Here is a 131591-nt window from a genome sequence, read left to right on the forward strand (position 1 = left end):
TTATTTTTAAGCATATTGACGATTCTTTATGTGTAAATTTATGTTTGTGTGCCCTGCATGAGCCAATATTGCACAACACAACATACTGAACCATAAACATTTTTGGTAACGATCTGAGTTCACATTGATGATCACGAAACACCATACGAATGAAAATACACACCTGGGCTGTGTTACTCATGCCTGTGAATTCTTCCAACTGCAGTGAGAAACACTCACAATCTCCGATGTCCTTCCATACATCAGCCATGGCTTCACAGCACCGTGTAACTGTACTCCTTTACAGATGCAGAGATTTTATTGAAGATAATATTTCCGCCTTATTTTTAAAATATCAGAACAACGAGTCAGCTATGTCTCTTTTACCATCTCTCCATCTTGGAAGGACTTGTTATTAAAGATGATGTGACGAACCCGGAACGATGCTTCGGTGGTGGCTATCGCTGTTGAACTATATTGTGTGAAAAGTGACTGCTGTGCGGCCAATTGGGATTTTAGTTCCTTCACTTTTATCAATCTCATCTTGATTTTCGGCGGAATGTCGGTGTCATATTTTCCATGAAAATGAATCTAAAAATGAAATGAATGAATGAATGAATGAATGAATGAATGAAATGAATAAAATTAATCTGAATCTACACTGGCAGATGAGGCAAACACACTTCTAAAATGACATGTGGAAAAAAACGTCCACCTCACATTCCATATGAAAGTGATACGTTTTTGCCCTCTTTACTCCAGCATCCATACTCATGTTTGATAAGATTTCTTAAGCGAGTGCTTAAAATAGTCTCACAATAGAACTCACTGACTAGCGTGTTTTCCTGTAGTGTCATTGTTTGCACATGCGCTGTGAGAAAAATGTTAGAAAAATATGGCTGATGTCTTTTTTTTTTTTTTTCGCGCGGCAAAACTGCCTGGTCGATCATGATCGACGCATTGAGCACCACTGGCTTAGAGAGTGTTTCTCAAATTTAAACTAACTAAAAAATATCTTGAGATTTTTGTGTACTCCCTTTATTTAAAAAAAAAAAATCATGTTCAAATGGAGAAATGTTTGCTGTATTCAAAAGTACAGTATATCCATTGGTTTTGTAGCAAGTCTTCTTTAAAAAACTAGGGTGAGAGATCACAAAGCCAGATGAAACCTTTGACTGCAGGCTTCAACATGAGGATGCAAGGCAGGAGTGTGAGAGTAAAGCAGATGCTGCTCACTATTGATCCAAAACATGAGCACACAATTTCACTGTCTATTATATATAATATGTATGTTTGTGGCTGGCACGGTGGCTTAGCTGTCGTAAATACTTTGTTTCAGGGAGTGATAATATCTCTTTCCAAGGCTCAATTACCATGCAGGTAATGTTTTCAGGTCCTTTTTTTCTTCTCCATGTTCTCATTGAACACTAAACACAAATTTTGTTACTTCTTTGTCTTGAACAACAGATTTTCATATGAACTAAATATTTAATTTGAACTGAAACATTTAAGCAAATAACATTTATTTTTTATTTTCAGATTTATTGTTATATTCAACATTTAAATATAAATTTAAAATGTATTTTTAATATTTACATTCAAATTTAAAACTATATGGTGACATAGATTTAACATTTGGTTTTAAGGTTTATATTAAAAAATACATTATATTATTACATTTAGCTATCAACTATATGTAACATTTAAATGTATATTTCACATTACCATTACATTTAAGATTTGTGTGTAGTACATTTAGATTTAGCTATAAAGTTGGCAAATTCTGTTCTAAATGTGCAGAAAAAAAGTTTGGAATTAAATAGTAATGTGGTGAAGTAGATAAAAGTATTACGTGTTAGCAACTATACTTGTGCTAAAGTAACCCTTTTCCAAGTTGAATTTGGAGCTTTCTTACCTCCTCTTGTCTTTTAGGAAAAAGTTTGCAAACACTTGTAGCATATTAGACTGACTGACTTCACTTGGTGTTTGTATACCGTATTCCTTATTGACACGGACACACACACCAGAACCTTTCTGTACATTTTATTTACAAAATGTAATAAAATTCTCTGTACAGCGCCTCACTAATGAGGTTCAGCAAATTATGCATGCATCTCTTGCTCTTTTGTATCCTCTCCAATGTGTGGTGAGAGGTGAGTAGTCTCACAAAAAAGAAAAAGGTGTATGTATATATATATATATATATATATATATATATATATATACACACACACAAACGGCTAAATGTCTAATCTCAGGTCAGTTTGTGAGTTTCAGGGCTCATCAAGCATCACATGCATTTTTTCTGTTTAAAAAAGCGGGGGAAACAATTTAGTCATGTAATATAAATATTTTGTGTTCATCTAAATGTACATACTTCAACTGTTTTCTTCACATTGTTTCTTTTTTTTTTTTTTTACATATAAAACTATTTTCCCACAGTTTCAGGTGACTCAAGTACCTTCTAAAAATCCTATTGAATCACAGCGTTTTTGGGAAAGTAATTGTTACAGCAATATGGACATGTGCTAAGCTTGCAGACCCACCCTGGTGCAACCTTGATATATCTCTTTATTTTAATGTTTTTTTTTTTCCATTATTTTACAATGTGAAGTCACCAAACAATGGAATGCTTTTGAAAGGAAACCAAAATAAAAAACACAGTTCATTTTATAATGTTCTTATGTGCAAATAAAATGGCAAGATAGTCCACATAGTACAATTAGAAAGCCATTACTGGTATCATTGAGTTTCAGGAGTTCATCTACACTTGATTTAGCCTTTATTGTTTGTGTTCTACTTTCATTACAGACAATGTGGAGGACTTTCGGGAGACGAGCAACCTTGCGGGGATACTTTATGCATGCACGCACGCACACACAAATTTTAGGTATGACAGCCTTTCTTTGAATAACATACACTCACACTTGGCAGTATTGGAAGTGTGAGTTATGATCTCGTTCTGTGGTGTGTTTCAGTAGCACTAAAAGTGTACAAACAACACACATTTAACCGTTTTGATGGCATTTCACAAAGAAGAATCAATTCAAGAGGAAGGGGCAAGGTTAGTATAAAAGCTAATTGTAATAATCAGTGTCTGGCGGTGCACTGACAAGATACGAAGAACACATTTGAATATGTATAACTAATAAAAACCTGGCAGCAAGAGAATGAGGAGTAATCTGCTTTTACAAGAAACCAATTTGACAGTCGTCATCTAAGATTCACCTTCTGGCACTTCAAAATGTGCTTCGCGTTGCAAAATGATGGCTTTATTTCTTTCACATCACATGTATTCTATATGTATTGTATAGATACAGTAAATCTATTTCGCTGACTTCTCAATTCTTCTGTTTTCTGTGAGTTAAAAGCAAAAATCAATATTGTTGAGAATGCGTTGCATTGATTGGACTTTCCGTAAGGCACTGAGAGGAGGGAGATCGGCTCATGCCATGACTGGTCCAGTCGTGTCGTCATTGCAGATGATCATACCAGTGTCCAGCCCAAAAGGATTTTGCTCCCTTCTCGTGATCCTTGTCCTTTCAGAGATATTTAATCACATTTGTACGGGATGATGGAAACATTTGATTAACCTGTGTCAGGATACAAAGCAAACATGGAAGGGAATGACTTTGTATGATTGTTCGATGATGTTGCATATGAGTCACAATGAGTAAACACAGAAAAGAAGAGATCATACACTGCTAAGATAGCCACTTGTGCAAACATGATGGATCAAAAGTCTTGTGAGCGCTAATATATTATCTAAAGCGATAAAGATCCTAAATGAACAAGATAAAATTAATATGCAAAATTTTGGGGGCCTTCGGCACTGTTTGCAGTTCTAATATAGAAAAAAAAAATCAGCCTGTTATGCAATTATCAGCACACATTTACTTCTTATCACAATTGCTTCATTATGCTTAATCTCCCAAATCTTAATGGAGGTTACTTTCGGCTTGTCCCTTTCGGGGTCGCCACAGCGTGTCATCTCAGATGAACGCACATATATGTTTGGCACAATTTTTACGCCGGATGCCCTTCCTGACGCAACCCTTCTCAGGGAGTGGAGGCCCCAGTGGGATATGAGCCCACAACCCATGGTTTACCAAACCAGTGCTCTAACCACTGAGCTACGGGGCCTCTCTCCCAAATCTTAATATTTGATAATATAAAACATGACAATAACACCAAGACTGAAAAGTAGCAATCACAGTAAAAATTCAAGTTTCCTCTTTGACAGTTCACTGTCAGCTATCTGTGTGTGGGGGTGGTTTAGAAAATATTTGCGCAGTTCTAGTACACAGTGGTGTTTGACTGGACAAAATACGTGTAATCAGTCCAATTAAAAGTGAAACTAACAATCAAACTGTGCATTTAACCGTGTTTACCCCCGTTTATACATTGTGATAATTGCTCTATTTCTACTGGTTTCATGGGAGGACAGGACAGCGCTATCAAAAGAGTTTTCTGGGAGCTGTTTATTGTGAATGCTACTGCTATGTCTAATTAATAATTAACATGTCTTTCGACTGACAAGCTCACACGTGAGGCTCACAAGCTACACATGGAAACTGTAGAAATCATGTTGTTTGACCCATCTGTACCCAAAATTGCTTTCCATGTACGTCTTAATATGCGACGAGTGGGTCCAATTTATGTCGCCATGTGTGTGAATGGTGTAGCGCTGATGCTGAAGTGAAAGTGGAAGTAAATGAATTGTTGAAATATTGAATTAGAACTTGGAATCGTTTGAACCAGTTCAAGAAATGTGGAACAATATCTCAATATATATATATATATATATATATTATATATATATATATATATATATATATATATATATATATTTTTTTTTTTTTTTGGTAGGGGGGGCTGTCTCCAAAATGTCATGAATCAGGTGTATGGTTTTGAAGTCTGTACAGGAAAGATGGCTAACTTTTTTTGTCAAATGTTTTTCATTTTTTGTGAGTAAAACATGTAATTGTGGGAAAAGCAGGAATCTGGGCTCGACTTTCCACTCTGTTTCTTTCTGGACAAATGCACCATGTTCTTCGTGATTGTGCATTGCAGTGAGTTGTGTGGTCAAGTGTGAGTCACCAATGGAAATTTGTACACAATTGCCCACTTCAGTCGTGTTTGGCAGTGTCACTTGATGTGCGGCAGGCGTAGCACTATAATTACATAAGAGCTGTCGTGCAAAAACTGGGAATTTGACTTATGATGTCCTGCTAAAGCTGATGTCCTGCCTGATCATTTTATGATGGTGGGAGTTTAAACTTCAAAAGAATTATTTCTTTTTCCCATTTTCCAAAATCCGCGGTACTACTGTAAACTAAAATGACTTTGCCGCCAATGCAGCCACAAGTCTGCATGGTAAACGATGGGTCTGATTTTTATATATCTGGATAGGCTTTTGTGTTTGAATTCTTCCAACATGACGTCTGGAAACAACTGAATAAACAGCAGCAACTGAGAGCTGCATGCAAATGAATAATTTAGTCAAAAAGATTCATCAGGAAGTTAAATGATGCAACATTCAGTGCATCAGAGATGGTAAAGAGAACGGCATACCTCTAAATCTTAACACTCTCTGTTCCATATACATTGTAGCCTTCTCTGTATGTGGCAAAGTTCTGGGTGTTGGTTGCGGGAGTCGGCTTAAAATTGTGAGCACTCTTGGACAATTTCAGCCGTTTGGTTTCTTGCCGTGACTTATAACAAAACTCTATGAGGGCAACCATCATGGCCAGCCCCAGCCCTCCAACCAGAATATAGAAGACTCCAGCCACATTGCTTAGGCTGAGAGCACTTGTCTTGTCCTGCGGGGAAGTCAGGAAACATGGTTAAGCATTTCAGAGTGGAGCAAGGGCAGCACAACAAAATTCAGCCTAGCCAAATCAACTGAACTGGTAAAACTGGTCCAAATGTTACTGGATTATTTAGAGAGCTACAAGCATCAACCCTAGAAAGTTTGTTAACTTTTACAGTTCAATTTCATATATTTTCCTCAAAGTTAGTTAGTTTAGACTTCCCGTTAAACTGAAAGATGCTAACTATTGCAGTTTTATCTGATGGTGCTATCTACAGTCTAGCTCTACTCTTGACCATGTTAGGAAGCTGGTCAGCGTCGCTTAGGTCGACAGCTCTAAACATTCCTGTCTCTATAGCGACATGTACGTATAACTCTTATGTCAACATTGTCATACAGTACAGTCATGAGAAAATAATCAAATCAAACCATTTTGCTGCTGCTTACCTTCCAAACTTATTCTTTAAAAATTTGTTCATTAGAGTTTTACTATTTGCCGTTTAACCCCTTGAGAATGGATGGATCAGGCAGCTCACTGATAATCTCTAAATTGGATCTCAAAGGGTTAAATATTGAGTGTATTACATTTCCTGACTTCTTGCGGCATGGCGACGGAGCCTCAGTACAACTGGAAGCAACCGGAAGTGTAGGTTGCGTTTGACAAAGTAGTCGCATTTCAAGAAGCTTTGCCCATTCATCACACCACAGGAGGTCAATAAATCTAATAGACGCAGCTCTTTTGCAAAGTAGTAATAACGCAAATAAATCAAATTTTCATTAACAGTTTGGTAAATACAAACAGCAGCATAATGGTCAAAAAGTCATGAAGTGAGAATGAGCATAATTAGCATTTGTCATCAACTGTTGTGATTCATTTGAAATCCTAAGGCACTCTAAGATCATTTCCCCACTGGACTATCATTACAGATTCTTGAATCAAGTTCACATTTGACATGGTGTACAAAATGTTGTAAGGCAAAACAAGCAACATTTGGGGAATAGGTGCCTTGTAAAGCCACAAACCAAATTACAGTTTGTGGCCGGTCCAAAAGTTGAAGTAAATTATGTGCAGCAGATTAACACAATGTGAAGTACTTATGTTGAGAGAGGTTTGTCTTGCGTATGAACAGTACGTCAAAATGCAATTTGGAATCAGTACAAAAGACCTGCAGCGACTGACCTTACTTCCAGAGTCCTTGGTTCCACATTCACCCTTATCGTACCACCATTTGTTTTTCAGCTTGTCTAAGATGCCTTGTTCACTGAGTTTCAATACTGCAAGGTTTACAGGAGTTCTTCACGTGGGAAATAACATAAATAACATTATATTATGTTATTTTATGTTATTCAACTTGTTTACTACTTACATATTTTACAAAGCGATAAAGCAGGTTTCCTGGCCACGGCAACATGACAGAGAGCAGGCATTCTACCTATCACCTTTGTAAACCCTTACCTACAGAGCCAGGACCTACCCATATCGCTTTGAGTAATCGGCAAATGCTGTTACCATGGCGACAAGCAGGTCCTTAAAGTACTTTCTGCAAGTCTGTACTTGAATGATTTAGGGGGCAGGTGATGCATTTAAAGTTGTCTCTGAACAGCAGTCAACAAGATCAGTTCAAAAGGAGCTTTGTCTGAACAAACATTACAATAATTGCATACTGTATTTTACAGTGGTTACCTCCCATACACATTGTGATGATTGTGCTACGTCGAGTGGTTTCATGGGAGGACGGGTCAGCGCTATCACTTTTGGCTCTAAATTCAAAAGTTTTGCGCCCTTATACGGTCATACACCCACTGGCCAAAACAGTATCTCCCCTTGGACAATCTATGTATGTCAACAATTCCGACTTTCAGGCAAACTGTGAAATGCCTACTATGAAATGACATGTATTTATTTAATTACTAATGATAACCGAAATCTTTGACAACTTGAAATTCTCCCAACAATTTGTGGAAAATGCGATGGTCAGTTTTCATGGTACGTAAATTCTCTCACAGGACTTCTGAAATTCTTGCAGGACTTCACCTTAGTGAGCATTCAAAAGCTTAACCCCAGATGTGTGCCTTGCTTTTTCTTGTCCTTTAAATCTGTTTAATACCTGAACAGAGTTTGAAATTGGAAAACTACTCTATTCTGCAGACCATAAAAGCGGAAATGGGCATCCTTTGTTGTACACATCTATAGTATGTCCTGCCGGCTCAGTACAACATTGCTAATAAATAAGAATAGAGTAGATGTACACCTCCAATGATGAGTTTAACCCTTAAGACAAGCCAACATCTGCCTCACTAGTGTGTGTTTTCTCTAATCTACTTACTGCATCCCTAAGATGCAATATGGCTATTAAAAATATATCCATCCATCCATTTTCTTTGCTACTTATCCTAACAAGGGTCGCAGAGAGTGCTGGAGCCTATCCCAGCTGTCAACAGACAGGAGGCAAGGTACACCCTGAACTAGTTGCCAGCCAATCGTAGGGCACATGGAGACCAACAGCCGCACTCACAATCACACCTCGGGGAAATTTAGAGTGTCCAATTAATGTTACATGTTTTTGGGATGTGGGAGGAAACCGGAGTGCCCAGAGAAAACCCACGCAGGCACGGGAAGAACATGCAAACACCACAGAGGCGGGTCTGGGATTGAACCCGGGACCTCAGAACTATGAGGCCAATGCTTTTACCAGCTGCTCCACCGTCCCACCTAAAAATATATGTATATGTTAATAATAATAATAACAAGTGTATGAGTGCATTAATCACCGCAAAACCATAATCTTAAGAGGGATAACTTAGATTATCGCTTGTATTCCAGATAACATTAGTAAAATATTATACATATCAGTATAAAAGAGTTGTAGAACCAAATTAATGTCTGCAATGTATTGTGTTGTCAAGATGACATTTGTATCCGTAACCTATATATAAGTATGCATCATACCCAGTGAAACATGATAAGCAAATCGAAAGGAAGAAAAATATCGTTCATTGATAAATGAATGACATAACAACCCCCTGCGGGAATAATGTCCCCTGAGGGGATCTAGGAAATGCATAATGCAAGGATCACACCACTGTATGCCTCAGAGCCGGATCCCAAGAAACAGTTTCTGAGGACCTGAGCATCGTTTTGGCTTGTGGAGACATTGATTAACAATGCAATTACCCAAAACATGCTCTGAGTCTGAAACTCAGTCTAGGCTGCAAGATATTGTGCTGAATGGGAAGAAAGAAGTGTGTGTATAAACCGTTAGCTCGAAGCATGATGTAAGCAATTCACTGTGTGGAAGTGAGTGCCACACTTAATCGGGTTCCTCTGATCACTTGAGATGAAGAAGAAAACGAGCGTACATACCCGAGTATTCTAAAAAAAAAGAAATCAATGATGGCATGATGGTTCCCAAGTATGCACTCAGTAACAACACACACAAAAAAACGACTTAATGAGCTTAGTGACATTGCAGCATTAGCAATGCAAATAGTGCAAAAATGTGACTCAAGAGGGAATAATATTTAATCTGTGCTTTGTGCAGACTTGTGGTACTGCTTAGGGATCCATTATGCACATTTCTGGCCTTATTCAAGCTGCTTTGCTTGATTCTCTATGCAGTAATTCCTCCATTTATCTTATAGTGACCTTTTCCACATCTTTTGTTTCAGTAGCATCGTCTAAAAAAACAACAACCTCTTAACATTTTTATTTAGTGGCGTCATAACCGGGTATAAAAACAGGAAAGTTGAGGATAATTTTATGCCAAGACAAAACAATTCTTTGCAGTAATATAAAACATTAATTTTGGTTGAACGATCAACTGCCATGTAAGTGCGTGTTATTGTTTCGCAATTACAGTCTGACCTTGGTTCACAAATGACTGTTCACATCATCATTTATAGAGCTCGTGCATGTGACGTCATCATTTTCTCAGTGCCATATTGCCGGTTAAAATCTGCTCGACAGTGTGGGGGACATTGAACTGGAGCAGAATATTCACTATGCCCGAGACTTGTTGTGCTGTTGGTTGTTACAACAGACGAGACAGATATTCAAAGAGATCCTTCTATGGAATGCCAGCTGAAAAGACTGGAAAAGATTGATGGATTTTGGAAATTAAACGTGAGAGTTCTCAAGAGTTTTCAAATGAGAACAATGCATATTTAAAAAAAAACATCTGTCACGGAGAAGTTTACCGAAGTTTAACGTCTGGCCGCAACACGCTTCGTGTACGGTGGAGCCGACTCGCTGTCTTTTTTTTCTCCCAATCATAGTTAATAAATACGAGTTTGTGCAAAACCAGGGGTCATTTATATAAATATTGGTATTTGTATTGAAAAAATCTGAGTGGCTCCATTACTATGTAGGATTTATTCTTGATTGAGAACAGATCCAGCAACGAAGTATTTGTATGCGTCCAGACTTTCTACGTTTTCAAAGTCTTTCGTGTAAATCTCGACGATTTACTCACCAGATACATGTGTAGATCCAGTTGTCCAAGACAAGCGGAAGCTGGTTAACAGTCCAGGAAAAACATCGACTTCGGCATTAAATATGGGTCCTCTATGCCAAGTGTCTCTCATTTTTCCACGTACCTTCATTTACTATCACCTTCTAAATGTTTAACGGTATCGGACAAAACTCTAGGTGTCGTGCCGTATTTTCGCGTCGTCTCCACCCGATTTAGCATTGAAGAATGGCTTGTTTGACCGGGACTTCCGGATAGTGATGTGATTTGATGACGTAGGTGCGCGAGCTCTATAGGTTTAGGAACTATGATTCAGTCTGTGAACATGGATAGCATAAACACAGAACTCTCACTTGTTTTCTTTCGCAGAGTTGACATTGTTTGCTTTGTGCATGGCCAATTTCACATAAAGGGATTATTATTATTATTATTATTTTTCAAGTAGCCCCCAGTATTGTACCTATGACTTGAAAGTTAAAGTGAAATTAGAGTGCTATTACAAAGCCTAGTCATTTTGCCATTTATAAAATATAAAAGGAAATAATAGTTAAACATCTGAATGATGTTGCTTCCTTTCAAGGTATTTTAGTTTGCTGTGGCAAAATCGCTTATCTGGATTACTGTTAAGACCAAAAAGGCATTAAATGAAGATAAGTCTTAAAAGTTGAAGAAACTAGGTAGAAAAATTACTGTAATAATAAATAAACAAATTAATAAATATAAGAACTTGCCTGTGAGGCTATGTGTGTTTCTTAATCTTATTCATTTCTTTTTAACTAAACCAACAAAGGAAATAATAGCTGGAACAAGTTCACTCAATTTCCAAACATCTAAATTGGAAAAAAACGTGTTTGAAATTTTGTGTGACATCAATAAATCAGGTATATTTGTGTTCTCCAAAACAACATATCGCAATTGACTTTCTCCATTGACATGATTGCTCTGGTCCAGGAAGAGACTCAGTAAAAGCATAACCACTGTCTTCAAGACAGATTCACTCCTGCTTAACTGCTCATTGCGGGCAAGGCCCTTTCATGACAAATAATGTTAAGAGTGTAATAACACAGCTGTGCTCCAAAGAGGTTTCCATGTTGCATATTAGCTAACCAGTTACCTATGATCCCATTTCAGATGACAGGATCATTTGTTTTTAGATTGACCCACAATGCAGACTCTAACGCAACCATCTTAAATGTGATGCAGTGGAAAAAAAAGCACTATACAATTGTACATCATCTGAGTAACGTCATACTTAGTTATCGTGGTTGAGGGGGGCTTAACACTTGTACCATTAGCTCCCATAATGGGAAAATCATTTATCATTGAGCCACAGAAAAGAGGGGAGGGTGTGATCAAAAGGGTCAACCCCGAGTTATTAATGAGCTCAATAGTGGAATCGGACAAACGGTATTATATCTGATGATCCATTAAAAACACATCACAAGCCTTTAAATGTTAATTAGAATTCTCACGTTGCAATGTGCAATGCTTAGTCCCCTCAAGACGCCGCTGTTCCCCTTGCTTTCCAGATGGCCTCCATGCAACTATTTTGCCACTGGGAATGTATGATCCCATGGGTTTCAGAACACATCAGGATTCTGGGCCCGTGTCCTTACAGAGCAGCTGCAGCTTCAATTAAAGGTAAACCATCCTTCCCAGGACTTGAAAACATATGCTGGAAACGTTGACCACTTCTAGGAAAAATATTTGAGGATTGAGTAAGGTTGATCCTAAATGCCTATGAGATTACTGAGTGTATTTGCAGAAAGCTAGATGGACCTACAATCCCAGATGAGATGAGCTGCCATGCAGGTCTGTAAGGATGAATAAAGACCGCCAAACTTTCATGACTGCACGGCAGCATACTTCACCTCATTAATGCGATTTGTGCGTACTTGCTGTCAGTAATCTCCAGTTTGCTAAACACGGCTTCTTTGTTTGAGCTGATGCGTTAACCCGTCTGCTCAGAGAAATGGTCACTTTGGAGATGTGCCATAGGGCAGCAGCAGGTTGCTGGGGGCAGACATTTGGTTCAGTTCTGGTTGGGTTGCTAGAACAGCCTTGCCGATTACTCTGCACTGAAGTACCCGATTGTGGTGACATCGAGGCTGACCTTGGAGTCACCTCCCCCGCTGCCGCACTCTCCCTTGTCGTACCACCATTTGTTTTTCAATTTGTCCAACAGGCCTTGCTCATTCAGTTTTAAAACTGCCAGGTTAACAGCATTTCTTGAAACGATAAAACATAACTTGTAAGAAAATGCACAGGTCCGTGAGAAATCTAATGCAAAGTAATGGTTGTACCAAGCATTTTTATGATAGGTCAGGGTAGAGAGGCTACCACTGTAGCAGGGGGCTTATGCACAGAATCATTGAATCAGAATGTTCTGGGAAAGGACAAATTGCGGTTTAAGAATTTCAGGAATACGGAGAGATAAGAAAGGCTCACTTAAGGTAAAGACTGTTAAATCTTGGAAAAAGGTGGCAAGAGGGGTTACGTAGTTTAAAACTGAAGTGTGCGGGATGGGGACACTTGTCATTGAGAAGAGAAGTAACAACAACAAACATCATGCAATTAACATTTGTCACAAGTGACAGCACAGCTTTTAAAAGGCTAAATTGAAAAACCATTGAACCATTAAATTAAAAGTGACAATACAACAGTCAGGTAGGACAGAAGGAGAGATGGAGGGGGAGAAGAGTAGAGCAACAGGAAGACATAAAGAGAGATTTGAAATAGGGCTGTTCAAGAATGGGTGATGACTCAAATTGTGACTCAAGTGGCTATCACTAAATCAGAATTTTTGGACTAGGATCAGAACGAATCTTAGGATATCACACGATTATATTCTGGCAGGAGTCATAACTGCTGCCACTCTGCATATGCATGAAAAAATACACAATATTTCAGATTTTTTTTCTTGTTTATGGCCGACGACAATGATTATGTCCGCAGTAGTACACGTTGTTCATTTTTGGAGTTGATCATGGGTGCAAATAGCTGTAACCCTCTAGTTCTTCAAGTTCTTGAAGGAGGCATCCGATGGTAGACGGCGACCATGGTAGAATGAATCCGAGAAAGTTGTGTAAGATCCAAAACGGCGTGGCAGATGGTGAAACATTCTTAGTTGGTTATCTATCTAATCTACCTGGTTATAAAGGAAGCAGCAGCCACAACGTGGCAGTGTACTCTCTTTCTGGTTCTACCTATTTTTTTTTTTAAATTTCATTAGTTGAACTATCATGTTGCAAGAAGTAATGATTCAATTCTGATTCAGAAGTCATCCGCCACTGTCAATAAAAATCAAAAATCGTATTTTAGGGCGAGTCTGAGCCCTGATAGGAGATTATTCTCAGCTTCAACTGTATCGTATGGATTTGATTAGAGCAGGGGTCGGGAATCTTTTCGACTGAGAGAACCTTAAATGCCCAATATTTTAAAATGGGATTTAAAAAAAGCCATACAATATTTAAAAACTAAATACGGGTGTATTTGCGCATTTATGTAAGACCAACAATTTTAGAGTACAATAAGTCTCAGAATTCTTTTCAATAACATAGTTATGCTGTTGCTAACCAATGATATTAAAAGTACTTCTTACCATTAATGCAACTTCTGGTGCTTCAAACATCGTTTGACCCGTTTGTACCTGTGCGCATTAACTTCCACGGCAAACTACGGCAAGCCCACTAGGACAAACTGTCTTTGCCTCATTTGCATTGCATGCATGACAAAAATCACATGCACAGAATGTTGTTATGTGGGTTCTGTGAGCCATATGGAAGCATCAAAAGAGCCAGGTATGGCTCGCGAGCCATAGGTTCCCGACCCCTGTATTAGGGTAACATCCCTAACACATGAATAAAAGTCCTTTAAAAGATTATTGTAGCATAAAACCTTTGTATCCAAGTGCTTTGAAAAGCATACTACCATTACCTCTGTCTCCACAAAAAAAAAAAAAAAAACAAGGAGAGGGTGAGAAGAGAATGACAACAGGGGACATCAGGGTAGGTGGAATACTATAACAACACAGAGGATATTGTTATATTATTCCACCCACCTTAATGCTGAGCCTTTGGGCGTCGCCACTCCGTATCCTTTGGAGTCGAGGTTCCCACCCACTTTCATGGTGTCGCAGGGCTTCCGCTGCTCGATGTACTCGTTCATGGTGGATTCGAGGAGAAAAGCGAACTTGCCCTTTGACTTTCGTACCCGGGCCACGCCGTCGGGTGTGGTCTTAACAAACACTGAGGGTTCGGCTGATTTCATGTACGACCACATCTTCTCATATACGGCTATTTTTGATCGCTGTGTGGAACAGAACACAAGAGAAGAATGAGGTTCAGAAACAAACAAATCACTATCGTGGATTACAATGGAATTTGTAGAATTTTGAGCTTCATGATCACTCTGTTTAAAAACTCCATGAAGTATTCAAAGACATCCTTTAAAACCACTGCACGATATCTTGAAATACTTCAGAAAAAATGATGCTCTATTTTCGCAAGATCACAAAGCACAAGAAGCTTACAAAATCCATTCCAATTGAAGCACGACCTGCATGGCATGTTGCCCCCCAACCCAAATGTATATCAAATTATATGTCCAACTTTACTGGTCATGCATTTTACAAATAATTTCTGAATGTATGACTTTAATTTGTAGATTTCTGTTTTCACTGGATTTCCACTCAACCTCTAGTATAACATCGTAACAGTGAAAGAAGTAATGGGAGTGCAGAAGGATGGTTACTCATACACCAGACAACCCACCACCGACTTACTCAGATGAGCATATTTCAAGCGCCTGGGGTCAGGATTAGCCAGTTGCCAAAATCTGGGTGAGTCGAGCACTATCTATAATAAGCATCAATTAAATTATTCAATGGTGCTGGATTTATTTTGACATAAGATGTTTCACACTTTGAACAGATACTGGATTAACAGTCATGAGCAAGTTTCTTGAATGGGAATGCTTTACATTCTGAATGCCTGAGCAGTATTTTTAAGACAGAAATAAACTAAAAGATTTGGATTTTTTTTTTTTTTTTTACAACTGGCAGAAAAAAATTGTGTAATTTGGACAGTCTGTTGAGGAAATGACATTCGTCTGTGACATGATTAGTACACAAATAAATATTCACAAAATACTCCATATGTTCTAATCACAAAGCCGAAAAAACGCCCATGCACGTTACAGCTAATCTAATCAATTCTATTTTTTCCAAAGTGCCACTGTAATAATCAATCAAATAAATTTTACGAACTTTAACATGTTTAATCTGCAGAGAACAAGTAAAGCAGGTTTAGTCCCTCTGTTATCCAAGAAAAGCAATATAGAAAATTGGACGGATGGACGGATCGTATATGAGATGCAATCCCAAAGGAATGTCACGTGCAAGTGAATGTATTTAGTTAAAAGAAAGTGAGAGACAATGTATGCAGAATTGTTTTTAGATATCATTTGTCAGAACCTATACAAAAGAACATGGAAAAACAGATGTTTGGAAAGTCCTGTTCATGGTTGACCAATCATCCAGGTTTCTCCTATATAATGACTTTGTCATTTACTTTAATTGGCTCATTTGGTGTTTCTATGTGGTTGACTGATGAAGATATACCAAATATCTATCTTTTTGTATTGTAGGGTTAATCTGAAAAATACTAAAAAAAAAAAACAATTAAAAAAAAATCTAATTTGATGATTCTGATTTAAGTTAAAAAGTCATTTTTGTGTAAACCTCAGGTAATAAATTTGAATATAATAAAAACTATCATGATTTTGCATGCTTATTGAGCTTTGTCACCATGTGCCATCCAGACCAGACTCATCAGTGTCCCAAGAAACCCTCTTAAAAGCACCATATTCATCTCTAATACGTCTCTATTAATATCCAAATGCATTAACTTTGACCTGAGAAGAGTGTGTTACTGTCTCAATATAATATACCATTTTTTTCCCAGCAATTGTCATCAGGCGTCTGGCCAAGGATGACGATCAAATGAGACAGCAGCATAACACAAATGAAAAAAGCCTGCATGATAAATGTTCCCCCGCAAAAATGAAAATGCTTCAAAGTCGGGACATTGGCTAGTGCCATTTAATGCAAATATGATGGATGGGAGGAGGACTTGGACTTGGATGTGATGTTTTTGCTGTCAATCGGGTTACATGCATATGTCCAATTTATTTGTGTCAAACAGCATGGAAAGAACCCTAGTTTAGAGGACAATTTCCCCAAAGACCGCAGTCTCATCTGCTGAGCTACAGAAAGGCTCCAACTCCCTCCTCAAATGAAGTGAAAAGAATGGATCTGGGCATTGATTACTGACGACAGAGTGTGCTGTCTGAGTGCTTTATGAAGTCGATTCATCAATATCAGAGCGGGGAAGCGGCACGACCAAAATCTAAATTGCATGGCAACTAAGTCTCAACAGGCCTGTTTAAAGGGAATCAAACGGGGTGAAAAGTACAAGGAGGATACCCAGAGATGTTGGATTATGGACTTCAACAGTAGGCCGGATCGCATACTTATCATTGCTGTCAGGGGGAAAGTTTGCATCTCTAAAATTGCCACTTTTCAGGAAATCAATAAGGACCAATGTGCTATAGTTACCAAACAATGCATCGTTGAAGTTGATATTGTACTTTGTGTTGCTATCATATCGATGACACACCAACGTCAATACAACTACACCATGAAATCAAGTTCAATGATGAATTTAAAGGTCAAGTGTCATGAAATGGATGATTTTTAGTATTTTATTAATGAAAAAATGGCAGCCGGTATGGACCCATCTGTTTTTTCACCACAAAACATGATTTTGACGTATATGGCTTTTTGTAAGTCGAGAAGAAGCAGGAAGTGATGTACGGGGCAGGGGTGGCCTCCAGCAGACTCGTTTGTTTCCATTAGTTTTACCTGTGGGAAGCTAGCTCGTTCTTCCTTTGTGTTAGCCAAAATGCCAGCTTGTTGCATTGCTGGATTTTGCTCGAACACTTGGGAGGATGGATTTACCCTTCATAAGTTTTGTCGACGTCGGACGGCTTCCATGTCGGGCTCGCCGGCGAAGGCTGCTGCGTCGTCTCGTCAGCAAAAGCTGCCGCGTTGGGCTCGCAGACGGCGGCAGCTATGAACAACGCTGCCCACAACGGCGCACTGTGCTGCGTGTGACACCAACGCCGTAAAACGGCCGGGGTCTAATCTAACTAGCGCCATGATAGGCCACCTCGGCGGCGAAAAGGAGCTACCTCAGCTGACAAGGCCGGCTCGGCCTTGTCGACAAGGCTTTGTGGGCCGGGGTGGTTCGTCATGGCGCCGGGCCGCGATGGCTCATCTCCGCCACAGAAGTGGTTCGGACGGGGAGGCGGTTTGGCCGTGATCGCATATCATCTGAATATGAAACAATGGGGTAATCGTGCCCCGGTAACTTCATTCGGTTGTGTAATGTTCTCTTCTTCGAAAAGAGCTTCCATCTCAGAAGAGGTGTGTTCGGGGATGACGCTTGACTTTTAAAGTACACAAAAAAAGCTAATTTATTAAGATGTTATTGATGAAAAGGGAAAGATACATCAACAGTGTCAGCTGTCTACATCTACTTTAAAAAAAAGCCTTCAATACTTCACAAACACAAACTACTGTGGTTAAATTATCTTGCCAGTCTTTTTTTTAAAGGTCCCAGGAATAATGCAATAAATAAAATGACCTCAATAAGCAGTGTAAAAGGAAGAAATTAATCTGTTAATACCTGGCATGCGCACCTCCTTCTACAATGAAGTACGACAGCTATCCATTTGAACAAAACAACCTTATTGGAGAGGGCCTAACCCATTTTCATTCATTACTGTCTAAAAATCATCCAGAAGATAATCTTTACGTTACATTACGCTACATGGCTCCTCCAGAGTGGGGAAGAGGCAGAATTTGACAGTGCTTCTCCGACAGTTCAAGGGTCCAAGAGCGTGAATTGATTTCCTCTCAAGCTTATTTCCAATGCTTTGAATGGGTAATTAGGTGTAAAAATTACATGACTTGGTGAAAGACCAATAGTATAGATTTATGAAAAAAATTACTTTCTATGGACATATGAGGTTTCCACTTGATAGTAATGATATAGAATAGCATTAACTACCATACCTTACTACAGTAAAATGACTGTATAATTCAACATTAGCTCAGCAGTGAGGGGTCAATCTGAAATGCTAAACTGCAAAGAAGCGTAGTGTAGTACATTGGACATTGTCCCCCTTAATATGCGCCTCTATACTTCATACCCCAGGTCAAACTATTGATATAGAGAATGACGTTGACAAGGGAGTCACAGGGACTTACGCTTAAGATAACTATTTTATACAAGTACAGTGGGTTATTCAAGTTTCATATTGATTTTCAGTGCCACAGAGAGAAAATGGGTTTTCACTGAAAGCAAATGTGAGTTGGGCACGTCACGACAATGGTTTTCTTATGATTAACTACTATTTAATACAATATAACTGCAATATTTTTCCAACTTGGGGACACAAGTAACAAGCTGCAAACAGAATTGAAGTTTAGGATGACGTGGTAAAAATAATTGCTGTCAAAAATGCCTTTTGAAAGTGTTGTATATTTGAGGTTCTCTATTTAAGTTTAAAAGTACATTAAACAACGTGGAACTATCTACATTTATATACAGGCACTGGACATTTAAGTAAAAACAAGGCCCTGAGTCTTAACTTTACGAATGGAGGTAGAATTCAAAGGTGGCCTCAGCCTTATGCCCTCCATTGCATGTCTATCTAAATACTTTTTCCACCCTTTCTCATGGCATTGGAGTTACAACCCTGCTTTTTTCCCCACTTAATATTCTCTCCGGACCACGTTGGTCCCAAAAAATAAAAAGTTGAGGGTCTGAGGTGTCTACTTGTGTCACACTAGGTTCCGAACTCCAACTGATACATATTTGAAGTTCGGAACCTGAAGCGATACTCTCTGAGGACAAAGCTCTGCCAAAAGCTACGCCTATCTCACAGTAGTCTATCATTACTTTTGATAGCTCCCTCTTATGTGCAAACAAGCTGTAATCTTTATGGAAGCTCCATCAGTCAATACTCTCCTGAAACACAACGTGACAAGGGCTCAGGGAGTTGTGTTACAAAGTGCGGATGTGATTGCAGAGCAGCCTCCGGATTCCTGGAATAAATTCTCCTCTTCATGCAACTCTAGCCAGAGGCAGCTCTGCTCTGCGAAGAAAATCTACTCATTGAACCTTGTCTGGGACCCTGCAGAAGCTCTAATGTCTGCATCACAATAGCCGAAACATGAAATTGATTTTTATGCTTAGCAAAGATGCGTCCATAACTGTGCACAAGCTGTTGTTCCGTCTTCATCACACCTGCACATCAGTGAGAAGCGTGGCTTTTGCTGTTGAGACATTAATGGAAAATTCTTTGAGGGGCAAACAAGGCTTCAGGCTTATTCATATCACTCATTATCCTCTTTTCATGGTCATGCTGCTAAATGAGGTGCATGAAGGGTTTCTGATGGGCTTTTTCCTCTTTTTTTCACATAATTAAACAATGACTTCAAAATATCATTGAAACCACTATTATACCCCATCTTCCCTTTTGATAGACATTTCAAAACACAACTAAGTCAAGCCTTGTGATGGACTCGCCAAAACATGATCCAGGGGCACAAGTCCAATTTTTTTTTTGCACCCGTGAGATAATTTGGATATTGATCATAAAAGACTATCCATCCATCTATTATCTGAGCCGCTTATCCTCATAAGGCTCGCAGGAGTACTGGAGCCCACTCCAGCTATCTTCGGGCAGAAGGCATGTTACACCCTGAATTAATTGCCAGCCAATCACAGGGCACATACAAACAAATAACCATTGGCACTCACAATCACACTTTCGGGCAATATAGAGTCTCCAATTAATGTTGCATGTTTTGGGATGTGGGCAGAGACCAGAGTGCCTGGAGAAAACCCATGCAGGCACAGGGAGGACGTGTACACGCCACAGAAGCAGAGGCTGGGATTTGAACCCCGGTCCTCAGAATTGAAAAATGAAATGAAATGAAATGTATAAACTATACCTAAATAAATTATTCACGTTGAACAAAACTACTCAAAACCACAAGCAGCCATATCGATGTGACAAACATTGAGAACCTGTTGAGGTTTTCCCTAGAAGCAAGTTGTTTGTATACACTTCAAACTCTTGAAGCCATTCAACCAGCCTGCCCTGTGGGTTTGGTTTAGCCAAGGGATTTTGGGTGAAATATTTATATTCTTTTGTTTCCCCATGTTTGAGCTTCCCCACCCTGTCAGAAAATGTTATGTTTTCATAAGACAGGTGAAATCATCAAAAATTCAAATGCAGGATTTCATAGACTTGGCATCCTACTGTATGATTAGTTTGAGACACTGAAATCTCCAGTTGGCTGATGCCGTATGGAACTCATTAAAGCAGTGCAGAGTGTATTCTTTTTTTTTCATGTCAAGCCTCTTCAGCTTTAATTAAAAATCACTCAGAATCGCAGTTCACACATGTCATTTTCTGTTTGAACGCCGGCTTGTAAGTAGGACACCCATTCCACAGAAGCTGGGAAAACCGTCACTTGGCGGCCTCTTCTCAGATTTTCCAAGAGCCTGCTGTGTCTCCATTATCAGGTTGGGAACCTAATCTATTATTGGCATCCGCCATCATGCAGATATAAAAATACATGTATAGCATCTTGGCATGAAAAGAGCAGTTATTTGGTACATTGTTACATTCACATCATGTGCATGTTTTTGTCAGGCATGTCTTTGTAAGACTTTTTTTTTTTCAAACGGTGCTTTTAGTGTTTTACACAAAAGTAAGCTGTCTTTTATGTGAGGAAACATATTTCTTTTGATTTGCCAGCAGGTTGTTTCATTACTATCTCTTCCTTTCATTGCTTTATGAGTAAAAAAAAGATTTTGGAACAGGTTGCTGTCAATAGAAGAAATATAAATGAATGTCACAACAAAGAAGAAACGCTCTTAAAGCCGAGTGGTCGTGCAGATGCAGAGTTTTTGGTAATTTACAACTTAATTGCCCTTCCTGTTCATTCAGCCGCCGGTCATATTGCGCATCACAAATGATGGCTTCTTCAGACAGCTCTGTTTGACCTACAGGACTCTTCTTCATCATGTCCAATTTGCCAGCCGTGGCCGGCTAACTAATTATATTTCATGAGCTGACCCCTCTGAGTTTGAGTCTGATGTGGGTGCTTGATTAGCCTCCTGCTTTTATCACCTCAGAGTCTTTGGTGTTGTTATCACACTTTCTGCTGACAGCCCCGGTACCTTAGTGTTACACACTGCGGTATTGCTACACATGTTTAACATTCATGTTAAAAGAGTTCGAGAACCACTTCTCTGCCAATGTGGGTCAAGATTTCTGCCCTTGAAATAGCTGAAAAAGGACTTGAATGGCATTCCACGTGTGTTTTTAGAAATCAACAACCCCGATGTTTAGCATAATTAAGTGCTTTGCGTGGGAGTTAGCAAAAGAAGTACTCACCCTAAAAAACTCTTTTGTGGAACCTGAGTCCAGAGTGCCATATGCTATCTCTGTCTGCTTTGCCAGATCTTCAGCACTCTCTATCGGAGAGACCATCCTTTCCACTGTCAAGAAGGCAGCTAGATTGGCTGTGTAGGATGAGATGATGATGAGGGTGAAGAACCACCACACACCACCGACTATACGGCCTGAGAGAGACCTACATGAAGGTTGTCCATGACATGGAAAACAAAATGAAATTATTTAGCAAAGCAGGATGAATATCAAGTGCTGTGGTTGTACATTATGTCTTATATTGTACACTTCTTGAATTTCAATGTACATTGCATTTCAGCTGCTAGTGTAATTCTTAAAAATGCTCAAAGTGGAAGTTCTTGTCACAGCCTGAAGCATTGTGGTTTTCAAACTGGGGGGGAGAGGCTTCATGACAGGGTAGGGGGTGGACTATTTATTCGGGATTCAGTTTTTGAATTAATTCACCTTGAATCTTAATTTTACATTACAGATAGATATAGACTTGTTAGAAAATTTTACTTTCGACTTTGTGGCCCTTTTATGTCCATGTCCATAATTGTACATTGATGTACAATACAAATTTGCATGAGTTTGAGTGTAAAAACAAGAGAATGGAGACACTATAAATAAACTAGAACAGACAATGGGAGTTACAAATTTTCCTTTCAGTATGAAAGTTCCCAGAAAAGTTGGAAGGTCAATTTTATGTAACTTCAGATCCTATTTTCGTTTTTGTGTAAATTTGTCAATCTTTGGTTTATAGATTCCTTCTTCACTTATATGAATATTAACTCTCCATATCATTATGCTTTATCTTAAATTAATTCCCTCTGTAGGAAAAGGATGCCCGGCTTCTACATACATTACATATCTGTAACTATAGATTTTGCTCCATTGACCCACCTTGGGGAGATATCACAGCCCTGCTGCATGAAGGCGCCCAACGAGAACCAGAGAGAATTGAAAATCCCAAAATCATTGGGAGGATCAGGGGGCGTCTGAGGGTCTTTGGTCTCATCCTGCTCCTCAAGGTTCCACTCGTAAGGACTGAACCGACTGACCAGGAACAGAACCACGCTCACCCCAATATAGGCAAACACTATACACATCCATATCTCATAGGCCAGTGGATCCAAGAAGGAGAAAACGCCAGGCTTGGACTTTTGAGGCTTCTTTATCATAATGGAGATGCCCAAACTCATAAAGGGCTTGGAAAAGTCTATCACTTCCTCTCGAACCAGAGTAATGGTGAGAGGTGCAACAGCTATATCTGCTCTCTGGAAACAGGAACATGCACAGTGATTATTAGTTATGACCTGCAGGAAAAGTCACGAGTGTACATGTGAAATACTGCAGCTGAGAATGTGCAAATAAAAAAGAAAGGTATCACAAATTTGACATCAATTATCAAACAGAAAAGAACACACCTCAAAAAAATTACAATTTTAATAAAGTAGCTTCCTTTTGTTACACAGTTTTCATGCACAAAGCACCTCTTCGAAGTCTGTTTTGTTCTACTGTAGTATTGTGTGGATTTGACGTTTGGTTTGACAAAACATAGCTTGTGGCAGACTGAAAATGTTTACAAGGTCAACTGCTCAGGAGCACAAATAGACCCTATGAAGACCAATGTTTTCTTAGTCCTGTCAACACACCTCTGTGAAGGGCTATAACCATTTAATCCTTGTGCGGGCATAAGCAGCACTCAATCAATGGCCAGGGAAACAAAGCAAGAGCAGCCTCAGGGCTAACCTTTAAAAGACAACTACAATCTAATTAATTCAATGGTCAAAAGGTCAAAATGTACACAACTATTAGTCTCAGCTCACCTGCTCTAAAAATATGGGCTTGTAAAGACTGAATGATGCTGTGAATGCCCATTTTTTTGCCCTCAAGCTGCATAAAGTGGAATTTTCCCAAATGAGGGATAATTTTGGGACCGTAGCACATCAAAACATGCAATCTAGCAGAGTGATGGTTGGGAAATTGAACAGAGAACGAAGCAAAAGCTTTATGCCTTCTGTATTCGGCTCCAATTCAACTTATTCCGTGCCTCAGAGGGAGGTGTTGTGGTCGTGGTGCTGCAAGAACCTGATCTCTTTCAGACTTGAAACATGGCGTGACCCTTCGCGAATGTGTCAGGCCAAACCTTTATAGAGTATAACTCATATGGATCTTGTTGTCGCTAACCACACGCCACCATTTAACTGTTGATTTTGTCAGCTGTGAATTTACAACGTGGCATATTCATCATGGACATCAAACATTAAACACAATTACACGTTCACTTCAAAGACACACAGGCTGTCCCTCATTGAAGTGATTACAGAGTGTTTGCCATATGGACTCATTGTTTTCATGTACTTACCTCACTTTTGCCTACAAGAAAGGGAGATTTGTAGGCTAAGCAAATCTGAATAATTGCAATGAACAGCACTGAGAAATGATTTCATTTTCTCCGTCTCAAGATGATCACCAACCCTCCCATATTTGAGGCTGCATTGGACAAATTCCCTCAAGGCTGAGCGCCGCGGACGGCATTAAGACTGTAGTGGGCAATAGCCAAGGAGCTGTTGGTGATAAGCTTAAGACAGAAAAATGAGATCTCCTCTCATGTTGAAGTTCCTTGCAAACTGTCATGTAATCAGTGAAAAACAAGGCTCCCAGTACTCACCCCATAGACCAGTTCACCCACCATCCCGTTCCATGCCTTGGTCTCGGGGTCTCGGGCTCCATACTTCCCATCCATTACTATAGACAGTTTGTACTTAATTCCAACATGTTTGGCAATCTCAGATGCTAAATCGACGCAGTAGCCTTCATATCTGTCATTCCCCTCCAGATGCATATAATTTTTCTTGTACATCACATAAGGAGCTTCCTGTTGGTTCAAACACAAACTGGTTTACTCACCACTTGGTATACATTAGGTTATTTACACAGCATTACACACGCATGCACTCATTTGAGCCTGTGGACTCACACTCACGCACAGATTTAACATACTACATTCTAGACTAGTTGCTATATTCATTTTCATGCAGGCGTGCAGAAAGAAATGAATCATTGCGAATGCACATAGACTCCGATAACAGCAGTGTGACAGAGTGGACACACTGCTGTTATCAAGACGTGGAAGCCAGCAGACACCAAGCCCAATGCACCCAACCCAATTTGAGCCCAAGGGTGCGACGGTTTGCAATCTTAAGGGGATGGGGGGATGGATGGGTAGGGTGTTGGGGGTGGGTGTTGGTTGAGGGAAGAGAGAACAGACGTAAAACCCATTTCCACCAACTGATACTCTTTTATTGTGCCATTGCATGGTTCCAAAGTACCTAAACCGTCCCAATTTTCAGTTCTGTTTTGTTGGCTCTTGGTTACAGGGGTACACTTGTATGGTTATAAATACAATTTTGTCTATTGGTTGATTGATTAACAAAGTTTTCTACCCTCTTCTGTGTAAAATCAATGACGAAAAAAGTTTCACAGGAAACATGATTCAAAGCCATGTTTCTTGTTTATGCTGCACTTCTCAGTTACTCAGTGGTTAGAGCATTTGTTTGGTAAACCAGGGGTTGAGAGTTCGTATCCCACTGGGGCCTCCACTCCCTGAGAGGGGTTGCATCAGGAAGGGCATCTGCCGTAAAAACTGTGACAAACAAATATTTCGCTGTGGTGACCCCTAACAGGACAAGCCAAAAGAAACTTTTTAGTGTTATGGTAGCATATTATGCTATTTACATAGCTGATGCAGCTGACGCCTTCTCTAGGCACACCTCAATGGAAACACAAATTATATTTGGGTTTGCAAAACCTAGCATGGCAGATTAAACTGAAAACCGGCTTTAGGGTGTGTTTACACAACATCTGTATAATAAAAAAAAAAAAGTTTTTGCTTTGGTCTTTTGCATATGATGTCATCATGATTCCCCGATCAAACAACCTTATAGAAACAACTGACATATGGGATAGTTGGTAAATTGTAAAGAAACATTTCAGACTGTGTCCGTATTTTTGAAACCCTTTTATCAGCATTTGTGTGGGTTTAACAAATAGCCCAAACAACACACGTTTTACTGTTTTCTGGAAGAAAAAAAAATGTTGTGTAAATGGCCCTTACTGTATACAATAGGAGAGTAGAGGGAGGCATAAGGGGTTGGGAGTCATTGGATGGGCAAGGTCAGCAGAGCGGTAGGTGGGGATGGGAATGGGTTTCACAAGTAAATGCTAGTGACAGGAGAGAGATCAGAGTGCCCAATCTTATTTCAACATATTCAAGCTCATTGCACTAGTGTGCACTAAAAGGCTGTTCCATTCCCAAAATAAATAAATAAAATAAAATAAAATAACACAAAATGAGCTGTAGCTTTTTTTTTAAAAAAAAAAAAGCAAAACCACTCCTTGTATGAAGGAATTAGAGCAGGAGCGTGCTAGGTTTTCATCTCCCTTACAAAAATGCTGGTGCAGCTAATCTTTTCTCTTACCGAGCACATCATCATTAACAAACAATGGGGCTGCTCAGGAGAGCGGGCATCGTCATTACAGCCGCACGCAATTAGAGTGCAAGTGGGAAAGCAATGGTTTGTTTGTTCAGTGCTGAACATATCCCTTCACGTCAGAATCAGTCAAGCGTCTCCCCCCCCCCCACCTGCGGTTAACACATCTTATTTCTTGACTGTATTTCTCATCTCAAGATTTCCTCCTGCTGAGCGGTTTGCCCGATTCCAAATATGACCGTTTCATTTCCAACCATTTTTTTTCCTCCAAAACGTTTGTATTATGGTAATTTATGACTACGTAATGATCATAAAATTACCAAATTCATCCTTCCTAAGTGAAAGTTCAACACAGAACAAATGGAAGGAGGAACAGAAGGAAAATGACAATAACAAGGAGAAGTACCACAATTTGCTACAATTTTGCTTTTCCATCTTGGAAAAAAAAAAACATTGCTCAACTCATCTCCTCGGCCAGTCGATCCCAAGTGTCATTGAACATTTACTTGATGAGGACAGACAGGTTTACTTACGTATGTAACTGATGGAGTCAACCATTATTATTGATACCATTATTGTGATGTCACTGCTACGACAGGCCACTGAAGTATGGAAAATCAAAATGCTTTGACACCCACACGGATACAGTTGAAACACTCAGCCATCGACTGTTTCAACATGTAGTGAGTGGATGGAAAGCAACACAAAAAAGATGTGGTTCTACCCGCCCAGGACAGAATGTATCACTCATTGGCAATCAACACCATGACCTTGAGTGGCAGAATACGTGAAACATTTCAAACAATTTGGAAAGTGTACCATAATAGTAGTGACCACAATGGTTCGGTTTTCCACTGAGGAGTCGTTGGTGACCTGCGGGTCCATTATATTTACAAAGCGTGTGAACTCGTTCCAGTACCCGATCTGTAAAGAGAGAACATTGGTTAGTGCTGCTAGTATTACAGATGACAGCCGTGTTACATGGAAAACAAACCTGGAAATTATTCCAACCTGAAAATGGAATAAAGTAACATTAATAATAAATAACATTATATTTTAAGATTTGTTTCATGATGTGAGTCCCCCAAACTGCTCAATTAGGATCAATTTAATGTAAGGCCACATTTCTAGGAATGATAACTTTTAGGTACGTCCAATCAACCATGTACAGAGCAGCAGATTGTACCCAAAAGGTTGGCATAACTCTCGAAAGTACTTGAAATGTGCTAGTCGCAGGCATACCACATGTCTAGCGCAGAAATCCTTCTTAACACATTGGACAGTTTTTTCTTACAAGGGTTGACAATGTAAAAGGGAAACATAATAGCAATGTGAAGAGTTCAGGGTGACATTCTGTCAGTGATGAAAAATGCTCATCTTGAATGCCACTACAGCTTGAAACGAACAAAAGTGGATGGGGTTTGGGTATATTCATCTGGATATTTATGTCGTACTGTACTTGTTTAATTTTTGTTTTCAAAGGCATTCACATTTTTAATGAAAATATCAGTTTAACCCGAAAATATTCAAAATGTATACTTACTTATTAAATAAACATTCGCGAATGTGATCTAAACCTGTAAGTATGAATTTAATATGGTCCTGGGGGGAACATAAAATAGGTAAATGTAACTTTGGACAGAAAAAAAAAGCCAACATTGCCCATGCCTGGTTTACAGCGTGATAACCGTAGTGCAAAACTCTTTGAAGCAATGCAGTTTCCAGAAGGCTGCATTATACAGAAGAAGAATGAGAATAGAAGCAAATGAGAAGAGTGTTAAGAATGCAGTACTGTGAGTAAAAACAAATATCTTTATTTCTGTATTCAATGATACATTTTCACATAAATGAGTGCGATTAAATTTTAAATTCTCTATTTTTTTCCAAATACTGTGCTTCAGTCGATATTTTTTTCTGCACTAGTTCAGAATAAGGCAGACAATTTAAATGGCTCCCGCCTTTAGCCTCTCAGCTTTTAAGGTAAACAATTGATCCTCAAGGCCTGTGAACTGGATTCCACTTTAATAATTTAGCATACAGTATAACTCCAGTGGCTCTATGGTTTCTTCATTGTGGCGCTGCCCTGGTAGTTACTCTGCATTCTGCTGTACAGATGCTTAACTCGCACCAATGTCAAGTGTTTGTTTGCCCATCTGAAATAATGGCTGCTCTGGCTCACGATGAAACGCCTTGCATATGTTGCTGCCAGTTTTCGAACTGTTGCTGGCTCAGGTTTTACCATTCACATCTGGTCTCCACCCCTTACCCCTCGTCAGATCTTTATAAATATTTGGGTCAGGCAGGTGTTAAAACGAAAGGGGTTAGAATGTGCCAAGGTTTTGCTCGGGCTGTTGAGAACGTATTGTAGTTGTTTCCTCAATGTTGGAAAAGAAAAGCAAAATGTTTCTTCCATCTTGTCTGCATGCACATGGGATGAGAGATGTGGGATGGGAGTCGTGTTGTGGAGCGCTGCTCCAGAGGCAAAGTCCTGATTTCACCCTGAGTGGCTGAGGCACATATCAGGCCCATACATCACTAGTGACAGTCACAGCTTGCAAGCCTCCTCCTCGCACTGCTGCTGGGCTGACTCGGCCTCCCGCTCCTGACAAACTGCTGCCCAGCTTGTCTTCTATCCCCTCCTTCCATCACACTCACCCCGTGACCCCCCCAACCCAACCACACACACACACACACACACACACACACACACACACACACACACACACACACACACACACACACACACACACACACACCACACACACACACACACACACACACACACACTCAGACTCCCAAAACCTCCACTGGAACCCTCCTCTTGGCTGTCTTTTGGCTGTAGGGGTAGTGTGATGCTAATTGAAGTGTGGGCTTTATAGGCCTCAAAGGCCGGGGGTGTAATCATGTGTCATATCGGACCACATCACACTCACGAGAAAATCACAGCTGTCTCTTGGAACTGGGTGAGGTTATGAAATAAAGCCAGAGGTCATTACATTTTGTAATGTGAATGTACTACTGGGAATTACCATTTTAAAGATGAGCCGAAGAAGTTCTCGTATCTCTTTTACAGTAATTGGTAATTTGAATGGTAATTACTGTCAGACGACGGCCAGAAATCACACCTGCACGATCCGATGACATGGGATTCATCTTGCATCTTTCATGATGGGACACATTTAGCAGTCTGATCACATGCTGCATGTGATTTGTGCGCCTTCTAACACTTGCCATACCTCAGCACAGCTGCTCCCCAATCGAGGTAGACAACGGAATCTTACTACCGTCCTCACGGCACTGAGAGCCCTTAGCATTGAATACATTGAGGGACTGACTTCTTTGAAAATGTCACACAGCGTTCCAGCACAATGCATGTGAACAATTTAGCATGCTCAACATTTGTCAAGACGAATTTGAAAGATGCATGTTGGCAAAATCTCATGGCCACAAACCTTTGATGTCTGCAAGTGTTTTGGTGTTTGGTGGAGGGGGGTGGGCATAGTAAACGTAGGAAAATTCAAGGGACTGTGTGGAAATGATTTGGATTATTTTCACAGCTATTGAACATGTATGTTTGTATACTATCGTTTCCTTCATTTTTTATTTAAACATGGTTTTTCCTTTCAATAAAGACATCTATATTTATTGTGTTTCTTGCCTTCTAAAATGAAAACGAGAACGAGAATTTACATTCCAGGGCTCACTCACGCCATGCAATCTGTACTGGACTATGAATGTGCCCTGCCCAAACAATACCCCCCGACCCACCACCCCCCAACAGAAAATTTAACCAATCAATTGTCAATTTTCCATCAAGGATTCATCTACCAGGTCATTAATAATGTAAAAAAAAAATCTGATCATCTTATTTGGATTGATAGAGCCCTTTATTCGTACCTTCCGTGGCCCACCTATCTTCATCTCATACACATCTATGGTGTAGTTGGTCCGACGGCCATAGTTGTCAAACTGGATGTTGCCAGTCATCCCCTGCACTTGGACCTGTCATGTGACAACCACACAGACAGAGATCACTTTGCATATATAGCTGATATTACACTACTCAAGTCCTCAAGCTACCGGAGTGTGCACAGTCTGTTAATCAAATGATGAACTGGATTCATTTTAATAAAAGATGTAGTTTTATGGTAATGAGGGTTTGAATTTGAGTGAGCTCTGCGCAAAGATATCTGGAGGCAGCGGGAGCAGAACGACTTCACGGTCGCTTTCCTTCTCTCTGTCACATTCCATCTTTATCCTGCTCGTTTGCTATCGCTGCTTCACTTCTTCCAGCCATTTTTCCCATTTATTTACTTGCGCCCCTCAGCCGCTATCCTCCTCCTCTTCGTCTTGTCTTTCCTACCCTACCGTTTTGAGAGCTCTCTCGATATCGATGCCTTGGCTCCAAGGTACGGCGGGATTGGCAAGACAGTCTCCGGCACTGCCGCGGCGAGAGACGTCCACACGTTGGCGCCGCAGGTACCGGAAGGCCTCTGCTATCACCAGGATGGCATCATGTGTCAGTGCCGAAGTGTACTGTAATCAGAAAGATGGAAAAAAAAAACAGGCAGAAACACAGCAAGCTCGGATTACTCACTTTGCATTCCATTTATGAATTTGTATTGATTTCCTGACGCAACAATTAGGAATGTTAAAACAAGTGTGAGTACCATTGGCAATACAAAATTGAAATCAGAGAGAGGTTTGAGGGCTATAAGTGTCTTGAGAAAAAAAAATCCAAGACTAAGAATTCTGAAAACAAATCAAAAGGTGTGAATCACTCACGGTATTCAAGAAGAGGTTTAAAAATATAGCAATAAAAATGCAAAACTCAGGTAGATGCATGAGAATACAGAAATAGTGGAATTTCTAGATGTGAAAGCTTACATACACACACACACACACACACACACACAGGCGACACAGTGCGGCAGCTCTAGAGCATCAGTCTCACAGTTCTGAGGACCGGGGTTCAAATCCTTTGTGGAGTTTGCATGTTCTCCCCCATGCCTGCTCACGAGCAAACATAGGGCAAAGTTCACCTCTTTGTGACCAAGTGCGTGACAAAATCGTCAACGTGTTTGAGGACAATGTTCCTGAATGTACAATTGCAAGGAATTCAGGGATTTCATCTACAGTCCATAACATCATCAAAGGTTCAGTGAATTTGGGGAAGTCACTGCATATAAGTGGAAAGGCCCAAAACGAACAATGAATCTTCATGACCTTCAATCCCTCAGGCGAAACTGCATCAAAAACCAACATCAATGGGTAAAGGATATCACTAAATCGTCTCAGGAACACTTCAATAAACCTCTTCTTCTTCTTTTCCTTTCGGCTTGTCCCGTTAGGGGTCGCCACAGCGTGTCATCTCCTGCATCTTCCTCTCTAACCCCAACTGCCCTCATGTCTTCCCTCACCACATCCATAAACCTTCTCTTTGGTCTTCCTCTTCCTCTTTTGCCTGGGAGCTCCATCCTCAGCATCCTTCTACCAATATACTCACTCTCTCGCCTCTGAACATGTCCAAACCATCGAAGTCTGCTCTCTCGAATCTTGTCTCCAAAACATCCAGCTTTGGCTGTCCCTCTAATGAGCTCATTTCTAATCCTATCCAACCTGGTCACTCCGAGCGAGAACCTCAACATCTTCATTTCTGCCACCTCCAGTTCAGCTTCCTGTTGTTTCTTCAGTGCCACTGTCTCTAATCCGTACATCATGGCCGGCCTCACCACTGTTTTGTAAACTTTGCCCTTCATCCTAGCAGACACTCTTCTGTCACATAACACACCAGGCACCTTTCGCCAGCTGTTCCAACCTGCTTGGACCCGTTTCTTCACTTCCTGACCACACTCTCCATTGCTCTGTATTGTTGACCCCAAGTATTTGAAGTCGTCCACCCTCGCTATCTCTTCTCCCTGTAGCCTCATTCTTCCCCCTCCACTTTTCTCATTCACGCACATATATTCTGTTTTACTTCGGCTAATCTTCATTCCTCTCCTTTCCAGTGCATGTCTCCATCTTTCTAATTGTTCCTTTGCATGCTCCCTGGTTTCACTGCATATCACAATATCATCTGCGAACATCATGGTCCAAGGGGATTCCAGTCTAACCTCATCTGTCAGCCTATCCATTAAGGCACACCTCACCATTGTTCTTCTGCCATCATACATGTCCTGTACTATTTTAACATACTTCTCTGCCACACCAGACTTACGCATGCAGTACCACAGTTCCTCTCTTGGTACTCTGTCATAGGCTTTCTCTAGATCCACAAAGACACAATGTAGCTCCTTCTGACCTTCTCTGTACTTTTCCACGAGCATCCTCAAGGGACTTCAATAAACCAATGTCATGATATAAAAGTCAGTGCTACATCTGTGAGTGCAACTTAAAGCTCTACTATGCAAAGCAAAAGCCATTTATCAAAACACCTAGAAAGGCCTCTGGTTTCTCTGGGCCCAAGCTTATCTAATATTGACTGATGGAAAGTGAAATAGTGTTCTGTGGTCCGACGAGTCAACATTTCAAATTGTTTTTGGAAATTGTCCACGTTGTGTCTTCTGGAACAAAAATGAAAAGAACCATCTGAACAGTTACGGACGCAAAGTTAAAAAGCCAGCATCTGTAATGGTATTGGGCAGTGTTAGTGCCAATGGGATGGTAACTTACACATTTGTGAAAGCACCACTACTGCTGAAAGGTACATACCGATTTTGGAGAATCCTATGCTGCCATCCAGGCAACATCTTTTTCATGGATGCCCCTGCTTATTTCAGCAAGACAATGCCAAACCACATTCTGCATGTGTTATGACAGTGTGGCATCATAGTAAAAGACGGCAGGTACTCAACCGGCCTGCCCACAGTCCAGAACTATCTCCCATTGCAATTGCGTGGCGCATTATGAAGCATAAAATAGGACAATGGAACCCCCGGACTTTTCAACAGCTGAAGCTGTACATCAAGCAAGAATGGCAAAGAATTCCACCACACAAAGCTTCAACAATTAGTGTGCTCAGTTTCAAAATGTTTATTGAATGTTGTTAAAAGAAAAGATGATGTAACACAGTGGTAAACATGACACTGTCGCAGCTTTTTTGGAACATGTTGCAGCCATAAAGTTTTAAGTCAATGATTATTTGCTAAAAACAATCAGAGCAAACTTGAAATGTCTTTGTAGTGTTTTCAATTAAACATATTGAACATGATTCATGAATCATTGTATTCTGTTTTCTATTTATGTTTAACACTAAAACAACATTCCAAGTTCTTTGGAATTGGGGTTGTAATAGAGAACTACATGAATGCATTCATCTCAGCAATCTAATCAGGCAGATTTGATTAGAACTTCAAGTCGTGTGATGAGAATCTCTTTCAAAAGTTTTAGTGCATAATTTGCATGAGGCCAGCGCATCAATATGGGATCTTATTCCCCATGCATGTCCCCTTTAACTTAGCCTGACCTTTTCACCAGCGACGGCTTGGGCAACTTCTTTTTTATTTGCATTGCTGCAGCATGACAAAATCTAATTAAATGCCATTCGAAATCCATTTCTGTCTTGCTCACTGTTTAATTAGATGTAAATTGAAGCTACGATATAACCTTGCCTCACACTTGTTATCGATGTATTGATTTTTGGGGGGATGCAAAGTAGGGGACATAAAGAGTGGGCGGAAAACAATGACAAAGGCAAATACAGGATGATGGGAAAGAAAGAAAAAAACAACAACAGATAACTTCAGATAGAGCGATCATTTTACTTTGCATGCACAGTGAAAGGCCTTCCAATCAAGTACCTTCAGAGGAGCATTGCGTGCTTCTGGGAATTCTCTTTCATCTAGCCGCTCCCAGCGCTGCATAAACTGCTGCACAATGGGGTTCTCAGGGTTGACTATTTGAAAGCCCGAAATGTTGGCTCCTCCAGCAAAGACTTTGTCCAGACTCACATTAGAAAATCCCTGAGATGAGAAAGAGAAAGTAATATGGTTGTCAAAAATTGTCCAACTTCAGTTTCTTTTTTTCTTTCATTAGAAATCTTGGGGCGTAACACTACAAATATTTTGACGTTATTCAAGCAAGCAATGTGCATTTTATTTACTGTAGATGCTCCCATTGCATGCATGGTTAAAGGAATACATGTTTACTCTTCCACTGAATGTTTTGCGTTTTACTGCATTTTTAAAAAACTTCAACCCATGTTGGGTAGACACGTGTTTATGTTATCAATCCAAGGATTGACATCGCAAACCAATGTCAACATTGATCTACTAACCGGGCACGAGTTCTGGGAGGAACATATGGGAATAATATCAGTTAGCATGTGCAATGTGATTTATCTAAGTAGAGATGAAGTGTTCTTCATGGAAGTTGTTTGCCACTATGTTGTAGGTAAAATTAGAGGGGGTGGAGGAAAAAAATGCTTGTGGGAACAGTTTGTCACAAACAAAAATGATTGTGATTGTTTGTTCAGCATCGTAATTTTTGAACTTTCAATTGATCAAGAGCCTCTCTTTTAACCAGTCACAAGAAGGAGTCATGCTATGTCACTTTTGACAGAACTCCTCTTGACTGTGCATTCCAGCACAGTGTGACAATTGCTGCTGGCCTTAGAGCAGTTTTTAGGCGTGCTGTTCAAAGTTTTTTCACAAGATGTTAGAGAGAACGTGCAATTTAGCAATCGATACTTGTATTCTTAGTAAAAAAAATAAAAATCAGTCTTCGAAGATCACAAGCAACCTGCATAAGAAACAAATTGTTCGAAAGAACAAGAAACTCAACACCACCAATTTGAGATCTTTTCAAAGATGGCGCTGTGAAGTAGGCATTGGTCTTCAAGCGTTCCGCTGTTTCTTCTTTGTATTTTTGTCATCTGGTGTTTGTTGTCCCTCGTGTGGACATGTGGCAGACTGTTTACAGCACCAGCGGACAGTAATCGAAGCAGAATGTCAGTTCTTGATGGTTGCAGCCTTTTGGCAGCAGTCTTGCTGTTTGAAAGTTGCTGCTTTATGCTTTTGTGCCTTGATTAGTAGCACTTGAAACTGCCACAGAATTTTAGGAGCGAGTGGACTTTTTATGATTGTGACCTAAAAATAGAGGAATGGTCTTGGGGAACTGAGCGAGGACTGTCGATAAATGTGGCTCAGAGAAATTGAGAAGTAATGCCACACTAGGTGGGACTTGAAAATGGAATCTTTCTTTCTGTCTGTGTTAACAACCGATGCTCCAGTTGCTTTTTGACTTTAAACATGACTTCTAGCAAACGGGGGTGATTGCAAATTCTCTGATCAAATGGTGAAGGGAGACTCCTGAGCACCTCTTGGATCTATAATTGCCTCATACAATAAAGATCATGTTTTGCTTGTTTTAATATTCTTTGTGTTACAGTGACCTGTTGGTTCACCATTTCGGCTCGCTGTATGTTCCACATATATTGAAGATTGACAATAAACTGCTACCACACTTCAGTAAATCAGGCCCATTAACAAATTTACACCGTATCTAATCGTTCTCTTTATGCTGCACTCACATCAGCAAGTATTCTATTGATATGTAATTGTATACACGTTTGAAAGAGGCGTGGTTTTGTCATTTGAATAATTAAAATCCAATGTTAACATTTACATACGCCATACTGCATCTAAAAAAAAAAAGTCATGATCAGCGAATACATGGGTTTAGGGTTTTTACAGTGAAGTTCTGGTTTTGTAGCTGCAGTATTGCATGTGAATGTTACAAAATCACATGCTCAGTGTGGAAAGGCCTTGTGCGGGATCACTCAAAACTTGTCCAAGTTAATTTCTCTCATATCTGACTGAGTGGGCTTCAGGGAAAACGTTGTCCTACTCAGGCAACTAAAATATTTACTGCTAGTTCTATTGCCTATTGGGCTAGTTATATAGCACATTCCCATTTATTAGGACTTGCCCTAAGTTGTCCTAGGGCCATTTTGTTATTATTAAGGAAGGAGATAAATTGTGAACCATTTTGTACAAAAGACCAATTTGTTTTGGGCCTTTGCTATTACGAAATGTGGATTTCTGCATACAGTCACTCAGTTTCTGTGCCCTGGGACATCCTGATTACGACTTACAAGATTGGACAGAATGTAGTGGTAGCCACGGCTGTTCTTCCCCAGGGCCACGACCTAAAGGAGAACAACATCAGTTCAGTCAAACATCCATGACATGAACAACAAGTGTTGCACGTTACATGAGCGACTACGTGAATAAAATGTAAATGTAAATGGAGCAGCTTCCTGTGAGCACCCGGTTTTCTACCGAAGTAAAATATGGCCTGTGGAAGAACAAAAGAGAAGTTGCAGAAATTAATTGAGGTGGCGCCGATAATGAGAGAGAATCACGCAGAACATCCTTGACTGTTCTGGTCACTTTGAAGTCTTTGTGGAGGAGCCACTGTTGGACAGAAAGCAGAAGTAGAAGGGGAGAAAATGACATATTTAAAGCAATTTACAGTGAGACAGTGAGCTACACTGTGGCTCCTGCTCTGCTTTGAAAATATCACACCTTTGCAGCATTAAAGTGTGTTTCAACCCACGCAGCCTGTCTGAAAATAGTAAGTGCTGTTCTAGGCCTTTCCATCACTGTGCTACCAATCATGCTGCTTTTATCCTACATTTTCCTCCCACTGTTGATTATTTTGTTCATCAGACCGACAGTCATAATTCATTTGGTCATGACACTGTTGCACAACATATGCGCTGTACTGTACATGCATCGCATGCTGGACAACGCCTTTTCGGAAGCATACAATATACAACACATAATATAAAGAAACATAACATCTGTCTTAGTTTGCTGTTTACTGACCCTGCAAGACTAGTTTATAACAATATTAGCATTATTGCTTTCTTCCTTATTTGTCATTAAAACCGTTGGAAAGTTAAGAAACAGGTGGACTCAAGCAATAGAATGCATGGCCAATACAATCACAGGAAATTAAGTTGTATTTTGCAGCTGTGGCAGCTTGCATTCTTATGGGAATATTTTACAAGATTCACGATATGGTTGAAGGAAAGGCTCATATTCTTCTACAAAAAACCCCATCCAAATAATTTATATACTGTTTGTGAAAACAGGGTATGTAAGGATTTAACCTATCCATCCATCCATTCATTATCTGAGCTGCTTATCCTCACAAGGGTTGCAGGAGTGCTGGAGCCTATCTCAGCTATATTGGGGCAGGAGGTGAAGTGCACCCTGAACTGGTTGCCAGCCAATCGCAAGGCACATAGAAACAAACAAACATTTGCATTCACAATCATTTGTGAAATATTGTTTTTGGAAATATGGCTGATAACTGAACAACAACCATCTTGAATTTCTTAAGGGTTATGTTTTTTTGATGATAATGCTTTTCCGAAATGCTTGCCAGTTTAACTTCCATCCCATTCAAATAAAATGTAATGTGTGTTTCTTCTTACCCTTCATGTTTTCTTTAAAGACTTGTACCCATCTTACAAGTTCTGCCTGGGTAATCAAACATATGAGAATAACTGTGTGTTTATCTCCTTTGGTGAATAAAAACTGCCTGTGAATTTCAAAATAAGAGCAAGTAGATAAAAAAGTATTACATGTTCAAATAAAGTTCTTAACCATGATTGTTATTTGAAAAAAATTGCAAAATACTAATAATGCTTCATGTTTTGATCAAATGGGTAGAAGAAAAATCATGCATTGTAAAAATGCATTATACATAGGTAGAAGGATTTTTCTAAACTTTGAAGTCAGTCTTGTGTGTATTTGGAGGGTACCGGCGGGTTTGCTCCTTCTCTATGCTGCTTTTGATCTAACTCCTGGACTCTGGAATACAGCAAACAATTTAAAAGTTGCCACAGCTTTAATGGAGTACCCTTATAAACTTAACAAACCGCTTCTTTCTTTACAACCTGTCCACCAAGGACTTAACTTTTGGTTTGCTCAGAGTGCAATTTAGGTGAGCACATTGCTCACTGTCAAGCCGTTTGGGAGGGTCAGTGTTCTGTGACAACTTCCCCATAGTTATGGCATTAAACTCGAAGCACCGGAGGATGTCAGACCAAGGTGGCTATCAGAATCCATCAGTGTGCATCTTTTAATGGCTCTTTTACAATAACGCATCCCCTTTCCACTCTAAGTGTTCAGCTCATTTTTGCTGGAATCCTGCTTTTTTTTTATCGTCCTAACCTTGACTTTGGCCGTAAGCCTCATCACACGGGCGCTGGAGCGGCCCAGCCAAAAGCCCCAGGACCCTGCCTGCCCGCAGTTCGCTCTCAGACTGGCAGTGGTGGCATGTGACAACCTTAGAATGGAGCACAACCAGCCTCACAGTCAACTCCTTTAATGAAAGAAACTGCTGACTGAAAAAGAAAAAAAACCAAGAAATTAATTTAAAAAAAACCCTGAGCCACTGCAGGGAATGATAACTATCTGTTAATGGAGTTAATGAGAAAATTATTCTCTTCTTTGTGCTTTCATTTGAGTATTGACTTCCTATTATTGTCAAAGGGGAAAGATCAGCCTTCAATCCCTGGAAAAACATGCAGTTGTCACCAGTGCTTTAACAAACCAAATGCAATTTTGCTCGTATTTCCCTTAAAAATGGTCTTTTTTTTCTGAAGGGTAGAGCCAATTTAAATCCTTTTTACGCCATCAGCGTTCTCCCTGAATTGATTCCTGTTGATTTCAATCTTGAACACCTCCAAACATAAACCTGCTAGCCAATTATACCCTTTCACAGCTCAGAAGGAGAAAAAGTGTTTAGTGTGTCTGCCCCCTGTATCATACAACTCCTCCTTTTTCATAGCCTCTTGAAAATTGATCCACATGGGCTGTGTTGTTTCTAGTGTGAAGTTTTTCTGAAAGCAGACAACAGCTACGGCGACCTTGACTTCACCCTCATGTAGTCTACCAGCCACACAGAGCCCTTAATGTAGAGCTACAGCTTCACGTTCTCTTCCAGCTTTGACCTTTTCACCGCCGGCTGTGTTGCAAGACAAAAAGCGGCTCTGATAATGATAGCCTCCGGATCAGTTTGTACACATTTCACACTCCTCTCGGAAATATGGATGAGGACAAACTGAGACATTACCTTAAATATCATGAGGGCTGACAATGATGTATATTGCCAGTTTTAGTGTTCAGTGCATTTGCAACGACGATTCGCAAAGAATTTGAAGATTGTGGAAAACAATTTAATTCGGTAGTACAATTCAAATGATGGAACTACTGTATTTGTGTCGATTCGACAATCAATCTATTCTTTAATTTGGAATTTAGTTAGGAACTAGGCTTTTGAAAATTATTTCTGTTGGCTTTTAATTCATCTGTATGTTTTACAATTTAGACTACTGACAAAATGCTTTTTTTAAACCAACATTTTTATGTATTGAGGTGCACCTGTATTTGTATTACAGGTGAGATAACTATTCATCCACAACTTTATATGATAATTGTTTTATAAAACATGATACAAGCGAAAGCTCATACGCAATCATCTCTGAGATGATGAAACATGATTTGGTCAATTATAAGATGAATGATTGCTTTCACTTGCTACTTCTGTTGTCATTTGAGCACTAATTTGTAAACCTAACCCATCTGTGTAATCTGTGCAATGATTACTTTCAATGTCTCCTCTAAGAGGAACGAAATATGATAATTATGGCCGTAACGTCTTTAACACCATGGAAAATGTATTCAGATTCAGTATGAGAACTGTTTCAAAATATCAAATGCTCAGTTTTGAATAACATTGTCTGGGAGGTGTCCATTTACCAATGTTTATTGTGGTTGTAATTCAAAGTGGTGTACAACTGCAATATATCATACTGAAAGCTGTTTCAAGGATTTTATGAGGCGTATGAGGCGAAAACAAAAAACAAAACAATGCACATCCCAAAAATGCACACACTTGCAATGTTAACATGAACGAAGATAATTTGGAAACACGTAACATGTTTTTTGTTTTTATTTGTATTACCTTCTATCATAGAATGCCAAGATGATAGAGTGGAATAAGACATGAGCAAATTTGAATAAAAAAAAAAAAAAGGTTAATGTATGCCTCTAAAGTCTCCAAAAAACCTGCAACTGTGGGTGCCGCTGTGAAGCTTCGCCTGCATGGTTGATTTGCTTATTTTAGGGTGAGTTTGATGGCTCCAAAATTCTACTGTCTCCATTTCTACCCAGCGTGAAATTTGACAGAAATTTGATCTTCGAGTTTCCACTTTATCCCGTGGGCAATTGTCTGCACTTTGCTGTTGAGATCTCACTGCATTACACTTCACACAGGATGAATTGGGGGATTTGAGAGTGTCGGTCCACTTGTTCCATGTACCCCATCAGAAATATTTTTGATTGAGCACACTTTGCCCAACAGTCACCGGAAATAGGGAGATATGCTTCTCTGTACATTAGGCACGACTGGGCTGGTTACTTGTAAATATCATTGCGATTAGGGCTGGGCAATTATATGATTGAGATGGCTGATCGTTGGAAACCTCACATCGATCCTGCTGATCAGCTGTGTCCGTATTTAGAGTCGAATTTTTCCACCTCGCCTTCGGGTTGCCAGCTGTGGGAGTAAACAGAAACCGCGCCTCTTCGGGTGGCCCAGCCCCGGATCGAAACGCCCGTTTGACTCAGCCGTCATCACACGGATCAAGCTGCATCATTGGCAGCCACACTTGGCTCTGGCTCCGGAACGGTGATGGATGGGCCGCTCCGTGAATTTCAAGCATCTGTTGTGTGCCGCAGTCTCCAAAGCGACTAACTAGCCCATGTGCAAGAAACCCTAATTTGTAGTGAATAATGGGCCTTTCTTCACACCAAAATAGTCAAAAGTCAATGCTGTGCATTATGCAATGGGATAGGAGGAAATGAAAAAAAATACTTTCACATTTTATAAATGTTTGTTACCATCTAGAGGTGATGAAAAAGTGCCTCCCAGCATGCTTTGCAGCATCAAGGATGGAAATAGCATTTAAAGTGCATGGTTTGTGTCAATTATTTCTTCAGTCATTGTCCTGTTCTTTTTATTATTTGGTAATTATGCTACTCTGTTTGCTGTGGTGTGATAATTTTAGTTTGACACCGTGAGTGTGAACAACATGGTGACTAACGTCTTGCCTACACTGTGAGTGTGTGGGGGAATGTAAGGTGTCTCTGCTTACAAATGTGAAACTGCATGCTTCGTCATATACAGTAATAGCTTTTATTGATGCTGAAAAACATGCTTGCATGCATGCTAAGAATGTAATGTGCATATGTTTGTTTGTCCTTCATTGGCGCAGTCATAAACAAAATTCAGCGACTCGGTCTGCACATAAGGCATGCATTATAAGGTGCCAGGCCTATTTAGGAGAACGTTTAAGAATTTGGAGTGCACCTTACGGTTGTGAAAATATGGTACATTATGGGCAAGGGCATTCTGTACCTCTGTAAACACATTGCATGTCGTTGTTGTTTGCTTGTGCAATGTGGCATTTTGCTTTGTATGCATGTGTATATGTGTGCATTCAGTGAAGAAGTTCCTTTTTTTTCCATAATGTCAATGACTAAATCATGACAAAACATCTGAATGGGTGTCATGGCTTACAGTTTGAACATAGCTGTTACTTCTCGAAAATGCATTGAGTAACAAATTTCAAGTCCCAGAATGCTAAAGTACTGCAAGGTATTTACATTAAATTACTTTTGGATTATTCCCATATCAAATATGATAATAAAGATAAATAAATGAAATATCAGTAACATGTACAAGATTTTTTAAATATGCAATTATCTGCTCATTTCTGTGCACCCAAAAATAAATATACACACACACACAGACACACACACACAAACCTCCTCCCATCCCTGTGCTTATGATATGATGATAATGTTAAGTTTTTTTTAACCTTTTTTTTATTCCCGGTGATTGGTTTAGCAGCTTACATTATTCATTCATTCATTCATTTTTCAATATCCTTAACCTCACGAGGGTCACAGGAATGCTGGCACCTATCCCAGCCATCAACGGGAAAGAGGCTAGACACACCCAGAACTGGTTGCCAGCCAATTGCAGGGCACATATAAACAAACAACCACTCACAATCACACCTCGGGGCAATTTAGAGTGCCCAATTAATGTTGCATGTTTTTGGGATGTAGGAGGAAATACACGTAAGCACGGGAGAACATGCAAACTCCACACAGACAGGGTTGGGATTGAACACGGTTCCTCAGAACTGTGAGGCCAACGCTTTACAGCTGGGCCACCGTGCTGCCCCTTTTGTACAATTATAAGTATTCTGATGTTCTCTAAACTTGGCATTAAGACATACAATATGCCCACGAGTCATTCAATATGCCTGTCGTGTGCTGGCTGTGCTCCAAAACGCTGAACATTTCCAAACACCCGATTCATATTCGGCAAATTGTCATTGCTGAGATATGAGATCAATTTGAGACTTGATGCCTCAAGGCAATGAAAATAATGAGACACCCTCGTGAGCGCAAGCTTTTTATGTGAGGCTTTTTGAAACAGCAAGGTGTCCTTCTTTTCTCTCGGAGTGATCTTGCTTTATGTCATAACCAAAAACATGCTCCACTTTGGAGAAGTTAGTGTCACAAGACCACGTCCGTGAGATGCATACATGGTCATTGTTTTGTCTTTGATCACGGCATATAATGCTTTCTAATTTTTAATAAATAGCTGTTAATAAAAAGGCCTGAAACACTCAAGACTGCTGCCATTAATTTGAACGAAGAATTCACATTTTTGGGCTGAAAGTTGAGCTTTGTTTCTTTCAGGGATTCTTCTTGGCAACTTGTATGGATGCTAAACTGAAACTACACTGGGAAAGGCAAAAAAAAAAAAAAAAAAAAAGAAATTTCCTCCTCCCTACCGATGAAACGCCTATTCTGTGATTGCTATTATTTTTTAAAATAACATTTTAAAGGGTAGGGTAAGCTATTTCTGAATGTTTTGAGCTCTAGTTTTTAATTTGTTATTATTATGAGGTACATGTTCGCCCAATGCCTGCGTGGGTTTTCTCTAGGTATATGCGACCATGAGGTTGTTGTTTTTTTTCCTGTTGACTTCTCTGCTGTTACCTCGAAAAAATCTCATAAACCTTTTAGGATCTTTGGTAATTAGGAAAATACAGTATACTCACTGGCCTCTATATTAGTTACACACTCTTTTAAGATGAAATAGAAGAGCTGTATCAGAAAGATTGCCTTTACAAAGATAACATGACCTTGCCCAAGACCGCCTGACTGCAAATATGATGACTGATTGTCCAGGAGAGAGGCCTGATGGTGATGTTAATCCAATTGACAGAGGGCCTGATTAACAAAAGCTTTGCACATGCAAAAACAGGCAAAAACTTGATTGTGCACAAAAACAGATGTTGCTGTTGATCTACTAACCTGGTTGCAAGCAGCACTGCTGGCGAAATGTGATAAATTGCAGCACAGTTCATTTTGGGGGAGGAGTAAATGCAAATAGCTGCTCTCAGGACGTGCAATGTGATTGAAACTAACTGCGTTAGCTTATTTTGTGTCTTTAAATAGCGCATCTAAAAGAGCAGACATTGGCCGTTTTTGATCTGGGTAACAGGGACAGTCACCCAAGGGCGCCGTTCTCTATGTCCCCCATCACTTCAAACTTAATTTTGTGCTTGCAGTGACAAAAGGGATCTTTTACAACATATTGTTGGGACGTTTCGAGGCCAAAAACTTTCATTACGGAGATGAGAAGCCGGGCTGTAGTCCTCCTTACCTACAATTCCCTGACCTTACAGATACAGGCTTGGTCATCCCAGGAGAACCCACAGTTTGTCTGAAGCAAAAAAAAAAAAAAAAAAAAAACAGCACCAACAACAGACTAATGTGCTGATGTAGTTTCCATGGAAGATTTCAACTATTAACGCTTGTCTCCAATATCCACTGTTAAACTCTCCAACATTCCCTGTTAGACTGCATGGACCTTAGCACCTGCTCTTTAGTATGTTAAGAAATCTGTTCCAAAGCGGATGCTGATTGACACAAACTAAAAATGTTTTTCTTCCTTCTGCTGGATCTGGTAGGTCACTGCCACATTATGGCCAATGCAAAAGTACTTTCACTGTGAAAAACTTCCTGCGTCTGCACTTGTATTAAGATCCTCGCTGAAATCTCATATGTTCCTTTAGCCTGCCACCACCTCTACAACATAGTTTATGGAGATTGTGCTTAATCTCACTAACGATGAATAAATCAACAAATACCTATATATAACTTTTCACCTAGCAATTATGCAAAGCTCTACGTGATTTATTTTTGATAGTTTAGCTACATGAGTGGGTCACGAGAAAAATAAACTTGCACAATGAAAGAGCCTGGTTGTCTTATTTGCTTTTTGATTCTCTCCCAGAATGTCGTTTGTACTATCATCAGATTTTGTTTTCAATTTCATGAATAAAAATTAAACCTAAGCTTGCCCAAGTGTGTCATCTATGTAGGGAGAAGGACAGCTAACTCTCTCTGTGGGAAAACATGACGACCACACTTTATGCCTCTGCGGGCAGGAGAAATAATGTTGGGACAAATCCCCAGATGCACCTCTCATTTTTTTTTTCTTTTTCTATGAATCCTTCTCAATTTCTGCATGAAAATGTAGCTTTGGCAGAGTGAGCTCATCCCCTTCCAGTCTTTGAACAGCTTGTGCGCCCTGGGCCTGTCCCAGACGCTTCATTTCAATTTATTTATTTATTTGTCTCTCCCCCTCGCTTGTCTCTCTTTACACTGGCGATGAACAGGCTGTTGCCTCTGAGCAAACTCCAGTGAAGAAATCCCAGGAGGAAAGTGGGCCAGGAAGGCGCACAAGAGATACATGGCTATGTGTATGCAATCTCATAGATGCATCAGATTAGTCATGAGTTTATGTATGCTTGAACACTGTATTCCCCCCAAAAAAGATCTATTCATTTTGAGGAATTATCACTTCGATCGGGGGAGCAAGAAAGCAGATGCTCAAGCATGTGGGCAATAAAAAAATCTGGGGAAAAAAAGGACTCGGGAAAGGACAGCCACGGCATTAATTTCCCTGCAGTGCAGTGTATTGATGGGAAAAGTCTGGTGATAAATATGTGGTTGTTAAACAATAAAATGATAATAGCCCAGGTAGCCTCCCCCTCAGCGCCTCAAAATTCACGAGTTGAAACTTTATTTTCAAAAATAAAATTGCGCCTGATGCGGCATTATGCAAATATGTCTTTCGGTTGGTCATTTCAAGAGATAAATAAAGCTGATAAAAGTGTCTGCTTACCATTGAGCATGCAACAGCACATCCATTTGCTGTGCATGGTATCAAATTGCGTTTTCATTGCTGTCATATTTGTAAAGACGTAGACAGGATTTATATACAGTATATTAAAGGAATGTCCTCCTGGTATAAAGATTTTTTTTTTTATAAACCTACACAACATAACAAGCAAATATTTGCAGACAACAGCACACTCATCTCTCTTATCAAAGATGGTGTTGAGTCTGCATATTGACAGGAAGTAAAACAGCTGGTGCTCTAGTTCAGATGGCACAACCTGGAGCTGAACACACTCAAGACTAAAGAGATGATTGTGAACTTCAGGAAGCGCCCTTCACCACAGCTGCCCCTCACACTGTCCAACTGGCCAGACCCAACTGTTGAGACCTTCAGGTTCCTGGGAAAAACAGTCTATCCGGACCTGAAGTGGGAGGCCAGCGTCAACTCCATCCTCAAAAAAAAAAAAAAAAAAAAGATGGACTTCCTGCGGCTTTTGAGAAAAGCACAGCCAGCCACAGCAGCTGTTGACGCAATTCTACACAACAGTGTGCACCCATGACAGTTTGGTGCTACAACAAAGAAAGGACTAAATCAGATTGCAACGGACATTTGAGAATACTGAAAGGTGGCGGGCTAAATTGTTTCGGACCTACTGCATCACCTCTTCACTCAACTAGCCACGATCGAACCATTCACACTAAAACCAGCACACATCGCAACAGCTTCTTCCCTCTTTCCATTAATGTCTTAAATGGTTGATTTCCAAATTTATTGTAACATATTGCCAATTTTGGCCAAGTTTACACATCTCAACATTACATTACACAATTGCTGCAGTCATTCCAGTCGCTGTGCTATTTGCATAAACTGTTGTTGATGACTGCCGTCCACTTATATCGATGAGGACTGGCTACAATTTTTGCACAATTGTCCTAATATAAGACTATCACATCACTAATCACTTTAAATCACTTCATTTGCACAGTTGTCATTGCATCAGTAGTACCCTTTCATTACTGAATGGCTCTCCGCACTTGTGCTTTTTTATTTCTTAAATGTATATTTTGTCATCGGGGCTGCTTGTTGTCGTACTAGACTGACTCCAATTACCGGGGAGAAATTTCTGATGTTTTAACATACTTGGCCAGCAAAGATGATTATGATATTTTTGCATGCACCTGCCATATCTGCAAATACTGCACTATCCATCCATCCATGCATGATGGAGCCTATCCCAGCTGACGATGGTCAAGAGGTGGGGTACAACCTGAACTGATTGTCAGATAGGTTTACTTGTTTTACAATCATTTGCAAATCAGAATTTAAAATCATTTTTTCAAGATGTAGTGTAATCTTCAAAAGGGTTTGTCAGTAAATCTCTGATTTTAGTGACTTCAACTCTTAATTTGTCCTTCACTAAGGACAATCGTGAGTTGATACAGCGACAACAATGGATAAAAGCAGAAAGTTTATGCCATGGTATAAGCGAGTTTCACATTGGGACTGATTTCCCCACATAGCAGACGGACAGTCCTGGTTTTAAATCTGCACACTTATGTGCCTCAATAGGGGGCATCCAGAAGAGAGAAGTCCAGCAAACTTGCCTCAATGCCAGTGACTCATCTGCACCGGTGGATTATTTCAATTAGGCCTGGACCAAAAAGAAAAAAAAAGATTCATGCTGAGGTTATCACTGATAAAAATGGGCCAAATTAGGTTCACTGCTGTTATGAAGGTTATTAAAGCTTTATCTCCCCCTGAGCTGAAAAAAGGTTTAGCCAGTATGACGTATAAATCTGGTGAAGTGGAAAATATGTCTAAAAGCGCCGCCCTCCCCCCCCAAAAAAAAATAAAAATAAAAAATAAAAAACTTGAAACAAAGCTAATCATTTTGGGCGAGCAGCCTTATTATTGAAACAAATAAAGAAACAAAAGCAAATACACAACTGAAACTATGAATCTAGTTTGAAATCAAACTCATGCATAACAAGTGAAGTTAAACGTCATCGAGGCATGGAGACACAAATTTTCATATGAATGTGAACAAGCAGTTTAATTTGTTAATTGACTTCTAAGCAGAGGCAACAGCAGCACTCGCCTGCACAGTGATCTGTTTCAACTAATATGAGGAGTAGTTGGAAAAATGGCAGCGATTTTGGCTTTCTTTTCAGTTTTACTTTATTTTTTTTCCCAAGGAAGAGGATTAAACTGGTAGTCTTTCCAAAATAGTGTCAATTTAAAGCTCTGGTGCAGCTTAAAAGCCCACAATGGAAGTTTACTGCTGTGTGACCCATTCAGTTGGTAAGGGTTATTGGTCAAGTGTTTTATGTTGAAAAAACAAACAAACCGAATATTTGTCATTCCAAAACACATCCAGTACATCAGTCGCCCCCAACCTTTTTATCACCACGGACTGGTCAATGCTTAACTATTTTTACCGGGGGAGGGGAGGGGTACGTTAGATTGTTTGTATTGAATATTGCTTGCATTGAAAGTCGAATATAATAAACAATATCATAAATAATAATCATAAAATAATAAACATAAAAATACACATGGAAAAATAAAGAACAAGAACCATTAATTCCACATTTCTCTCTCTTTTATCTCTACATATCAGACACACAAATGTTCAATTTTTTAAATTATTTAACAACATTTTAACAGATTAAATTAATTGTTCAGTTTGAACCATCTCCTATCCTCTGCCCTCTGCCTTATTTCACTCTGTTGGCGACCACAACACTCTGACTTGTCGCTATAATAATGTTTAAACGTGCCTTCAAAATAAGATACTCAGGTAGATACGCCACGAAAATTAATTTAAAGCACATGAAAATTTTAACTCACCGTAATGCTAACACCTGAGCTTGTTTCTCTGCAATGAGATGGTCTTATCTGAAGGTAATGGGAGACAATTCACCCAAAATGTGTTGCTTATGTCCAGTTTATTCCGTTGTTTTGTTTTGGTTGCTGTCACTCCAGGAGACTCTACTTCACATAGGTAAGATGTTGGAAATGGACACATTTTCAGTGCTTTGGTGGCAATCTCCGGGTGTTCTGCCATGAATCCAGAACACGGACAGAGATGTTGTCTCGAAAATACCTTTAAAGCCACCGTCGTTTGCGATCTCCAGCATTTGATCTTCTTGTTGCACAGACATAAATGCGTCACGGATCCATCCCTTGGCAGTTTGTGGGACCTCTTTGGATGGAAAGTAGCGCTCAAACTCTTTTAATAGCAAAGACAGGTGATCGTGCACCAGCTGGGAGAATGAATGTGCTGACGGCGGTGACTTTTATTCTGAGAGAAATCTTTGCAGCGGCAATCATAATTCCAACAGTCTTGTGAGCGATTTCGCCATGGATATATTCTTATTTCCGTGTATAAGAGAAGACGTGTGTACTCCGCGTCCAAAAAGCTCCTCAAAAAGTCACGAGTTAAGGACGTGTGCTTTGATGTTATTAATCATTTTTTTCTTTTCTTGGAAGTTGAAGGCTCTTCCTTAGTCTCTTCACGGAACCTTTTCCCCTTCGAAAATAATTTTCCAAGGACGTGTTTTTTTTTTTTCTCATTTTGCTCGGTTGCGGGGGTAAATATTGACGCTGAAGTGACCGAGATGTAACGAAGAGAATCCGGTCATTTTTCAAAATAAAACGTTATTCAGGCTTGCATAATGAATACAACTGATTATTTCTTCGGCGGCCCGGTACCAATTGAACCACGGACCGGAATAGGTCCACGGCCCGGGGGCTGGGGGCCACTGCAGTACACGATACACAAAGAGACATCATTCTTAACTAAGAATTCAAACTAATGAAAACTTAAATAAAGGCATCATCCTCTGTATTTTCATTTGTTTGCCCAACCGTTCATTAATTAACAGGCTACTCCCTGGTTCATGGACATTGATTAAATTATGAATAATTGGAACGCGAGAACATTGAATTCATCTTCTTGCATTTGTATCCAGAATTGCAGATTAGGTACCTGCTCAGCACGTGGGACATTTTCCTCAAAGGTATTTGCATAATCTAACTCATCATAATATCTCAATCATCATGGCATCCTCATTCTCCTACTCTGTTCTCAGCCATATCTCATCAGTGATGTTCAAGTCAACTGAAGTCAAAATCAATTAGCACAGACTCTCTCTCCACCCCCGATGAACCGGTTACTCAAAACAATAATAATCTCCATCATCTCCTCAGCACACTAGCGCCATGAAAAAAACAGATCTGCAGCTTTCACCAACACTGCACCCTGTTTCTCCACTTCTCAACTCGAACACCTTGATTAAAAAAACAAAAACAAAACAGTGTCACTAAACACAAGGGCATGTACAGTGCCGTGACATTTTTTGGTGAGTTTCCTCAGTTTTTAATTTTGCAATTTCCCCACTTGTATGTTCGAGATCATTAAAAAAATATAAATGCCAGACAAATACTGTATAAACCAAGTGAATTTAAAATGCAGTTTTTAAATGGTGATTTAATTTATTTAGGGAAAAAAAAATTGTCTCCCTGTCAAATAGCTCTGGCTTCCGGTCCAATGGCAATTCTAAAATAGATTAACAAATTACTGATCTACACTTTCAAGGCCAACAATAATCTCACCCAGCCAAATCCTGGTGAATGACTGCCTGTAGGTTGCCATACCCATTCGCTCTCTCAGATCTTTGTCCTCCATCCACCTCACTGAATCTTGAGCTGCTCTGCCCACCATCTGTAACTTACCACCACCTGACCTCCAAAACACATACTCAGGAACCCTTTCTAAATCCAAAGTCTATTCTGGGCTTCCTGTTGTCTTAAACATTTATCATATCATTTTAATTGGTGTCTTACTTTCTCCCCTCCTCAAACCGCCATCTTATCGTGGTAGAAGGGTTTGTGTGTCCCAATGACGCTAGGAGCTAAATTGTCTTGGGGTTTACGTCCCTAGTAGGGTCACCCACGGCAAAAATGTCCTAGGTGAGGGACCAGACAAAGCACAGCTCCAAAAACCCCTATGACAAACACCCCCCCCCACCCCATCCCCCCGTAGAGCCATGCCTGGATGTGGGGCTCAAAGGCGAGCGCCCGGTGGCCGGGCCTGCAACCAATGGGCTTGACTGGGCACAGCCTAAAAGGGTAACATGGGTCCTCTACCCTTGGGCTTACCACCTGTGGGAGGGGGCATAGGGGTCGGGTGCATTGTGAGCTGGGTGGTGGCCGAAGTCGGGGAGCTTGGCGATCCGATCCCCGGTGACAGAAACCGGCTGTACTAGGGACGTGGACGATCACCTCTCTGGCAGGGAAGGTTTGTGAGCTAGAGAAGTTCTGACTAGAGATAGTTGGGCTCGCATCCACACACGGCTTGGGTTCTGGTACCTGTCCCCTTGAGAGGGGTTGGACTCTCTTACACTCTGGAGTTGCCCACGGTGAGAGGTGCCGAGCAGGTGTGGGTATACTTATTTCCCCCCGGCTCGGCCACTGTACATTGGCGTTCACCCTGGTGAACAAGAGGAAAGCCTCCCTCCACCTTCGGGCGGCGGGACAGGTCCTCACTGTTGTTTGTGCCTTTGCACCAAACAATGATCGGTCATCATTGATTGAAAATCATGACCGATCTCCAATCCGATCACAAGATGGAGCAATGAGGCTATTTAAACTACCTTTTCATTTACTATACATAGTTGGGTACTTAATTGCTTCATGATTTACAATAAGTTACATTTTTGTTTACATTTGAACTGTGTCTATTAATTGAAACTTTTAGTCTAGACGATACTCAAAAAGTTAAGTTAATGTTAAAACTAGAGTCATTTTAGCAATTTCATTTGTTAATTTTGTTAATCTTATACGGCCAAACAAAGTGTAGGTGTTTTAATAATACACAGCGAGTATTGCGTGTGAGTATGATGATAGTTCACCTGCTCTAATATGGTGTTGATCCTGTTCACCTCACAGTCAATCACAAAGCGCTTTTCTTGCCTCCTGTCCATCTCTTCGATGATGCGTTTGAACTCTGCCCCATCGGTGGCGCTGCTGACGGAGCGAGCGGTCACCTGCCAGTTGTTGGCCACCGCTGCCTCCATGATGGCCTGCAGTATGGAGAAGCCTGGAGAGGGAAGAGATAGCCATGACCCGGAGGATTAGACCGTGAAAAAGCTGGCACACAGTAAGAGTTCGCCAGAATTGAATAGCTGCTAATTTATTCCAGAGCGGTTTCCGCTTGGATCCAAAGGTCAAAGGGCATCTCATTACAATCGAAAATAGTATTCAGAAGTCCCAATTGAATAGCGTACGGAGCCGTTGCTTCGCGTGGTGCTAGTTATGTGTGTGCTGATCCACAATTTGCATAGTGAAAAGAGGGAAATTATATCTCCATATTATTAAAAGATCAGTGGGTGATGTTATTGCACTTGGCAATCAATTGAATTATGGCATTTAGCTCAGCGTCATGCTAATATTGACACTTCCTTCTTAGTCTCTCCTTGGAGGATTGAAGGACTCCTATTGAGACAGTGAAAGATTTATTTAAAAGGCATCTTATGCACAGAAAATCTGAAATATTTTCATTTAATAGACTTTTCACAAAGACTGTAGTTAAATCAGACTGTTAGTTAGCTGTACACTACGTGTTTGGACAAGGACAGATGACATATTAAAGGCCCAACTGCTCTCCATTCTGCTACAAAGTAGAAGGAATAACAGGAAATTAATGAAACTCAAGCACAGAGCTGGTATTTCATATATCAAGTTATAGACAATGGAACTCTACGTAAAGTCGGCTTGGAGTAATGTTTAATATGAAATGGCAATAAATGCTTCAATGCGTTTATTAAGTGTCATGCAACTTGAAAGCAAAGTTAATATCTGTCATTATTTTTGCTTTCTTCACTGCGAGTTGTTTTTCTGCAGGGCCTTATCTCAGTAAACAGGCAGCCACCAAACAACCTTAGAGACCACAGCAAAACAACTTCATTTCTCTGCTTTTCCCCCTTTACTTTGCAGTCCTTCTGAATGGCCGAGTAACCTTTTCTTAAAAAGCAGCGTTTGTGAGCACTCTGAGACAGTTGCACAGTGTGCGTCTGGCCTTCTGATGGGCCTCCTGCACTGCAGCAAATCGTCACATCCTCAGCACATGACCTTTTGGTTAGAGCAGCCAAGACCAACTCAGTGTCTCATCTGTCCCAAAAGAGCAAGGGTGCTTGCGCTCTCTGCAGACATCCACCTGTCGGGGCTCAAGGTTTTCTGGCAACCGGTCGTGTATACGGAACACGTTTGTTTTGAATTTACAGTACTTTGTGTTTAATTTAGGGTGGGGGGTTTAGGACAACTCTGCATTGAGAGAATATCTGAACACTGCAAGCACTAGGCGAAGGAGGCAGGAAAAAACTTCATGAAACAAAAATCGCGAGTGGATCCAAGACACAGTGCGGGGTGGGCATTTTCCCTGACCGGTTTCGTTAGGGGAGTCATGTAGAGTACAGTTGTGTCATGTTGAATACATTTATTTCGGTCATAGTTTGGGATGACGGTGATGCTGTCTGACTGGGGAAAAAAAATGACGTGTGTTAACCTGCGGTTGCGTAGTACAACACTGCACATTCAGTAGTTCAGTGTTGGGAAGTCTGGAGTACAACAAAGCATTAAAAATGTTTACTTTTCAAAAAGGAGACAGCTCCACCATCCAACACTGCAGTGTGCTGTGAAATCAATGTCAACTCAGTTTTAAGTTTTAAGATACTTCCCCTATTGTCACGATGCATTCACATGCCGTTCTGTTGTTAGTATGCCATCTTATACTAAATGTGGAAATACTGTGTATCATCTTCGAAGTGGGAATTTTGCCATATTCAGAATGAATGACATTCAAGCTCCTGTTAAATGGAAGTTAAGCTATGCTAGTAGACTTGGCGGGAATATTTACTGTATGCTTTCTACCTGTTTTCTTGACTCAAGCATCAGATCCGACTGAAAAAGTCCCAAGGCATGATGTTGCCACAGCGATATTTCACACCTACGTCGGTAGAGTGTACTCGTAGTGTTGTTTGCACCAAAGCATACCTTTTGAATCGATTCCCTTAAAAGATCAACCTAAATTTCATTGGACCATTACACAGTTGCCCAAATATTGTGTATACTATAGCTAAGCTAAGATATTTTTCTTTGCAAGATATGGCTTCCATTTTGCCACCCTCTCCCATTGGCCAGACAGATGGGGATGACCGGAGGTTGTTGTCACATGTTCTGTTTTAAATAGAAAATACTTGCCAGAATTTCTGCAGTCACTCCATTGTTGCCGTAGGCCACTTGGCTGCTTCCTTACTAGTTTTCTTCTCATCTTTTCAGCAGTTTTGGAAAGACATCCAATTCTTAGTTAGGTCCTTTCTTTTTGCCGAATCCAGAGGTTGGTTGCGCATAACCTCTTTAAAAATGCCTTAGAGATTTTTTGGGGACCCTTGTCCTGATGGATACCTTTGACAATGACATACCTCTGAAACTCTCTGAAAATCATGGCTACTAAAACCGTTGGAATTTTATTTGAGGTGAATCTGAGGTGCTTTCAATGGACGCAGGTGTGTTGCCTCAACCATTTAACATGAGTTTGAATGAGATTGGTATATTGTAAACATCGCCATATAACCCCTATTCAGGTACAATATATCAGTTTAGTTTGACCCTTTTTTCAAATATTTCATTTTTTTAAATTGAGTTTTACAGGTTATGAGTCACATTCCTGGTGGAAAATATTTGAAATCTTTTATCTTGGTCTCATATTTTAGAGTTCAAAACGACTATATCAACAGGGCTGTATAAACGTTTTCTAAGAACTGTGGATGGGGTGGACTTTTATAACACCAAAGCCAAAATATTGTCTAGGAATAAAGTCAGACAGTGAAGTGAAATTGTGTGACGCTTTGCTGAAGTGTCACCTTTTTCCATGAGCACAGAGGGGGCAGTAGCAAATCTCTCATGTGCCACCTTTCCTCCCATCTGTGGTACCTGGAGCCAAAGTTGCAAAGTGCCGATTTGAATAACACGGATGCATTATTCATTTTTGCGCGGCAAACGCTCGGAACCTCACCAACCTTGAGCCAGCTGGATAGCATGGCAGGCTTCCCGGCAATAAAAGCGCCTCATATTAAGAGATGTCATGCAGTTTAACTGGGTTAAAATGCTCTCTGGGGGCTTAGGACCCATTGAGTGGATGGCCGGTAAAAGCAAAAAGGTCATTAAACCATTTTCTTCCAAATAATCATACTGTATGTCTTGATAATCAAAATGAATTATGAATGAAATAGCATCACAACACATTACTGGGTATGGGTATTTGCAAGATGAATACTGTATTTACACATATTTCTATATACGGTACTGCCTCTTTTCAGGGAAGAACAATCCTGTAGTGTGTAAATGTTGAAATCTTGAATGTGAAAGAAACTCACAAGTTATGCATACTACCATGAGCAGGTGAGTCTTGTCAATCAGATTAGAATCACACAAACCTTTTTTTTTTTAAATTGCTGATAGTTTCCTCTCTACCTGCCTGTGGCAAGCCCCAAACTCCGTCCATGGGAATAACAGGATTCATTGAAGATTCAATGAAGATTCCACGCTTGCCTGCTTTTACATTTGTATGGAAATTAGCAGATGGGATCTGGTTACAGGTAAATAGTCTGTCAAGAAATTGATTACTTTTAGCCCAGTTTCTTTACAAGTCAGCACTAAAGTCTTTCTGCTGTTAGGCAGGCTTTGAAAAAAAAAGTAAAACTATCAAACCCAAGTGTGCAACGTCATCTGACCACAGAAAGATACCGTATGATTTGGATCATTGTGTACCAGGGATCGCCAACCTTCTTGAATCTGACCTTCTTCTTAGGTTCTGATTAATGTCTAGTAAAGAGCCTTCAGTTTGATACACTCAAATTATTTGAAATATCATCATTATATAAAATATCTGTCAGGTTGAACAGTGGACAAGTGGTTAGTGCCCATAGATCATGATGGTGATCCCTGCTTTATACAATGATATTTTGTAGCAAATTCGAAATGGACAGTTTATTGGCAGTAGAGTCTTGTAATTTACTGCTAAGAAGTCAGTGAAGAATCAGAATGCTATTCAAAAGGTTAAAATGAAGACAAAATCATGGAAAAAAGTTAAAATGCATTACTATAGGTCTCATAAAAAAGTATTTTACTGTACAAGAACAATCCATCCATCTGCTTGTAGTAAATAGCTTTTATAAAATGACAATTGTTTCATTATATGTTCCAATCAGTTAACTTTAATGCATTAAGTTTATCTATGTGATACTGTATGAGACAGTCAAAGATATTAGTGGCGGGCTGTGTTTGTCATATCATTGCCCACCATATCAAGCCTGAAGCGTTAAAAAGTGAGTTTATTTACCGAGTGTGTTATAAAACAGCGACTGCGATGACTTTAATTGCATAACCGTGGTAGCTACTGATGTTTTTCCCACACAGTGCATAGTTGTTTCCTTCGTCCGACCATGCAATCTTGTCATCAAGGTTGAACCAAGAAGAAGCGTAGGCAGGCGATGAGTGTGTGCGCGCTCGTCTGTGTGTCTAATCCAAACGTGTAAAGTGGCACATTTGTAGCGAAACCTGGGGGTTTATTTGCTTTTTAAATCCTCAACACCCACTTGGAACAAGTGTGTGCACAAGTGCATGCATACACTGATGGTGATGGGTGGAAACGCAATCCTTTCCTTTTTAAACTGATATCCCAACATTTCCGTCTGCAATCGAATTGTTGTGGCAGTGAGTGCAGTCCCTCTTCTTTTCCTGTGAGTGGGATTTTAACGGGATGACTTTTGAAACGTCACCCGTGGCGGCTCAGCTGTAATTGAATCGCATCTAATCTCATTGCCCAGCTCCTCTGGTTGGGTCCCTGCTTCTCATCAGGTGCTGGGTGCAGGGTGTCACAGGGCTTCATCTCTTGCACGCTCTCTTTCATGACCCTTTCTATCGCACAGCTGACCCAGGCTAACTAGCCAAATGAGAGAACCATATTGCACGGGTCTCCAGTTTACACTTTTGCCACAACATAGCTCTGCTAGCGCCATTTACTCACATTTGTCAACAATTGTCTGGATACGCTGATATTCCAGTCCCAAATTTAATCTAGAGTACTAATCAGATAAAAAAAGAATGGGCAAGAAATCAACACAAGGACGCGTGAGCTTTTATAAGTAACTGACCCACATAATTCCTGAAAGAATGAAAATGGAATGCCCACATGGTCATAACTCTGACTGTAAGTGCAGTTGTGCGGTACTCTTTACTTGACAATGCACTGCAAATTGAAGGTCTGTGAAAGGGCGACACAGCCCACTGAGCACTGTCTAGGTCTCAGAGCATCAAATGGAAACTACCAAGATAATGGTTTGTATTCATAACTGCGGACTTGCCTTGAGTGCACGTTTCAGACTCCACACCACTCAAATACGTAGGAAGGAAGGGACTTCATGTCTTCTACAACAAAATATTTCCACAATTTTAACGTATTCTCAAGATAAATGACCTGCACCATTAGTTAGCTTTTTTTTTTTTACACGACTTTACAGGATCCCATGAAAATAGCATTTTCAATTTGTGGCACTGAAGTGATGGAGTTCAAAGTGATATTTTTGCACAGTTCACCAAATCCCCGGTGGTGCCCCTGGTTCCTACTTGAGTATTCATTTTGATAACTGATGACTGATCTAAGCACACCAACAACTACGGGAAGCTTAAGGACAACACGGAAGCACTTATTTACAGTCCCATTCACACCGGCTTTCAATAAAGCGAACATGCATGTTTTAAAATGTGGCAGGAAGAAAAGCCACACAATCACTCCAAATAGCTGATACGAGAACCAATCCTTGAAATTTAGGATTGCGCGCCAGATGTGGTTACCACTACAATACCATTCTGCTCATAACAGATATAAACAATATGAATACATGTCATTAATATTAACTATGCGATCCCTCCAAACAACTCTCAAAATATTATTTTTCATTCCCTGAATACCAAGTATGTACTGTTGCCCCTAATATTCCGAACAATGTATGGTCTTACTTGTCTTTTGAACAAGCCAAAATGAATAGTTACTTCTAAACACTATTTGGAGCCTGCTGTCTATTTGCCTTCTGGCTACGTATGCTCAGAGGATTCTGTGACTATAACACCCCCCCTCCCCCACCTCCCACAGTGTTTGAACATTACAATTACAATCTTTGGCTTCCTAAAGCCTTTATATTGTTTTTCATGAGGCGTTTGGCATTGGCCCATTAGTGTAAGTTAAAAATGATGGTTTGTAGTTTTAAACAGCTCATAGAAAGCTACGTCAATCAAACTCTTATGGTCGTGTGTAATGGAGAACGTGGAAGTTTGGAGTGGGACGTTTTCAAGAGGAGGACAGATAATCTAGACTGCATTGTTGGTGTAACAAAACTTAGTTTGCATTTTTTCCCCTCACAATTTGAAACAGATACATGGTATTTTAACAAGCTCTACCACACACTTTCTTAAAAATTACTTCTCATTTTAGGGAAGTTGCTGTGTCTCATGTAACTGAGAACCAATTAATCCTGCCTCATATATTACTGGACAAATGGTGATTACTGCTTTTGGCGATCACGGAGGAGCTCGGATGTTTCCACAAGGGAAGTAGCTCCTACTTTTGAAAGCAAAGCATAGAGAGTGGAACAAGATTGGGTGCCCCTGAAGACAATAAAAGCATTTTCACTTGTACAGGCACCACTTCATATTCTACACTACATACGTACAAGTCATTGAATGCTTAATTCTATTGGAATTATGCTATTGGAATTGTACAGAACCCAAATGTTCCTTCAGTTAAACATAAAATGTGAGTTCACTGGTTGCTGTACCCTAAAGCACCGATGGGTGGCGCATTGCGTGGACGTTTGGTCTCCCAGAGATGTGCTAACCCTTTTTGGGCTGTTGTCAGTTCAAACAAAGAAAGTGAAAGAAACTTGGAAGAGTGTAAATCACGATTTTGAGCGGGCTTAGCGTCCAGTAGGTATCTTCTAGTGGTAGTCTTACTGCAAGGGAGCATAGTATATGTAGCTCATCACGTGGTGGGGAGGTTCTGGTCAAAATGGCAGCACTTGCAGCCAGCATTTCAGCGCATGTCAGAATAATGTAAAAAGTATTTTATTGTTTGACTCGTTTGTGTTCTCACTGGGATTTGCAAGTCTAACTGAATCACCAAAGATGTGGTCACAGCGCTACATAAGACTGAAAGTTTTCCTTTCACTCTACCTCTACGTTTGTGCTAATGTTACCCAGCTAGGTCCACTCAATTTAATGTGTGTCATTTATCCGCTGTTTGACAAACAATGCGTACTCTCCAAAATGTAATATGTAAATGAGATGATGATATGAAAAGCTCCCGTAAGTGTCATGAAGCCAATTTTATAGCGTTGATATCATTCTTTGTGTTAAACACGAAACAGTTTCTTCTACCTACTATTGAAATAGTATAACTTGTTCACACACTGCTACTCATCCTGCCTGCTTTTCTCCACACATAGAGTTTAGGACATAAAGTTCTTTCTTGGTGTCATCAGACCACAGAATCTTATTTCTCAACAGCTAGTAGTCCTTCAGGTGTTTTTCTTTAGCAAACTCCATGCAGGTGTTCATGTGTCTTGCACAGAGGAGAGGCTTCAGTTGGGCCACCCTGCCATAAAGACCAGACTGGTGGCGGGCTGCAGTGATGGGTTGAGTTTCGAGAACTTTCTCCCATCTCACGATTGCATCTCTGGAGCTCATCCACTATGATCTTTGGGTTCTTCATTACCTCTCTCACCAAAGCTCTGCTCCCAAGACTGTTCAGTTTGGCCAGACAACCAGCTCAAGGAAGGGTTCTGGTCGTCCCAAATGTCTTCAATTTAAGGATTACGGAGGCCACTGTGCTCTCAGAAACCCAAAGTGCAGCACAATTTTTTGGGGTTAACATTGGCCAGATCTGTGCCTTGCCACATTTCTGCCTCTGAGCTCTTCAGGCACTCCTTTGACCTCATGATTTTCATTTGATCTGACATGCACCATGAGCTGTTAGGTCTTATTTCAACAGGTGTGTGGCTTTCCTAATCAAGTCAAATCAGTATTATCAAACAAAGCTGGACTCCAATGGAGGTGAAGAACCATTTTAAGGATGATGAGAAGAAATGGACAGCACCCGAGTTAAAATGTGAAATATCACAGCAAATGGTCTGAATGATTATGGTGGTGTGATTTTTCAGCTCCTGTGATGATTGGGAGGAGAATGGATGGAAGGATTTTTCAGTTTTTCATTTTTAATACGTTCACTTAGCAATTCCCACCCTTACAGACAGCCCATTTTCCATATTATGTCTCATTTAAAAGTTATTGCAGCAAGGTCTAAAACTTCTCCCAGCATGTCTGCCAACTGGAAAAAAGGAGCTTAACTTGTTTGGAGGGGCGGAAGTGTGAAGCGAAAGCAAAAAGTAGCCGAAAATGTGTGAAGCCAAGACTTTCATGTGGTGTTTACAGTGGGTCTCTAACCAAAACAGTTTGACTGCCAAGTGTGCTAATCAAAAAGACAGCACATGTCAAATCAAACAGGAGCAGCATGTTGCCAGTATCTTTCGAAGTGCATACATGCAGAGCGGAGGGGAATATCCACCCACAGACTTACTAAAGCACTAGCATCACCAGTTGCCTGCCTTTGTTTTCCTCCTCCTCCCTCTCGGCGCATGGATGGAGTGTGTGTGTGTGTGTGTGTGCATAAGTGTGTGTAGTAGGGATGCTTAAAAATATGCTGGATTGAGCAATCCGACGCTGAGGTAGAGATGGAGAGATTTGTGCATGTGATGGACATTCAATATATTTTGTATGCCACCCCCCTCGTCAAATAGTGGAATATTCAAATGAGCTTTAGAACTTGGAGCTTTTCTTCAAACGAGCACCAGCAGTGATTTCACTGCAACTGAAGCTAGTGTTGAGGAGGTGGCAGAATGGCTTTTTCCAGCTTCGCCTGTAAAAATTGGAAAAGCATGATGCTTTTTTGCGTGATCCGTGAGACAGATGACTCTCTATCTCCTGTTTTTAACGGCGCTAGATGCATTCTTTTCAAGGGGTAATAGTGTGTTGCTTCCCACAAGTTGAACTCTCTGAGTACGGAGATGCCACCTCAGCTGTGATACCAGTTTATGTGTGCAAAATACACACAAACACCAGTGATCCGTGGCCTCATTCATATTTCTTTAAAATTATTTCTTCACGTGCATTTGATGGGCTCACTTGGCATGCCCTTTCTTATCAGCATGTCTGAGCTGATTTCATTCTCCTGATGCATGCATAATTTAGTTGTTATGAAGCAGGCGTGAAGGAGAAGGCCATTGAGGCACACGAGTCATGGGTTTGCTCAAAGTCCCAAATGGGATCGGCTGATGAGCCATTATGATAGCTGAGATGAGACAGCAAATATGAGGCGTTCTACACAATGATGTGCATGGTTCCACCAACTTATTATTTAACTTTATATAATATGCCTTCCAATAAATTGTTTTATTGTACTTTGGGAATTAAACATGACTGCTGCCTGTCGTCTTAAAGGCTTAAAGGATTTTCTAAATAGACTGCATTGAGCCGCTAACACAACAACTAACAAATAATATATTAATAAAACAACTTTAATGAAAAATCAGGTAAGAGAGAGAGAGAGAGAGAGAGAGAGAGAGAGAGAGAGGAGAGAGAGAGAGAGAGAGAGAGAGAGAGCGAAAGAGAGATCATTTAGTATCACATGGATTGGTATTTGCTCGTCCGACATTTTGGGTGTCGGGATCTGGAGAATACGATCGGCTTGTAACTGAAACTCGGAGACCAGCTTCTGTTGTTGTATAGCCGCAGTCAGTTAATATTTAGTCTAATTTCCCTCTGGTTGGATGAGCGGCGTTGAGTGCTTGGAAGTTAACAGAGAATGGAAAAACCTTCGATGGCAAGACAAATGGAAAGGAAAGACAAAGTGGGAATAACAAACAGTGATCCCTACAAAGAGCGCAAAATGATGCACTGACATTGTAAAATGGGCAAATGAGAATAAAGTTGGGCATTATATCGCAATAATGTATTTAATTATTTAAATGTGTTGACTGTATTGATAATTCTGTTAATGGCTGTCAATTATTTGGTCTAATAGTGACTGAATACCATGATGTTGTCAACTTCAACACGTTAAATTTCAAACTATATTTTTGTACAAGTTAAGTTGTTTCACTAGAAATGTTGCTAAAATAAAACAACATCAAGCACCGTCATTGTCGTTTAGTTGCTGCACCCAGTGTGATTATTGTAATTTTTTTTTAAAAAGCCCCAACCAAAAGAATAATAAATATAAAAGAATGGATGCTGGCTGGCAAAAAGTTGTGATGGCACGACTGTCATGTTATAACAAGACAGACACCAGGAACAATTGAAAAACATTGTCAAAGATTTGGTGCCCAGGAAACATGATTCTCTCCACGTGAGGGGAAAGACTTTGACACTTACTGAAAAGAACAAAAATGTGTGAAAGCCACAATTTCAGTCTTTTCCTTGCCAAAAATGTCGTCTCCTCACCCTGAATTCAAATTGCCACTGGTAAATAGTAAAATGAGAATATCTCTCCCAACTGTATTGTTACCAAACACCACACAGTTTCACAGCTACAGTACTTTCTGGTGAGAGGAAGGGTACACCCTGAATTGGCCGCCAGCCAATCGCTGGGCACAATCAAGCAAACAATCATTCACACTCACCTTCACACTTACGTTGAATTCCACTAAATCTGCTCACCAATTGTCCACCGTGACTCCCAAAATTATCATTTCAAATAAAGATCTATATTTATTTATATAAAAGTGGGAGTTTTCAATGAAAACACAAAATTGTCTGGGGGACCCCAAATTGTTGAACAGGAAAGGTGGTGTATAATTACTGTATACAGGTATAGTGTAATACATGATGTAGGGAGAGACAAAGTGAAATTAAATTGAGAGCAAGATAAATAGCTATCCATCTAACTAGCTTGCGCAATAGATAGTTTTGATTCTCTTTGCTACATGTTTTGTGATTGGATGTCATTAGATTGTAGATGTGTACTTAATTAAGGGTCCTACGATTGTACGTAAACGCGGAGGAGAAAACGTGAAAATGTAGACAAAAAAGCAAACACGAAAACAAAGCGAGTTTTGTTAGGAAAAAAAAGCGGAAACTGTTCATGTGTGTCTCTCTGAGTTTAATCAATGGAATGTGGCCAGTTTAGTTCATGTGCTTGCCTTGTTTACAACATCACAAGCAAAGGCAAAACAGTGCGATCAAATTATAGCGCAGGCTTGATGTGTTGGGCCATCAAAGGCATCCAGGAGAGCAGAGGGAGCCATTTATCGCATGACTGTTTAAACAACATAGACAACAGTCTCTGGATGGCCAATTAGAGGATTTGTTGAAGCTGGTGTAAGCTTGACGTTTGTTAGGCTCACTCTGATTGCACTATTTCTTTCGTTTGGCCTAGCTCGGTAGTGGAGAGGAGAGACGAGGCTAACTACCCGCAGTTATCCAACCTGCCGATTCACAAGCTTCTTGGTCCTGTCGGCACATCTCTCTACCAAGAATTCGAACAGGATATCATAAAATTTCAGGAGTAAACCATCCAAAAAATTACAGTACATTCCTAAAGTGTACTATTTTCCAGTCACATGGGCTTGAAGTAAGTATATCATGAAGTAAACGACATCAAATTAAGGGCAGCATTGTGTGGGGAGTTGTTACTAAATGGGGCTCTTAATTGAGGGATTCTGGAAATGAATTTTTGTCCAGGCCCTCCTGTGTGTTGTTTGGATGTTCTTTCCATTCTTGCCCGAGTTTTCTCCAAGTATTTCCTTCCACATTGCCAAAAACGTCCATTTTGGGCTAATTCCATATTCTAAATTGGGTGGATGTGTGGGGGTGGTGGTGAAGGGGAAGTTGGCTGGGTGGTGGCACTGGGACCTTGCAGCCCACCCAGTTCATCCTAACAGATTTTAGCTGTATAGCTGGATTCACAGCTCTTGTCCTGTAGGCTTCTTCTCCTGTCCTGTCCTATCTGGTCCTCTCACAAGCTGCAGTACTACAGGTCCAAGTTGGTTTGTTGTCGTTATGTAATGATCTATCTATTATTATTAGTTTTCCTTTCATTTTCTGTTCATAGCGAGCCCTTTATCTTTTGTCTTTGTCTTCTTCCCCTTCTAGAAACCTTGTTCTGGTCGACTGATTGACTCAATAAACATGAATTATAATATTTTTTTTAAATTATAGATGAAGCCTTGAAACGCCAATGTGACTCAATAAAACTGCTCTGGCAGAAAAGGGATACAGGTCCTCCATTTTGTTTGACCTGACAGGCAAACAGGACAAAAAAGAAAAAAAAAAGGAAAAAACAAAGTACCTCGAGGAAATTTCTGCACTGATTTCGAGAATATACTTTTGATCTAAAATAGATTTATTTTTAAAGAACATTCAAGTTCCTAGTGGAGTAATGAGCTCATGACATTGAACACTGCATCATCTGTAGATTTACCTGTTTAGTCATTGAATGATGCAAGTACATTAAATGACCGCGTTTACTGTGAAGACAGGATCGTTGACTTTATAACGGTACAAAGTTACACACGGTATATTGATTGTTCAAGAGAGTGGTGCTAAGAAACCATGTGTGGTACAACATTGTCCCAACTTGTATACAATGAACGGTGTTAGAGAGGATTAGCACGGCTTACTTTCTCCCCAAAAAACGTAGTGTGACAGAGGAGAAAAAGCTTGATGCTGAAGGGATGAAGCCAATGAAATCCACAATGTTGCCATCGATACCCACAACATGTATACCTATACCGAACTGTAGTGGGCCTTTGAACTTAAACCGCCCTGTCTCTCATCATTAGTGATATAATTTATATACCACGTGAAAACTCATCAGGACTTGGATATGAAGGGGAAAAAAAATCCCACAGCACACATGCAACCCTGGTGAGGATACGCGTGACAGAAAAGGGATGGATGGATGGACAATGAAATTAACTCCTTGGATCAGAGTTTTTACTTCAGAGATTGTAGCCATATTTCTTTTTTTTTTTTTTGTTGTTGTTGCTGATTTCAGACCAATATCCAATATAAATTTTGGATCCTATTAACCCTAACCCTAACCCCGAACAAGTGGTACAGAAAATTTCTGGATGGCTGTTACTACAGTATCTGACGAATGAGTTCTGTGATACAATGAGTATTCACTAGTATGATAATCCGCTTGTAATATTGACTCTGACATTTTATCATAATTAGCTTGGTCGGCATTCAGGATGGGTAGCCAAAAAATGTGTTTTATGAGGTCACAGGGACCTTGACATCTGGTCGTCAAAGCCAAATAATTTTCTTCTCAAGTTTGCACCAGGAAAATGCTCCCAAGCAATTTTGAGATATACGGCTGACAGACATTGAATAATAAATGAAGAAAACAGTTGACTCTGCTGTAGCTCGTGCGGAAAGAGAAAGAGAATTTATATTAATTTGCTAAGTCCTTCTCCAAAACAGTTGTCACAATAACAGTGACTGTCAGGCCTTTACTAAAACAATAACCAGTCCTGGCCGGCTTATTGGGTTATACAATTGTTTTACTGCAATTGAGTAATAATCACTCCGGGTTCGCTCATCAACATCCAGTAGTTTGGTTTTGGAACTTTTTCCCACTGTAACCATCATAAATCTTTTATTACCTGCTGTTAACTGTACAGACGATATTTAAGTAAAATTTTAACATTCCTTACTGTAATACAAATGTAGACAGTAGTTAACCACTGTTAAAATACCTCCCATTTTTTTAACATTCTATTAAGTGTCCCCGCTTATGGCAGGTCTGAGGGATCACAGTTGGTTAGTATTGCGTTGAGGAACATTCCAGAAAGCCGCGCTCGAAGAGCATTAGGATAACTCTCATTATAGCACCGCATTCATCGTGACATATAGCACATCCACCAAAAGCACAATCATATAAGGACAGCGTCGGGATGGTCGGGCAGGGGAAGAAACTGCGTGACTCATAAATCAAGTTGAGGTGAGCATGCTGAATCAGAGGTTGATTGTGCCCAGGAGAGACAATAAAGCCTGTAATCATCCGTCTCTGCTGCGCGGACCTGGCAATTATGTGTCCATACCTGACCACCCCCGCAAAATCTAGCAGCACCCTTGTCAGCATCTGTGTTTTCAGTGGAAATTGGAAAGGATGGGGAAAACAAGAGAAGGTCGAAGATTTGGTTTATTGTCTCTAACGGTACAGTGAATATTGGTGGTAATAGTAGTGTAGTCGCTGCACCTACCCCACATACTACCCCCCCACACACACCCCACTCATACAGATACACACACACACATGCTGTCAATTGCTCGAAATAAAAGCATGGAGCCAATTAAAATGATATAACCAGCCCTATGGAGCTTCAATTTGGTTCCAATGTGGCTGCTTCATTACAGCGTGGGTTTTTCAAACAGCTGTCCGATAATGGCATTTGGGCCACAAATTTTCTTCTATTTGCCTTTAGTACATAGCATGACGCATATGATCCATCACTCTGTGGCTGTGAAAGCTCTGCTCCAAGGCCTAAAAGCCTTTTTCTGCCAGCCAAATAGCTGCGGCAAATGAACAGTATGGCTGTAATTAATATTCTCTATTGACTGAATAAAACCTTTTGCTGGGACTCCATGAGTGACTGTTATTTATTATTACTCCTGCTTTCTCCCCATATCTGGAGACTTTGGAGAATAATTGAAAAGTCGCTTCCATTATTGTGGAGGATCAAGGCTTTTACTAAAATCATACACAATGCATTTGTATCCAGGGATTTTGTGCTGCACATCATTTTAATTGCGGCCAATTTATTTGGCATGAAATCACAACAAACCAACATATTTGGGGACAAATTACTCCCTGAGAGTAATTACAATTTTTACAGTTCCTTCTTCAGCGATATATTGTTTATATCAGTCAGCATATCTCTCGGAATATTCATTCATTCAGTATGTTTATGATTATGCATTTAGTTTGCAGATATGTAGAACTGAAATACATCATACAAAAGATTTTTCTCATATTTACTTTGTTGATATCATACATAATGTTCTACAACATTGTATCTCAATAAAACAAAATTAAAATATACTTCTTATTTAATTTATTTTCTGTTGACGCACGAGAAATCATGCCACTTTTGAGCTCACTTCAGCGAACGAAAAAGGATGACCTTGACAAAAGTAACTTTTTCTTTGTCTTTTGTTGGCACTTCATCCAAATATAGAAGAGAAAACCCATCTCAAAAAAGATGAAGATTCATATACACTGTTCGTTACATTGACCAATTTAAAACAGCAGAGCTAACTAGCATCAACATGCTGTTTATAAATTTCAAAATGATTTAAATTCAACCCTAGAAAATATAATTTCTATTTTCAGTATTTTCTAATCTGAACAAATGTGAGCTTGACCACCATTCTTAAATGGGTTGTGTTCCACCTCAAGACAGCTTCCACTGTAATAAAACTGTTGTAATAACCCCAATAGGAAGTCCAAGTCAATTAATCAACTGATTATTTTTAGAACAACAGCGTGACAAAACATGTGCGAAGAACAGCTTGCGTGTAACTTTCTCCAAGTTTAGGCAGAAGTGTGCATCCATATTAGCAGGGGAGCTGGACTTGGTGATAAGAGGATGTAGAGGCTCTCTGACACATCTGTCTGCTTGATGAGCCAAGTGTCAAAGCCCCCCAAAGAGCTGGACGGACTGCATCAATAAACGACTTTAATCCCCCCTTGGGGCCAATGTCCTCCCACTAATAAGGGATCGTCTTACACCGCTGGCAGTGGGGATCGAGGTAAAAGTGGCTTGGCATGGGCCCCTGCACGGGGAGCTCGACTGTACAAGGGGAATTGTCTGGACACAGGTAACAGACTGTGTAAATCACAGGCACCTGCTGTTGCCTTAATTGCACGACTGAATTGGTGTTTTGTTTCCTCCTTCACACGTTCCCCTCCCCTCAGATGCCCTCTGGTCCCTCCACTTTCTTTTTACTAAGTGTCTGCCGTCACTCTCACTCTACCAGCTCTTCTGTTTTAGTTTCCCAGCCTCTCTGTCTCCATCTCTCGAGCCGAGCCTGCCCTCAGACACACAGAGGAGGAAAGAAATGGAGGGACGGCGGCTGCAGCTCGGCGGTGTCAGCCGTGCTGAAGGACGTGTGGGTTGCTCGCATCCGCGGGGAAGAGCCGATGAGTGTTCTAGTCAGAGTGACCCTAATTAACCACACATTATCTGCAGGCTCTGTGGTGGATTAAGGCCTTCAGCTGAGAAGCAGACTTGAAGACCCAAAGACAGACTTCATATCCTGGCTCAAAGAAGGAGGAAGAGGGGCAGGGTTGATGAGGTGAAAGACAGAAAGGGCCAAAGAGAAGTCAGAATGCTTAAAGCTTATCTTCTGGTTAGGACCTTCCATTAACGAGCGAGTAAACACCTCACATCCTTGCAAATGTGCGGAGACTGTGCAGCCACGTTATCCGGTACAATCATTTCGGTTCCCCTCGGAGACAAAGACATAAAATAGCGTTGTCTGTCATAGGACGAACATGTCCCTCCCTCATACACAGGTGCTGAAGTTTCAGTAGGAGGGGATCATTATGCCTTTTTGAGATAATGAGCTCCTTTCCTCATTTGACATTAGAAATCCCCCCGAAATGAACACTTCAGCGTGTTGACAGAGCGTCCTAAACATGAGGCACTGCTGCATTAAACCACATCTATTGTCAACAGGGCAATTCAATCTGAGAACAACACAAAGTCCTCATTGATGCAGCACAATGCGAGGCAGCCACAAGCAGGCAGCAAGCGCGATTTTGGAAAGGAAAACATTTTAGCGGCAGATGTCACATACCTCATTCCACACGACAGACGAGCCGCTATCAACGTGATTAAACAGAAGATTAACTGACACAAACCAGCCAACTGTTCCAAGTACCCAAAGATGATTGCTTATGGGACATCATTTCTTCAAGTGCTATGTGTTAATACAAGTTGCTGATTTATTTGTAGTGATTTACATAACATAGCACTACTGTATATATTGGTGCTGTGTTATCACTTCAGGCATTACAAGGCTCTTAGAGAGTATTACGGCCTATCGTTTGCTTACTCTAGTGTGCAGATGCTATTGTCAGCAACTGCAACATTTACTGTGTCTCCTTGCTGTCCAATGATAAAACATCTCATGAAAGAATCCACATTTAAGTACTTTATGATAAGTAGATGGTCTCTCCATGTTTTTTTTTTCCAATGACGTGGCCGAAGAGTTCAGTTAAGATGTGTATCTCGCAGAGCTGTAAATCCCAAATGTCAAGACACTGTGCAGTGTATTTCACGGCTGTCCCTTACCTCGGTCTGTGTCGTAGAGGTAGACAAACTTCTGCCACTTGTAGTGAGAGATCAAACTTAGGACCGCCCCTCGGAGCGCAGGACGCATCTGGATGACGAACTGCACCTCGTTGTCGGTGGGGTAACTGGGTGTGACGAAGGAGGTATGAAGAGCTCCGCAGAATGACGTCAAGGTGTTCATGGACTTCTTGTCGTAGAATCCAAAAATGGCGTACACTCCACGGGAGAACTGGGAGCAAACTGCAAGAGAGCAAACAGGTGGCGGGTCATGAGAAGGTTAAGGTTTATATGCGCCAAATTTTTGCATGCACATTTCAAAACTTGTGCCTCCTCACTTCAAGCACTAAACGATTGACTGGGTCATTTGAACCTCCACTAATAGCCAATTAAAGCTTGATGTGACTCCCACTGCCCTTCGATACACTTGATAAGCATGGACAGCATCTACTGGCTAATATGCATTAACATCATGTTACTCATATGGGCCCAGTCTTTCGGCTCAGATTCAAAGGGTCTTCTACTTCTTCCTCACTTTATTGCTGTAGGAATTAAAACATCGCATATAACAGTTTGTATTCCTTCTTCGTTATAAGGTCTGTAAAAAAATAATGAAATTACAAAAAAATGATGTGTAGTTGTTTTGTGATTATAAAAAAATTCCCAACCCTTTTAAAGTTAAACATTTCTGAATAGGTTTTTCAATGAATGGATGGATTCACAATCTTTCAAGTTTGTTTGTTTTTTCAAAGTAGCTTTTGACTATTTCCTTAAGGAAGGCAATGGGTAAATTTGCATACCTTGCTGTATTTTTTTTTAAAATTTCATCCTAATTCCCTCTTACTAATATTACACACTAGTAGTTTTGGAGTTTTCTCTACTGGTTGGTATGGATGAAGATATATTAAAAAGTGTATTAGGTGATTTAATGCAATGCTGCCAATGTCTGAAAAGTGAAAATAATGAGTATCCATCCATCCGTTTTCTTGGCCGCTTATCCTCACGAGGGTCGCGAGAGTGCTGGAGCCTATCCCAGCTGTCAACAGGCAGGAGAGAGCGTACACCCTGAACTGGTTGCCAGCCAATCGCAGGAAACATCAAGACAAACAGCCACACTCACAATCACACCTGGGGGCAATTTAGAGTGTCCAATTAATGTTGCATGTTTTTGGGATGTGGGAGGAAACTGGAGTTCCCTGAGGAAACCCAGGCGGGCACGGGGAGAACATGCACATTCCACACAGGTGGGTCCGGGATTGAACCCAGGACCTCAGAACTGTGAGGCCAACGCTTTCCAGCTGCTCCACCGTTCCACTTTAAAAATAATGATTATTTATAATTTATTTTTTAACATGTAAAACTCTATTCTATGTTTTTTTTTTGGGGGGGGGGGCAGTTTTGATCATATGTGTAAGAGTCCCCCCAAATTGAGGAATTTGTTTTCTTTCTGTGAGTTCAAGTGTGCTCTGTAGGGGCTTGGGCTTCATCAGCTGCCGTGTAACCCTTGAATGTTGTAGGTAAATGAGGAAAAAATGTCAAGTCTCCGATCCTTGAAATTATTTGAGTTCTGCACAAAGTGGAAGAAGCTCTCACCAAAACTTCGATAGGGTGTAGGTTGAAACGAAATAGGGTATTCCAATTGTAGGCAAAGGAACGAAAACACCTCCGTCATCTACACCAGTGATTCCCAACCTTGAATGATCCAAGGCACAGATCTTGAATTTGAAAAATCTCAAAACAAAATTGTCACATAAAGTAGATACACAAGTTAATTCTACACTTTCTGTCATCTGATAGAAGAGCATTTATTTGTTCTGTATGTCTCTCTGTCTTCATATGGCACTGCCATAGATAGATGGACAAAGATACATTATTTGTTGTACATAAATAATATTTTGACCAAACCATAAGAGCTCTCGTGGCCCACTTATCTGCCACGGCACCCTGGTTGGGAATCTCTGATCTACACCAAAGGAACTATCTGCAGCCCACTGCCACTGCTGCCCTTTTTTCTGCAACCTTCCACGAAAGTCTTTTTTTTTTTTCCTCTCTCGCTCTCTCTCTTTTTTTTGCCTCGAGTGAAAGCAGAATTCCGTTCCGGTAATGACCTCACATGGCACATTTGCAGCAACATTTGATCTGTGTTCACTGTAACAAACCCAGAAGTCCCTCAGGGGGTTGAACATGTGAGCATGCACATGGTGACACATCCTCGTTTGTCTGCGCATTCATCATGCACTTTAGGGGATGATGAATGCACACCACTGTCAGGCTGAGATGTTCCCATTACACGTGAAACCCCTTTCTCATATTTCCACCTTCAGGTGTTCTTTTAGCCTTTCACCAACTGCCGCTCGCCGACTCTGATTTACTCTCAAGTGCTTCCACTAGGTAATGAAGCATCGCCAGTAGGCGTAAACACTTTGAATATTTCACGACAATAGAAGGATCTTAGGAAGGCCCGTTATATCCTGTCACATTAAATGGCTACGTTAATCAGGGGTCCCTGATTGTGTCGCGGTTATCCGTTCAAGTTGCAGATGAAACGCCGCTCGGTCTGAAGATTGCTTTTGGCTGACATGCGTGTGCCTAAATTGGAGTCGCTCCGTCGCAAATATTGCAGCAGTTTGTATTTTCTACTTGCGTCGCAATCAAACTCAAACACCTCTTTGAAACATTTCATGCAGGCAAATGTTGCGTCTGCACGCGACATGCTGATTACTCCAGAGAACATGACAGAGCTCACATATTGTGTTCTTTGCCACAAGTACTGTACTTGTAAATGAGTGAACTCGTCAATGGGAGGATTTACCTCTTTCTCTGCAATTCCCTTTCCTGCCTACCTGGGATGCTGCAGGCGGCTCGCCCTTGCTGCAGCAACTTCCCGACACCCGCAGAGGCGTGCAAGCAGTTTAAAAAAAAAAGACAGGGGAAAAAAAAATCAACAGTTGGACAGCACTATTGCCACTAAGAGCTTTTGTTATCTTCTACAGAGAATGAATGGAAGCCAGGAGTTTTCTCTGCTGCCTCTTAATTCGGGCCAGCTCTGGCACAGAACCTGTCTTAAGGGACTGGGTTGGGTGACATCTTTTTTCCCCCTCAAACCAAGTGTCCTCTGCTTATTAGGTTTGGCTTCAAGTGAGGCTGCTCTTCAATAAGAGATATGTGATCTGGCACTGCACGCCCTTTACAGTGTCGCCATCTTATTGTAGTGGAAAGGTTTGTGATCCCATGAGCAATCGTGTGGTGAACAATGTTCAGAGGCGTGATCGCACTCTGCCAAACTTTGAAGAGACTGAGGAATGACCTGTTCTGTTTCGGGGGCACATACACAATAGCCAATTGCACTGCTAAGATTTAGTAGGATCTTAAAATATACTCGACTTTTGCTCCCCAAACTGTGGGGAGAAAATTCTCATGATTCATCGATTCCTTCATAAACGTCATTGCATAATATCATGCATACATGACTTAAAAATTCTAAATGGATGTCTTCTATAAGAAAAGAAAAACCATCTGTAATCGGCACCATGCTGATTAAGACTTCATTTTTATAAAATATGCTAAAAGGACCTTTTTCGCAACTTATTTTTTAGTTATCACTAAGTCAACACCAAATGTTATACACAACATTGGATTACTAAAATTTACAAGGTTTTAAAAGTGGAGCAAGATCAGTGGTGAACTGTGGCAGTAATTGACCGAAACGCCTTTCCAAGCATGATTCCTTACCTTATTGATTTGTCAATTATGCAATTTTAAGGATATCAGCGAAGAAACACATCTCCTAGGGCCGTATGATTATGGCCAAAATAATAGTCTTGATTATTTTGATTGATATTGTAATCTTTGATCTTTAGTCAGAATTATGCTGCAACTAAGGGGAAAATCTTCTATTTTTAATGCACTACTTTTCAACAAACAATATATCACTGTTTTCAGTGCAGATGAATCTTTAAAAAGGAGGATAAATGATGAATAAAAAAATGGTCCACAAACTAAATTCTGCTTTACCAAGTGCTAAACAAATAAAAACAAAATGACAAAGTGCTATCTCAAATTGCAACTTAATGGTAACAAATAAATTTCATGTTGCATAAAACACAATAATGTTAGGCCGGAAGCACTGACTTTTCATTTGAAAATTCCCTTCAGTATCGTGAATTGTAAAGGTAGGAATGTAGTGTAAAGTTAATAGTGTTGTTAATTGTGACTTATCGTGACACGCTCCCTCTCCACCAACGTGCGGATTGTTCCAACCTCAAGATAAAAGCTTAGGATGTTTTTACATTGGACATCAATGCCATTTTAAGCTTTTAGTTTCAAGTTTTCAGTGTGCTTTAAATGTCAAAAAATGTTGTCAATCAGCCTCGTTTAAAAATGTGAAAATGAAAAAGTATGTTTGATTAGTTACAAATTATGGTCTCCCACTTTAAGCCAGTAAAGTCCTCATTTTAACATTTTAATGAGCTGTTATACTGCTCATCAATCTTGAATCCAAATAGTCGGTACAAATGATTCATAATCGATTACCAAAATAATAACTCAAACTTGTAGATTTGCATTTTGAACCACGCTATACTTGCACCTCCTCCACCTAAACATCATTTGTGTTATACAGCCAAAGAAGAATTGACTGCCGCTATAAATCGACTTCAAGCACTGTTAGTGTTAGTGTAGCACTACATACAATTAATGGAAGCCTTGTTATTGATTTGCAATGAAGCTAGCGTGTGCACAAACCTTTTGTTTTCTTCCTCTCCTCCACTAACAAGCTCCACCACACACTGGGGCTTCACGGGTGTCCGCATCCAGCGCACGTCATTAAAAGTAACTTCCAAGAGCCCTCAAGGGGGACCAGCTATGCTGTTGATCACCAAGCCTTAAGCAAATGTGCTGTCTTGTCAGAAAAAAAAGGCCGCACTTTAGCCAGGCAGCTCTAACCAAACGCTTAAAGAGCAACGAGATTTGTATGTGAACTGGAAACAAGCTTGCAGGTTCTCTTAGCGCTTCAGGAGACAACCAAAGGCGCTAATATTACAACAAATGAAAAGCCAGATGTGAGGAACAAGCTCACAATGGCACGTGACCGCTTGTGTGAATACTTGGAGTGAAGCACACGTTTTATTCTACAACAGCAAAATGCTAAATATTTTAGCAGTAAACACTGTGCCACATATTGGCTGGCTCCGTTCCAGTTTCATTTCCATGTTCTACTATAATAAAGTAATTCTTTAAATCATGAATTTTTTAAACTCTTGATACTACCTAGGGAAATTAAAGTCTAAATATAAAATTAATCATGTTCTTATTAGAAATTTACACTAGATACCACCCCCACCGAAAAATGTCTAAACGACTTGTCCAATCTTTGGCCGAGAAGCGAAGTACGCCATGGGCTGGTTATCGGCCAATCGCAGTACAACCATTCACAGTACAATTTGGAGTCTTCAATTAATTTAACATTTCTATTTTGGAATGTGGAAGGAAGTCAGAATACCTGGACAAAACACACACAAGATCAGAGCCAAAAACCACGAGGTCTTGTCCCCACCTAAAGATGTAACACTATAATTGCTTCGCAGTAATAAACGAGCAATTACCATAATTGTTTCGCTCCCATGCGGCACAATTTGTTTTTGTGTCACGGCAATGCAAACAATTTATTTTTCTCAATCGTGGATTAAAATAGAATGCATAAGTCTACCAATCACACTGCAATGTAAAGGGATGGATACAATAAGATGAACTGTCAGGCACAGTGCTGAAGAGTCACAGAATACATATTCAGGCTGAAATCTTGACATGACATTACTCTATTAGCAGCTCTTATTATTTATTAATTGTCGAGTAGATAACACTGTTAAATAATTTACTTGTCTTGGGTAAGGTACAAATTTGGTGGGGTGTGATAAAAGCCGCTTTAGACTTCCTTCATCAACTTCTGCCAACTGCTTTTGATCTTGTCAAATTGTCTCGCAAGTGCAAAATTCAACGCTGATTAGTTACAGTAAAATAAAAGCAGAAATTGCTCCTTGCATTCAAAATTGCATTCGACGTTACCATGTTGAGGCCTGTCCACCTTAAAGTTCCGAGACTTTGGGTTCCAATCTGGTCTCTGGCCTTCCACTATGGAGTTTTGCAGATTCTCCTCCATCTCCGGCTTCTCTGGTTTCCCCCATCAATAAAAAATATGGACTGTAGGTTCATTGAAGACTAAATTGTCCATTGGTGTGAATGTTAGTGTGAATGATTGTTTGTTCATATGTGCCCTCTGATTGGCTCGCTACAAATTCAGGGTTGACCCCGCCTCTTGAGCAAAGTCAGCTGTGATAAGCGCACTGCCCCACCAACAAGATGGATGGGTGGATTCTCATGTTGACTAAAGATCAGTCAGAGCTATCATACAGTATTTCTTAGAATTCACTGTTCACAATTTCAACATATTTCATACATATGTGGTTTTCATCTTGAAGGAACCAGTACCAATTTTCTTTGCAATATTACTCTTGTTTCTATTTTTTTGTAGGAAAGAAGAGCTAACCACTGATTTCCTTTATTAGTAGTGAGAAAATATCCAAGAAGGGACCGTTACATATTTACTGATTGGAAGTTTGTTGTAAAATTAAAAGTTCATTGAAGAGTCACTTGCTGTTCAATAGCTGGAGTAGGGCTCAAGTTATTGGACTCACTTGATTAGTTCTTCCGTATGGAAATTCCTGGGTGACTGGAGTCGGGGCGGCGTAAAGCTGTATTTATGTTTATATCCACAAAGTCCTGAACTCTCCATCGCCTCTTTCTCTTCACCTTTATCCATAGCCTTTACCCTGTCCTCTCCTTTTGTTGCCTCAGCCATCTGCTCCTGCCCTGCAGCAAACATTCTCTTCAAGTCTGGCACGATCGATCGCTCTCTCTTTCTCTCTCTGTCTTTCTTTCTCCACCTGAGTGCTTCTCTCTCATCCCTTCTCACATGGTATCCCCCCCCCCCCCCACACACACACACACTATATCAGCCTACTGCATCAGCGAAGCAGACTGGTGCTGGACTCCTGCTAAAAAAGAAAAAAAAAAGTGCAGCGTACACTCTCAGGGGAGAGTGGCTGCTCTTGCGTTAAGCTCATCCCTCATGGTGATTAAATAAAAATGAATAAGGGTTGCACATTGAGGGAAAACACAAAGGCTGAAACTGTCCCCACAGCTCGGAAGAAATCACACAGTGTTTAGCCTAATCCGATGATTCCTCGAGTGTCACCTTGAATTTCAATAATAGCAAATTACTCCAACAAGCATGCAGAGTGGAATGACGTCAGCGCAAAAGCCTGCATGGGGACGAGAGATCAAACAACACAAAGATAAGTCATACTTCTCATTCCTTTTCCTCTAATCTCATTTTTGCTTCCTCCTATCTTCTGTAACGAACTGGCCTCCCCACCCCCCCACCTCTCACTGCTGCAAGGAAGCGAGCGTCCCATCTCCAGTTCACTGGTCAAACACACACAGTGTGCCGCCCTCATTCCCTCCATAATCAGGACACACAGTAGAGCTACAGGGATGTTACATTTCTGATGCATCACTTGAGATGACTGGCCTGACGGAATGCGAGCTCAGTCGGACGCGTGCTGTCCTGAAGCACTTTGAGCTAATTCAAGAAATCTTTCTGATACTGTATTTAGACGACACTAACCTTTTTTTTTTTTTCCCCCACAGCCGAGGGGATAAGGGCTAAGGACACTAAATGTCAAAAATAACTATCACTTTAGCTGTTTTCTTTTTGTAAACAGCACACTATATCCTCCATTGTATGCACCGTTCTTGTGATCAGCGTCCCGCTTGTATTTGCCTGGCTGCTTATTCCAGCTTTGGGGCCTGCCCTTAAGGGGGTATGCTGTCAGGAGCAGATAGCTTCTAAGGGCCAGGGGGGGGTTGCATCACCTCTCGCAACGGAAATGTTCTTTGGGCTTCGAAGTGTTAACCCAAACGGCAAAGCTGCATTGAAGCTGTTGTGCAGCATTAAAGACCGGATGTCACTCGTCCTGCAACATCAGCTTCTCGCGTTGGCCTCCACTTATATTTTTTAATATTCATTTTATGCATATTCATATTTTCAAAATTAACTCTAAGTGAACTCACTTGATAACAGAACTCCAGTGTTTCCCTTATGCTTCCAGGCTAACCGCAATTAGGGAAGCTGAAAATATGTTTATCACTGTGGATGTGACAATAATCTTTCCTTGAAAGACAAAATAGAGCCCATACATTTGTAAAGGCTGTTTTGAAATACAACATTTGTCGGGGTGGAAGAGCACATTTATGGGTGCATCACCCAAATGTACTACAGTATGTGTGTGTGTGTGTGTGTGTGTGTGTGGTGTATGAGACCTTTGGCTTGCTTACACTTACACATACACTGACTGACGATAGTTTCCAATATACAGTACTGTTACTTTAGAAATGTAATAAAAATGTTGGGTTTGTGGAGGGACTGGAATGGATTTACCGCATTTCCATTAATAGGAAAATGTTTTGAGATACTGTGTTATAGGATAAGAGCACAGTCAGGGAACATATTAAAGTCGTCTCTCAAGGTTGTATGTTGTATTGCGACTTGGGGTTCACACGTGTCACAATCACGAGTGATCATTTAACTATCGTCTGTCTTCTCCTTTCACCTCGATGGTCCTTCACTTGGCCTCTTGGCGATCGTGTGCTGCTTTTGGGAGATCGCCTGAGAAGCAATCCCAAAGGGAATCAGTGCCTCTCAGGTCCGTCTTCTCCTGACAGTGACTGTCACCTTCAAGGTCTTAGTGTCGTGTATTGTTTGACAAGATAGCAGCAAACACAGCTGAGAGCAGAAAGCTCAGGTCAAACAAACAGTCCACTGGTGTTTTTTTTTTTTTTTTTTTTGAGTGACAGACTCATTATGTCAGAGCAAGAGGATATAAAGTTTAAGCAAGAATATTGTTTAAACGTGATGGCTATTTTAAAACTTTAGATAACACGAGATTTTTTTTTTCATCGTAGCTGCTGAGGAAATAATTTTCAAGGGGCTTTGATGCGTGGAGAAATTTCATGCTGCGTGCCCTCGTCTGCAGCATGTCATCTCCTTAAAACATGCAATTAAGGACTATCTGCAAAAGTAGATAAGAGACGCAAACCCTCGGCTATCGTTTCCCCGAAGAGGCTGGCCGATGTCAAGTGAGCAAATAACAATCTCTTCTTGGTCGGCCTCGTGCTGTTCACCGTTTGCTGCAATGCGGGGGACGGAGGGGGAAGAGCCCTTCAGGCCTTGTATCATACTTAAAAAAAAAACATCCCCCCTCGCACATTCAGGGAGGTTGTCACGAGAGCACCACAGAGGGGACAACTGCTAAACACTGACCCGGTGAGCACGCCTGTGTGCATTTTTAAGAAGGATTCAGCCGTGTATGAAACACGTAAGGCTTATGATATTCCATAATTGGATTTCCCAGAAAGCTGGTGACAAAGTCTCTCGCACGCCACTAATCCTCCCAATCAACTTTGCGGGCCCAAAGCGTTCTCCTCGTCGCATGCTGATTATGGCGGGAGCAAGTGAGCTCGAATTGAGGGAAAATGCGCTGATGGAGGATGAAGCGAAGCGCTCCCGCGATGCTACAAGAATGGACTGTCATTAAAAGGTGTGGCGATGCGTTCCGCCAAGAGGTCTTATCTGCATTGAGATGCTGGGAACAGGAAGAGTTGCCGCGAGGTCGAATTCAACACCTCAGCTGAACGCAAATGTTTGAATACTTGCTGCTCACATGTGGTCAAGGCTTCTGTTAAATAATTATCCACTTTTAATTATCTGCTTTCGCCAATGAGATCATGCTACATCTTTGTGAAAAGTGTTTTCTACGAGAGAACACTTGCAGCCGCAATCAAGTATATGACAGGATTTGTGCATAAAATCATTCAACTTGACTAGAGGCGAGTTGGCCTCGCTTGGATAAACTTTTATGTTGATATTTCATCTATAGAGTCAAGCAGCCAACTTGGCTTGTTTTGAATTCAATTGTAAACATCAGGAGAAAATACCTGGCAGCTTGTTCGTGCGCTTACTTGGATGATCCAGGGCCATATTTTCTCATTTTTCCCTTGTCAAAATGCTGGATTGTTTCCCTGCCCCTCCTGTATACATCAATTTATTTTGTTTTTGAGGCCTACACCACATATATACATGGATTTTTGTTTCCAAATCCAAGCAGAGTCCTAAATAGTAGAATATTATAGGTCTTAGCCATGCTAAATGGTAATTAAATGTGTGAGTGTGTGGCAGAAGTGAAAAATATTTAAGCCAAAGCAAATCTACAGTGGATACAATGATAGATAGATAGATAGATAGATAGATAGATAGATAGATAGATAGATAGATAGATAGATAGATAGATAGATAGATAGATAGATAGATAGATAGATAGATAGATAGATAGATAGATAGATAGATAGATAGATAGATAGATAGATAGATAGATAGATAAACTTTGAGGCTACGCCTGGAGACACTCCAGGCTATTTGAATAGGAGGATGTTTATTTAAGCAAACAATAGCGCATAACTTGTAATAGACTCACAGTTTGAACTATTTACAGTTTAGAAGGTTTACATGCATGATGTAGGGTCCCTTTCCATTCTAAGTATCAAACGGTTTTGTGAGCAGGATCGGGCGGATGTGCCCTGTGGGCCGGAAGTTTGACGCATGTGACCTAAACCATTGGTTGGGTGACAAAAATATGTATCATTTATTATACAACAGGGGAACAAAAAATGCATTATTTAGAAATACTGTGTAAGGAGATATGTCATGAGACATTTTTTTATTTCTTGTTCATCGATGCTATCTGCATGCAGCACTTATTCCTCTTCTTTATTAAATATTTTGACTGCAGCATAGAAGAGATGTGCATAAGTGTTCAGCGACAAAATTTGATTGGTCAATATCAACATGTTAATTTTTATAACTTCAGCAATTTTTGCCAGAAACTGATTAAATGCTTTAAGTTATTGGGTCAGACAAGGTCAAACTGCTGCACTGCTCATCAGACTGATTTACATCTCATAACCAAATTTTGCGTGTTTTGTTTATCTGGAGATCTTTGTAAGAGTTCACTATCCATCTGTTTAATCCTGGCTAAAAGCAATTTTTTTACCTGAGCGAGATTCTGATTTTCTTTTGTGAGCGCTGTACTTTTAATTGTCGCACCATGACAGTAAAATTCATAACCGATGTCCAAAAACTTTGTTGTACCAGAAGACAAACAATTACTGCAAGCAGTCAACAGCAGTAAGTGCACGAATATTGAGACTCAGAGTTTCCCAAATGTGCTGAGGTGCAGTTTCTGTGTGGTCAAAAGGCCAAAAGACATGAAAAATAAAACTCTATGTAATCTATGAGGACTGGGCCGCCATCCTGCTTGCTAAATCACTTTTGGTTTGTCATTTTCTCTTTTGCTCATGTGCACGGCAGTGCAGCAAAGGACTGCTGAATTTCCATATTTCTGTGGTAGCGCAAAATGTGAGGACAATGATTCCTGACTTGTTATTTCTGTCCTGAGGGATTTTAGATTGCTGTGTCCTACGTGAAAAACCAAAGGGCTGTCACAGAGGTCTGGAAGCAGGGGGTGATCATCAGCACTTGCTATCCCTTTTAAGTTAGCCTTTTCCACCAGCCTTGCTTATCAAATTGACATGTCAACATATCCAATGCTGGTGGTGGTGGTGGTGAGGGGGGTAACTGAGTAATCTGCACGAGGAAGCTTGATTACAGTCAGGGTGACGTATAAAGAAATGTGAGGCTATTCTTGTTAACATTCCGTGAAATCAAAGACGACGGGAGATGGCACCAGTTCTTTAACCTTGAAGACGTCATTTTGAAAAAAAATCTTCACGGCCTCAATCCAATCCAATCCCACTTTTCATTTTATTAGCACCCTTGCTGAGACAGTAGTCTGTCCCTGAATGTTAAAAGTAAATGTACAAAGAGGAGTGAGAGAGCGAGACAGGATGGAGAATAAGCTGCAATCTATTCCAGTGGACCAGCCTGTCAAAGCTTACAATAGAAGCTCACTCTTCAGCAAATTCCGTTAAAAAAAAAAAAAGGGTAAAAGGTTTTTTTCTACCTTGGGTGAAAAATGTGTCAGCTTCACTGAAACGAAAATCTGTTTTGTTTTTAAATACATTAAATATATTTAAAGTGTTGAAAACATGTGCAATGACCTAGTCCTAAAATGTTGAGATATGTTTGCAAACCTTCTACATTTTCCTGATTTTGAGGGTGGAGCTAAAAATTTTCCTCATGACATCAAAAGGTTTGGGCGTATGTTTTCGAGTATGAGGCCCTCCCCCTCCGTATAAAAATCAGGCGCCCTAATTCCTTGCAGTGGCCATTTGGCAAAATTGCCGCTTCATGTTCATAAATAACTTTACCCAGGTCGACCAATACAACGTGCAATTGGCCGTGAAACTATGCCCACAATTCGAAATCACACCATCCCTGAAGTGTTATGTGCATTATGTTGTTTGGGGTATGTGCGTTGCCATCTGTCATCACACATGTGTTACGAGTAGCGATGCACAGAAACTTCGGCCACCCATGTGGTGCAGTCAGATATAGCCCAAAGGTGCAAAAACACCTTTTTCGCTGAAATTACAAAAACAACGACACGTGCTCTCAGAGCAAAGAATCCTTCACTAGTAACAACAGACATGGAAGCAGCAAAGGCATTAAAAAAATAAGGAAAATGATAAAACATCACAGGGGTTGTCTGGTGGGAGCCCAGAATCTTCTTAATTTTAACATAAGATAAGCAATCTGGAAGCCTAAAGAAAGTGTAAGGAAAGTGAAAGTGTAAAGAAATTATTGACACCGCTTGAGTACAAGTTGGTGGGCAAATTTAGGGTTTTAATTACATTTTCCCAATTTCTTTGCTGTTTTGTTTTGGCCCATCACCAGCTGCACCTGATGCATGCTTCAACCACATGAATAGTATCTTCTCATTCTGCCCGGGACCCAATAAAAGCTGTTTTCCAAGGTCATGTGACTTGCTTTTGTTCCTTGATTGGTGAAATAGACTTCAACCTCACTTGTGCTTAAATTAGATTGGAACAAACTGTGCCCACTGCGGAAGTCAAAGTGGTAGTCCCGTGCACAAAATAGTCGATAAATAAGCAGTAATTGATAAATAAAAGTCACGAGCAACATTTAGATTATTGTAATGAAGTAAAAGTGCCGTTACTTCTTTCAGGGCAGAAGGGCCGGAAGTGTTTTTTCTGGTCTTGTCAACTCCTGACTTAGCCAAAGCAGGTCCTGAGCGCACACGCGCAACCTCAGGCCAGTGCGCTGCATAATAGTCTGGTGCAAGGTAATATTCACGATAACGTCTGTGTGTTTATGGTGGATGTGTGGAATTGATCTAGATGACAACGTGTAAGGAGTACTAAACAGCCTACGATGTCAGCGATGGCGAACCAGAATTTATTAATGATTACGGGATGCAGATTTTGTTTTTTAACTTTCTAAAAGTAAATTTCTGCAGGTTGGCACCTCTTCCCAATACAAATTTCTCTCATATACCATGATTACAGTTTCCAAAAGCCTGCTAGGCCTTTTCACCCCACAGGCTGGGTAAAAAGTATTATAAGGGAAGTTTCTTTCAGCTTGTCCCTTTCAGGGTCGCCACAGCGTGTCATCTCTGATGAACGCACATGTATGTTTGGCACAATTTTTACGCCGGATGCCCTTCCTGACGTAACCCTTCTCAGGGAGTGGAGGGCCCAGTAGGATACGAACCCACAACCCCTGGTTTACCAAACCAGTGCTCTAATCACTGAGCTACGGGGCCTTAAAAAAGTAAAAAAGTATTATGCTATCATAAAAAGGTAGTGTCCATTTTTCGCTGTCATTTAAAACAATATTTTTTTTGTAATAATAATTATCCCTCCATTTCTTCCTCGCAGGAAAACATGCAAACTCCACACAGGTGGGGGCAGATTTGAACCCAGGTCAGCAGTACTGTGAGGCAGATGTGCCTACCAGTCATCCACTATGTAATAACCTGTAGTAACAATTATATGTACGCTAAATAAAACCTTATGGTAAAAGGCACTTTAAAAGTGACAAAATAAATTCTTTGTCTGTTGTATATCTGCCACATTTGTAACTTGACTTTTTTAAATATAAACATTATCTATCTATCTATCTATCTATCTATCTATCTATCTATCTATCTATCTATCTATCTATCTATCTACTATCTATCTATCTATCTATCTATCTATCTATCTATCTATCTATCTATCTATCTATCTATCTATCTATCTATCTATCTATCTATCTATCTATCTATCTATCTATCTATCTATCTATCTATCTATCTATCTATCTATCTATTATTATTTTCTGTTAGTATGCCAAGGATAAGGTGGCACAGTGGGGCAGCTGGTAAAGCATTGGCCTCACAGTTCTGAGGAACCGAGTTCAATCCCAGCCCTCCCTGCGTGGGTTTTCTCTGGGCATTCCGGTTTCCTCTCACATCCCAAAAACATGCAACATTGATTGGACACTCTAAATTGCCCATAGGTGTGATTGTGAGTGCAGCTGTTTGTCTCAACGTGCCCTGCAATTGGCTGGCAACCAGTTCAGGATGTACCCTGCCTCCTGCCCGTTGACAGCTGGGATAGGCTCCAGCACTTCTGTGACCCTTGTGAGGATACGTGGCTAAGAAAATGGATGGATTGATGGATGGATGCCAAGGATAATTTGTTGATTTATTTCAAAAGAAAAAAAAACATGTGGTGGGCTGTGGTATCAGCTGTGATAAACTTTCACACCAGTTCCTGTACTGTATATAGAATAAAATCCTAGTTAAGTCCTCGTAGAGTGCAGAAAAGGCTATAAATGGTTCCTTTTGCACTCCTGTGTCAAAGCTAAATATTTCTGCAGTTATGACCATAGTATAATTTAATGCAGTTATTAAAAAAATCCACATAATAACCATGTTGAGTTTGAAGTTAAGCACTTAAGTAAAATACAGATGATCTCCTTCAGGTTTGTATGATCTGAAGTCCATAATTCCATACATTAAACCCATTGACAAATTTAGTGTGAAATAAAAGTGTGATAAATTATTCTGTTGGATGATTTTAAAGTTAGACTTTTGCTGTTTGATGACGGAGTTCTATTGCAAATTGTATTTATCATAAGAATCAATATCACAACACTGCAGTGACATAATAAAATGAAGTAATGGTCTTTTTTTTTCTCTCTTTTTAATCTAATGGGTTCCTCCGGATGCACCATCAAACAGGTCCATTTTGATATCACATTAATGTTCTTACTCTTGAGTGGCTAAAGTTAATTAGTATTAAAGCATCGTAACTCATGTTGCACCATAACTGCAGAAAGACCGAATCACATCAAGCTGATTAAAACGCCGTGTTACCCACTAATGGTCAAAGAGTAAAAGGGGCTTCATTAGCTCTCCATATGTTGTTGAGGTACTGGCAAATATGAGCGGCAAACAAACCCATGAAAGTGGGTGTTAAATTTTCACTGGCTCCCACAACCTTTGGCCCTCTTGAGAGCAATTTTCAAACTCATGCTTGGTTGTGCATCAAGTGCCTAATGGGAAAGGCAGCAAGGGGAGATATAGTGTTTAAAGGCAGCAAGGTGGGTGCTGTGCCCTTCATGGTCTTTGCGCAGTGTAGTGAGGGAAGAAAAAGTCTGCCCGGTATTCATTCCCATGGCACAAGGTCAAAGGTTTGTTGTTTGAGGAGTCTCAAATCGAATAATTACGTTTGAGGATTTTTTTGCATTCAGTCCGGTGCTGCAAAGTATCATGTGTTGCCCGTCAATAATACTTTGCTAGTCCTGATAAACCTTCACAAAATAAGAAAATGCTTTTCCAGAGAAAATGTCAGACCAACCGTCAAGTAGTACTCTAAAAGTGGAAGGTCATTGTACACATTTGAACTCTTGCAATGAGCCGAATGCCAATAATCCACCCCAATGTCCCCCCACCTTATATAAAAATAAAAATTAAATTTTGTTGAAAAACGTAAATTGAATTGAATTGGAAAATATAAATACAGTATACCCTCATTATTCGCGGGAGTTACTGTACGTCCCCCCCACCCCTCCGCCACTCCTGAAAATCCGCAAATAATTGATGCAGTTTTAAAACCATGAACCATATTTTCACACTCATATGTGACTCTTAAAAATCTTAAATTCTCTCCAAAATGGATGGGGAAATTTATAATACGACACACTGTAGCGCCGGAGAAAAGGAGTCGGAGGCGGAGTGTCGGACACAGAAACAGAACTTGCTTTATTGTTCGACATCACCAAACTACTCGCTTAACGGCGGGAACTCTATTAACCTTTCCTCCGGAAGCGCAACAACAAAAACAGTCCGTGCGGAACCCCGCACCCCAACTCGAGGTCCCGCGGGTGAATTATGTAAACACCACACAAGCCCCCCCAGAATTCACCCATAGTCAAAATCCTTGTGCCGTGGAGGGATGATGACCCGACCCCGGCGAGTGTGCACTGTAGGGGCCGATGGGGGCGGGGCCGCACTGTCCATTGAGTCACGGGACAAGGGCTCAGGCGGGGTCAAGGGTACCCCGGCGGGCGCAGGGGCACAGGGCAAAGGGGGACGACCCCAGCGCGGGGGAGGGCCAACCCCAAAGGCTGGGCAATGTCCAGGTGCGCGGGTTTGACCCTGTCCACGGAAACAGTCTCGGGTCTGCCGCCAATGTCCACGAGCAGGCTCTTATCCCCGTGCTCTAGGACCCTGAACGGCCCGTCGTATGGGGGGCGGAGAGGTCCACGGTGGGCGTCATGACGAACAAACACAAAATCCGCAGAGCGCAGGTGACGGGGCAGCCGGGCAGCTGGGGTGCCATGTTGCGACGTGGGAACCGGCGCAAACCCTTTTGCGGCCTCCAGCAGGGAGGACCGTTGCCTGGCTGCGGACCAGGGCGCTGTGGCGTCCGGGATGAATTCGCCGGGGACCCGCAGTGGCTGGCCGTAGACGAGTTCGGCGGATGAGGACAACAGGTCCTCCTTGGGGGCGCACCTGAGGCCGAGCATGACCCACGGGAGCTTATCCAACCAGTTGCCGTCCGTCAAGTCGGCACGCAGGGCTGCTTTCATGGAGCGGTGGAACCGCTCGCAAAGACCGTTCGCCTGGGGGTGATAGGCGGTAGTGCGGTGCAGCTTGACCCCCAAACTCTCAGCGACTGCGTTCCAGAGTTCAGAGGTAAACTGAGGGCCACGATCTGAAGAAAGGTCGCACGGTGTCCCGAAGCGTGCAACCCACGTGCCGATGAACGCCCGGGCCACGTCTGACGACGTTGTCGAGGAGAGGGGAACGGCTTCGGGCCAGCGGGTCGTCCTGTCCACCATGGTGAGCAAGTAGGTGAATCCGTGCGAGGGAGGAAGTGGACCTACCAAGTCAACGTTGACGTGGTCAAACCTCCTCTCGGGGACAGCAAAGGGCTCCAAGGGGGCTTTTGTGTGGCGATGCACCTTAGCCCGCTGACAGGCCATGCACGAGTCGACCCAGGCCTGCACATCTTTCTTGAGACCGCGCCACACAAACTTCTGGGCCACCAGCCTCACGAACGGTTTCCTTCCGGGGTGGGAGAGGTTGTGGACCGCCTCGAAAACAGCTCTTCGCCAGTTTGCAGGGACCAGCGGCCGAGGCTGGTCAGCCGAGAGGTCGCACAGCAACCTGACCCCCGAGTCACCAACCGCGACTTCCTCCAGGCGCAAACTCGTGTCAGAAGTCTTGAGGGCCTGCACCCCGTGGTCCGAGGCCTGGTCTGCGCTCATGCGGGAGTAGTCGAGACCCAGATGCGCAGTGCCGACGATCGCCCTGGAGAGGCAGTCCGCGACCACATTGGATTTGCCGGCGATGTGTTGGATGTCCGTAGTGTACTCAGAGATGAACGACAGTTGGCGTTGCTGGCGGGCGGACCACGGCTCGGCCACCTTGGACATGGCGAAAGTGAGGGGTTTATGGTCCACATATGCCGTGAACTCACGGCCTTCCAATAGGGAGCGGAAGTGGCGGATCGCCAGCCAGAGGCCGAGGAGCTCTCTATCGACCGTGCTGTATTTGCGCTCCCTGGGGACCAGCTGACGGCTGAAAAAGGCAAGCGGTTGCCAGGCGCCGCCGACCCACTGTTCGAATACGGCTCCAACAGCGTAGTCCGATGCATCGGTAGTGAGAGCGACAGGGGCCCCGTGGGTCGGGTGAGCCAGCATAGCGGCACGACTCAGTGCGGCCTTCGTAGCCTCGAAGGCTTCCATCCTCTCGGCCGTCCATTCAACGTCCCGGTTGGGGGCCTTGTCTTTAAGAGCCTCATAGAGCGGGCGCATGATGTGGGCCGCCCGGCGGATGAACCGGTGGTAGAAAGTCACCATCCCCAGGAACTCCCGGAGGCCCCGAGCCGAGCGAGGTCGGGGAAAAGCGGAGACGGCCTCCACCTTTGCCGGAAGGGGGGCGGCGCCGTTCTTGTCTATGAGGTGCCCGAGGAACTGGATAGAGGGCACCCCGAAAACACACTTTGCCGGGTTGATGATCAGGCCATGCTGCTCAAGTCTTGTGAAGAGGTCGCGGAGGTGCATCAGATGTTCATCCTCCGAGGAGCTGGCGACGAGGATGTCATCCAAATAGACGAACACAAATGGCAAGTCCCTGAGCACAGAATCCATTAAACGCTGGAAAGATTGTGCCGCGTTTTTAAGACCAAACGGCATCCTCAGAAACTCGAACAGTCCAAACGGAGTGATTACAGCTGTCTTGGGAACGTCTGAGGGGTGCACGGGAACCTGGTGATACCCGCGCACCAGGTCGACCTTGGAGAACAAGATTTTGCCTGCCAGGTGGGCTGAGAAGTCCTGAATGTGTGGAACAGGGTAGCGGTCGGGCGTAGTGGCGTCGTTAAGGCGGCGGTAGTCACCACACGGTCGCCACCCACCACTCGGTTTAGGGACGATGTGTAGTGGCGAGGCCCACGGGCTATCCGAGCGGCGGACGATGCCCAGACGCTCCACTCGGACTTAGCGACTGCTAGCTTCTCGGGATCAAGCCGTCGGGCCCTCGCGTGGATCGGGGGGCCCTTGGTCTCAATGTGGTGCTCGACCCCATGTTTAGTCGTGGCAGAGGAGAAAGTGGGCCGTGTCAAGGCAGGGAACTCACCAAGGAGGAGTTGGTACTTGGTGCCGTCCGATAGCGAACTGGAGAGACCACCATAAGTCGCCTCATTGCGGACGCAGGCGACCGTGGAAAAAGTCAGTGCATCCACCAGACGGCCCCTCTTAACATCCACCAGCAGCCCGTGGGCACAAAAAAAATCAGCGCCGAGGAGAGGGAATGAGACATCCGCAGTGACAAAGTCCCATGTGAAGCGCTGACTCCCGAAACACAAGTCCACAGTCCTCATGCCATAAGAGCGGATAGGGGAGCCATTAGCGGACAGTAGGGGTGGCCCATGAGTCCCGCTGGCGGCGTCCTCCGCAGTGGCCGTCAGGACGCTCCTCTGGGCGCCGGTGTCACAAAGGAATTTGCGCCCGGAAAGGTTGTCCTTGACGAACAGCAGCCGGCTCTTCGCGCCCACGCTCACGGCCGCTGAGAAGCGTGGGCTTTGGCGTTTCCCGACGCGTCGTAGTTGCAAGGGGCGCGGCACCTCTTCGCTTTCGCACCGAAACGGGCATGGAAGTAGCACAAGCCTGTGCCAGCACGGCCGTCGGTGCCGAAGGGGCCCCTGCTGGATGCCACCCCCGCGCCCGAAGGTGAGTAACTGCGCGTCGCGGCCAGCGTCTCAGGGGAGAAGCGCTGGGTTGCCAGGAAGAAACGGTCGGCCTCCTCGGCCAGGGGCCGGGGCTCAGTGATAGTACTGTTCGCGAGCGCCGTCTGAACATGCGGTGGCATTTGCCTGAGAAACAGTTCCATGAAAATGAAATTGGGCTCTTCCGTGCCCAGCAGGTTTAGCATCATTTCCATGAGTTCGGAAGGTTTGCTGTCCCCCAGTCCATTAATAGCCAACAGACGTCGGGCACGTTCCGGCCGTGAAAGTTCAAAAACCTTGAGAAGATGAGCCTTGATCCCAGCATACTTATCTCGGGCCGGGGGAGAGGTGATGAAGTGCACTGCTCTGGCCGCCGTTGAGCTCCCGAGTGCTGAGACAACGTGGTAGTAACGCGTGGAATCATCTGAGATCCCGCGGAGGGCGAACTGAACCTCAGTCTGTGCGAACCACGCTGCCGCGGACGTCTCCCAAAACTCCGGCAATTTGAGGATGGCGGTTGCCATGTTCGTTTCAGTCTCGAAAACGCCGGGACTGACGTCGGGGTCACCAGTGTAGCGCCGGAGAAAAGGAGTCGGAGGCGAAGTGTCGGACACAGAAACAGAACTTGCTTTATTGTTCGACATCACCAAACTACTCGCTTAACGGCGGGAACTCTACCCCAACTCGAAGTCCCGCGGGTGAATTATGTAAACACCACAACACCTAATGTGTGCAGCAAGGTCCAAAATCGGTAAATGTGTTTTGAGTGACTATTAAAATGAACTACAACGAAATATGTTGGTTACGTAGACGGCATCTATGCAAACTCGTGTATGAGTTAGCATGCATGCTAACACATGGTGAGGCTCACGAGGCAGCGAGGACCAATTACAATTTGACATCTGTAACTACAAGAATCTTACGTTTCCCCCACACACTGACAGTGTGTTCAAGTCAACATGTTGTTTAAACTCACGGTGACATATCAAAACTAAAATGATCAAACTACAGCAAACAGAATAGCATAACTAGCAAATAATACAACAAATAAAACAATGACCGAAGAAATAATTGACACAAAAGATGGATTTTCAATGCCATTTACATCCTTAGTGCTGCAAAGCATTCTGGGAGCGCCTCCCAGCATGTACAGTATATTATGGGGAAAAAAATCCTCGAGTATGAGGGGGCCGCGAACGGTGAACTGTGAATGGGCAACTTCACAGTGTATAGCAACACAATGCGTTAAATGCAGAATGTCGTGGCCAACTCTGAACTTGGAAGAGCTGAATTCCTGCGTATGCTCTGCTAACGAACAAAATTAGGATTCATTATATAATTGTTTGAAGTGGAAAATTTTTAATATTTGCATTCCTTTTTTTTTTAAATTTAAATCATGGATTTATACAAATATGATGTGATACATGCAAACATGAACAAACCCCAAACACTATCTATTGTCACCTTTGTTGGCTTATGGGGACATCTTATTCCTACGAGTGTCCCCTTCCCCGTTTAGCCGAGTTAAGCGCAAGTACTTTACTTCTTTTGGCGAATGCAGGAGTTTGCACATACACTGGATTCAAGAGAATGCACAGAAATCAAAATATGTGACCTGTAATTAAGACAAAAGCTACAGTATATCACCTCCCGCATTTGAATCACATGCTGGAGAAAAACTGGGAACTTTGTGATGTGTCCTGAGTCAGGGCACAGACAATGACTGTCAAATCCATTTGAAACGGACCAGAGTTGCGTCATGAGAGGTTCAATCATCCGGGTTGGCCGCTCACCGTGTACATAATCTGCAATCATGGTGCATATTTTCATTTTGAATTTGTGTGCTTGTCACACTAAATACACAAGTTACAATTCTTGTGATCATCAGCATAGCTGAAGCTGTCTTTCAAGTCAAATTTTGGCTCGCAACACAAAGCAAATATAAACAAAGTAACAGCTCATAACTCAAGAAACTCATAAATGAAGGCACTCATAAGTCAAGGTACTACTTTATAATGTATTTAAGGTACCATGACACATGTGGAGCACAGCGGGTAGGGAAAGCTAAGCAGCAGAACGTTTTCCGTGATGACCTTCTTGCGATTGTGTGAGTGCTCTCCTCCCACGGTCCCAAAACATGTATTCTACTTTCAGGATGAATTCGCACTTGAGGCTTCAAGGGACACGTTGTCTTATTTTTATTTTATTTTTTTTGCTCCCATTTGGCTACATTGGTAAACAAACATCAAACATACCACGTCAAATTTTCAATGGGATTTTAACATACCGGTAATCAAAATAGTTTACATGCTGAATGTGTATGTACATCTACCCAAAAGTGACAAAGTCTCTCTGTAGATAAGTGATGTAGAAACTGGAAAGATGGGTGGATTTAGAACCCATATTATATATATGCAATATTGGAAAATTATTAGCAAACAGATGGAAAGATTAATCCTCATTTTTGCATTCTCTCTCTTCACTTTACTAAAGTCATTAGACACCATCTTTTTAATATTGAAACTATTAATGTGCCTGAGCAGATGGAAATTTAATTGGGCTTTATGAAGTATTTGCAGAACCATCTCAAGGACTCGTATTATCCAAATTGTTTGTTTCAGACAATCATCAAGAAAAGCCTGTCCGGCATAATTCCATCCCACTCGGGTGCAATCACTTTTACATATTGGGACTCGGATTTGAACGTGACAGCTTGATTTGGAGTTAGAGTGGATCTCCGTGGAATGGCAGTTTTTTTTTAAGTTAAAAGATGGAAATGTTTGTCGGGAGAGCAAACATAATCCAAATTAGTAGGTGAGTAGAAATCTGAAAGGTACTCCTCCATTTGTGCATGTATAATATGTATTTGTAACAGAGGAGGGTAGGAATGTGCTACATTTCCATTACTCTGTTACATTCACACAAGTAGCTTTTCGGATAAATTGTAATTGTCAAAGTAGGTTTAATGTCGTTATCATTTTGGACTTTTACTCAAATATTTATGTTATGAAGAAGCAATACTTCCAATGATGATGATGACATGATCTTTTTTAAAATCAATTTTGCTTTTTTACAAATTTGTTTATGTGCGGTCTATTTAGACTAACTTCCACATTGGGCATTGTTTGGTCCAATTTAACAGAACCACAAGTGAGGTCTTACTCTATTCATCCATCCATTTTCTACACCCCTTATCTTGACTAGGGTTCTGGGTGTGCCGGAGTCCATCCCAGCTGACTCTAGGCGAGAGGCGGGGTTCACCCAGGACTGGTTGACAGTCAATTGAAACAACAATGATTCACACTCACATTCAAACCTTTTGGCAATTTAGTCTTCCTTTTTTCCTACCATGCTTGTTTTGGGGATGTGGTAGGAAACCGGAGTTCGTGGACAAAACTCACACAGGCACGGCCTTCCAAACTCCACACTGGCGAGGCTGGATTTGAACCGGAATCATCAGAACTGTGAAGAAGATGTGCTCACCATTTATCCACTGTGCTGCCTACATTTGATTCTAGTTACAGCACAAGATCACACACTATGTCTTCTACTGGGCTTTGCGGGTATAGATATAAACACTGAATAGGTCGGCTTTGCTATTTGAAGTGCGTATATGGCGGCCATGATGGAAAGCGGTGGAGTAATTGTCTGGCACTGTCTGGCCAAACCTGCATATTACACCCCACTTCTAACTTGAAAAAAAAAACACATTAACCGTACTTTATGGTCACAAGTATTTGTAATCCGTCATTTGATGTAGATACTAAACACCTCACTGACTTGCATGGGTGTGGGCACACAAACAGACACAGACGCATACGCAGCAATATAATATCATAATAATATCATATTTTACATCTTTACGCAAAAGTGTTAAGGAATGTGATCAAGTACAGTATCTTATATATACACCATCATCATACGCAGGCTTGGTGTTCAGGGCGTCCATGTATACAATCTCAAATTTGGGATGGCCATCTCATCTCATCTCCATCTGAGGAGCCTACCTCCCGAGAAAGGCCTTAGGATTTCTGACAAATGGGACGTTTCCCGTTCCGGGTTCTGGGTCTCAATTATCATTTGTTTTGTCCTTTGTAAAAGTGTTTCTGCTTATGTTAATGTGTTTTCGGAAATGTAAAAGTGTTTTGGTTTCTATTAATTTGTTTTTTAAAATGAAAAAGTGATCTGGCTTTGCTATTTTTTTTCTGAAATATAAAGGTGTTTCACCATTTTCTTACAAGTGTGCATGTAGTAAATCAAATGTTAAAGCACGTCAAATAAAACATTCCTTATTCTTAATTGGATGATGTATATAAATCCGCCAAACAACATTGATGATCATTAATGATCTGCAGCCCATCACACTGATGAGGTTCATGTTGTGTACATGACGAAGGATTCTGTGTTCTTGGAGCTGCTGTAAACTCCCTTTAGAAACGTGTAAGCATTCACCAACATAGCATCTGGTCACTTCCTATCCCCATCGCCTTTCTTACATCGCCTCCTTCTGACACACAAATAAGCCACCGAAGTGTCGCGTGTCCTTTTTCATCATATCCTAACAGAGTCAGTGCCGTATCCGCGCAGTGCTTTCTGCCGATGATTCTGGAATGGATTCCTTCTAAACATCTCTTTCATTCTGCAGGTCAAAAGGCTTAGAACGCTGTCATGAGCCAAGATAAGGTTCTCTTCCTGATCTGTATTAGCATGACACCAGAAACAAAAGCCATGACACTGGCATAATACAAGGATAAAGAAGGACATTGGGAGCTGCGGCGTGGATTAGGCAACAGTTGATGATAGAACACTTGAATATTTCATCAGACAGTGGCTGGACTCATATACGAGGTCCGCGGGCCCGGAGCGACCGCCCACAGGTTTTACGTAGCCATGTGTGAAATGGCAACAGCACTCTGCAACTTAATCATTGAAGGGAAAAAACAGAGGAGGGTCATGGTTGAGCGAGCACATCATGTTCACTTAATTCTCACTCATGAGGCTACTGAGCACTGAGGACAGAGAATTGCGCTAAGAAGCATGTAAAGCAAAAAACACCACCGCAGCGGCCACTTTATATCGAAACCCTTTCCTCCGTTCACAAACACTGAGACCAACATACGCAATAGACTATACATACTGTGTCTTTTACTGTGATTAGCCAAACTGCGTCTGGATCTTACAATCAAATATTCACAGATTGATTGTTGCTTAGAGAGTCAGGCCTTCACACTATTGTTGTAATCTTAGTCGAGCCGTCCATCCATTTTCTACACAGATTATTCTGTCCAGGGTTAAAGGCAAGTGGCAGAATCTCCCAGCTAACTTTGGGTCACAAGATTGTGGGCCTGGTGCTAGTGAGTTATGTTAACATGTGAAATGGAATTTATTGTATTGTGAAAAGCCAATGCACAATGAGGACCAGAAGTATTTGGACAGTAAAAGAGTTTTTGGACTCCATGTTTGAGATCAAAATAATGCATAATGCATAGAAATTTTCCCATTTAACTTAAGGGGTTTTCATTTACTTTTTCAACATCAACTATAATGTAACAGTTAAATTTTTTTGTTGGGGTCATTTCATGATACATGCTTGATACTTATTTGTACATGTGCATTTGTAAAATGTCTTCATGATCATGTCATTGACAAGGCTATCAAGCTGCATTTCAGAATCTTGGTCACCTTCTTCGTCAATACTGTGATAAACAAAATCATTTTACAAATTTTGTGAGGGTATGTACATTTATGAGCTCAACTGTAGATATATGCAGTGATAATGTCATATTGGAATGAAGTGTAGGATACACCTGTTTCCTTACCTCTAGATGCAGGCATACATTTAAGTTGTTTTTAATTTTCCCCTATCTCCCATGTATAACACGCACTGACTTTTGACAATTTTTGTGGAGGAAAAAAAAACGATCATTAGACATTATAAATTGTGATAAATATGTACAAGGATTCTGCAGTATATTACAGTCTCGACATACTCAATTAATTGATTACAGTCGGTGTCATATCATCAACTTAAGGATCGAATCAAATTTCTTGCGCCACCCACTATGTTGCTCACACATCGTTGTGGATGAATATATTTACACGATATGTAGAAATTTCCTCTTTTTTTTTTTTTGGAGGATGTTGGTTCATTACATCATAGAACTGCAATTTCCCGTTCATTTGAATCATCGCAGTCACGCAGATTTGATGAAACTATTGAATTCATTGTGGCTCAGTGAACAATCATAAATACATTGGCGCAACTTTTGCTTTCAGTGACATGTTTCTCTGGCCCTCAGGAGGTTTTAATGCTGCAGTGTCAACAACTCTTTGTTCCGACACACCCTCCAATCATCAGCTATAGTAATTATCTGTAAATGAACCCTTGTCTCCAGAGGTACCACTCTACATCATAATTCTGATTAGATAAGTTGTCTTTAATATTCAGCAAAGAGGATATCCACTGTATAACATGTTTTTGTTTCCATGTCTCAAGCACTGCAAGGAATATGCTAATGCCTCCTCTTCTCTAGTTGTATGCTAGAATGCCCATCCACTAGTTTTACAAGGTTATGGTGCTTCAGTGGCCCAGTGACTATGAACTGTCACAAGCAATCAGTTCTGATGGAGCCCTCGTTTCTGCACAGACATGCAGCTCTGGCAGCGTCCTGCTAGCAACCGTCTCTTTTGGTACACGCCAGAAACGTGGAGCTGGAAGCAACTGTAATTCAATATTTACTAAGACGCGAGAGTGCATTGTTAGTTTTGTATTCAGCACAACGCTGACTGGTATCTTCGCCATTCTTGACGATTTTAGGCTCCAGAATTATCTGCCAGTACACACATGTGAAGGGGAAATAATAAACAAATGATAACACAGTCCACAGCGTGTGGACTGAGCTTACTTATTTATCTTTTTATAATAATAGCCAATACAGAGAAGCTTTCAGAAGCCACTTGACCTTGTTGGTACTTTGACATGTCCAGATGGAGTGAAACAATTTCTCTTTTGGACCCTGGGAGACCAAAGCAATGAAAGCACTATAGATGAGGAAGATTGCACTTATTACTTTGATTGTAAATAGCCAATTGCTAGCTGGTATGATTGTTGGAACAGAGCTGTGATAGACTTTTGTTGGAATGATCAAAAATGTCAAGAGTGGTAAAAAAAAAAAAAACAAGGACAGAAGGAAAAAAAGTAAACCGCAGCATCATTTTTTTTTTAAGTATCTTAACTGCAGCATCCCTGTTCTTTCTTTTACAAGTATAAGGCTGAATGGCATCTTGAAATGGAAAATAATCTGTCACAAACAATATGTCCTATTCTCCTTGAGAGCTTTTGCTAAATGAAAGAATACAAATCAGAAAGGAGATGGGCTGCGAGCAGACAAATCCCTTATTCCCTGATGCACTTGAGATGAATAGTTTGAAATGGCAGCAACATCCCCACCCCCAGTAGATTTTATTTAAAATGGGCATCCACCATATGAATGCTCTTATCATGGATTTTCTTTTTATGGTTTTAAAAAAAATGTGAACGCACGTAAAATTCTGCACATATCCGCTTATGGTCCCTCATAGTGTTTATCATTGGTCAGCCAGGTCTTCCTCTTCATTACAAAGCAGCACTGATATCATCTTCAATAAAGGAACCCAGACTTGTGCTGTTGTTGTTGACTTATAGTTCATAAAGGAGCCTATTATTTGAGGGGCACTGAGCACATGTGCAGCGCATAGATGGGCTGTCATGTTGTATCATGCCCACTGATGTAAATTAAAAAAAGGTCTTGACTGCGCCTTGTATTCATGTGTTGGCTATAAAGCAAATGCATGGGTTAGTGTACTGCACATAACTCATAAAGCTTATGTAAGTTCAAGGGTCCATGGTGAACAAAATATTTTTTTTCATACGGTGGCAACATAACACAAATTTCTAATTTGTAACAATTTGTGACCGTCATCTATTACGACCTGCCCTGTGATACGAGTGACCCTGTTTATTCTTTGTTATTCAACATATGAGCCCTCATTTGCATGATTTATATATTTGACTTCCAAGCAAAAAATGTAGACGCGTGCTGTATGACGGTAGTTAACACAACTCACTTCACAACAAGCAGCAGTTTGGTAGACTGTGAACAATTGTTCCCAAAAATAAGTTTCAATATTTTTAATGCCACTCCAGTTGGAGTTTACTGTCAAAGTAAACATCAAACAAAAATAATTACATGTTGTATTTCAAACAAGCACAAAGCTTTGACTTAGGAAATGCCCAAGTAACAAATATTTGAACACAAATGATGCATGAAAACATGTAGAGTCTGACAAGTATTCTTTAGCCTATAAAATAAATGACTGGCTACAGTTAAGAAACTCTTTGTCATTTGTTTCTATGTGACTGTATTTTACTGCTCGCTTGTGGCATTTATTTGTGATACTACAACAGGTTTTTATGAAGTGCAATATCATATAAAGCCATTCTACTTATTTAAATGCATTGGACTTTTTGATTTTTTTTTCTGTGGTGGCTGGAAAACAACTTCATATTCATTTTGATCGAAAAAAAAAGATGATCTGCGACACCATTTCTTTTTGTTTTGAGTAAATTCCAATATAAAAAAGAAGGCGTAAGTGTAAGTGACGCTCACATTTAAAGCAGACTCCACAGGCATGATTTGTAATTTGCGTCAATTTCCCCCAGTAAGGATTATTTTGCTTTCTTTGTTGGATGTTTTACCCTTTGAATTTGTTAACTCCCATACTCTGTTTTATAATCTTCATTAAAATCTACCACCTCTATCAAATCCCTACAATATCCATTTTAAAACTCATCGCCGTCTTATTATAGTACACCGGGACCCCATGTTGACTCTTGGCTCTGTGAAGTGATTTGAAGTAGGAGGGTGATGATATCATCAGTGTCATGACAGTCCATCCATAATCATTTTACATTAATCCCTCTCCTCGTGCACACTTTATCACATCTGGCCTGCAAAATTGAGCAGATACAGTAGATAAAGAAAATCGATAGGAAATTCAAAGACCTCAACCCCCCCCCCCCCCCGCCCCACACACACACACTCTGCGCACAAGCCACTAAAGATTCACGAGTCAGGACCAAGGAGATTATTAAAGCTATCACTGTAAATATATGATATGAGCAGTAATTTATAGGTGCATTAATTTAGAGCCCATACATGGTTCCAACGTGGCCTCTTGCCCAGTATTTGTGGAGGATATGTGGAGATCTAAAGCAAACAGCATTAAGCGAGGAAAGGTGTTGTGTTACCAAACAGCATCTGCCAGAGTGCCTGAATCCAAGACAAACACTACTCAGACAGAAACTATTCTCCTCAGGTTGACTTGAAAAGGCTTTTTTGATATTTTCATTAAAAATGCATTTTCTTGAATATGCCTTCTGGTCTTTTTTCACATCTTCCTTTCCTAAATCTCATTATAGCCGGTGCCTTTAAAAGAAATGAATGTATACGTGAAAACACGTCGCATGGCCAGGAAATTAGGTCAAAAGAATGTTCCCCTTGAAGATTTACATTTTGCCACTTTCCCAGCGTTCGTGCTGTATGAGAAAGCGTGAACCCCATGTGGCCAAACCTAACAGTGCAAGTGATGTAACCACCCGAGCAAAACAGCACTGGTGCAAGACTCTTACCATTAGCAACTGTCTGTTGGCTCCGCTCTAATCCTTACGGAAGTGCAACACGCAACCCTATTCAACATGTCGTCCTTTCTCCGGGCCTCGCCTCCTCTCGGTTTTGAACTGTTTTGTCAATATCCACACAGGGACCTTGCCCTTCGCACCTCATGCGCTGCAGCGCCAGTCATCCGATGGCCGGTGACTTCACAAGCCCCCTGAGAGCGCTCGGCCATCAAACCGTCATATTACAGATGAGGAGTTCACCTTTGATTTTACTGCACGCTGTCACGGTGCTCTGTTGCGCGACGCATTGCCACGCGTCATTACGGATGTCATTGTATTACAACGCCATGATTTAACCGGACTTGTGATTTTTGGTTCATGACTCCGTTTTTGCCTTTGATGTCATGCACAGATATGGTGAAAGGTAAAAAAAAAAGATCTATGTTTCTTCCCATTTTCTTCACAAGTGTCACATTCATTCATATTGAGTTTATTACATAATAGGCCGCTTATTTATATGTATGAACAACAAATAAAATTTTAAACAATAATTATTTTTATGAACAAAATAGATGTTGGCTATTTTTAAAAAAACATAAACATTTTTGTTGAATATATAAAAATACTTTATTGATGTGGCAATTGATCGCAAAGGTTTGCCTCTCACTGTTTTCCAGCACAACAGCAAAATAGAAAAATACAAAACAACCTGGGACCTAATTCCATGCAAAATTGCTTGCTTTACTTTCATTGTGATGTAATGCATTTTATTACAGTACTAGCTATAAAGAGGCTTAGTATTTTGTACAATAAGAGCAGGTGAGTGTGTGCGTGTGGATGTGCGCGTGTGTGTGTGTGTGTGTTGGAAAGATGCTGTGCCAAATCTGTAGGGATGATGAAGAGGCTGTGTCGCCTCAAAAGTTTGGCAAAGGTTGCGTGCTATACGCTGTCGGCTCTTCGCAACAACTTGCAGTGAAAGCAAAATACTGGATCAATGGTGAAGTCGTCTTCAATCTGACTAAAAATGCAATTCCCATGTGAAACATGAAGTCCAGAGAAAAACCTTTTTTAAAAGCACGCTATGCAGAAACGACCTCCTTGCTGCAGGTAAAAAGACTTGCTTGCAACTTTTAGTTCTTTGTCCTTTTCATTCATAGTCAGGTGACGAAACCAACACTCACAGGCCACAGATCTGCACAATCTAATGAGCTCCAACATATTGTGAAAGCTATCCCCAAACATCTCCCTCTGTAATATGTTCACAACATGTTTGCACACTTCTGCAGCCAAATTATTTTAAGATTATTCTTTCACGAAAGGAATCTAATTTGTCTAATTAGTTAGACAATATTGGCTTTAAAACTTGTAGTATGGTGTAGTGCACTTTAACATCAGTGAAAACCACGTTTAATAGACCTATTGTATTTGCTCTCAATAAAATGTGCAGGAGCAACACTCGTGTTTAGCCCAGTGTTTCACCTGGTTGCCTTACAGTTTTGAGGTTTGGTCAGTGTTTTTCCTGACTATCTTTTTTCAAAAAGAATAAACAAACAAATAGATAGATAGATAGATAGATAGATAGATAGATAGATAGATAGATAGATAGATAGATAGATAGATAGATAGATAGATAGATAGATAGATAGATAGATAGATAGATAGATAGATAGATAGATAGATAGATAGATAGATAGATAGATAGATAGATAGATAGATAGATAGATAGATAGATAGATAGATAGATCCCAATCCCCTTACTCTATGATGTTTGCAGATGATGTTGTGATCTGCAGAGAAAGCAGGGAGCGGGCAAGGGAACAATTAGAAAGATGGAGGCACGCACTGTAAAGGAGATGAGTGAAGATTAGCCCAAGTAAAACAGAATATATGTGCATGAATGTGAGGGGCGGAGGAGGAACTGTGCAGCTCCAGGGAGAAGAGATAGTGAAGGTGGACGACTTCAAATACTTGGGGTCAACAATACAGAGCAATGGAGAGTGTGGTCAGGAAATGAAGAAACAGGTCCAAGCGGGGTGGAACAGTTGGCGGAAGGTGCCTGGTGTGTTATGTGACATAAGAGTCTCTGCTTGGATGACAGGCAAAGTTTATAAAACAGTGGTGAGGCCGGCCGTGATGTACGGAATACAGATGGTGGAACTGAAGAAACAACAAGAAGCAGAACTGGAGGTAGCAGAAATGAAGATGCTGAGGTTCTCACCCGGTGTGAACAGGTTGGATAGGATTAGAAACAAACTCATTAGAGGGACAGCCAAAGTTGAATGTTTTGGAGACAAGGTTAGAGAAAAGGTTGATGGATGTTGTGAGGGAGGACATGAGGACAGTGGGTGGGTTCGAGAGGAGTATGCATGAAATAGGCTTAGATAGAAAAAGATGACATGCTGTGGTGACCCCTTGTGGGACAAGCTGAAAGGAAAAGAAGAATAAATAAATAAATAAATAACATGAAAAATAAAAGTAAAATTTAGCTGTTCAAGGAGATAATTGCAAGAGGGAAGAAGCTGGTGGAATGTATGCTAGTTTTAGTTTGCATTGTTCATGGGAAGGAACTGGAAGAACTGGTGACCAGGATGTCGAGTGTCCAAGAGGATTTTTGTCACGTCCCATCGGAACGAGAGTAGAACCCAAATGCAGGACTCGGAAGATGCAAGGTAGTTCAAGGAGACATGTTGATTATATGCAGAGGTAGGGGATCGAGCAGGCAGTCCGGTGCAGCAGCGGTAGTTGGGACGTCGGTTGAAGAGACGAGATGAGCGGACAGGCAGGAGTTGGTACACAGGGGAACAATCAACGCAGGCAGAAGTATCAAAGGAGTCAGGCTTACAAGGTTAGTCGGAGAACGGACGAAGGTCGGTACACACAGGTTCGATCAGGGATACCGGCGCACACGAACATGAAGATCAACGAACTGGCGCCGGCCAGTTGTCATCGCGGTCATATAAATCCACAGCACAATCAGGCTGCATGAGGCTCAGGTGTGCACCTTCCAATCAGCGCACCTGCACGGAAACCCGCACAACTCGTGCTGGAGCGGCAGGATCATGACAATTTTGGATGGTCTTGTCTTAGTTTTGGCAGCGTACAAGTCCTCGAGGGTGGGTAGGGGTGTTACTGACAATGTTTTCAACACTTTTGACTGTCCCTTACAGTTGGAGTTTGCACTTTTTTTTGTAATAGCATCAAACCAGACTGCAATGGAAGTACATAGTACTGACTCGATAACCACTGTGTAGAACTGTCAAAACAGCTCCCGTGGCTAGTCATGGTTCCTCAGAAGCTGGAGGAAGTACATCCATTTTGAGGATGGAGTTGATGTTGATCTACTTCAGGTGCTTCGAGGCTATAATCCCAGGAACGTGAAGGAACTGGAGATTGACTGGCAACCAGTACAGGGTGTGCACCGCTCTTCTCCCAAGCTCAGCTAGCATTGGCTCCACCTCAAGTGCAACCCTTACAAGAGTAAAGTGCATAGAAGATGCCTGTAGATTGTGCAGCAGCAAACAATGGTTTAGCCATTTTGTGTTCATAAGTGTGTTATTGAGCTGAACATTTCCCCTGCTGATTTGGAGTCTGAGACCGAATATGTTGTGCACTGCATCAAGCATGTTTTTTTGCTTAAGAGTGTGCGCCTCTGTGCATATGTCCAGTGCACACTTGCATATGCACAAGCCTGTATGTGTGTCCATAAACAAAACTCCATCTGTGCCTCCACAGCTGAACTGGGATGGCTAGGCCCTCTTTTTCTTCAGTATTGCATATTCTCCTTCTTTCTCCTTCTGGAGTCATCATCTCCATCCACCCACACCACAACGACATCCTCCCTAACGCCTGCTTCTTCCCAGCATCCCCTGTCATGCTTCTTTGGTCACACCTTTCAAATTGAGTTACAGCCCGCAGAGAAAAGTGTGGCACTACAACAATCACATGAGAGGCTTGTGTTGACCACAATGTGTCTTTGTCAGGCCACACACGGCAAAAGAAAAAAAAAACACGTCTCCCTGTCACTTTCTTAACTATCCATTTACACAGCAACAAAAACAGCCTCAAACACCATAAAAAGAAAACTCATGGAAAGATCCGTGTCACTTCTCAAATGTCACCCCTTTCCACATACAGTACTGTAAGTTAGGACCATGAGAAACAATTACTGTACTGTACAAGCAACAAACTTTCATAATTTAACCTTACAGCTTGAAAAACATTGCGATGTTACACTAGTTTATAATAACGATAAAAGTGACTGTCATCACGACAGTGCCGTGAACTCGTCCAGAATACGGATTCCTCAGCCAGGTTGAGTAGCACTAGCACGAGCATCAGTGTTATATTAGTTCTGCTCCTCATTTGCGGTTTTTGCATGTTCTGCCCATGCTTCCTTGGGTTTTGTACAGCACTCTACATGCCCCTCCATTTGGCCAGCGACCGGTCCTGGGTGTACTCCAACAAGTGCAATAGAAATCATGGTATGGACAGATATGCTTTTCTGGTTTTAAACTACTAAGCAATCACGTAAGTCTTAAAAGACGTTAAGAAGATATTTGCTGACAACTTTGCATGATGGTCAGAAAGACCAAGGTTTGCGTTCCAAACTGTCTTCTTCAAAACAACCTTGGAGGTATTTTGCTTTTAACGGTCTATTTGTTTCTTTGGCTTATTTGGCCTCCTTGATTTGACATGATTTGTATCTACCACAGTGGCCTTTAAATACAATGCAATCCAACTCAAGGGGAGCCTATGAGCAATAACAACAAACATCCATCGCATTGTATTAGCAGTTTGTTATTTACAAATACACCAGTCACTGTTTGTTTCTAAGGAACTTATCTTATCTCATCTTATCTTAACTTTTTTGGGGGGGTCTTTCTGTAATGCCCTAAAATGTCACATGCCGGTGTAAAAAACTGGCTTAAAGGAAATTAATCACGAAGAACGTATCTACAAATCAACTGTGAGATATTTGAATGTCGGGGCAGAGCTAATTTTATCCTCGGTTACCAGAAGGGGTGTCCCGATCCGAAATCAGCCAAAATAACAAATATCGGATGATGTCAGTACTCTTACACAAGCAGTCTATTCCAGAGTTCTATCCAGAAGTACCTACACTAAGGCATGTAGAGTTCACCCATCAGAACAGAGGGCTAAGGTGTTAACAAAGTAGCATTGAGTAAAAGTGAAGGTTGGTTGCACAAATGAGTTAATTGCCACTCAACTTGAAGCGCACTCAAAACATCACAGTCTGTGTTATTGATCAGTAAATTCAACAGCTCAAAGCCAACACACAATGTAAAAACACCACTGACGAGCTAATGAAAATTAGCATCAAACTTGCATCACTCATATCTCTCAAAGTAATGAATATTGGTATACAAATGCTATGTGGACAAACACAAACAGGCAAAATAATATGACTATTCTTCATATATTCATATGTTCTTCAAACTGTGAAAAACAAGTTAACAATATTCAATTGTGCTTTTTTCTTCTACTTTCTTCATGTTACAGCTAGAGTGTATCTTGTTGCATGCACCACACTGCCCCTCAGAGGTCAAGATAAGTACACTAAGAACAGCGATCACAGCAACGCGAACACAAAAATGCGAGTACAAGCATCTCGAGCATCACTACATTATTCCTTTCCGCCGTGACTATGTGGAAAAAAATATAGCCTAGATGCATAAAGAAGTTATAAAATGTACTATGTGGAAAACAATATAGGCTAGATGCATAAAGAAGTTATATAATGTATTACCACACGTGGATAAAGCAAGTGCCTTTCCCACCAATATGTGACTTAATCCCACTCACGTATTATATTGTGACTCGTATTAAGTTGTTCCGGGACATGCCTCGTTGTTTTGGCACATCCATGTTTTTGCTCTGGTGAGTGACTCTGAAAAACCTAACAAATGCTGGAAATTGGACGATTACTACTCTCTCAGGTTGTGAAATGGTGATGTACCGGCCACGATCCCTGCACTTCCTGTATATTTTGTGATTTGTTTATGGTTTAAAGAACATGAATTACTTGCGATTTTTTTCCCCATCACCTGTGAATTGTAGGCGTTTATAGTATATTTTTTACACTATGCCATTATAGTAATTTAAGATTGTGTTCATTGACAGGAAGAAAGATCGGTGCATCCAAGCCACGAGGAATATGCATTACTCTCCTCATGTATTGTGTTCATACTCATCACTTTACAACAGTGAAAACTGCTGGAGAGAAAAATTTCTTCCTGACTGTCCTGAATGTTTTTTTTTTCCCATTTGTTTTGTTTTTCCATTATTGGCTCTCCAAACTTTTGTATTTTAACACTACACCCAAGATAGAAAAAAAATTCATCTTGAGGAGATTTCTCACTTATCGTCACCATAGATCATCCTGAATACCCATTGTGGAACCGACATAACATCGCAGCTCAATGCAGCAAAAGTAATAAATAATTCTGAGACGCATTGCTTGTACCAATACTGCAGTATGAACATCTCCGGGCTGTGTTAACCACATTCCTTTTATTGTTTACAATAAGGCATTGCACTGCCTTTCTCATATCTTTTGCCTCTTTCAATGCACTCACGGTCACTCTTGTGTCATCCTGTCTGTGTCCAGGTTCTTCTGGAATGAGCCTGTTTATTTGAAAGTAACTAAAAGGCTGAATATGGTTCAGCATTGACGATAAATGATTTTATTACATCTGCTCAATGGCGAAAGAAAGGCTATCGACCGTTAGGGAAATGACAAAATGAGAAAAATGAAGATGAGCTTCAACAAGAAAAAAGAAATTGCAAAATGCGCCTGTGAGAGAAAACAAAGCGAGTAATCTAGTAAAAGCCGTGACGAGGAAGGTACAGGACGGGCTCACTGTTCTTTCCGCCTAAAGGAGAAGAGAGCAAGAGAACGAGTAAACAGGTGAGAAAAGGATAGCGGGGTCATTAAGTTGCCTAGCCGTGACCATCAGGAACATTAACGCTGTCTGCGCTGCTTTCTTCAAACTGCACTCCTTTCACTTTGAACTCCCCTTTTCTTCTCTGAGCTATCCTGACTCACAGCTTCTGCAGCTATTATGGAACCTGCGCTGGTAATTACACAATCCCCATTTTCTGATGTCACTTCAAAGCAGCGAGTCTTTCGACCAAAGTAAACTGCAAAACTGCGCTACAAAGCCGAGCCTTTAGGATAACTGCAGCCACACATTTGTTTGCTGACGGCCACTAATTCAATTAATATCAAAAGGCTTTCAGTCGACTTGAAAGAAAATAGTCCGAACGCTCCGCCTTTATTTTACATATAAATTCTAATACTTTCGCTCTGAAAAGTTAAGTATAATTTGACACTATTATCTTGGGTTTAGGGCGGAACAGCGGAGCAGCTGTAGAGCGTTGGCCTCACATTTCTGAGGACCAGGGTTCAAATCCGGCCTCGCCTGTGTGGAGTTCACAAGTTCTCCCTGTGCCTGTGTTGGTTTTCTGTCTGTCTTTATGTGCACTGCGATTGGGTCGCAACCAGTTCAGGGTGTACCCCGCCTCCTGCCTGATGACAGCTGGGATAGGCCCCAGCACTCCAACAACCCTTGTGAGGATAAGTAGGTCGGAAAATGGATGGATGAATGTTGGGTTTAAAGGATGTGCTACATTTTTTTTTGTTTTTGTTTAATTGATCAAACAGTAACACCTGCCTCAAAATGGATTAACTCCCCAAATTCATACAAACACATCTTTCTTAACATTTTTAAGGGGATTGCCAACTCATGAAAATGAAATGTACTATGCTGTGTCTCTCCTAAAAGGTCTGCGTCATGCACAGGGAGCTCTTGATGACAAAGGAAGTTGGAACATCCGAGTAAATAATTGTGACAGCTTGCACAACAAACGCTGACAAATGTAAAACTCAACGGCACAGGAGTTCTTCAGTGAGCCTCCAAGGCTTGCAAGTCTGCAGATGAATCTTGTTTAATGAACTGATTTACATTATCGTTCTTTCATTGTCTTGAAAGAGACAACCTGAGGTGCCACGGAATGTTGTTTGCGTAGTTTACTGCGGCTATCACACATCTAACCATCTAGATCAGACACAAAACTGCTTCCTGGGTGTTTTGAGGCGTACTCTTCACGTAGTAAAGGGGCTGCACACATACTAATAAACAGGCTGAATTTGAGTCGCTTGACTGATAATCCTGTGGTGCAGAATGTGTTAAGGTTGATTTTTCCTCCCTGATTTGCTTGGAAAATAGCCAGGACCCACAATCAAAAATATTAAAACTATTCAATGTTTCCAATTGTAAATCTTTTTATGTGTGGTCAACACAAATGTCAACCAAGCCAGACTACGACTGTGACATCTAATAGCACGATACCCATTTAGGAAGCAATGTAACACCTCGGACAGAAATTGAGGAACAAATTTTTGTGTCAGGTGTTTGCGTGTGTTACATGTCTCCCAAGGCATTCATTACAATAAAAACTACAAGTCACATTTTAAAAGTAAGTTGAAATGTTAGAATAAACCCCCCCCCCCCCCCCAAAAAAAAACAGATGAAGTCATTTCTGTCAAGTGAAAACTGCTGTGCACAAAACAAGATAACAAAGACTGGACTCAGGCGTGATTTGCCCAGAGGTGGATAGAGTAGCCAAATATTGAACAAAGCCAAAGTGTGTGTATACTGTTGCTTGAGAATAATATGACTTAAGTAAAAGTAAAAAGTAGACCTCAAGAAATGGCAATAACCTATGGGGTACCTCAAAGGTTAGTTCTTGGACCCCTCCTGTTCGCCCTGTATATGGGTCTTATTCTTCAGAACTTTAATTTTGACTATCAGAGCTATGGGCACAGTAATGTTTACCAGCTTCTCCAGATGACTACAGTTCAATTGAGATGTTGTGTCACTGTCTTCAACTAACCACAAAAAAACTGACAGTTGTTTTTGGAAATGAAGAAAAAAGGATTGCTGTTAGTAAATGCCTGGACTCACTATCTTTAAAAAACAAAGACCAAGTCCGAAAACTCGGTGTTCTGATAGATTCCGACCTGACTTTCAACAGTCACATCAAATCAATTACTAAAACTGCCTTTTACCAGCTGAAGAACATATCCAATGCTTGCATGTGTCAAATAGATAAGGAGAAGCTCATCCATGCTTCTTTCTCAAGTAAACTTGACTATTCTAATGGTCTTCTGACTGGGCTTCCTCAAAAGACCATTAAACATCTCCAGCTTATTCAGAATGCTGCAGCTTGGATTCTGACCAGAAAAAACTACTCAAGTAATAAGTAACTTGTAACTTCTGATTTATCTTTTAAATCATGAGCATGAATGTCTAATAAAACAAAAATACCAGAATAAAATATGAATATGCCAATACAGATATTGTTGAACAATATCCATCCATCTAATCCATATTCTGATCTGGAGAACAATCCCGGCTGTAGTTGGGCAGGAGGATGGCTACACCCTGAACTGGTTGCCAGTCAATCACAGTGCACGTGAAGACAGACAACAGTCACAGTCACAATCACACCTAGGGGCAATTTAGAGTCTCCAATTAATGCATGTTTTTGGGATGTGGGAGGAAATCGGAGTGTTCAGAGAAAACCCACAAAGGCACATTTGGAACATGCAAATTGTTGAACAACATACTAAAACAGATAAAATTATGAAAAAAAAGATCTTTGTAAAATAACAAATTAAGGCAAATTTATATATATATATATATAATAAAAAAAATCAAATGAAGTAATCAACCAGGTGAATAAAATAAAAATACATCAATCAAAAAGTATTAATTTTACCTAGAATTTGAACACCTCAACTTTGTGTATTTCTTTGAGTGGGGAGGCGAAAATAAATTTGAATCCGATTGACTTGGACTTCACGTTTACCTTTCTGCCTTCACGGCCAAGTCATAATTGCAAAAAAGATGTTCTGTTTGACTGGTCTTTTACCTGGATAAATAAAGTTGAAATAAATCTGGTTGCACAAGGTTGCAGTCCCTCCTATAGCTGACTTGTGGCTGTGTGTGAAGTATGCTTCATTAGAACTAATGTGACAAGTAAAATTTGTGAGTAATGAGTAATGTTGCACATTCCTCACCACCTTTGGGTTTGGTCCACATCAGATCAAGTGTGACCCAAAAAGAACCACGCTATACGAGTGCAAAGAACACAGAGAAATAACTATAAAACTGCTTTTTTTGTGAGAGTTGTTTTTTTGTTTTTACAACTTTTCTCCACCGGCAACTGTGAAGAAACTCCTGGCACTTGAGATTTTCATGTCGATCCCAGCTGGTATAAACAACATGGAAGGCAGCAGACATCTACTTTTTTTGGGAGAGTTTGAGCCACGCAATGCATCACAAAAGCTTTCCAATTAGGTTGTGATTTTATTCATCTTTTTTTTAAATGAGAAAATGATAAAAATGCCCATGCTATGTGTGCCAGGACCAAATGTGTGATTCAGTGTGGACACAACCTTAGGGTACATTTGAGTGAAAAGGACAGTTCTATTCTCTGCTCTGTAACACAGACCCCACCATTTTTTGCATTAAAAATAAATTAAATCTAACATCCGGTTTTTCAGTAATTGGCCATCCACAGAGAAAAACAAAGCGCAAATTAAAATCGTTTAACCGGGAAAGCCTTTAAAATAGTATTTCCAATCTTTGGGACTCCTTTGCATTTTGGAATTGTTGTATAAAATGATGGGAAAATTAATACAATATTTAAAAAAGGGGCCATTGTAAAATGTTTGCATGATAGTGAAAGGCAGTATTGGACCTTGGCATACCGTTTTGGAAGTACTACTGCAATGTGTTTCTGCTGGTTGCAAAAGTGACTCAATTTACTCGGGAAGTGTTATCAAAGTTGTGTTGAGAAAGACAAATGCAACAACAGCGCACTTTCCCAAATTATCCTTTTTGATGATGATAGTAGTGTCATTTTCATGAACTTCCACTTTGAGACCCCAAGCTGTTGGGTAGTGAAACCTCAAATTTCACCGTTTTGTACTTTTAGGGGTTCAAAATTTTGTACATGGCTTGTTAGCTTTATAATCAAGCAGAAGCAGATTGGTGCACATATAAAAAAATGCGAACATCATCAAATTCCCACAAATAAGCAAATGACGTTCGACATCCATCTCTCTGTTTTTCACGTCTCTGACAGATACGGCGGGGCTTTAAAAATACTTGTGTCAAACTCCACAGTGTTCGCGCGTGTGAAGTTGAAGGCCGTCCTGAGACACTTCTCTTGATGGAAAAGTTTCAACGTGGCAGCAAGAAAAAAGAAATGGGCCACGGCTCCCACAGGAGCCCCTTCCTCTCACCAGAGCTGAGTCTGCCCCTGAATTTAATTAGATTCCGATATCAAGCGTTTTCCATCCTATGCTTCCATTCCTCTTCAACCTGCGTGAAATTGCATGTTACTATCTCTTATTTATTCACACTCATTTGCTTATTGTTTCTTACGGAAGCCTTCATTTGCGTCTTTGCAGCTCGGCTGCTTCCGATATGAAGCTCTACTTCAACTCCCTCACCGCTCCGGCCCACCTCCACTGCAGATCAACTCGTTTGCTGGTCAGGGGGAAGCTATAGATTTTTTTTTCTTCCCCCCGACCCCACCCGTCGCCCAATGACAGCACGGTGAGGTGCTATGAGGGCTGGGTGCTAATGAGCTGACTCTGCAATGCTGGGGAGATGCTGTATAACACAGGAGGAGTGAGCCAATGGAGCAGGCGGAGACTCAGAGGGGCCATTATGACCATGCAGCACAGGGGTTAGAGGGATGAAGAAGGGAGCGAACGAGGCATTTTGGCTCTGAAAGGTAGTTCCATTTTACGTGGCTCATCTTTTCAAATGACAGCTCCAAATGTCACTCTCGACTCCATTCCTTCCTCATTTACCCGCTCCGTGTCTGCTAATTGCAATTCAAAAGGGGGATCTTATTTGTCGACGCTGCACCATATACTATATGACCAATAAAGGAGCCCATAAAGGTGCTTACAACAGGGTAATGCATGTCGTATTCTATTGTTTTATATGCTACTTATGTGAAGCCCTTTTAAATCAATTATATGGTCATATCCAACCAAAATGTGAACGCTATAAATACTTGACACAATGTTTCTTTCCAAGGCCAGCATATGTACACGTCAGGGAAACGTGTTGTGCAACATGCCATTCAAATATTCATAAAGCATAAACCTGAACAGCAATGCATGAGTGTATAAGACGAATAAATCAGCACGTGTGCGTTTTTATTTTCACACTTATTAATGCTGAGTGTGCATGGAAGGAGTGGAACAATGTTGTAGTACACTCACACGCGTGGGTGACCGAGAAGCTGTTGGACGACTCCAGGTTGTCCACGTTGTAGTTCAGGTGGAACGGCTTCTCGGTGGTGTTTTGGTTGGTGTTGTAGAGTTGTACCGCGAACCTGAAGGCGCTGTGCTCCTGCACGGTGGAGCGCATGAAGAGACCCCCTGCAAGTGGGAACACCGCGATCACACCACGCGCCTCACTTTGAGCTCTTCAAAAGACAATTATTAGGCATGGAACTCAACATTACGTGGTATCATTGCCTTTTTGGAGCACTTGCACTCGCTTCACTAGCTTCTTTCTTTTTTTTTAATTCACATGCATCTTAACGTGCTTTGTTTTAATCCCAAGAAACAATTCTCCAGGGGGCTGCAGCATTTTACACACTAACTTAGTCTTATCTCCCCCGCGCACATCCTCCTGCTAAATAACGTTGACAGTGCTCCGGTTGCGCGCACAATTCACAGATCAAGTGCCGCTGCAAATCACTTACCGATATTAATCTGATTAGGAAATCCCGCGAATGATGTGTCGAAGAGCCACAGTAGCAGCAGCAGCAGCAGCAGCGGCAGCGAGCTTTGTGCCATTTTCCCCACCTACAACCTCTGTGTTCAACTCCTCCGGAAGAAGGTGGGCAAATGCATATGTTCGCGAGGTTGATGATGGGAATCCAGCAGAGAGATGATCGCTCACAGCGCACCAATAAGGTTCATTGAGGTGCACTAGAGAGAATGAGCGACGGAGAGAGGAAGGGAGGGAGGGAGGGAGGGATGGAGGAGAGAGCGAGAGAGCGAGAGAGAGAGAGAGAGAAAGAGAGAGAGAATGTTGGTAAAACTTGATCTGACATTAAATTCAAAGGCACCAAGCTGCTACTTTGCAGTAACCCTCACCCTTGTCTGTATTGGACGACCAATTATCAGCCGGCTGCGTGCTTGCGCAATCGTTCGAGTTGCACGCTGCAGCAAGGTCCACTTTTTTTTTTTTTTTTTTTCCTAGTGAGGGTGATCTTATAGCGTTAGTTTGCATCATTTATAGTGTCCATCCATTTTGTGTAGCCCTTGTCCTCGTTTGGATCATGAGCTGGAGCTTATCCCAGCTGACTTTGAGAGAGAGGGAGAGTGCATTTGTCCAGATTCTGTCATAGACCATTTAGGCTACACATTGGTACCAAGAAAACGACCACAGTCGAAAATCCAATTTGTTGGTTATGAGTGTTATTTTTTTCAAGTGATGAAAATGACTTGCAGAAGACTAAAAATAAAGCTTTAACTCACAGGGGCAACATCTCATGGACAGAGTTGCTCTATTTATTTTGTTGAACAGTGTCCATATTTAATAGGTCATTTGTTCCTAGGCAGAAACCAATAGAAGACATCAAATCTGACCCTTGGGAGGACAAAAATAAAATTGTATATGCTAGTGAATTGCAAATGGAAAACTAGGGCCAGCATGTATTCATGAAGTCAGTCCAACACAGATTCATGAATTATAGTATAAAAACAACACCAAAACGATTGGAAGCTGTATTAAAATGTATCTTTTGTAATTTTTTTTAAGTGACTCCAACTGAAGGCGACACGTTACTTGTGTGTTTTGACATACTTATGATTCTGATTTGTCCTGGCTCAATTACTTCCAACTGTACCTACTACTGTTTGGTTTTGCTTGCATGTATTGGTGATGGCAGATCAAATGTTATAACCTGCGTTAATGACATTAAACCTTTAACATCACATGAAGACAGCAGTTCAACAAGGTATGCAGTAAACTAAGATTTATAAATGCCTGTTTTTTTTTTTAACAACACTCATGTTATCCTTATATTTAGCTTTACCAAGAGGCACACAAAGCTAGACAACCCAACCTATGAAAGTAGGCTGAAAAACAAATCATGTAAAAAAAAAAAAAAAAACACACACACACACACACACACATCAATTCGCTCTTAAAGCAATACAGAGTTGAAGAGATGTATTTTTTGCCAATGTGGCCACTATGTCTGCCACAAACTCACTGATGAGTAAAGCAAGTCTATTTTTTAAAATGTGCTAAATTTGAAGGCTGCTTGGTTATTTTTCCTTACAATTGCACTGCAGTATTGACAGCAACAAGAAAAGGACATACAGAAGGAGTAAAAACTGCTAAAGTGTACGAGTTACGCATGCCTTAGCACCAAAGTTTCAATTCTCAGTCACCCAATCAGAGACTGCGTGACGGTAAACCCTTTCAAAAAATACAGGTCTCCTCTCAAATAGATGACACAGTTCAAATAGATGCCTGCAGTTGTATTTTCTTCCTTCTCCGCATGCTCTTCTGTAAGAACTGACAGCATGACCCATCTCTTCTTTTTATTTATTTTACGTTGTACCAGTTTTCTAAAGAATCATCATCCTTGTGAACAATAAAGGGATATTGAGTCAATTCATCACCCTTGGTGATGTGGTTTCAAAAAATACTTTTGTAGTTTTGGAGTGCTTTTTTTTCCTCACTGAAGAATGTGCTAACAGTTACTAGAGAGTCTATCTAGGGAATCTCTATCCTTAAAAGGTACATTAGTGTAGATGTACATTGAGAGACAGACATTGAGCACTACTTGACCCTTATTTGTGTAGTCCTGGTGAGCATCCTTAAATAATATCCGCACAACATTAAAAAAAAAAAAAAAAAAAAACAGGCTGTGCGTTAATGGCAGAACTAAATAAAAAAAAAAAAGTCAAGTACAAATGTGAAGTGACCCGATGATCATTAAGGGGGCATTTAATTTCCAAAAGAGGTCAAAGTTGACATCCACCCCCTATCTACAGTGACATCACATCCACAGATTCTACACCAGGATGACAGGACATCACATTTGTGACCTTAGTGGGCGATTCATTATGACCTGTGTCAAATCATGGACTTTCGATGGCTGTAGTCATATGTTTCCTCACAACATTGAGGACATTGATGCGTCAGTGTTAGTTTGTGGTTTGGGTTAAAAAATAAATAAATAAAGAAAGAAAGAAAGAAAGAAAGGACAATGTTTGAAACTATCAATTTAAAGTCTCATATAGCTAAGAGAAGTAGAAATGAATGGGTTATTTTAGTGAGTGCTCGGCCTCTGTGTGAGCAGGCTAATAAGGAAGCATTTCAAAAAAGCGTTTAAGGAATTAGACCTATTAGGCGGTCTGAGTAATTGAGATAAGACAGATGCAACTGAGATTTGAAAATGGGTGATTGCGCAACATTTTCAGCAATTAAGAAAATCCCGGGCACGCTGCATTATCATCTCGATTCGACCACTGCACAAATCCTATTTGGAACTGAAAGTGAATGTGCATATGTATGCGTATGTATATCTATCTATATGTTATGTATACACACAAACACACACACACAGAGTGAGAGTGAGAATGAGAGTGAGAGTGAGAGTGAGAGTGAGAGCTTTCAACAGAGCAGCCTCTAATTCATTCAAAGTTTAAGTTTCAGTTGCGATTAGTTTGTTTTGTTATCATTGGAATGTAATAATGGTGGGCAGGCTGGTGCATTGCAGTAAAGCAGATTTAATCCCTGGCTCCAAAATCATTCAGCTCCATAAAACCCATTTGGCAGAAGGCTTGTAGTAGCATCGGTGACTCCAACCAGTTGGGCAGAGCCAGTTGGAAGTGCATAGTGGTGAGTCTGTGCTCACTGCACACCCTCCAGTCAAAGGTCCTCGATTAGATCACCGGAACAGCCTCGAGCGAAACCATACAAAATAATCATCATTATTGCCATCATCCAAAAGGGTATTAAGTACAGGGATTTTCACAGTCAGGGTCATAGTGTAGATGGAGCACATGCTATCTCACTGAGGGGCTGCTGTGCCTCAGTAGAGATTTGAACCAATGACCGAAGGGTCACTGGTTCAAATTCCGGCTCCTACAACCTGCTGTTCTTGGGCGGATACGGCACCCTAATTTGCTCCCAATGGACCTGGCAGCACCTTCCACGGAGTCAGCTGCCCATTGGCGTATGAATGTGTGTGTGTGTGTGTGTGTGTGTGAATGTGAGGCTTTGTAAAGCACTTTGGGCACTGTGGTGGTGTAGATAAAGTGCTCTATAAGTGTTGTCCATTTACCAGTTAAGGTGAGAGTAGGAGTACGGCCTGGATAGATCATGTGACAAAAATAGAGCAGATTCAGTACAATCCTGGCATCCAGTGATTTGTCAGCAGCGCCAGGTGTTTGGGTAAATACAGCAGTCTGTCACAGATTACTTTGAGGCTTTAAAACTAATAGGCTACAACACATTAAGGCCGTATGTCTTTAATCAGCAATGATGAGTCCAGGATAGCGCAACTCATTTCTGTGGATCATCCCAATTTTGGGCAAATAGGGGAAATACATAGGCGTCAATGCAAATGGGGTGGAATCTCTAAGGTCCAACAACCCATTCGAGGACAGGTCAACCTTGGATTTTCGGGAGAAAGAAGTAACACTGTACACCAACCAGGCCTAAACCGTTGTCATCATAACACCTTTCTGAACTGGGCACATGACAATTTTCACTTACCTTGGTGGCAATATTCATTCTGTTGAGTGCTCTCAACAGATGCCCGAGCCAAGCGCAGGGAGCACCCTCGTCCTCCTCTTTCCACTTCCAGGGGAGCCCGGCCGTGGTCATCACCTCTCTCGCTCAGGTGGCTTGGGGTCCCCTGCTGACGTCAGGCACGTGGTGGCTGCGCTCTAATTTCCAGAAGTAGAGCATTCCACAATACTGGAACCCGAATAGACAATGTGCTAGAACGTGCGTGCTTCTTTTTAGCTGACTGAGTCACCAAAGACCAGCATGTTGCTAACATAGGTATCGGGATGGAACACTGACTCAACAAGATAGGAAGGTGCTAAGCCATATACTATTTTGTGATGAAGTAAGAAAATCTTCAAATTACATCCCAAATAAGCCGGGAGCCTGCTGATATTTTCATATTGTCGGCTACAAAAATGGATAGAAAATTTGTTGTCTTGTGCCAGCCATCAAGTCTGAAAAACCATAAGGGTAAGTTTTTTTTCAGTTATTATTAGCTTTTTTTTTGTCACTTCGTTTTGTTTTGTTCATGCAGGAAATGTCAGCTCAGTCACTATTATCCTGTCAGAATTCTGCAAGCAGCAAAGCTGTCGAGTGCTTTTTTTTAAATTTAGTACAAGTACAATGTAAATAACTATCCATCCATCCATTTATACTCTTTGCCGCTTATCCTCACAACAGTCGCGGGAGTGCTGGAGCCTATCCCAGCTAACTTCAGGCAGGAGATGGGTTACACCCTGAAATGGTTACCAATCAATCAGAGGGCAGATAGAGACAAACAACAGTCACATTCAAAATCACACCAAAGGGTAATTTAAGGGGAAGTCTCCAATCAATGCATGTTTTTGAGATGTGGGAGGAAACTAGAGTGTCTGGAGAAAACCCACGCAGGCACATGGAGAACATGCAAACTCCACACACAGGCGCGGCTGAGATTTAAGCCCCAGTCTTCAGAACTGTGAGGGCAACGATCTCACCAGTTGCGCCACCGGGGTGCCTGTAAATGACTAAAAAAGTGAAAATAGTTTGTGTGCAGGGAAGTTTTTTTCTTTGTTTGTTGTGCCAAGTTATTATAACTGGTATTTTATATAAGCGGCAGTATTATATTTGTTTGTTTATTTTTCATAACTCAGCACTACTCACCTGACCTCGTACTTCTACTTTTACCAGAGTATTTGGTAATTCTGCTTAAACACTGACTGTGAATACTTTTGGCACCTCTGCTGACGAGTAGTTGCAACCCTGACTAAGCCCTCCGAACAGCAGCTCACGCGTCGCTCTGCCCCCGGCAGTTGCCGGCGAAGATTCTCTGGCATTCAGGTGCTTAATCGATGTGGTAAAGCACTGCTCTCACGCATATAACTCTTCCCAGTTTTAAATTTAATAACAAGTGACAGCCCTGGAGTCTTACTTTCTAGAATCCGAGTCCATTAATTCCCTTACAGTAACTTCTGATGTATATTCTTTTCTTACATGCTTTTTCTCTTAAGGCTCCTTGTTTAGGCTGGTCGTTATTGTGGTGTGAATGTATAAGAAAGCTGTTGTGCTCACTAAGAAAAGGCTTTTTAAGATACATTGACCACTCCCGTGGCAACATGCAATGGAGTTGGTTGGAATGTTAAAGTTTTTCCCAAAAACGTTGCTTCAATTCTCAATTGTATGACCAACTTCAGAAGTTCAACTCCACAGCAATGTATGCTCTATGCCTGAGTAGAATGTATAACATCCCTGATTTCCAAGTTTATAATTTAGGTCACCTTTAAGTCTCTTTTTTCCGGCATCATTTAGTGTTCGATCTGACATGGAATCCTCCCTCCCCTGCTGAGGAAGTCAATTCAATAATCATAGATATGGTCTTTGCTGATGAAAGAGAGTGAATTATTTCAGTGCAAAGGATGCCGTTAACAAAGCATTATGCAGCTCAAAAGCCTGTGATTTTTAAGGAGCTATTCCAAGAGTCAGTCAGTCTTGGCCAGATGTTGGAGCTTGATAAGAGATTTCCAATGAGCTCTTCCTTATTCTGTCAGAGCATCTTGATGTCGAAGGTACTGTTGGAAGGCATTGGTCTGTGGAACCAGAAAGTCACTTAACATTGCAGAATAGCACAGATGTAAAGACGCAATAAATCTGGGTAAGTAAAACATTACACTGTGTACAAAAATTCTCTAGTGAGGTAAACCGTGTTAAAAATTGGCTGTGAGGAAGGTGCAACATTAGGCCAAGGTTGACTGACACAGTTCAAGGGAAAAGATCGCTACAGACAGCAATTTCCCACTCTTAATACTGTAGTGTGTTAAAAAAAAAAAAAAAAAAAAAAAGCATTTGCCTCCCAGCAAACACAGTTTGGCCAGAATGTGACGGAGGCCATGTTATCAGCTGCACAGGCTGACACACTTCACTCTCTTTGCCTCTGGCTTTGCACGGTCACAAACATGGTACCACAGCAGTCCGTGCAACGTGGCATGAAGACATCTTCCCCACATGAGCTTTGTGCTCCACAAAGGGGGAGGATGCCTTGTGCACCCGTGAGCGACATTACACACGCACACCGCCATGCAAGGTATCTCACTTTTTCTTTTTTTAGAGATTCATTTCATTATAGGATCATCCATATAGCCATTTTCTTTGCTGCTTATCCTCACAAGGGTCGTGGGGAGTGCTGGAGCCTATCCCAGGTGTGAACGGGCAGGAGGTGGGGTACACCCTGAACTGGTTGCCAGCCAATCCCAAGGCACATAGAGACAAACGGTCACACTCAGAATCACACCTAGGGGCAATTTAGAGTGTTTTCATTTTTTTTCATCACTCCCAATGTTGCACTGAGGGTTATTGAATATGGCAAACTGTCTCATTTGTGCTGGACTGATACTTCTGATCATACGTTTATATCAGGTAAGCATATTTTTATATCCAATCATCACTTTTGATCAGAGCTTTTATGTGGATTACATTTACAATGAGTGTAGTCATCTGTTGGTGGATTTTTGATGACGTTTGTCTATCAATTATCTGGTACCTGTAGCTCATCTCTCCATTTACATGACAGCCTTATGGAGTACCTCTGTATACGGGGACATACAGTATACCCACAACTGCATAATCTAATCTTTTATATCTACAATAAAAGTACCAGTATCCCATTTCACACCATGACACGCATCAAAACTCCAAGGGAGGGAAAAACAAATGGAATTGGGTCACATGAAACATTTAATGTAAATGTAGCTTTAGTCATCTTGGACCAGAAAATTAGAGTTTCAAGAAAGCAGCAGCAACAACAGTGATGTAAAATTGCCCCTTCCCATTGGCCCTATTGTGTGTCATTGCCATAATAAGAGAAGGATGTTTCTCATTGCCTGCATGCCTAATTAGGAGGAAAACAAACTGGATGCTACGGATAACGGAAAAGGTGAGGCAATATACCATTAATAGCAAGTGATCCTTTTAAATAATTACACGTGTTGACTGTGTTGTATTAAGCACTCCCATGATAGATGTTCCAGTTATTATGAGCTCTTATGAAAATAATGCTAATGTAAAAGAAAGATGCATCTTAAATATCATGATATATATGGAGGAAATCACAAGAGTTTAAGTTTATTCCCCCACTGCTACATTTGTTTTCGTAGCAGCAAACATGAGGAACATTAAGGGTACATAAATTGCAGTGACTAATGAAGACAACAAACAGCCCTGTTGGTAGATTGAGGAAAATATAAATATTCATCACGTAGCTACGTTTAGTGCATGGCATTATCCTAATTGTATTTCCTTTTGTTTTCAAAAATTCTGGCTGCATGAGAGCACTGTCCAAGGTCAGGTATTACATCATAATAAATGTTAAACATTCTGCAGATAGCTTCTTAGTAATGCACTCCACATCCTTGCAGTTATAATGAAACATTCAGTGGCTAGGAGAATGAATATTGTATGTCATTAATAGATCAAAGAATGAGGTGGTCAGGAGATTGCATATTTGCTATGGCGTGTCATTCTATAGGCTATGTAGCTGCTATTTGTAAAGCCTATCACACTCACTTCATCATCTCATTGTACGTCACTTTTCCGATACTTGAGATTTATTTCCTAAAGTTAAAGTAGCACCACTTTTCTTCTTTGTTCATTTATTGCAGAAAAAATGCAAATAACACTATAATATGCTAGAGGACTTCAAGAATCCATGAGTTTAGGGAATGTTGCACAGTCAATCAATGCAAAATTGGATTTGCAACAAAATGCCAAGTCAGCTTTTTCTGTGCATTTATTTCATGGTTAAAAACTGTAATCAAGCTAATGTGGTAGTCTCAGCAGAATAGTTGTAGCTACAAAAGTTGGGGGGTGGGGGGGGGGGGGGCATTGCTGTGAGTGAGTCCAGAGCATTATCATCCATGATACTGACGAGAAATCTTGTTTGTACAGAAATGAGGGTGAAGCAATGAAGAACCAACATCTTGGGATATGACATGAAATGTAAATTCTCTACATATTGATACCCATTTGCATATTCCCACATAGTGTGCTGTCAGCGGCAGCAGTGGGAGGTAGAGGATGGCTAAGAGCAGTCGCTGTTTGTTCACTTTGACAAACTGATAGAACAGAAATGTTGAGAGGACGTTTGCAACGCTGGCAGTAACCTTTAAAACATCGCCTTCAGCATTCACAGCAATATTATTTGTAATAATCGCTGTCCAAATATTCAGAATGTTTCAATGCCAGTGTGGTGCAGTGCAGAAATAATGATGAACGTCCAGTAGCTCGACTTTCCACAGTTGGTGTGACACTACTATTTGATGAAAGTGCCTCTGCTGGTTGCAGCTCAGTTTTGAATTCCAATTAATCTTAAATTGTTTCAAGACCTAATTAATGAACAGCACATTTTGTACAGTTGACCACATTCTGAAAAATTAACCAATCGATAAACCGAATTGCATGCCCATCTCTCATCAGCATCAAAGTAATTACAGGCCAGTAGTAGTGTTTTCTTCTCACAAGTGAATGGCACAGGCCTTGTCTCCTTGCATGCAAGATATAAATTATACATTAAGTCAGACTGCAGATGCGCAGGAGTGCATTATTTACTGATTGCAGCAGAAGACACACAGCTGCTCTTGAATGTTCAGTGTGCTCCTGACAGCTGTAGAAGTTGTTCAGGAAGACTTTTACCCAGTTCACATGTTCATCTTGATTAAACACGATGGCCTCTATTATGGTGACCTGTGTAAATTCGGAGCAGCAAGCAGCATAAATTTGCATGGAGGCGGGTTGGACTGGGTGTTGGTAATTTTGCAGACAGGCGCAAGTCTCCATAATTAATACAGGGAAATGTGCGTCACTGTGAGCGTGAACATAACTGACTTTAATCATGTTCAATACAACCGACTCGTCTTATTCCCTTTAAAATGTGGCACTCTCACGGTTTTGCATGGAGACATTCCTTTTCAGAACAGGATGATGTGTAATCGACAACGCGTAAGCATTGTCACCGGTCTTGCCCGGTGCAGCAACAGACTATGTGAGTGGGTACCCATATTAAATACTGAATGAGCTGATGGTCGCCACTGGTGACTTAACTATGTCTTCGAACCACATGTCTCTATCCCCACTACTGATCGTTAACCAATAGATGTGCCAAGCATGTGGGATAATTCCAAAATCTAATAATAATAATAGGAGGGCATCTGGAAAACTGGTTAGCACATGCCCCTCACAGTTCTGAGGACCCAGGTTCAAATCTAGCATCGCCTCTGTGGAGTTTGCATGATCTCTGGGTTTGTTGGGCCCTGTTGAGGACGGATAAAGATCCTTCCATGTAGAAAACGGGCAGATGGATGGATGATAAGAATAATATTCCATCCATTTTTGATAAGCGCTCATCACTTGGGGGCATGGGTGTGCTGTAGCCTATCCCAGCTATCTTCAAGGGAGAGAAGGGGCACACCCTGAACAGCAGTATTTCAAACATGTTTACACATATAGTATATATCCAGTCGGAGCTGGATAATTTTGGCGCGAGTTTCGTAAATCTGAAAAAAATGCCTATGTCTCGTTTTGAAAACAAACTCTTCATATGTTAAAAATGAAAGCTAGCTTCGTCCCTGGGACTCCCAGAGAGTGGTTGACTTAATTGGCTCTATTGTATTGTATACAAACAAACCTATGGTCCCAAGCCCGGATAAATGCAGAGGGTTGCGTCAGGAAGGGCATCCGGCGTAAAAACTGTGCCATACCGGATCGGTCGTGGCCCGGGTTAACAACGCTCGCCCCCGGCACTGCTAACCTGCAGGGCGTCGGTGGAAATTCAGCTACTGTGGGTCGAAGACAAAGAAGAGGAGGAAACCGGATCCAGGGTCAGAAGAAAAAAAGGAATGCACAGAGCCTACAACTGAGTGTAGGGACTTTGAATGTTGGGACTATGACAGGAAAAGCTCAGGAGTTGGTTGACATGATGATTAGGAGAAAGGTTGATATTCTGTGCATCCAAGAGAGCAGGTGGAAAGGTAGTAAGGCTAGAAGTTTGGGAGCAGGGTTTAAATTATTCTACCACGGAGTAGATGGGAAGAGAAATGGAGTAGGGGTTATTTTAAAGGAAGAGCTGGCTAAGAATGTCTTGGAGGTGAAAAGAGTATCAGATCGAGTGATGAGACTAAAATTTGAAATTGAGGGTGTTATGTATAATGTGGTTAGCGGCTATGCACCACAGGTAGGATGTGACCTAGAGTTGAAAGAGAAATTCTGGAAGGAACTAGATGAAGTAGTTCTGAGCATCCCAGACAGCGAGAGAGTTGTGATTGGTGCAGATTGTAATGGACATATTGGTAAAGGAAACAGGGGCGATGAAGAAGTGATGGGTAAGTACGGCATCCAGGAAAGGAACTTTGAAGGGCAGATGGTGGTGGACTTTGCAAAAAGGATGGAGATGGCTGTAGTGAACACTTATTTCCAGAAGAGGGAGGAACATATAATGACCTACAAGAGCGGCGGTAGAACCACGCAGGTAGATTATATTTTGTGCAGACGATGTAATCTGAAGGAGGTTACTGACTGTAAAGTAGTGGTAGGGGAGAGTGTAGCTCGACAGCATAGGATGGTAGTATGTAGGATGATTCTGGTGGTGGGTAGGAAGATTAAGAAGACAAAGGTAGAGCAGAGAACCATGTGGTGGAAGCTGAGAAAGGAAGAATGTTGTGCGGCCTTCCGGAAAGAGGTGAGACAGGCTCTCGATGGACAACCGAAGCTCCCGGAAGACTGGACGATGACAGCCAAGGTGATCAGAGAGACAGGCAGGAGAGTACTTGGTGTGTCATCTGGTAGGAAAGGGGAGAAGGAGACTTGGTGGTGGAACCCCAAAATACAGGGAGTAATACAAGGAAAGAGATTAGCGAAGAAGAAGTGGGATACAGAGAGGACTGAGGAGAGGCGAAAGGAGTACATCGAGATGCGACGTAGGGCAAAGGTAGAGGTGGCAAAGGCTAAACAAGAGGCATATGAAGACATGTACACCAGGTTGGACACGAAAGAAGGAGAAAAGGATCTCTACAGGTTGGCCAGACAGAGGGATAGAGATGGGAAGGATGTGAAGCAGGTTAGGCTGATTAAGGATAGAGATGGAAATGTGTTGACTGGTGCCGGTAGTGTGCTAAATAGATGGAAAGAATACTGAGAGAGAGAAGGAAGAGTTGAAGAGGCAAGAGTGAAGGACCAGGAAGTGGAAATGATTACTAAGGGGGAAGTCAGAAAGGCATTACAAAGGATGAAAAATGGGAAGGCAGTTGGTCCTGATGACATACCGGTAGAGGTATGGAACCAATTTGGAGAGATGGCTGTGGAGTTTTTGACCAACTTATTCAACAGAATACTAGCGGGCGAAAAGATGCCTGAAGAATGGAGGAAAAGTGTTCTAGTTCCCATTTTTAAGAACAAAGGGGATGTTCAGAGCTGTGGGAACTGTAGAGGAATAAAGTTGATGAGCCACACAATGAAGTTATGGGAAAGAGTAGTGGAGGCTAGACTCAGGTCAGAAGTAAGTATCTGCGAGCAACAGTATGGTTTCATGCCTAGAAAGAGTACCACAGATGCATTATTTGCCTTGAGGATGCTCGTGGAAAAGTACAGAGAAGGTCAGAAGGAGCTACATTGTGTCTTTGTGGATCTAGAGAAAGCCTATGACAGAGTACCAAGAGAGGAACTGTGGTACTGCATGCGTAAGTCTGGTGTGGCAGAGAAGTATGTTAAAATAGTACAGGACATGTATGATGGCAGCAGAACAATGGTGAGGTGTGCCTTAGGTGTGACAGAGGAATTTAAGGTGGAGGTGGGACTGCATCAGGGATCAGCTCTGAGCCCCTTCCTGTTTGCAGTGGTAATGGATAGGATGACAGATGAGGTTAGACTGGAATCCCCTTGGACCATGATGTTCGCAGATGATATTGTCATATGCAGTGAAAGCAGGGAGCATGCAGAGGAACAATTGGAAAAATGGAGACATGCACTGGAAAGGAGAGGAATGAAGATTAGCCGAAGTAAAACAGAATATATGTGCGTGAATGAGAAAAGTGGAGGGGGAAGAGTGAGGCTACAGGGAGAAGAGATAGCGAGGGTGGATGACTTCAAATACTTGGGGTCAACAATACAGAGCAATGGAGAGTGTGGTCAGGAAGTGAAGAAACTGGTCCAAGCAGGTTGGAACAGCTGGCGAAAGGTGTCTGGTGTGTTATGTGACAGAAGAGTGTCTGCTAGGATGAAGGGCAAAGTTTACAAAACAGTGGTGAGGCCGGCCATGATGTACGGATTAGAGACAGTGGCACTGAAGAAACAACAGGAAGCTGAACTGGAGGTGGCAGAAATGAAGATGTTGAGGTTCTCGCTCGGAGTGACCAGGTTGGATAGGATTAGAAATGAGCTCATTAGAGGGACAGCCAAAGCTGGATGTTTTGGAGACAAGATTCGAGAGAGCAGACTTCGATGGTTTGGACATGTTCAGAGGCGAGAGAGTGAGTATATTGGTAGAAGGATGCTGAGGATGGAGCTCCCAGGCAAAAGAGCGAGAGGAAGACCAAAGAGAAAGTTTATGGATGTGGTGAGGGAAGACATGAGGGCAGTTGGGGTTAGAGAGGAAGATGCAGGAGATAGGCTAAGATGGCAAAAGATGACACGCTGTGGCGACCCCTAACGGGACAAGCCGAAAGGAAAAGAAGAAGATTGTATACAAACAGCAACACAAAGAAAATGAGTTTATCTACTGATATTTTTATCTGGATTTAAACCAAATATTAATTGATTCTTTCCACAATAATGATGAGCTCGCTGGAAATTTTCATGGAGTTTGGCTTTGATTTTCTTTTGCATAGTCCTGGATACTGCTAAACCATGTACGTCATACAGCGAGTGTGGTGTAAGGCCCAAGTCCAGCACATTAAATCGTGGGAATATTTGGAAATGATTATTAATGATTTTAATATCATCTTTGACAGTTCACTCAAGACCAAGAGCATTTAACTTCACAGTCGAGATGGGAGAGACTTTGGGGATTGGGAATTCTTCTTGCTCAGAATTCATTGTTGACTTAATCCACAATACTCAGATAGCAGGATGGGGAAACTCACATTTTGTTGTCTTTCTAGCAGAATTCCCAACAACCACGAGGACAGGCAAACAAATATGCTGAGGCAGAAGCCTTAGTCATGAGCAGAGAACTGGGCAAACAGCCACAAGAACAGGCAAATGTGATATGGCAGAACTCTAGGTCGGAGGCAAAAAGCGGAGGGGATTCTCAGGGTAGCATTTTGTCATATTTCATGGATGACTGTCAAATGATATAACAATAAGTGAGTCGTCAACAAAGCCCTAAAGACGAGGGTGTGGCTGACTGACAGAGGTGGGCGTGACTGACCGTGACTGATAGATTTTGACAAGGCATCACCTTCACACTTAAGATCTCTTTTCGTCTCAATCAAAAATGAATATTGTTAAGGCAGGGAGTTTCTCAGCTCTCAAGGTGGATGTCATTAACTTGTGCAATACATGTCCGGGGCCTGTGAATGTGTATGACACAAGTGGTGTGGCTTCGCTTGTATTTTTAACATTATGCTCTGGTGACATTTCCGTGACAAGCTGCAGTTTATACACAATTCTCACATCACTTTTCCTGAACACCACATTCCTCTTTAGAATCATTAAATTTTCACACATTTTCTCCTTTCTTCTGAAGCTTAAGTGTACTAGATATGTCTCCCTGTGATGCAACTTACACTGACAGACCTGTTATTGTGCAGTCACTGTTCCTCTGCATGTCATGTACACATATGTCCCCGCACAAGAACCCTTATGCGCTTCCATTTATTCGGCGAAGCAATAACATTTGGGCCAATAAAAGAGCTCATTTATTGGACATGAAAGCTGATGATTAGTAAAGACTGCTAGAGTGGGGACAACAAAGGCAGAGGAAATCCAGAGAAGATGGAGTTGGATTGATTTGCCTCAGGGGAAACAAATGGCCCTGTCACAAGGTAGGAGAGTTATAATTTATAAAGTATTGGCGAGCCAGTAAACACCAATTGTTGTTCAATGTTAAGCAGAGATAACATACCACATGGAGGCCAAACCTTGTGACACGTTGTCGACATTCCTAAATAATCTTGTAAATACAGTGGGAGTAGCGGCACAAACTTAAATGGTTCATAAAATTCGTCATTGTCACAATCTCGTTCTCTCCTTACTCATATCTGTCATCAAGGTTGCCTATAAAATCATACTTTCAGATACTGTGACCAACTTGTTTTCAAACCCTTTCACCTCACATTCCAAAATATTAATCTCCACAAAGGCTAAGTTAAATTAATGTCTTCAAGATGAACATGCTCGCAAACGATATCACTAATGTACTGTGCCACTCACATAAACCTAGGACCTTGCCTGTCATAGAAGTCTAATGTTACTATTTTAGATTACCACACCTTTATTTTGACGACCTTATGTGACCTCTAAGGTGGCAGCCTTGGCCAAGTGGCTTAGACCACTTCACCTGCCACTGTTGGAACCCCGATTCAAGTTATCCATGAATGTGGGCAAAAACTAAAGTCAGCTTCATCAAGCGTGACAGAGTTGTGAGGAGGCAGCAACGGACCATCCTCCTCCAACATTCCACCAGCCCTTGGCTGTGGTGTCCTTGAGCAAGACACGATACCAGCAGCGTGCTGAAGTAGCCTCCTACTTTTGCGCATCCCGCAATCTTAAATGCAGAGGAAAATCTGTGTGTGCATGCACATGTTCCAAAGAATAAAGATGTGCCACCAGTTTCTTCTTTTGCTCCGATTATTATTATTATTGTATTATTACTGTACTCCTCCCAGCGTAAGCTTCTGTCCACTTCCTGTTTTAACTATGATATACAATAAAACTCCATTAATCATGGGGAATAGAGATGAAACCATTCACTGTTTAGTGAACATTAAGAGCAAAGCAATTGATGCCCACACAATAAGGTAACTGTTTACAAATGTGACAAGATGGGACCTCATTTTTTTCAATCAGACAAAGCTATAGCCTGAATAAATGAAGCGCCTACCTTGAGTTGAACATGGTTTCTTTGGCATCAAGTTGGCACGAGATAATGCGCCAAAAATACGTTTATATATACATTAGACATGGCTTTGGCTTGGACGCAAAAACAGTGAATAGCCGAGTTTGCCACTGAGAATAGATTTTGCCGAATAAATCTTCAAATCTGTGAATGCTAAACCACAAACACGTTAAGTTCACCAACCACCCATAATATTATGTCTACTTAGATAATCATATTATTTGCGTTTAGTGATGTGTGAGCTACAAACTCCACACACTATTTGACCAGTGTAATTTGGCGGCTTGGTGATGAAGTGCTGCCTCTGTAAGAAAAAGTAACAATGATACTCTTACTTTGTCTTAATTGGGGTTTGAATTTCTCTTTCCACCCGAGGCAGTGGCTCATTTACAACAGACAGGACTTGGTTTTCTCCCGGTACTCCGGTTTCCTCCCACTACCCTGTGCACTCAGATTCACACCGAAAGGCAATTTAGAGTTTTTATTTAACCTACCATGCATTTTTTTGTGGATATCAGAAGAAACTGGAGTACCCAGAGAAAACCCATACAGGTCCAGGAAGAGCATTTAAACTCCACACAGGTAAGACCGGATTTGAACCCAGGTCCACAGAATTGTGAGGCAGATGTCTACCGTGACCCTAAAACTGTTTTAAATTGTGAAAGATGCCTAGTATACATCCTTTTAACAATTCAAGTAAAATAGACGAGCTCCAAAGTAAAGACCAAAGTCAGTGTAATATTTAGTCTTTCTACAAATAAAACCTGCTTCCTTTTGGATTTGAGGATGAGGTATTAAAGCACTAAACCTTCAATCCTAGCTCAATATTAAATGATCTTCAATATTTATAGTTTGTTTTCTAACGAACACATCAAGTCTGATTAACTTTGAACACAATTTAGCTAGATTCCATGCCATTGTGGGAGCCTGACTCAAAGGTTGTGTGTTTTTTTTTTTTGTCAGCATCATATTAAAATACAATTTTTTGGGGGGTGAACTCCTCCCTTCTAAACTTAATGGCTAGATGTTGAGCAGTTTTCTTGTTTGACATTAATTCTTTCATCAAATGCCAGTGTATGATTTATGACAGAGTTTGGTGGGAGAGATGGAAGGAGGCTAAAGGGAAAGTACTGTTCCGCCTTCTATAAAATAACACACCCATACTCTAAATTATTGTACATAACAGTAGAGTGCAAGTAAGTGTTTAGCAGAATGACAGGATTCATTTTTCTTTATGTACATTTACAAGCATGCATATAGTATACTCCAAAGGATCTGATGTGATGGCACTGAAGAAAGAAAGAAAGAGCTTTTCTTGTCAGACAGATAAAATTATGGATGATAAAGTCAATATTTATTAAATGTCAGCATGTTTAGCTGCCATTTATCTTTTAAATTCAAAAGCATAGAGCTTTTACTCCGTGGATAACATTGACTGAAATGATTCATGTTTAGCTCTGAGTAAAGATTGCTTAACGGCATGAATTTGGATTCTTGACTATTTTCCCGATCATACTGTATGTTTATTTTTGACTCTAAGTATGTCCCATTTACCACAGATGAAACGAAGGGGGCTGCAGCAAAAGCTCCAGGGTAGCAACCAAGCCTCCATGTGGAAAATAAAAGACCTTAAAATGAATGCAGCCAATTTTTGCTCCCGACTTTAGAGGGTGCTTGAAGCTGTATGAGAATGCAAAGTGCAATTTTTAAATAGTTTACATGATGTAGTCACAAGTATGTAACTTTTAAAAAAGCCTTGCATTGCATTCTTGATGATTTAAGATTAATGTAAGATAGTTTTTTTATTATTAGTATTTAGTTGTATTTCGTGAAACTAGAGGGTCAACAACACCGTATGCAAATTTATGTATAATACATACAGGCACATATTTAAAGAAACTCATTTATAACTAAATTGAAAGGCACTTGTCACGGACCAACAGTGCACGGGCAGACCCAAATGCAGGACTCCAAGATGAGGACATGATGTTCAGTGGGTTTTATTATAAACAAAGGTTGTGGATGACAACACAGTCCAAGAAGGCAGGATCCAAAACACAAGAAACAACGTCCGATAACTGAGTCAACTAAAGAGCATGACCAAAAACGTGACTGGGCTTTAATGGCGCAGTGGCGGAGTGGGGGAGTAACCCTGGATGCGGGAAAGCATAATCAACGAACTGGCGAAAGCCAGTGACAAAACTCCAACTTAGATTCATTGTCTAATCAGAGTGCCTCATGTGACACAGCTGTGACTGGTGACAGGTGTCAGAGATGAAACAGCTCAGAGCGGTGGCCAAGCCACGCCCCTCTTGGCTGTGGTCCAGCCTTGCTCAGGACAGCACTATGAATTCAACCTGTAAGTTGTGCTAGGTGTGATATATTATATCTATTTATTTTTTCCTTCCTTTCTGATCCTTGGTGAGCACGAGCCTATCCCAGCTGACTGAGGGAAACAGGATATCCTAATGACAATTTCGAGTGTGAATGTTTTTGGGCAGTTGCCAGGATACCCAGAGAAAGACCCACACAAGCGTGGGAGAACATAGAAACTGTACACAGGAAAGGCCCAACCGAGATTCGAAGATTCCAAGACACTGCATCCGTCATATCATCATCCGAATAGGTAACTTGTAACTTTTCCATTCAATGCACAGCATTTACAGCATATGGTGCTTCCATTCATTTGGATGGGTGCTGGGGGGTTCATGTTGGGTGCTGCTCAGAGTTCCGAGTCTGCTTCATGCGCACTCACGTTGATACATGGTCTGCACAGGCCAGAAACCATTCGGCTTACCCAAACACGATGCGCTCGACTGATTTGATCAAGTCCCTCTTACACTGAATATTTAACGAGAACTGTCAGCATTTGAGGGGCTAAGTTCAGTGCTCCTGTGGCTGAAATGACCACTTCTTCACCTCGCTCCTTTTATCACACATTTACAAACAATATAGCTTACAATAAAAATGCGCTTTTTAAACATTCACTTGGCAAAATCATGAGGTAGTTTTTATTTAAACCCTGTACAAAAAATCTTCAATCAGAAATAGATACTACTTTGGTGTTGTAACCTGTCATGTTGCTGCAATAATTGGTAAAAGGGTTCATATACTGAACTTAAAAGGCAGTCAAGCAAGCGATCTGTATCAAAATGATGTATTACAAGACAGATCCAAATTGCAGTACATATGTTAGATCACTAACGTTAACTAAACCCGTGTGGTTAAAAAAAAATGTCTGACAGTCAAATGTAATAACAGTTGTGTCTAAACAGTGTCCATTGAATTGGCTTAATTATTGACTGAATGTTTGTTAAGAGAAGAGCAATATTGCAAAGCTAGAATAAAATCCTACACAAGAAGGACAACTGCTCCATCTCTGCTTCGTGCAGGTTGACTCTGCTTCTTTCAAAAATAGACTGAGGAGAGATTTGAAGTAGAGCAGAGAGTAGAACAGCCACTTGTGGAACACTTGTGAAATGTGTTATATTGTGCTCTTGGTGGGAGCACTACTTTTCAAAAGAACATGCATGAGCAACCATTCAAAAGATAGTTTTAACCGGAAAACGTCACAGATACTGTATAAGGCTTGCAAATGGTTACTTAGAAGTGAACTGAAGGGTTGCAACGGATGGACTTTAGTCCTTTGTTTTAACGTGGAACCTCTGTGGCCAAAAACAGCTCTGCCGATTGTGCCCTACCTTCAACTTGGTGTATTTTGAAAAATGAAATTTTCAACACTAAATTTTGGTGATGACAATGGTCCGTGCAAGTGTCAACCTATATTCACTTTGCTTGTAAGGAACATTTTTCCAAGATTTCTAACTGTCATGCAAGCAAGCATTTTGTAAAAAATAATGAAAAAGAAGTCTTCACTTTTATGAGGAATGACAAACAGATGGGCTGACCATCTGTTTTTGACATTCTTGATTGTCAGACAAAGGTTAACCACTGCTTGCTTTCTTTCATTTCACATGGGTTGTTTATTTTGTGTTATTGAGGCTCCCTTAATATGTTGGAACGCAACGCTTTGTGGGTATGTATCTAGCTGGAAATACACACTAAGATGTCTGTCATGTTGTGTGAGCCACAGGCTGAATAACATGTGCCTGTGTTGAACAAATAGTTGACTTTCCCTGAAGTGTCTCTGGTCTATGGACCTACCCCGACACATCACCAAACGCGGAGGCGACCCCGTGGATGAGCACGCTGCCAGTAGCCAAATTGGGGCGTTAGCTCAGGAGCTAGCTGGTGGATAGCTGTTCTCGTTGTGGAAAGCCCTTCAATGACCCAGTGAGATCTACTGTATCCCAAGCACCGGAGGCTTCAGACGGACAGATTTTCTTGGCCCAAAAATGTAGATGTTTATTCATTAGGAACATTCTGGACATAGATATATTTACCTATCAGTTGAGTTCAGGCATGGTTTTGGTGTATTCAGTGGAGATGCCTACAGCGCCCCAGAGTTGAGAGAAGAGTTTGATTTTTCAAAATTTTGAGGCCTCAATGTATGTATATCCATCCATCCCTCCATATTCTGAGCCCCGTATCCTCACAATTGTCGTTGGAGCCTATCCCAGGTATTTTCGTGGA

At 41.2% G+C, this 131591-nt stretch overlaps 1 protein-coding gene across 1 annotated transcript; it reads right to left on the reverse strand.

Moving 5' to 3' along the window:
- Positions 1 to 3433: 3433 nt before the first annotated feature.
- On the reverse strand, positions 3434 to 111462 carry LOC133508861 (glutamate receptor 3-like). The gene is made up of 16 exons (XM_061835364.1): positions 111366 to 111462; positions 110878 to 111036; positions 69077 to 69316; positions 51515 to 51702; positions 36403 to 36456; positions 34109 to 34270; positions 30678 to 30845; positions 30207 to 30311; positions 27129 to 27233; positions 24488 to 24694; positions 22717 to 23090; positions 21799 to 21997; positions 14321 to 14568; positions 12374 to 12488; positions 5554 to 5801; positions 3434 to 3572 (listed from the first exon to the last, which is right to left on the reverse strand). The coding sequence occupies exons 1-15, from the start codon at positions 111457 to 111459 to the stop codon at positions 5556 to 5558; spliced, it is 2664 nt and encodes an 887-aa protein (XP_061691348.1). The 5' UTR covers positions 111460 to 111462; the 3' UTR covers positions 3434 to 3572; positions 5554 to 5555.
- Positions 111463 to 131591: the final 20129 nt, after the last annotated feature.

This window comes from Syngnathoides biaculeatus, chromosome 11, assembly GCF_019802595.1.
Source record: "Syngnathoides biaculeatus isolate LvHL_M chromosome 11, ASM1980259v1, whole genome shotgun sequence".
Classification (NCBI taxonomy): domain Eukaryota; kingdom Metazoa; phylum Chordata; class Actinopteri; order Syngnathiformes; family Syngnathidae; genus Syngnathoides; species Syngnathoides biaculeatus.

Bases quoted from the DNA above. Each gene is read 5' to 3' on its own strand.
- LOC133508861 (XM_061835364.1), bottom strand. From the start codon at position 111,459: ATGGCACAAAGCTCGCTGCCGCTGCTGCTGCTGCTGCTGCTACTGTGG. The intron at 111,037-111,365 runs GTAAGTGATTTG...TCCCACTTGCAG, and splicing joins TCCTAATCAGATTAATATCG to GGGGTCTCTTCATGCGCTCC. The intron at 21,998-22,716 runs GTGGGTCAATGG...ACCTTCATGTAG, and splicing joins GGCTGTGATATCTCCCCAAG to GTCTCTCTCAGGCCGTATAG.